The sequence below is a fragment of the Corvus hawaiiensis genome, chromosome 19 (assembly GCF_020740725.1).
Source record: "Corvus hawaiiensis isolate bCorHaw1 chromosome 19, bCorHaw1.pri.cur, whole genome shotgun sequence".
Taxonomy (NCBI): domain Eukaryota; kingdom Metazoa; phylum Chordata; class Aves; order Passeriformes; family Corvidae; genus Corvus; species Corvus hawaiiensis.
In genome coordinates, this window is record NC_063231.1 from 7,383,642 (window position 1) to 7,516,909 (window position 133,268).

The 133,268-nt window shown below is 50.9% G+C and overlaps 3 protein-coding genes across 14 annotated transcripts; 2 read left to right on the forward strand and 1 right to left on the reverse strand.

Annotated features, from left to right (window-relative positions):
• Positions 1-2,812: 2,812 nt before the first annotated feature.
• On the forward strand, positions 2,813-53,357 carry TMEM94 (transmembrane protein 94). Of its 5 annotated transcripts, XM_048324056.1 has the most exons (32): positions 2,813-2,896; positions 10,745-10,871; positions 22,315-22,434; positions 23,120-23,247; positions 23,828-23,964; positions 24,605-24,801; positions 25,413-25,564; positions 25,853-25,955; positions 26,257-26,343; positions 26,872-26,988; positions 30,710-30,766; positions 32,601-32,705; positions 33,318-33,482; positions 33,719-33,928; positions 34,096-34,411; positions 35,136-35,309; positions 38,545-38,647; positions 39,842-40,059; positions 41,259-41,440; positions 41,641-41,779; positions 42,404-42,519; positions 43,367-43,466; positions 44,877-44,985; positions 45,530-45,719; positions 46,247-46,324; positions 46,711-46,796; positions 47,252-47,333; positions 47,628-47,782; positions 48,053-48,147; positions 49,266-49,359; positions 49,601-49,771; positions 50,617-53,357. In XM_048324056.1, the coding sequence occupies exons 2-32, from the start codon at positions 10,848-10,850 to the stop codon at positions 50,687-50,689; spliced, it is 4,083 nt and encodes a 1,360-aa protein (XP_048180013.1). In that variant the 5' UTR covers positions 2,813-2,896; positions 10,745-10,847; the 3' UTR covers positions 50,690-53,357. The 5 variants fall into 5 exon arrangements, with proteins under 5 accessions (XP_048180013.1, XP_048180012.1, XP_048180015.1 ...); XM_048324055.1 differs by lacking the exons at positions 2,813-2,896; positions 10,745-10,871 and adding an exon at positions 15,336-15,538; XM_048324057.1 differs by lacking the exons at positions 2,813-2,896; positions 10,745-10,871 and adding an exon at positions 20,989-21,141.
• Positions 53,358-54,057: 700 nt separating this feature from the next.
• On the reverse strand, positions 54,058-92,240 carry CASKIN2 (CASK interacting protein 2). 7 transcript variants are annotated; one of them, XM_048324052.1, is made up of 21 exons: positions 87,813-88,020; positions 84,975-85,678; positions 66,885-66,936; positions 64,827-64,924; positions 64,581-64,726; positions 64,358-64,453; positions 63,359-63,489; positions 63,056-63,164; positions 62,809-62,917; positions 62,454-62,539; positions 62,256-62,373; positions 61,851-62,033; positions 61,312-61,433; positions 60,804-60,879; positions 60,597-60,691; positions 60,262-60,372; positions 60,058-60,159; positions 59,673-59,811; positions 57,209-59,338; positions 56,773-57,091; positions 54,058-56,540 (listed from the first exon to the last, which is right to left on the reverse strand). In XM_048324052.1, exons 2-21 carry the CDS (start codon positions 85,066-85,068, stop codon positions 56,444-56,446), a joined length of 4,413 nt encoding a protein of 1,470 aa, XP_048180009.1. In that variant the 5' UTR covers positions 85,069-85,678; positions 87,813-88,020; the 3' UTR covers positions 54,058-56,443. The 7 variants fall into 7 exon arrangements, with proteins under 7 accessions (XP_048180009.1, XP_048180007.1, XP_048180005.1 ...); XM_048324050.1 differs by having other exon boundaries at positions 62,454-62,548; positions 87,813-88,019; XM_048324048.1 differs by lacking the exon at positions 87,813-88,020 and adding an exon at positions 92,160-92,240 and having other exon boundaries at positions 56,773-59,338; positions 62,454-62,548.
• Positions 92,241-100,987: 8,747 nt separating this feature from the next.
• Positions 100,988-107,614, forward strand: LOC125336060 (melanin-concentrating hormone receptor 1-like). 2 transcript variants are annotated; one of them, XM_048324167.1, is made up of 2 exons: positions 100,988-101,283; positions 104,528-107,614. In XM_048324167.1, exons 1-2 carry the CDS (start codon positions 101,226-101,228, stop codon positions 105,574-105,576), a joined length of 1,107 nt encoding a protein of 368 aa, XP_048180124.1. In that variant the 5' UTR covers positions 100,988-101,225; the 3' UTR covers positions 105,577-107,614. The 2 variants fall into 2 exon arrangements, with proteins under 2 accessions (XP_048180124.1, XP_048180125.1); XM_048324168.1 differs by having other exon boundaries at positions 104,531-107,614.
• The last annotated feature ends 25,654 nt before the right edge of the window (positions 107,615-133,268 follow it).

The window sequence follows — 133,268 nt, forward strand, 5'->3', positions numbered from 1 at the left end:
TCAGGCAGCTTTTGTATCAATCTTCCCCTTTCAATTCCTTTTTCCATTACACACATTATAAATATAGTCATTTCTTAGCATCTGTCATGAAATATGCAAAGGGGTGGGGGAATCAGACAAACAGCAACTGCCTGTTCTAAACAATACAAAATTTTCTCACTGATTTAGTTATATTTAAATTATTTTGCACTACTGTTCAGAAACTCTACTTGTCAAATACTGATTAAAATGCAACTTCAACACTTTGTCAGAGAGCTTAACTAAAAAAAAAAAAGTCAAAGAAAGGTTTGGGGTTTTTTTGCATACAATACCTGCTTTAAAGTGGTCCTACTGAAATTCTCATGTCTGCTCTACCCGCAGCAGCCACCCTGGTGAGGACCGACTGAAAGGCACATGCAGGGAGGTCAAATAGTTCCCGTGGATCTGCCGGGCTCCACAAGCTGTTCCAGGCGGAAGCTCACGGCAAACTGAGCCCTGACTCTGCCCATATGTTGTGGCCCCAGGAGGAGCCAGCAGATCCCTGCGCTGAGACATGGAGAGCATGAAATGAAGCTTTTTCAGACTACCCACATGGGTTTGCATTGTTTCATTTCTGTAAGCTCACTTTCCAAAATGATACAGGAGGCCTTTACACAATTCCAAGAAATACAAGGATGTGGAGAAAAAAGGCACTCAAGGAATAGTTTTGATAGCTATTTAGAAGCAAGTATGGGAAGTGATCTTAATTTGCAGGCAAAATTGACTGATTTGTGGTTTTTTCCATACCAAAATATTACATTACTACAAACACCCAGAGCTAACATTAGCTAGCTTTACCATTCACTGACAATTCTGTAATATTAAAAAATAGAGAGGATGATGATTTGAGCACTGTCCTGTGGAACAGGTCTTTACAGCAAAGTTCTCCGGTCCAAAAATCACACCAGTTTAGTGCCTCTTGAGTGCTTCACAGCATTTTCCTCAAGTTTCCCTTTGTCATCCACTCCTAAAATACATGGGAAAAGTGCTCTTGGATACCTGTCCTGTTTCTGAATCTGTAGAAACACTGGCCAATTCAAGAGTGTTTCTGCTCCTCCAACCACCCCTGTAACAATGCATTTTGATGTTTCTCATTTATTCTCAACACTCTGCAAGCACGAGGTCCCTGAGGTGAGCAGTTAGATCAGGTTTACCAAGGAGGAAATAAAGGCACCAACAGGTTAAAGTTCCAGCCTGCCTCCCCTGTAAGTGCACATTTCACTGACAGAAATTCTATACACAGTATACTTGTGAGTGAAAACAGGGTTTTTTAGGGGCTTGTTTAAGATCCACAGGGAATTCATGTCAGAGGCAAAATAACCCAGAATCTAGACCTCTGTTCAAGACGTATCTTTACTCTGACCTTTTATTTAAAACCTTCAACTAATTAAGTAGATTTTATTAGGGTGGAACAGTCTAAAGAGGAACTAATGAGATGCCTGTGCAGCACTAAGCACAACTCATGATTTTGTGTTACTGCAATTGAAGTAGGACATTTATCTCCTTTTCCTTCCTTGTACTGTCTCTAAATTACACCATCAATTCCCCAGAGCTGCCGTTTTGTTTCCTTCTAAGTCACCAAAACCACTTTCAGCATCAGGTGTTGTGGGGGTTTTTGTTATCTGATTCTGAGTGACAAGCTCAGGAAATCCAGGAATTTGGTGGCCTTGATTATCCTCATTAAAATTGTATTTAAAAGAGCTGAAATCACACCTGTAGAATCCTGCACTGTGTGTATCCAGACACTGTCAAAGTAAACTGTCTCAAAGGAGTATGGAGAGCACTCCTAAAATGTTACATTCTTATCTGCATCTGCAGGGAAAACAATGCAGAGCTGAAGCTCTTTGTACAAAATTGCAAACAACTGCACCAGGCTTTGGTATTTGTAGTTTAGCAAGCTAGTCAACATGAGTTTTGTAACAAAATACCGCACGTGGGAACTGCCACATCACAACTCGGGATAACCCAAGCTCTGCAATAAATTACAGGAATAGGAAAGGAATTAAAATTGACGGACACACATCTTTTCAATTTATCCAGTCCACTACGAATGCAGAAGTCAACCCCCAAATGTCTGCAGGCAAAGGACAGCAGTGGGGCATCTGTGTCACACCTTTAACTTCCTTTCCAGATTCGGCAGAGGCTTAGATTTCACGTTAAGATTACCGGCTGGGTAGGTTTGTGTGATCGTCCCTGCCACGGTTTCCTGTGCACCTGGCACCCTGCGTGACTTCAACTCATGGCTCCCTAGACTGCCAGTCTGCTGGTTCTCTACGGAAAAGTGGCTTTTCAGAAGCAGATCTGCAGGTGTCACCCTCCTCTTGCAGGTGTCACCCTCCTCCTGCAGCAGCACAGCCCCGGGAAAGGGACTCCCCTAAGGTCTCCCTCATCCCCCTCCCTGGGGCACCCACCACGGCGTGCCATTGACGAGGGCACGGAGCCTCGGGCCACGGACCGCCTTCGGGCTCCCTCCATGCCCTCCTCCGTTCCCTTCACCCCAGAGTCACTTCACTGCCCCTCACCACCGTCCCCACGACGTCCCTCCAGCAGCCTTAGGGCAACCCTTGCCCGGGGTCTCCGCTCCGTCCGCCGCCCCTCAGCGCCGCCGCCCTTTCCCCTCCGCCTCCCCTCACGGCTCGCCCCGACCTGCCGCCAGGGCGGGCGCCCGGCTTCGCGCGCCACCGCGGCCCAGCCAATCAGCGCGCGGCGTGCGGGCGGCCGCGCGGGCTCGCACCAACCAGACAGCGGCTTCTTGCGGCGGCCCCGAAGCGCCCCCGCGGGCCCCCGGCGCCGGGGCGTCCCGCCTGCCAGTGACCGTGATGGCGGCCACGGCGGCGCGGCGGGCGAGCGGCCCCGCCGGCAGCTCCCGGCGCGGCGGGTGAGTACGGGCCGGGCGGCGGGGCAGGGCCGGGCTGTGGCCCGCCGGGGAGCGCGGCCGGGGGCCCCCACCTCGGCTGAGGAGGCCCGAGGCAGAGCCCGCGGCGGTCCCGCAGCCCCGCGGCCCCGCTGCTCGCAGTTCGCCGGAGCGTTAGCCAGCGGCTTAGGAGGGAGAGGAAATTAGAAAAGGACACACAAAAGGCGGTCCAAACACGTGTTGGCGGCTCAGCGCACTGGCGGGGCTTCTCCCACAGCTGCGGGACCGGCTCCGGCTCGCGGCGCCACGGAGCATCCCCCGGGGCACCGGGCTCGGAGCCAGGCCAGGGGGTGCCCATCAGCCGAGGGTGCGCTTCGGGTAGCCGCAGTGTCATACTCCGCGTAAAGGTTTAGTGTCTGGTCCCACATTCTGGCCTTTAGGAGTTTTTCCAGACCCTTTCCAGCCGGTTCTTTCATATCGCTTCGCTCCTGTGCCTACGTCATCGCAGTGTTCTGATCAGCAGAAGTTCATGGCACACTTCGTTTTGCCCCAGACGTCCACCTGTTCTACTTTCAAAAGCTGTGATCCATGCAGTTCCTTCTGTTTGTCCGTTTGGGAGCTTTCCCCTATCAGGGTAACACAGGCCGTTATTGATAAGGAAAAGCCTAAGAAATCCCTTTAAAAAATCCCATTACATAAAGCACAAGAAGTTTGTCTTAGATGATACTATCTATCCAGAAGATAGGAAGAGAAAACCCATAGACAGGAGTGGAGAGTGTTTTAGTTACACATTTAACACTCACTGAGTTTTCATAGGAACTCTTGTGCCTCGGAAGAATTTCCTTAAGTTAGCCTTACCAGTCTTAGAAGTTACTAAGGTAGTAGCAGAGAGCATAAGCACCCATCCATCTTCCTGAGGCAGCTGCCAAGTCGTAGATATGTTCATGTTTTCTCAGAAAAGGAACCTACTAAGGCCTGCTTCTCTAAAATCCTATAATTTCCCCCAGCAATTGTAGAATAAACTTCCTAGCTGAACAGACAGCTCACACACAATGGGACACAATGGAATAGTAGTACACGAGCTCCATGAAACACTTGAGGTTACTTAGAAATGCAGGTTTCTATATAAACAGTTACTTAACAGCTGCTGTACTGCATTAATCTACAGGGCTTGCTCAGATATAGTAAAATTTAAATACCCTAGCAAGCAAACTAAATTTATTTCCCAAGAAGCCTGCCTAATATAGGCATACATAGAACTAGCTACATCATGCTGGTTTTATGCAAGATATGTTTTGTTCTTTTGAGAAGTGGTTTATATTTCCTATCTTTTACTCAAGCTTATTGAAAAAAATTTACATAATATTCTTTTTAACCATGACCTTTTAAACAAACACCTTGCCAACATTTTTTATGTCATGAGAGGATTAAGATATTAGTGCTTCTAGCCTTGGTCACCAAACAAATTATTATTGGTGCCACAGGTGGAAGCAAGAAAACAAGCCTTTGTCCTCTAATCTTCACATTACAGCTCTGTTTACAGCTTGATCTGTCAGAGCCCTACCCAAATTAGGTGCTGGAAGCCACTGCAAGTACTCAAGAGACCAACCTACTCCAGGCAGAGATACAACCCTGAGAAGGTGTGGGTTGGGAGGGTTTTTGTCCCCCTGTGGCTGGCTGGGACTGGCCAGGAGCAGGGCCAGGGGCCATGGGGGGTTGGCCAAAAGACAAATCCTTTGGTTGAGTTGGCCAAAGAGAGTGACCTGCCTGGGCTTGGGCAGCATTGTCCTGCACTTGGACCTGTGGGAGCAGGGTTTGCATTGGGTTGGTTGGGTTCACATCTGTGATAATGTATGGGACTGTTTGAACACTAAATAGGGCAGTTTGGATCTCTGGAATACTCTTGAGTGAAGACTGGGGGAAAGTTCTTCAGGAGCTGCAGAGAGCTCTGGTTTCCTTTCTACTTTCGTAGTAGAGTGAGGCAGCTCACTGCCCTATTTCTAGGCATGGCTCATCCTACACATGTTCATCATAAAACTTTCATGGGGCTTGTGAGAATAGCAAAATACACAATCTGTGAGCTGCTCAGTGCCTTTTCTAGGTAAGGGCTGTGCTGTGCTTGGAGTGGGTGTTTGAGCTTGGTCTGAATGGCCTTCAGCTGCTGAGTCTGCTCTGGGGAACTCCCAGAGAACACCTTCCCATTGGCACAATGTTTATCAAATATCTCTAAATGGCAAACACTGGTGTAGGAATGCTTTTTTACCTAGATTTACTATAAACTATGAATACAACACCTTTATTTATAATCTAGATTTAAGAGGAAAAGCTGCGCTTTTGTCTCTGAGTCAGTGTATATCAGCAAACATTATTTGTTAAAAGGTTCTATAATTACAGTGCAAGCTTTTTAAATTTTATTTTGGGCCATTGTCTTTCTGTGGTTTTCTAACATTTCAGGATTACTTCTTTTTAGATGGAGGTAGTTATACAATCCTGGTTACCATAATAACTAATATCATTATGATGAATGGCAGCTGTCACTTTTGCAGTGAATTCTTCCATAGATTTGCTGTAAAAATTTCTATTCAAGGCATCATGCCACAACAACGTCTCATCTCTCTGCAGAAGGTGGAAGGGCCCTTCCACCTTTCAGAATTGTGCCTTTTGTTGCATATTTCACTTTGATCCGGACTCTGTACATGCTGTGTCTTTCTGTGGCGGGCAGTACCTGAAGCAGAAAAAATAAAGCAATCCTTTAATTCCCAAACACTCTTTTTTCTTTTTAACCAAGTAAAGAAAAATGAACACAGCAAATACTTTTCAGATTTACAATACCTTAATTTGAGACAGTATCAGCCCCTGTGGAAACAATAAGGTAGACTAAACTAGCTTTATAATTCTTTTGATCATATTTCTTCTGATAATTGCTTCTCAGCTCACCAGAATGAAATGAAAACAAAAATAAAAGTGTTCTTTCACTTGTGGAACATCTTGTTTTATCAATCTTATCTTGTAAGTAAACCAAAGGTCTGACTCTTAAAAGTGTGCCAAAGCCATTCCCTACTCCCCTTCTCCCTCTTTGTTGCTCAGGTTTCGTTTTGAGCAATGTCTCTCTTTTGTAACAGTCCAATGTGCAAGTCCTGAATGTGCTGAAGAAAGAAGGAAAGAGTCAGATATTTTTTATTAGAAAACTCTCTGCAAGTAAGGTTTAAACAAAAAGTAGTTTCACCTCCAAGAGACACTTGTCAGTTGAAGACAAACTCTTAAGTTTTCATTTCAAGTTTAATCCTGTTTGTGATTCAGTGTAGATAGACCTCTCTCTGATTCCTGTCATTTAGGAAGGGAAGCAGAGCCTGTGTGAAATCAGCTCCTGATTCTTCACAGCCAGGCTCAAATGAGATATTTGACTGCTACTGAGTTGATAATACTTAGCACATATACAGCAGTATTTCAGAGGATCTCACTTTACAGATACTAATAAATTTACTTCACAGTCTCCCTCTGAAGCAGATACACATATTCCTATCTACAATCTGGGGTTATTGAGGCAGAGAATGTTTAGCTGGCCCAAATTCTGACAAGTCTTTTTCACAGACAGACAGTGAAGCCAAGAAGCGTGGCTGCCAGCTCCCTTGCTGTAATTATTCCGTGCTCTCGGTGGGTCTCAAAGCAATTGACAGTATCACTTGATGCACCTTTGGAAGGCCATGTATCAGCAAATGTTGCAAATTATCAGGCAGACATCAGCTCCTCATGAGTAGGAAGACCGTATGGTTCTGCTGATATCAAAACAATCAGCTCAAATCGAAGCCATTTTCTCCAAGGCAGCTGCTTTTTTTGGTTATTATCTGTTCCCCCGTGTTTCTATTCTTGGTGACAGATCAGGCTTCTGTTCTTGAGGAATTCACTTTTGGCAGCGAGAAATGTTCATGCTCCCCATCATTTTTCATAGAGTAATCTGTGTTGGGAATTTTCAGTAAATAACATGAAAGCATCAGTGATTGAACACTTTAGGGAAAATAGTATCATTAGGTTGATTTATTTTTCTCCCTAAAGACAGCAGCTTCTGAAACGTACTTTTCTTGCCAACTGTCTGTAGGTTCTATAATTACCTGATCTTTCTGTTTGCTAGTTGTTTTATAAATTCAGTAAGTAATATATCATGCTGTATAGTTTTTTATTAAAATTCAACTCTGCTATCTCACACTGATGGTTAAGTGATTTGAAATCCTTGGATTTCAAAAGAAAATCTGAGCCATGGTATTTTTTACCTATTTAAATACACTGGCTGCATAACACATTGCTATTCAAGAGATGATCTGGTAAAGAAAAGGGTGAAAGGACCCTTGCAAAGTTCTGCTGTCCAGAGGGATGTTTCAAATACTTGTTGATACTCAGATCAAGCTACAAGACTTGCTCTTTGCTCAGGGCATATCCAAACAGAAACAAGTTGCAGGGGGAGATATGGATGTATTTTTCAATTTGAAAAGGATATCAGTCACACATGGCAACCCAGGCACCAAACTCACTCAGTTGTATAAAATAGAGATATTCTAAAGTGGATTGCAGACCTCTCCCCCTAGCTGTGGGATAACCATTGGCTGTTTTTGGCATACAGGACTTCCAGACAGTTGGCTTGCTGTTAGTGTTGGATTATTTGGTGAACCCTATCCTGGGTTTCACTCTTACCCAACGATTTGGAAATATTTCTCAGGCTGAATGCAACATGATGACACTTGAACACCACATCCAGCCATTCCCAAGTTTCACAAACTGCTCTAGGCTTGAAAATGCTGAGGAGAATGGAGTGTAGGAAAGTGGAAGGGGTAAACTGGCTGCACTGGGAGCACGTGGTGTCTGATTAGTGCAGCCACAGCTTCAAGCATCTCTGATAGTCTGTGGCTGAATATTTAACACCCTCCAACATGTCCCAGCAAAGCAGCCCCACTTCATTTCTGTCCTGCAGAGTGTAACATGTCGACGTGACTAATTGCCTGGGCAGACAGAAGAGAGATAAGAACAGGGAGGGCAGAAGGAAGCAGATATTCCAGTGTGGAATAGCAGTGCACAAAACTAGGGTGAGTCCAGAGTGTGGAGAGTCCCTGCAGCAGGGTAGGGATGATCAGAGACGTGTCTGGAGGTGGAAATTGCAGGAGTCCCTGAAACAGAGGAATCTGGGAGGGGAGCACACAAGGACAGTGCAGGGTCAGGAGCGAGTGGATGCACAGCTCTGCAGATCTACAGGCTGCCTCCAGAATTTATTAAATTGCTGCAGCCTCAGTGTGTGGAGCTGTTTCCTGAGTGTTTTCAAGATCTCTATAATGCATGTGAGGTGTTTAGTTGGAATGACAAAATTCTTGCAGTTTTGTTTTGAGAAATTCTGCATTTAAAAGAAAGCATGCAAATCACATCTTCTATGGCTCCAGTGCCAGTCCAAGTGCAGAAATTGAGGGAAGTTGGTTCATCATCCTAGCCTGTCTTTGCTATTGGTTTCAGTTAACCCAAAACTAAGATATCCCAACCTATCTGGGACTAGCTGTGTTTGGAATTTTTGGTTCTAAATGACAATCCTTTTTTAAACGTTGGAAAATTAAATGTTCTCCTTGTTCTGTGTGTCTGGATTGGCACAGGGAAGACTTGCCTTCTTGCTTTCTGTGTGTGAAATGTCTACAATCTACCGTTGCTGATACCTTAAATTTGGGATGTGAGAAAAACTAAACTGCTTCTGGGTTGGTCAGTGTGTTCAAATTTTGGAGAAGCCCTGAACATGTATGATGATGAAGCAGTGCTTTGTGCACCACGGATTATTTTCACAAGCTCATTATATTGTCCATTATAACAGCTTCTGAATTTCTCTAAACAGGGAATATTCACTCTTTCCAAACAATCCTTTATATTTTTAACACCCTTGGCGTGTTTCCTGCTTCCTAGCACTGAAGGACTCCAGGGTGTGTTCCTAAGCATGCAGATGATGTGCTGTGAACTTTAAGGAATGGCGTGTTTTGCATTCGGGATCACATTTCAGTTTGCTGCCAGAACCAGAATGTCACTGAGGGCAGTGCAGAAATCCTGCCGCCTGCCCAGCTCATCCCCCTGCCCTCCAGCCAGAGCCACCCACTCCTGCTGGATGCTTTTGAAATCCAGAACCAGAGAGAAATTCAGGCTCTTAGTTTTGTTTGAACAAGTGAGAGCATGGTGCATAAGTCTTTCAGTAGATCAACTAACAAATCTTCTCTCGGAGGGGACTAAAAAGAAAAATCATGGATTTATCTTAGTCCTTTTATTGTTAGTGACCATTTTCTCCTTAAAATCATCTTGTCTTGCCTTCCCTTATACTGAAGTCGTTCTCAAAGGCAAGATACTAAGGCTCTAAACTGCTGTGTGCAAACACACAAAAGTACTTTTTCCTCCTTCCCACTCCCAGCCCTTTGCTGGGAGCTCTTTGTCAGCTTCACTCCAGTAACTTTGTCTGATCTTCTCTTTGCAGTTGCTAATTGGCCTGGCAGGGATATGAAGTGACTGAAAATAACTTTATTCCCTCGTTGTGTGCACATTGAAAGGGTCACAGAACAGAAAAATAGGGCAGAGTCCAGACTGGTGGCTCATGCCAACCAGCCCGGCAGCCAAAAAATGGCACTTGCAGGTGCTGGTTGTGGTTCTGCAGGCAGGTCTTTGATAACCATCACTCTGAATATTGAATGCCTGCTGCTTCCCCCCCCCAGAATGCAGGTGCAGGATTGCCTGCAGGAGAGGAAATACTGAAATCTAACTCTGCAGAGTGGGACAGAGTGGCTTTCTGAGTAAGCTTTGGATGCCTTTTGTTTTCCTTGTGCAGCATTGTCAGAGCAGTGCTGTAGGTGACTGCCACAAGGACGGGCTCTCCACAATCCTTCTTTGAAGAAGGCACTGTTGTATAAACCAGGGTAGTAAATCCCAGCTGACAAAGGCCAGTCTCTTTGTATCTATGAGATGTGTGGGTGGTTTGGGTTGATTTGCATATCTAGCTGCTTCCTTGTTTATTTGGATTTAGGAGAAGGATATGTCCAAGCCCTGAGCTTCTGTGTGATATTAAAAGATAGAACCAAGAATTACTAACCAACAGAAAGAGTTTCCCAAGACAATCATAGCATAATCTTACAGGATCATGTTGTGTTTATATGTGAGAGAGTCCTCTGGAGCAATGTACACAGATCCTTTGTTTTAATCAGAAAAGACATTTTATGAAAGGAGAACAAATTTGTGCCATGGGAGGTAGAGGAGGGTTAGCTAGAAGAAGGATGTGAATTCCAGAGCTGCGCACTACCTCAATTCTGTTAGAGTCCCAGTTTTGCTAAAAAGAGAAAAGGCCTAGATCTGAGGTCATCTGGAATTGTTTTTAGGACTTCCGGCCTACTTACTGGTTATCAGATCCATGCTCAGCCCAGCACCTTGTCTAAGGTTGGATGTGATGTTCAGCAAATGGAAGAATCACTGCTGGCTCCATTAGAGAATAGCTGGACAAAGCTTCTGATAGATAAGATTAACAAGACAAATAGCAGTGGGTGACAGCTTGCTCCAACACCTGGTGGAATCCAGGCTTTATCAGCCTGTTTTTGGAGGCTTGCCCAAAAGCCTGTCAGGACTATGATATACTCTTACTCTGCACTGCAGGGAACTTAATTCATCTATGGATGCCAGATTTTGGGGAGAGTTAAGCTGGCTTAACTTCCGAGTTACAGGGTGGGTTGACGTACTATTTAGGAGGACTTTCATCTCTCTAGTTCTCCTTCTTTTAAATACCAATTCTGTAATTTGAATTTTGTGAATTTCATCACTTTCTTTATCCTAAAGGAAGTGATGTGGGAGACTTGACTGCTTCCCTTTCTGTTTCTACAGATGGTGATGTGGTAAATGTAGCCAAGCTCTTCTCTACCTAGGAGACATTCTCCCCTGAGGAGCAGTCCCCTTTTGCTGGACATGCTTACAGAACTGCACAGCCATGGACCTCAAGGAGAAGTGTCAGGTAGGTTGGCTGATAACAGTCACACCCAACTTAAGTGTTGAGTCCTTTTAAATGTCTTTATTATTTTGGGTCAAGATTCACCAGGTGGCATTATGATGTAGTGGTATAATCCATGGTTAGTATAGAAGTTGAGAGTTCTGTCACCTTCACATCCCTGTATCAGCCAGGAAATCGTTTGCAGGCTGGGACTGAGGCAGCCATGGTGGAACAGCACAGGTGGGGTGTCCAGTGTCACATCTGCTGTGTCTCTCAAGCTCTAAGCTGGGGCTCCATTCCCATGGACACTCAACTCTGCTTTACTTGAGAGGCTGAATTCACTGGGAAGATTTTTTAAATAAATCATCTGAGTCCAGTTTTGCTGGTGGTAACTTGGGGTCTCAGCCAGCTCTGGTGAGAGAGCACTCTTGGCTTTTCCGTCTGGTGTCCCTTTCCCCACCACACTGTGAGCTTTCCTCTGTTGGCTGTCTCTGTTTTCTCCATGCATCCCTTCCTTGCTGTTTTGTTTGCAGCAGTGAGAAGTGGTTTTGTTCATTAGCGCAAAGTACCTGTTAGGGACTCACCTAGACTCAGATCAGCTCTAAAAGATACTACAGCAGTGTAAGTGACTTTTAAAGGTCAGTTTTTCACATCAGCTGTGCCACTTGCTTACTTAACTGCTTCTTTGCTGGGTTTCTGCTCTGAGCTGTGCTAGGCCAGGAAAGCCTGGGCTCACTCCTGCCCGAACCTCTTGGTGCTGGAGTGCTCAGAGGACATGTTTGACCTATGTTACTTTATATCAAACTGCTTTATTACCATGGAGTTAACATTCCGATGAGGACAATTATCTGCTTATTCTCTTGTTAATGACATCATGGGCTAATCTGGTATTGATCATTTTAAGAGATGATGCACTTACCACTCTGTGCAGGGGTGTGTTCTGTGTAGGATCTGAGAGCACCACAGAGAGCAGGGCATAGTGGGGGCACTTTCACTGTAGGTCACTATCTTTGGTTCATCTTTCTCATATGACATTCTCCACTGTACAAAGCAGGAAGATCATATCAAATTGCTGGACAGGCAGCAGCATGGATGCTATTGTAATAGACCTTTAAAAGGCCTATTAGGAAAGTGTCCTGACAAGGAGGTTACAGGGGGAGTCATGGTGTTCTCAAGCCCTAACCTCCTCTCCTGACTTCCTGAAATTTTTTCTCCTTCCTTTCTGAATGGGAGTTAAAAATGAAGGCAAGAGATCACCACAATCTTTTCAATAGGAATTAAAAAAAATCATAGGTACATAGAGCTGCATTTTGTAACTAATTTTGATTGGATTCTGAGGAAAGACAATGATTTTATTCCTGTTAGCAACCCCATGGCAGGGGACTTGAAACTAGAGGATCTTTAAGGTGCCTTCCAATCAAAACCATTCTGTAATTATTGTTTGGTGCTAAGGGGTTTGCTCCTTTTTGGTTTTTTAAAATACTGTAGATCCTTGTTTCACCCCCTTTAAGGTGGAATCCATCTTCCTAAAGTGAAGAACTTGGACTCATATACACTGATAAAGGAACAAATTAACCTGCTTTGTAACCTCAGCAGTAAATTCAATGTGCTAGGTTTATTTTAAAACGCTAAAAATAAAATGAACCCACGTGAAAACATCAGTCCCAAATCTGGTTGAAAGCAATCTCTTCAATATACATGTGTGATGGAGAGTTAGCACTCCTGGAGCAGGAGACGTGCTTAGAGCACTGCTGCAGCACAGACATCTGTCACTCAGATGAGAGACTTGTCCTCTGGCTCCAGTTGGCTAATAAGTTCCCTTGTCAGGAATGGCTGAGGATCAGAGTTTGTCAGGTGTAATGCAGGCTGCCTTCCAGTTTTTGCCAGAAACCAGACAGCACAGAGAAAGGCAGAGAGTATTTTAGGACCAGAGCCAAAACCTTCTTAAATTAAATGTGCTGATATCTTGTTCTTTCTCCTCTTCCTCTGACTTTTTAATTTTCTATGTATTTCTGAAGTGAATTTAATCCTTGTGACAGGTACCAGAATCTCTGCTCCAAGACCACTGAGCCCATACTGAGAGAGCAGCACTGATTGCCCCAGGACAGTGGGAGGTTCCTGAGTTTGCGTTGCGTTAGACGTAGGCTGGATTTGCAGCCACACAACTAATAAAAATTATTGACATCATCCATTGCTCAGTTACCCATAACAACTGAGCTGTATTGTCCCAGTGTAATTGCTGCAGCCTGGATACAGCACCGTGCCTCCTGGCCAGAGCCTGGAAACGTATTCAGGGAGCCTGTGCTGTGCTCCACATTGCTGCAGCTCCAGCACTGTTGGTCCTTGTTCCAGGTTGCCTAACAAGAGCTACAGTCCTACCTTTGGACTGAAAAGTAGCCCAAGTCCTTTGCCACTTCTCATCCTGCCAGTGACTGTGTCTCTGTTTTTATTCCCTGCTGTTCTCTAAAAGCTCAGCTCTTCTTCCAAGGGCCTTTTCAAAGACCGATCCTTTTTCCACAGGCGTCTCTCATCTGTGCTGCAGATTTTGTATAGGTCAGTCCCTGCCTTTGTACTCAGCCTTTTATTTCAACTCCCAGTTTTATCTTCAGATCCCAAGTTTTTGTCTTCTGCTCTTTCATTCTATTATTTAATGCACAAATGCATTTCCAGATGCAATTTCTGATACCAGTTGATATCAGAAGGAAGCTACATAGTACAAGTTACTGCCCTACACAACACTTTAGAGCAAGGTTTCTCAGCAGTGGGGTAAACAAGAAGAAGCAATTTGATCCAATTCCATTTGTGTCCATGACCAAAGCTGGAGGTTTTGAGGTTGGGACCTCTAGCTGCATGAAGCACAAGGATTGTTCCTGGGATTGCACAAGCAAGTTGTTTTATTCACTTTCATTCGAGTCTCCAAAAGGTACAAAGCCATGGGAAACAAATCAGCAAGCACTGTGATAAAGAAGGGGTCTTACAAGTATGTTGTGTGAAGGTTTATCCACTCTCACCCCATCTTGTTGTTGATCTTTTCTTTTTTCTCTCCTTTTTTCTTTGTGTTGAAAGGAGCAGGTGAGTAGTTCCTTAGCAAGCAGGAAGGAAAATTGTGCCATTAGGACATTTTCTTGTTTTCTGCAGTTTAAAATTGTTGTCTAGGAAACAAAATGCCCTGCAGAAGGATAAAGGATGTTTTGCCTCTCTCTCTTTTCTGCTTTCTCCCGAAGTTACATGAAATAAATACAAAGTGTCTGCTTCCCTTCGCTTTGGCTCTAAGAGCTTTGTGAGATTACACATCCATGTGTAACTCAGTGCCAACACACAGGTGATAACCAGACCCTGTGTTGGGTTTGTTGTGAATATTGAGGCCACTTAATCTCTGCCCTTCAGGCTTAAAACAGAGAATATGGGCTGTGTCTATTGAGGCATTTGAACCTCAGGAAAAGAAAGGAAGTGAAGAGCTTGTCCAGGCAGGTTTGGTGAGTCCTGACACCTGTACATGGTCTTCAGAGCTGCAAAATATGCTGAGACTGGAAGCCTTTGCAGTGCCTGTCCTGTTTGGTACCAGCTAGCTATAATCCTTGGCAAGCTATTGAGGTGGTGCTTGGCTGGGCCAGTTCTTTACCCCTTTCTGTGTGGAATGAAAGCAGTTATTCTAGTGATTGCTCTGCAGAACTAGGAAGCCCCAGACAGAATTAGGACGGCACTGAAGCAGGAGCTATGTAAAAACTCACATAACAATGAGAAGGAAACATTCCTGTAAAAGATGAGAATGAGAGAGAAGGCTCATTCCTTCTTCACCTTTTTATCCCCTTGTTGTTGTTCTACCCAGCCCTTCCCTATCTACACTACTCCTTTGCCATGCCCAGGTAAATGTGGAGCCCCAGGCATGGTTATGGTGAGTTTATGTGCACCTTTTAGTTCAGATTGTGTGGTTCAGGATGAATATGGGCTGCGGAGAGGGGCTTTTGCTGCATTCTTTGTCAACAGGAGAAAAGGGAGGGAACACTTCAGATGGGACCTGTAACCATCTCGACTTGTTTAAATAGCAAATACTTCTATTTTTGATTGAGCTTGAATCCAAAGCTGCGGAGTCATCTGTGGGGCAGTTAGTATTCCAGGGTCTCTTGGTTTCAATTTAGTCATTTTCCATGCCTATTCAGGTGTTCTTTCCCCTGTACTGTATTTTATAGCACTTTGTCCTACCTAATTTGCCATCTGCTTTTGCACAGACCCCTGTCTGTCAGCATCATTCCTTCCTGTGCATGCATATGCAGCTCTGCAGGCAGGGAGCCCAGGGATCCTCACTGTGTCGGCTCCATCTGATGAATGAACCATTCTCACAGACATCTGGTGCTATCCTGGGCAAACTTTCTTCTCTCTCTGCTTTTTTCTCCCCCTCTTTCCATCCCTCATCCTCCCTCATCCCCCACCCCTATCCGCCGCCTCCTTGCTGGATCTGCAGCGTGACTGGAAACAGGCTGAATTAATCAGCAGACTGGTGCTTCACTCTGCTGCTTCTGTCTCATTCTCTGCGGCGCTGGGCTCTGCACAGTCTTGCTCTCCCTCTTTGCTCTCTCATTTTTGGAGAGCAGCAGCAGTGCAAGTTGCTGGGGAAGTGGTGCAGGAATTTAGCCCAGATGCTCTTCAAACAGGCTGATCTCTGGATCCCCCACCAAGGCAAATGTCGCAAAGTAAGTTCCTCTCCCTTAACATTTAATTTCAAAATGGCTTTCCCTGTCTCCCTCCCCAGCCTTCATCCTGCCTGATGTGATGGGGCATGAAGAGCTTTGAGGTTTTGGGGAAGGAGGTTATGACAGGACATGAAACAGGGAATGATGATTTTAGCTAGGGAATAGCTTCTTGTTGGCAGTGACGGGGAAAAGAAACTGTTTTAAACAAACTGCAGTTTTAACCCCAGGACCAACAGGAAGATCCACACGGGAATTTAGGTTCTGACTCCTGCTTTGCTGCCCCTCTGCCTCACAGCTTAAATTTGTCGGTTGCTTCTATAGGCTTTGATCTGTAACTGTTGAACCTCCTTATCCCTGTGGGATCCATCCAGCAGTGCAACTGCCAGGCTGGATCATCATTTTAGTCCCCAAAGTCTTCAGCTGAAGAAGTGGGGATGGGAAGGAAGCTCTCAAGGGGATGAAAGATGTGCTGAAGTTCTGTGGATTTCTGAGCATTGCTGGCCTCTGGGAGGGGATTAGCATTCCCTGGAGGGATCTCTGCACTGGCATAAAGCACTGCTGCATGTTGAAGCCAGGATAAATACAGACCCCTAACTGCTCTCTGAACTTGGAGGAGTAATGCAACTGGCTAAATTACAGTGATTAAAGCTTAATAATTGTGTAGTGCTTCAAAGTGCTGCATAGACCCTGCCTGATCCTGCAGCCTGGTGGGACAGGTAACTATGGTTGGGGATTTGCTGCTGCAAACAGGACTGAAGGGACGGACTGAGGAACGTACAATTCCAAACTGGGCTGTTTCCTGGGGAGCAGCTGCCTCTTTCTTTGCTGCTGGGCTGCTACTGGGGAGAAGTAAAGTGCTGGGCTTTGCATTACCTCTGTAGAAAGGTTGATTGTGCCTGTTGGCATCTTACTCCATGCTTTATGGAGAGCATAAAATGTGGATGTTGTTGAGTGGATTAAAATGGACCCTGTGCACAGAAAAGTGCAGCAGTGATTCAGGCTGGCGAGCGCTGCTTTGGCCACATCTCAGAGCTCAGTGCTCCTGCAGCTCTGTCTCTTTGCAGGGGGAATCTGCAGGCCCTGTTAGTCACAAGCTGTGGGGAGCCTCAGAGCATCCACACTGGAGCCCCTGCAGGCACCCAGTTACCCAACTGGGGGGCTCTTTTGTCTGGGGGCAGCGGGAGGTCTGGGCTGCCTTTCATCCTGGGCTGCACAGGGAGGGGGAAGGAGATAGTTGCTGCCTATTGCTCTGTCCATTAACTTGGGCACTGCTGTGCTGAAGACTTGGCTTGTTTCACCTGATTTGAGACCACCAACAGCTAAGCTGTGGCTGCCAAGCTCATGTCAGGTGCATTCAAACCAAGTTCAATAGCTGTGTTCCTTGTGCCTTCTGGTGCTTTTCCCAGCATGTCCAGGTTTAAAGGCAGTGGTCCCCACAGAGCTGCTTGGTGAAGCTGCCTGATTTGTGCAGATATCAACATACATTTATTTTTCCTGAGCTTTCCAGTAGTGTTCAGGTGGGCTGGTGAATGTTATAACCTTCACAATTACAACAGTTGGTGGGGAGTTGGTAGCCCCATCACAGAATGAGAAACTAAGGCACAGAGGAGTATCTGATTTTCCCACTGTCATGCAGAAACCAGTGACAGAATGAATTAGAGAATCCAGCTGTCCTGACAGTCCAGAATCTTAATCAAAAGTTCATCCCATGGAGTAGGAATGTGCCAGGGGGGATGATTGATGTAGCCTGGGTCACTAGAGAAGCATTCTTGCTTGGACTCAGGGATCTGATCTCTTAGGAAAAGTAGCCAAGAGAGCACCAAGAAAGACAGAAAGCAAGATTGGGACCAAGGATGGGGTAATAAAGGGAAATTTGTGCCCAGAGGGACTGATGCATTGGCTCTGCTGGTTCCATCTGTGTCACTCTGAAGCAGGGATGAGCCATTTCAGGCAGTCCAAGCACTAAATCAGCAGCTGCAGGTGTACAGGAGCTGTAGCATCCTGATGTGTGATTTGCTGTAGAACAAGAATAAATCCCTCTCTAGCACTAGGCTGCTGTATGAAATGCTACCCCAAGAAATTGTGTGCTGTCATGTATTTGATGTCTGTCATCCTCTCTGATCAGACCCAAAAACCCGACTTTGTGTCATATTGTGACTTATCCTAAATAAGAATTGGACTTACAGTAATAAATGCAAATGTATTTGGTGGAGTTACTCCTTATTGTGTGTTTTTGAACCTGTGAATAATGCTTACATTTCAGGAGGTGTAATCCCTGTAGTAGATTATTCGCCTGCAAAGTGTCATTGTTAAATTAAAAACTGCCTTCTTTTTCTGCTAAGGAATGCAAAATAGCTCTCAGAAAAAGGAAGAACATTCTGCTGCCCAGTTTCCCACCTCCAACTGTTCAGATCTGAAAAGCAATTGAGTAGAGGTGTTATAAAAGGAACCTAGTGAGTGCAGCCTGGAAAGAGGGAAACAGTCTGACAACTGCCTTGCAGGGGTTTTCCACCACTCTCAATCAGAGGGGTGGATCTGCAATCTATGAGAATTGAAACTTGTAGCAAATATTTTGCATTCTGTTCACTTACTTGTTTAAACAGTCTTTGTAAAGGCAGTTACATTCAAGTATACAGCAATCTTGGTGAGAAGCCCTTATTCTGCAAGAGACTGAATCCACAGAGGATGGAGGATGATTCAACCCACTTTGCTCTGGAAAGCAAGGAACATATTTGTGTTCCAGTATTATTAAAAAAAATATTTGGCACATATTATATCAACATTTACTGGTACAACAAATAAATATGCTACTATGGATGTGTAATGGCTGTGGGAAAATATAAGAGGACTTAAATATACTAGTATTTTGTGTCCATTTCTCTGTACACATTCTGGGCTCTACTTCTTTGTTCCTCTGGAAGGAAGCTGCAAGACCTCTGTCTTTCATCAGATAGCAGAGAATGTGAGATAGCTGATAAACTTTTAAGGTAATCTTAAGCAGTTCTATGTGTAAAAGAACAAGATGGGAATTTTAGGAAGAGAGCTCAGTGGTGAATTTGTGTGAGGATGAAGGTGGGCTGCAGGAAGCAGACATGGGGGGGTGGTGTTGCTCGGGAACAACTTCACATTGTGGGAGGAAAAATCAGAAAATATCCACACTTTTCCTACCTATCAGCCTGAAAATGCTCCTGCAACCCCTGAGGAAGGCAAAGAGAACCTATTTGCCATGAGCCAGACAAGGCTATGGATTTAAACAAACTCCTCGGTATTTGACAACTGATTTACCCCTGTCAGACTATGGAGGCTGAGCTGAAAGGACAAGGCAAAGAAAAGCCTACAGATTCTGTGATTCCTCATCTCCTGCCTCTGAGCTGCTTCTTGTTTCCTTCCTGAAGAGCCAAACCAGCTCCTAAACCTGGGCATTTGCAAGATCTCTGTCAGGTTCCCTTTCCCTAATGTTTTCAGGCAAGCTAAGCAGTAATTTAACATGTAGAATATTTACTACGAGTGGAGAAATTCACACATCTTTTCATGTTTCCATCCAGTCCACACCTCAGCACATTCATTGCCTCTAGAAAATAAAATCACACTCTCAAAGGAAATGTCCTGCACTGTTTTTTCTTTAACAGCCATCCCACAGATCACAACTCCTGAGAGCCCTGGTATCATCCCAAAGCAGAAGGATGCAATCATCCCATTTTTACCTGGCTCCAGCCTCTCTCATCACACTGAGGCTGGGATGGCCAGGGCAGGGGTCAGCTCCAGAGGAGCCCTAAGTGCACTTAGAGGTTCCTGTGCTCTCCGGGGCAAAGGAGGAAGCAACTGCTCATTTTCTCCTTAGGACTTTTTGCCTTTAGGCCCAGGCAAAAGGAAAGTACAGCCTTTTAAAATGCCTCCTGATACCCATCAGGGGTTTGTTTTCACTGTAACCTGGAATTTACTGTCTGCTCTTTCTTTGTTGTTCTTTACAGGAAACGCTATGCTAAGGCAGCTGGGTGGGAAGGTATCTTGCTGTTTCTGTTTGGACCGGAAAATTTGCAGATTTCTCTTTGAATGTAACTTTCCAAAGCAAAGATGTGAATGTTGAGGTTTTTTTATTAATGAACTGACACCTCCTGTGAATGGCTTCTTCACCCTGGGGTGCTCACTTCCTGGTTTGTGGCAGGAAGAGCACTTGCAGCTGATGAAAGGCTGGAAAGATCCCTCTGGGACAGTTTCAGAGCGCCTGGGTTTGCCATATACAAAGGTTTACTTCAGGGCATTTGAAAAATGCCTCATTAGCAGTTGATGACTTAGCAGGGCAGCTCTTGTTGTGAAAACCTGGAGCTGCCCCTTGCCGGGAGCTCAGGGTGGCTCTTCTTGCCTGTCCCTTTCACTTGGGTCCCAGGCTCTTGCCCTTGATGCTCACCCACAGCAAGTTACCCGAGTGCCCCCAGCAGTCCTCACTCACAGTATTAGAGTGTTTGTTTTCCAGACTGGCTCTGCCTCCTTTGCCAAATACTCCATGTTCTGAGTGTCAGGATGGGTGTTTAACAATTCCTGCCCTTCCTGCCCTTCCTCTTCCCCAGCCCTGCCACACTGCACTTATCCTTTGTCACTTGCTACAGCCACATTCTTTGTGGCTGCCCTTATCTTGACTGACACTGTGCCAAACCAGTAACTCCTGTGTAAAGTCTGGAGCAGGTGTGCAGGTGTTTCAGGAACCTTTTTTGATTACCTCTGGATTTGCTGCCTTTTTGTGCTTGCTGCCTGCTGTGCTGTGGCAGTTTCTCTTTCCAGGCACTGTATGGCTGTAGTAGAGGTTGGCATTAAGTGCAGCTTTCCTCTCATTTCTTCTGTAGCTTCTGATGTGGCCATTGGAACCAGCTCAGTGGCTAAGCAGACTTTGCTTTTCAGTTCAAATCCCTCTTATTTTTTCTGCCTTCTGTGTTTTATTTATCTGTCTGCTTTCCCCATGTTGGAGAGGATTTATATTTCTGTGGGTGCCTTGCTCTGCCCCAAACAGGCAGCAGCCAGACAAGAGAGAGAAGCCTGATTGTTCCTTGCTTGGTGTTGTTCTCAGACACTGTGTTTTCCAGCACTCCATGGTGCAGCAGAATGGCTGGTGCCAGCTCCACTGCCATCTTCTCCTCTGGGAGTCTTTGAGAGACTCCTACGTTTAGTCCTGTGCTGATGTTACCTGGGCTGCTTCCAAGAACAACACAGAACTGCTTCCTCTATTCCTAAAACTGACACAGAGAATGAGAACTGCAGCAGGATTATTTTTAGTTCTGTAAAAGTGCAGCTAAAGCTGCATTGCTGGACTCTGCCTGGACAGAATTTGCTGTTTCAGGTTGTCCCTGATAGGCGGGGAGAGTGTGTGTGTGTGGTAGATGGTATTTTAAAGAGAATTTTTGTGCTATTCCTCAACACTGCTTTACCGTTTTGGATTGGACCATCAGTGCAAATGAGTCTGAAGTCCAAGATTAGTTTCCAGTAAATGTTCATCATGAAACCATGCAGTTAAGGAACAGGAAGAAAAGATCAGAGCCAAGCTGCACTTGCAGAGCTGGGTGTGTGCAAGCAGCTCCTGAGGAGCAGAACTGCTGCGGTTTGAGAGCATGGTGGGTTTGGCAGGGCTGGGAAGAGCTACAAGAGCAGGAAGAGCTGCAGCTCCTGCCTGAGCTCTGGGCTGTATCACACTGGTGGGGACAGGAGGGACAAACTTCCTGCTGGTTTGCATTCAGTAGTTCTGTATTCTGTGCACAGTATGACACACCTGAACATTTCCAACATGCAGGATACACTATGTGCTGTACATGCTCAGTGTGTTTGTATTGAAACATGAAATGCCCATGAGAACTTTTATTTACCAGTTCCCTGCTGCAGCCCTCTCATGGACACCAACGTGCTGTTCCCTGTTGATTTGCTGTCAGTGATATGGTGCCCACAGTACCTCACTGCAATCTGTGATTTGAAAGAAAGGAAAGTGCTCATGCTCCTGACCCAGAAAGGCGAGTGTTTACCCCACTTTGTTGTTATCAGCATCTTATGGTGGTGTTTTCCATATGACACACTCCTGGGATGTGTCCTTTGGGACTGCTGCCTCTTTACTGAGTGCTGAGGGAGAGGTGCTGTGAACTCTGTGCTTCCTGCAAGTCCAGATATCTCTCTTGCAGCTCAGCACTTAAAACTCCGGTGTTTGCTCTTGTAAAAGGAGGAGTTGATGGCGGGGTCATGTCTGGTCCTGAACTGACCCACAGCCTAGCACTTAAATCTGGGAGCTTCTGCATCAAAGTAGCCAAAGAGGCCTGGCTCACAAATAAAAATCTGTAGTGAGCAGCTGTGGAAATTGGACCACTCTTGTTTTGAATTGCTGATATTCTACTACTTAGTTGTTAGTATTGTTAACAAATTCATCCTGTATCATTAAAATTCTACCATAACTGTGTTCTGTTCTCTCTACAAGCTGACACCAGTTCAAGCCTGCATAACCTCTGTTTGTATTGTCCTCAGCCTCTACCGATTAGATCTTGTTTCACAGAAATTACTTAGTATTGTTCTTTGATAAAGTATTTATCAGCACAGTCAGGACTGGTTTGTTTACCTGATACTGTCTAAGTGCTCTAATTCCAGCCAGCAGTCTAAAGTTCACAGGAGGGAAGATGATTTCAGGAAAACGGAGAATCAGGCTGCTGCTGCTGAGTACAGGGCATTCACCGTCAGCTGCTCTGTCAGCCACCAGGAGAAAGCCTAAATAGGGAAGCACTAACCAGTTTATTTTTCTGGCACCTCAGGATGAGATGACCTCAAGTTTGGGCCTTACCACAAAGAAAGCCCTCACGATCCTGAGAGACCAATTGTCAGCACTGCTGGAGGGGCATCAGAAGGAACGGAAAAAAGGGACTTCGTGGAAGGTGAGGCACCAAACAGCACAAGTTGGGCACTCGGTCTCCCCTTCTCAAAGTAAAGATGAGGGTTAAACAGAAGTTGGCTGCGTTCCCCTCCAGAGTGCAGCTGCAGAGTGTCCAGGTGTAGAACTGCTAAAGTCCTTGGGAACAAAGCAAGGAATCTGTCTAAGGGTGTGCTTCTGTCAGCACTTCTCTCCTGGATGCCAGAGTTTTGGGAAGATGCCTCTTGCCATGTGAAGGATCTAAGGACTTCAAGAGCCACCAAGGGCAGTGAGCTTAGAGGGTCCATCACAGGTGGAGATAAAGAGCTGTGAAGCTTAACAGTCTCCCCTTGTCCACCGTGTTTGCCTGGCGTGTGTGTTGACTACAAAGTGCCAGTGTTTATGCACAGTGCTTAAAAGTGTTCCTTGGTTGGTCAGTGACAATGGGACAGCCTGGCACAGAAGCCTTTTCAATCTTCCAATCAAGAGAAAAGCAGAGTGTTCACTCAGACTCACCAGCTGAGCATCCACTGGTGCTGTAGGATTCACACAATGGATCTGGGATGCTCTGTGTCATTGTTCAGGGGTTTGGCAAAGTTCTGTTCTCCCTGGAGCACCAGCTGCTGCCTTCACCCTTTCTCACTCTGCTTTTCCAAACGTCTGGCTCTGTGTTCCATGAGTGCTGACTGTCTGCTGCTCTCCCTTTGCAGGAGGTGTGGAGGAGCAGTTTTCTGTACCATGGTAACCGCTGCTCCTGTTTCCACTGGCCTGGTGCGTCTCTGATGCTGCTGGCAGTGCTGTTGCTGCTGTGCTGCTATGGGAGCCAGCCACAGGGGAGGTGAGCAAAGCTTCCTGTGCTGCTTAACTGAAGCAAGCTGCTAGTTTTATATCATCTTAGTACTGTATATGGTTGACGTAAGTGTTGTCCCTCATTCTGTCTGGATGTCTTGATATCAGCATACTCACACTGGTAATTCCCTATCAATCCCTTCCACAGAACTTCAGCCAGCTTAATTTTACTTCTAATAGACCCAGGGAGTGTCCTATGGAGAGACTGAGGGGTTTTTTTTCTACAGCATTCCTAGATCTTTAAAACTCCTAGGGCATTATAATAGTTAGGAAGTATTTTGAAACCAGAGAATTTAGTGGCTGATGAGAGAAGTTACTGTGCCATACATGCCTTGACCATATTTGTAAAGTATTTCTTAATTGAGATGGGTCCTTTCAGACCTCTCTGGTGTCATTATCCTAAAGAAGAAGTGTGATCATGCATTTCTTTTTGAGCCATAAATCTGTGAGATGTGGGAATAAACAACCAGGCAGTTGTGTGTTTATCTCTGTGGGTGTCTGGCAGTGTATTCTGCTCGTGTACTCAAACCTCATCTGCTTTCTGCTTCCTCCTGTTTTGCTGTGTGAAGTCAAGGTGCTGAGATAGTCAGTGCACTGGCACTCTTCCTCCTGCTCCTCTTGGATCTCCTCATGATCGGGCGTCAAGAGAGGCTGAAGTGCAGAGAGGTGGAGAGGAGGCTTCAAACCATCGTTGATAAGATAAACGGTGAGGTCGCCTTCATCTGTCCCGTTTGCACTTTGTTTTCCTCCCATTGAATCTTTCCCCAAACCTGATCACATGCATTCCTAATTAAGCTTGCTAACCTTCCCCTGTGTTGCACGGAAACAGGCTGTGGGAAGTGTGTTCTCCTCATGCCTGTCCTGTAAAATAATTATTTTGAGCTGTCATGTGGCCATGTGCTTCCAAGCTGTGTGCTACCAGGTGGGCGTCTGTTATGGCTGTGCTTTGGAGTAATTCGAATCCTAACATCCTTATAAAAATATCTGCCTTGAGCAGATGATGGGGGGAGAACACATGGGGTTGTACCACAACACAGAGCAGAAGGAAATAAATTGCTGTGCATGAGCATCGTCTCAACGGGCGCTTTGGGACCTGAGGGGGCAGTCATTCCAGTGGGGCAGTTTCAAGGACAGCCTTTAGCTTTTCTGTTGCACAGGGTTTTAATTGACTGTTTAGTTGCCCATACTGGGTGGAGAAAGAAGGGAAAAGCCATCACAGAGGAAGAGAGAGATGATAAAAGATCATGGGAATGGGCTGAGCTTAGCACTGGGGGACCTATAGCCCACTGCAGGATGTAAAATCCAGAATTGCTGCCACTTCATTCTTTCACACTTTGTGCTTTCAGATACACTTGGCAAAGAGGTGAAATGGTCAGATTCCATGTACCCTGACCTTCACATGCCTTATGCCCCATCCTGGTCCCTTCACTGGGCCTACAGGGATGGGCATCTTGTCAACCTGCCCGTGAGCCTCTTGGTAGAAGGAGATGTTGTTGCTTTGAGGCCAGGCCAGGAGTCATTTGCTTCTCTGAGAGGGATTAAGGTAACTTGCTTGTCTAATTTCCCTGGCCTGTAACAATATATTTCCCAGGTTTTTCTTGCTAATACTCTTAATTCCCAGAGTACAGGTTATGGGAGTATTTGGTTTCTTCTGACCTTGAAAATAGCTTGAAATTCCAGTTCAGTCAAGGATGGCTCATAGTTAGCCAGGCTGCATCTTCTCCATGAACTCCCAAACCCACTGGACAGGAGACACTAATGTTATACAAAAGCACTGTGTTTCCTCCTCTCCCAGGTCAAGGGGAAAATGTAATGTGCTGCTAAATATAAGTGGAGTGAATCTATCCAGTAGGATAATATGACATACAAACCCCATCCGTTATCCTGCTTTTTATGTGCAGAAATAAAGTTTGTCTGCTTTGACCTTCTCCTTACTACTGATTTATTATAAAAGAAGGTAATATAAAATACCTGGGGTAGAAGTAAATTAACTAATCACTTACAAGATCTATACAAAGATTTTACTGTTTGAAGAAGGTTGGAAAAAGTTTAAAGCTTGAAATGTACCTTTGGTGGGTTTGATTTCACTCCAAATGCCAATCCTCATGAAATAACCGGATGTGCTTGAACACAAGCCTCTGACCTTTTCTCTAGGATGATGAGCACATAGTTCTGGAGCCTGGAGATCTATTTCCACCCTTCTCACCCCCGCCCTCCCCAAGGGGAGAAGTGAAGAAGGGACCTCAGAACCCTCAGCTCTATCGTCTCTTCCGTGTGTTGAAGACCCCAATAATTGATAATGTCAGGTGGGTTAAATGCAGGGCACAGTGCCTGCCCAGCTGTCTATGTCCTTGTTGGTGCCTTCCTGTTAAGCAGGTGAGGGGTCCTGAGGAGTTTGCTTGACAACACTGAAAATGTACCATGGCAAGTGCCACACTCTTATTGTGGATGTTGGCTTCTCTTTTGACAGCCATCCCTCATAGCATAGGCTGAGCACAGTGTTCTAATCAGGTCTGCTAGGAGATTTATATCCAAGGAAAGTGAAGGGTTAGGGTCTTAGTTGCTGAAATTTCAAGCTGTTTTCTGTTTTTTAGGTGGTGCCTGGAAATGGCTCTGTCACGGCCTGTGACAGCCCTGGATAATGAGAGGTTCACTGTACAGTCAGTGATGCTGAAATATGCCGTCCCTATCGTGCTGGTGGGTCTCATTCCAAGCCTTTGTCCTTGAGAATAGCCATGTGTTGTCAATAAAGGTGAAGAATTTGCTGCCATCAACAGGAAGTTGTGGCCAGGCTCACTCATGCAGCTGACTCTCTGTGTACCTTGGGCAGTTCAGAGATGCTGAGCCACGTAGCCGTGAGAGTGGAGGGAGGAACTGCAGCAGCAGATCATAAATACATTTTTCATACTTTCCCAGGCCTGAGAATGTTACAAGGCACTGAAAACCCCTTCCATGCAAGTTTAGGTAGTCAGGTGACAGTGTCATCTCTGAATTGCAGGCTGGATTCCTGATAACCAACGCCGTGCGCTTCATTTTCCAAGCTCCTGGAATTGCTTCCTGGCAGTACACTCTTCTTCAGCTGCAGGTAAAGGAGAGCTCTGAGCTTCACTACACCTCCTCCCCAGAGCACCACCAAGATGGATTCCCTCCCTCAGTGACCTAATTCATCCTGTGACAGCATCCTATGGCAGCATCCTGGATCTGGAAGCATGCTGGGTCCAGGAGCATTCAGTGGAGGAGGACAACAGAACTTCCCTGGCCATTCCTTATAGACTTCCCTTTAAGTGTTTTGCTCTCTCATTTGCCATGTATGTGATTATCTGTATCTATTTATCTATATCTACATATATGATATCCTTTGCCTTTAAACTCATTAGAGTTTTACACCAAATTCAGCAGGAAAAACAGCTGCAAGTTGGTGTGATTGATTCCTGGCCTCCTTCAGTAAACCCCCCTAAGGTGTGCACTGTTTGGTACTGCTTCCAGTCCCTTTCCTTCCTGCCCTGGCCTTTTATCCTTATCCTTTCACTGTAGTGGAAAAGATGTCACGTGGGAGAGTCTGCTTCTTGTTGTCTCTCTGTGCTTGTTGGTGATCACAGATTGTTTTTTTCAGGTGAATGGTGTCTTACCCATCCTTCCATTGCTCTTTCCTGTCTTGTGGATTCTTGCTACAGCCTTTGGAGAAGCCAGAGTCTTGGCCCAGATGAGCAAGGCCTCATCCACCTCACTGGTAGGTTTCTCCCACATTGCAGAGACAAGGGCAGGAGATGAAAAGGCTCTGTGAAGTGACCACACTGAATTTAGCAGATGTGTCTTCATAATTATAAAACCTTGTTATATCTTTGTCCCAGCTGTTCCCTCTCCCTGGAGTACAACATTACTTCTTGAACAGATGCTTTAATTTTTTCAACCTCTCTACGGATATCCCAAGGTGATAGGAAGCTCTTGTGATTCCATAAAACTCTTCAAGACATGTGCTTTCTGTCAGATAAATATCATTTGTCACAGGGGTCAACAGGGAGATAAATGCCCTGTGGTGGCTATATCTGGGCAACGCGTAGCCACTGAGAAGGAATGTGATACATCATATCCTCTGCAGTGTTCTGTGGGCTGAACAGTCCTTTCCTGAGACTCTGGGGCTTTGTTTGCAGGCATGGCCTTTGAGTAGGTCAGGGAGTAAGAGCAGTTTCTGGTGGTTGTGCTGGTTTGGGGAGTGGAGTTTGGTGGTCTGATAGGGTGTGATCCTGAGTTGGATGCACTGTGAGGTGTCCCTTCTTCTGTCCTGGTGGCAGTGCTGATGAGATGCACTGAGCTATGTTTGTCTTCTGTGCTGATTTCTGTTACTTGGACAGAGTTTCTCCCTCCTCCTTGTCCTTCCTTGGCCTCTGTGGCCCTGGATCTGTGTTTTCTATTTTCCCTCTAGTTGTACATGACTAAGCTGCCTGTGTCCTGGGAGGAAGGACACGTTACATCCCATAGTAGCATTTGCACCTTTAGAATCTCTTCTCAGTGTTTTCTCCACTTTGCCTTTCCTACCCATTCTCAGCATCACTTGGTTTGTACTTTTGAAGCCTCCCTCTTTCCCTTCACAATTTGCTATTCAGCTGGGAAAAGCCAGAGCTCCTTGGCCTCCTTGCTTCATCATTCTCAACATTCCCATTTGCCCTGTCACTCATACTTGCACCTTCCTTTTGTTCTTTCCTCTCTTCTCATTTTTCTTGTCCAGGCAACCCTGTCTCTCCAGCCAGCTCTTTCTGTGGCATCTCAGACATGATCCTCCATCCTTGCTGCTGCAGAACAGCTGTTGTGATGTGCCTTGGTCACTCACCCCCTGACCAGGGCAGTCACTTGGCCTCTCTATTTCCCTCCTTCCTTCTCTCTTCTCTGTTCAAAATGTAGCAGGTACGACCCTTTTCCTCTCCGATCACTTGGCCTACTTGGTGGCGACTTGGCCACTTCTCCACCTTCTTCCCCTTCCTATCATGTTCAAGCTGATGGATTCCCAATTTTTCAAGGCTGGAGGTAACCTTTGTGCCTGGTTGAAAGGACACAAACCAGTGCCCCCCTAAACAAGCCCCTGCCTCAAGCTGCATTACTACAGTTGGACTGCAGCAACATTCCTTTTAGAAAGGAATTTGCTGTCGGTTTGAAAACATGTACTGCCTTTCATAGGTTGTCTCAGTAACTATTTACCTTCACTGTTAAAAATGGGTATTCTGCATTAGTGGGAATTTTTGCAGTATCTGATTTCCAGCCTTTGGAACATTTACATCTTTTGTCTCCTAGATTTAAGAGCAAAGAGCACGTCAATCAAAATTCTGGTCTGTTGTGACTACTCACATTCCCTTTTACCATCTCTGGTTAACATTTTAAGCACCTTGAGGCACTATAAACATATTTTCCAAACCTCTAATCTTTCTCTTGGTGTTCCTCTTAGCTTTCTCCACTGTTTCAGGATCGCTGTAGGGTTATGAATCTCAAAACCCACAAAATATTCCAGTAATAGCTGTGCTTTTGATAAATTTCAGGATAATTTGGACTTTCTGCTCTGTGTTCCCTTGTTTGTGCAACAAAGGATCCCATTAGATCTTTTAGCCACTGCTTTAAAAGGCCAGGCTTTATTCAGCTGATAGTCTGCAGTTACTGCTTTCTGAGAGTCCTCGTCCTGTAACTCCAGCCTTCATTTTTGCACCTAAATACACAGCCTTAGATTTGTGCCTGTTCAGATACATGTTTTTGCATATTGCCCAAGCAATCCATATTGTTCTGTGACAGTGGTCTTTTCTCTTTACATTGCACTCTGCCCCAAACTTTGTGTCGTTTACAGTCTCTATCAGTAATGTGTTGTTTTTAGTTGCTATTAACAAAATACCCAGATTTGTCCCTGCTTGAGCTAGTATCACATTATTGCAAATAATTTCTGTTTCTGTTCAATTTAGAGATAGTCTATTTCTAATATATCTACTATGGGCCCGATTTCTTTGGTATTTTTGTTAGAAAACCACTCAAACATTTAGAATCAAGTCAAATTACCAAATGGTCTATGTCAAAAGCAGTACTTTTATCAGTCAAATCTGTAATTTTGTCAAAAAAGATATCACAATAATTTGAGGAGATTTGCTGCTCATATAGTTGTGGTGTTTGGCACTGGTTGTATTATTCCACTTCTTTTCTTTTAATTGAGTCTCATATTAGCCACTCTGTTATTCTGTCTGAAATCAAAGTCTGTCTGGGGTCCTGTGGTAATTTGGATGGTTCTCCTTCCCTTTTTGGGCATTGGCACCACTTCCATTTGAACTGGGACTTAATCCATAGTTCAAGCCTTGTGCAAAATCAGCAGTAACAGTCATTGTCCAGACCTGCTAATTTAAACATATTTACTTTCAGTAGCTGGTGTTGGAATGGAAAATATTTCATAGTTATCATATGGTATGATTTTATCACTGAATAAGGAATAGCAATATTTATTTAACATGTCTGCCTTGCCTACAATGTCATTTGTAATTTCACCGTCTTTAACAAGCAGTGGTCTGGTTTTAATTACCTACTGGTATACTTTTCGTTATTTTTTATGTTAATTTTTACTTCTGTTTTCACTTTCACTCAAAACTGGTCTCTTACTTTTACTATGGGATTGTTGCTTTTTAAAATTGTAACAAAATATTCTTAACCAGTTCCTAATCATCCTTTGTAGTTCTCAGTTTAAATGATTTCTGACAGATTTCTCTTGCCTTTTTTTGGCTTCGTTAAACTGATCCTTTTTGAAGTGCCAGATATATGCATTATTATTTGGGCTATAGTTTTATTTACATATAAATGTAATTGCCATGTTCACTTATGGTTATGAATAGACTTAAATTTAAACTTTTTCAGAATTACACCTAGTGTGGAATGCCTTTGTGCTGGATGCAAAACTTATGAGTTAGTGAATTTCTCAGTGTAATTCCACAAGCACCGTTGTAGTGCCCTGCTGTAATTTCTTTTCATTTGCTATCCACATCCCATTTGTATCACCTCATTCCTCTGTGTCCATTGTGTTCCAGGCACCTGCTTTTCCAACCCCTCTTCCAGCTCCCTTTCTGTAACTGACCCATATAAGTTAAAATCAGATCACTCAATCCTGGCTCTTTCTGACTAAAAATAGCCACACAGAAAGAGCCTCCTCTGGGTCTAATTGCTATTATTTTCTCTGTAGACATTTAGGTAATGACTGTGTGTTCCTCTGTGATGTACAGCACCAAGCACTTTGCCTGTGCTTCACAAGTAGATAAAGACAGAGTCCATTAAAGGCTTAATTGCTTTGTTGAGTTATCGGTCTGCCTTGGTACAGTGATTGCCACAGAGCAGGACTCCTGCTTTCTCCTCCCTGAAGGCACATCCTGAGGGAAGGATGTTCCTCCTGGCACATTTCTGAGCACAATTATAGTAACTGGTCTCTTCTCTTGCTGCAGCTTGCTAAGTTTTCAGAGGACACTCTCAGCAGCTACACAGAGATGGTATCTTCTCAGGTACTATTATTATGAATTGTTTTCCTCCATCTTCACTGCAGAACTTCATGATATCCTTTCCCTTCCTCTCTGATCTCCTGCTTGTTGCTAGACCCTTTTTACTTGTGTCAATTGTCCGTTGTCACTCATTTGTTGCTTTAATTTGCTGTGCATGCAGGTTGCATGTCTTTCCCCTCCACCTCCCCATGTAAATACTGCTCTGCTGACCAGAGATTGAGGTGACCTCGATACCGAGTCCAGTTGTGTTTTTATGAATATTGCAAATGGTTTGAAATCAATGTTTTCTGTCCTGAACACAGTACCTCTTTCAAGGCCTGTTCCAGAAGTAAAATAAACTTTTTGTGATGTGTGTCTGAAAGAAGGGAAGTATTTTGCTTGCAGCAGAAAAACCTTGTTCAAGCCAAAACTAAAACCCAGAGGGAATGGTGGTCAGCACCGAGACCAAACTGCAGAGGGGACCATGGAATGTTCAGGCTTTTTAAAAAGTCTGATCCTGTTCCATGGGCTCCTTATCAGGCTTAAGCACATTACTGGTGCTTCCAAAGCTGGGGCAATTAAACATTCAGGAGCCCTTTTTCTGGGGAAGGAACTGCTCCGGCCACTCTATAAATTGCATCATCCAGATTAAACAGGTGGGTAGAGGAAAGATACTTCTCTGTCTAATCTGGCATCAAGATTCCCCTTTCCATAAGGAGGCAGATGCACTCCAGGAGTGATTAAAAATCCCTAGATTTTATAAGAGTCAGTTCCTGTTTCCTTGCTCCCAGTCGCTCAGAGGAATGCACATGGGTGCACACACACCTGTTTCCTTTGCTGAATGTTTTGTTGCCTTTCTTTGCCAGTTCATCGTTTAGCTGAGATGTTTTTCAAGTACTAAATAGGAGTGATTTCAGCTGACCTACCCTGTTGAGAAGATCTGTTTCTTTTCTTTTGTAACATTTTTGCTTAGGAGAACCTGGTTTAAATAAGAGCTTTTTTTTCTTGGTGATAGCTCCGGATTGTTTTGCATTTGAGCTTACTGCTGTACTAATCATTAGGATCCAGAGAACATGATTTGAGGAGCTTTGGGGGAAGTGCTCTGCAGTGACAGTATTCCAGAATAACAGCTAAAAAGTGGTAAAATAACACAGTAATTCAATCCTGGTTTTGCTGGCTTTAGGATTGCACAGAGGAAAACACGCAGCTCTGGTGCTTGGATTGATTGCTGCCATCCAGACTCCCTCTGAAAAGTGTTTGTGTGGAAAATGAAGGGTGCCAACTGGATATTTTAATTTTGCAAAATATCCCCTTCTTTCTGTTTCATTACAATATCTTTGTAATGATGGAGTAGTCAGGGCACCTTGGCTTTATTTCCAACATTGTCACTGCCTCAGTAACTAAGCTTGGGCAAGTCACCTCACCACAGGGACCCCATCCTTTACTTGATTTGCAACGTGGTGGTGGGAAACCAAAGGCCTCAAACTCCATAATCTGAGGGGTTGAATTACTTCAGGAAAAAAACACTAAGAGGTGACAACTGATTCACTCAAAATGAGCTCACTTCAGAATTTCTTTCTCTGTTTTTGGATAGACAGAGCTAGTTTCAGTGAATTCTCAGTTCAACAATCAGACTGACTGTTAGCAATCAGTGGAAAGGGGAAGAAATGCTTTTCCCTTGAGAACGCCAGCACTGTATCAGGTAACAGGTTCCCACAGAGGCTGATGTCTATCTTACAGTGTATCCCTGTGTTGAAAGTGGAAGCAGGTAATGTCATACTCCCTTTTTTCCTTCTCTCCCTTCATCTTCCAATGAATGGGTATCTAATTGGCTGATGTCCTCTGCTTCCCTCGTCAGGAAATGATACGCTGTATCTGGAGCCACTTCCTCTGTGTTCTAAAAGGCAAATCCCCAACTCTGAGCTTCACTTCCAGCTTGCTCCACAGTCTGGGATCTGTCACTGTGAGTATTGCTGGGTTGTCAGAAAGAGGAGCCCTGTGAGGATGCTTCATTTCCATCGTTCATGTCGTCCTTCCCTGAGCACAGACTGTTTGCAGTCAGTTCACTGTGTTGGAATTAGAAACCCTTCAGGCACCTGTCTTTGTAGAAGACTTTATAACTGTCCAGTCATGTCCAAGCACATTTACAGGCTAAAACAATGGTATGAGATACTCTGTGACATCTGACAGGATGTCTGTATTTTCCAGCTCTGGTTCTGGTCAAATTGCCCTCTTGATTCCTGTGCAAGAATCAGCTGGTTTGGGTCCTGGTACGGTAGTAGCTGGTGAAATAGGTTGAGTAGTTGCTTCCTTCCCTTGGTCTTCATGCCTAGTTTGTAATATGCTGAAGTAAAATTGGTGTTAAACAACCCATCAATCTTGTTAGAGCAAGGAATTCTTGGATTTCTTGGAGTGTTATTAGGTGCAGTTTTTTAAGAGAGAAAGTTGATGAAGGAGAGACTTGTCTATCCTCCCATGTGTTTAATGAAGTAATGATATTTACAACTAAGCATGAACATTGAGACATGTCTTCACTAAGATTTTGCTTTCTTGGGGGTGTTGTGGGATGTTCTAGGTGCTCTGCTGTGTAGACAAGCAGGGGATTCTTTCCTGGCCAAACCCCAGCCCAGAGACTGTTCTGTTCTTCAGTGGGAAGGTGGAACCACCTCATGACAGCCACGAAGATCTGACTGATGAGCTCTCCACACGGTCCTTCTGCCATCCTGAGATGGAAGATGAGGTGAGTGATCCATAATCCATAATGTAGTGTGTTGGCTGCAATCATAGTTTGACTGACACACAATGTGATATTATAGAGGGGCCTTGTAGAGAAGTCCTGTGCCATAATTCTTTGCTTAAAAGATGAGGAAGCAGGAAGGATCCTTTTCTACAGGAGTCCTAAAGCAGCGGGTGAATCAGCAGTGCCTTGTGTTCAACCACTGAATCACCACCCTTCGCTCTGTTGGTCTCCCACAGCCCCATGAAAGAGATGCTTTGCTCTCTGGCCCCTTGGCAGACACAGTGCACATGGCCAATGAACAAGAGAGGAACAACTGGTCTGGTGATGCTCCAAAGGCTCCTGAAGCCTCTGCCCACCGAAAGCCAAACAGCAGAAGCAAACATCCCTCTGGATCCAACGTGAGCTTTAGCAAGGACACGGAGGGTGGAGAGGAGGAACATACTCAGGTAAGACATACTGGAGGGGCACACAAGTAGGCTTTTGTGAAGCTGTAACACCGACTCAAACACACAGAGTACCCCCTTTTGGGCAATTTAGCTGGGATCCCTGCAGGATTCTAGGCTCAAGCTGTATTCATTGTAACCAATTAGAATTTCTCTGCCTGTTGGACCAGGTTGTTGGGGACAGCGAGGTGTTGGCTTGTGAGGCTGAAGACTTTGTGTGTGACTACCACCTGGAGATGCTCAGCCTGTCCCAAGACCAGCAGAACCCCTCCTGCATCCAGTTTGATGACTCCAACTGGCACATGCACCTGAATTCCCTCAAGCCTCTGGGCCTGAACGTGCTGCTCAACCTGTGCAACGCCGGCGTGACCGAGCGGCTGTGCCGCTTCTCCGACCACCTCTGCAACATCGCCCTGCAGGAGACTCACAATGCTGTGCTGCCTGTCCACGTGCCCTGGGGCCTCTGTGAGCTTGCCAGGCTGATAGGTGAGGAGGAACTGGATGAGCAGACACAGAGAAATCAGAGCTGTCAATAGACACTTAATCCTTAGAGAGCACAAGAATATTTCCCCAGTCCTGTTTGCTGAGGAGGTGGAAATTCAGAGCTGACTCTGTTGTTGTTTGGTTGCCAAAAGAGTTTATTAAAGAGATGGCTTTTGGCAAGTTCTGACGTTGTCAGCGCTATCCAAGGAGCAAATGTCATCAAGGACAGTGCCAGCCAGCCCTGGCTCGGCTTCCTATTCTTCTGGTGTGAGTCTGCCAGTCTCATCAGGAGACAAAAATACCTGCTAATGAACCGATACCTGTCCTGTCTTTACAGTAGGGCTTTACAAGGAGTTTGGGGATAAATGGTGTACCTCAGCTATAGATGGGAAAATGGAGTCATAGGGGATGTAAGAGGTTAGAGGTAACACTAGGATTAAAACCTGGAAACTTGAACTCATTTCTGTGCCTGTCCTGCAATGTCACAGTTACTCTCTTCAGTGAACAAGAGCATGGACACTGTAATTACTAATCTAGTCCTTTTGAGTGTTTTTCATCCTAGATCTTGAGCCATATTTACGTGATGCACAATGAGCACAGCTCACCTGCCAGTTGCTGGGGAGGTGTCAGAATGAGCACAAAGTGGGTGGCACAGAAGCAGGAGAAGGGACTTTTCTTTTGCATTGATTAGAGCCTAATTTTCCTCCTTCTTGTGTTCATGTTTCAGGTTTCACACCAGGTGCTAAAGATCTTTTCAAGCAGGAGAACTATTTGGCTTTGTACCGCTTGCCAAGTGATGAGATGGTTAAGGAAACCATCCTGGGGAAGCTTTCATCCATCACCAAGAGGAGACCACCCCTGAGCCACATGATTAACCTGTTTGTGAAGGACACCACTACCAGTAAGGCTGCCTCTTTCTTTGGGTATCCACTTGGCACAGGGGAAGCTTTTCCTTAGATAGCCCAGAAAATGTCATGCTGGAAGAGCCTGGAGTCCCTGTGGGTGATGGCCCTGCTCTGCCCATGGCCAGTGCAGATATGATTAGCAAACCTCAGTGAATCATCTGTGGTATACTGAGAGGGAGAATTCTTCCCAGCCTTGACTCACTCCAGAAACATAAATAATTAAAAAAATTATCTTAGATAGCACATAGTAGACCTGTTTTCTGGGACCAAATGGCAGTGCAGAGCATGGTATGGGTTTATTGAGCTTTTAATAGACTTTATGATGGTAGTGCAACTAATACTGCACAGGGTTGAATATCACTCTGGGTTTTAGTTAATAATGCTCATGGTTCTGATAAATCATAAACTATTATCTTTGTGAGTTGTCTGCACATTACATTGCACACTCCTATATTGCATAATAATAAGAAATCACAAAACTCCCATGCAAACTCACAGTCACCATAAATACAACACCTGAAGCCATGCAGACTTCTCCACTCTTTCTACTCCTTCCTACTCCCGTAGGAATGGGCTAGGATGGAAACGATGTACAGCTGGTTGAGGTCTTAAAGCACCTCAGAAAGGTTTAACAGCTTGCTTGTCAGAGCTCTTAGTCTCTTTGTAATTCCTTAAATTGTCTGAACTTGGCTCTCTGGAGTTGACATATGTTCAATATTGAATCTGAAATAGATCATTGTGCTGGCCAGAGTTTTACCAGGTTAACTGTCTTCTCTCACCCACTTCTTAAATTTTTATGTTTCTCTGGGAAGGAGCTTTTTCATTTGTTCTGATTGCTGCTATTTTGCCTTCATAAGCAGGAATTATTTTGATGCTGAGATTTTTAGTGTAGAGGAAAAACCTTTAATGTTGCCTCATTTCAACTCCTTATCCTCACTTTTAAACAGTTTAGGTTAGAGCCTGGAGCTCAGACGGATATGTGTGACCTGGATTATGCTGTCTAGAGTAAATTCTAAGAGGAGTTTTGCCAGTTGGGTTTAGTTAACTGTTGCAACACCTCTCACAAGGGGTCTTATCCCTTGAAACTTCCTAAAATGTTGCCATTTTAGAATCAGAAATACTGGATTGTGCAGGTAACATTGGGTGAAGTCAAATGGCTCTGTTTATGCAGAAGTCAGACCAGATGAACATAACTTACCTCTCTCCACACATTATTTGTGACTAAATCTTTGAATCCTCCCACTCCCATGACACGCTGCAGTCAAAGGGAGATACGTAATAAATTCTACAGCTGTAGCAGAAATAGGAGGCAGCTTATCTGTATGTTCCCTTACTATTCCATTGAAATATGTGTCCCACCATCTGGCAGTGTTCATCCCAGATCCATAGTAACCACATGGAAATGAGGGGCTCACCGGCATCTTCCACGAATTAGAACGGCTCGATACCATCTCTGTCTTCCTTTGCTGGAGCTGCACTGCTCCCTTCCTTTTGCTCTGTCTCACTGGCACAGCTGGAGCAGTTTGGTTCTTCCCAACGAGTCCCAGCAGCCATCAATGCCTGGTCATACTCCCTGCCCTGTTGATTATTTTTTTCCCCTTTTGCCAGAGAAATTCTGGCCTGAGAGTTCATGATTTGGGAAGGGAAAGGGCTGAGCTCATTTTACTGGCAAAGACAGCTCAGTGAACTCCTTGCAGTTTGTAATGTCTGCAGCCACTGCCACTTTCCCCTTAGCAGGGCTGTGGTGTGAGATTCTGGTGGGAATGAATGGGAAATGGGTTGCAGTTGCTGTCAGGCACGAATGTCAGTGCATGTGGTCATTGCAAGCTCTTGCTCTGTGTCCAGGACATAGGTTTTACATGGATAAACATCCCTTGTTCCTTCTTTCCTAGCAAGGACTATCTGACCTTAGGAGCAAGGTGGGAAGGATTAGGTGTTTATACAATAAAATTAACCAGAGCTCTGCACAATTGCTCCTTTGTGTCCCTGAGACAGGCTCCTTCTTTCACACACAGCTCTTATTCCTCTTGGAGGTTTGTTATGCTGATAAACTTGGCTTGTGATGACTATTTATAGCAAAAGCAGAGAGCTGCTATGTTTTGGAAAATCCTCCAGTGTTCCTGAAGGTCCCTGCCTGGTTTGTGTTGAGGGGATATTCTTGGCTCTGGATCTCACCAGCCAGTGTGAGCATTAGCAGTCAGCAACAATGCCTGCAAAGAAGCCTTTGGGCTCATTTTTCTTGGCAGTAGTTTTTTTTTTTGGGTTTTTTTTTCATTAGCTCAGCTTTGAAGCTGTTGGGGGCAAAGTCACAGAGCAGCTGGATGAGGGAAGGGAGACTCTACGTGCAGGAAATGTTAATGGGTCAATACAAATGAGAAGGAGCAGGAGGTGTGGAGGGGAGGCAGCCCCACATCCCTGAACTTGTGTCCTGTGCCTGGGACCTGCATCAGTGATGTCACACGCCTCTGAGACAAACCTTTTAACACCTCTGTCTACAAGAGGGAATAAGAGATTTTGAGTCTGTATTAAAAACTGAAAGAGGGGGAGAAAGAAAAACAGGACGAGCTGTGGTGTCCATTGATTTTCAGTTCTTCCCTAAAGACAACATGAGTTACTTTTGTAGAGTCTGTTATGTTGAACTTTTGACCCATCCTGATTTAACACATTTTCAGGGTGAAAATGTGAAACAGGCTGTTATGTGGCAGGTCACACTGTCAAATTATCTTCTGCTACTTGAATGAAAAGTATTCAAGAATAGCTCTTACCCTTCGGTTCCACGTCTGGCCTAAAACTGAATGTACTTTGCAGCGTAGGCAGACTTTGATCCCCGGCTCATCACTGGTATTTGTACTTTCATGACAAGAGGCACAAAGGAATTTCTCTTCTTCTGCTCTGTGGGATGCAGGAGCAAGATATTATCCCACCTTTATAGGAGCAGGATTGATACACAGGGTAAGGGGAGAATAGGAAGGGACTACATGGCTCGCATTTTATCACAGCCTTGTTTGAATCCACAGTTAGACAATGGGCAGCTGCAGGTGCATCATCAATCCTGAATACTTTCTTGGTGGAGACTGAAGACTTTCAGCAGAGGAAAAGGGGATATCTGGAATGCATCAAAGCATTTTGTGGGAACACTCATGTTTTAACAAATAAGGGAGCAGTTGGTGTGATATCCCCTTCCTGGGAGCTGTATGTGTGATGCTGACTCATTGTTCTCCTACACTTCAGGCACTGAGCAGATGTTTTCTCATGGGACAGCTGACATCATCCTTGAGGCCTGCACTGACTTTTGGGATGGTACCGATATCTACCCCCTCTCTGGCTCTGACAGGTGGGCAGCTTTCTCATTTGGGGCATTCAGGAGCTGCAGATGAAATGCAGAGGGAACCTGGTCACTCTGTTAAAATTCTTTTTGTGATGCTTGTTAAGCTTTTTAAGAGCTTCAAGTAGGTTATGAACAGGAGCCATCTCTGCTTGTAATTAATTGTTATCATAGCAATGTAAGAGATTAGACAGCAACAAGCACTCAGTTGGACTGTAAGAGCAAGCCACTTCATACTGTATCTGTTGGGATATTGTTCTCTTGTAAGTGGATTCTGACTGTACTGTGTAGTAGGACTGAATTATAATCAGGTCATGCTGGTGGCAGAGAATTTTTGTTGTTTTTCAAGAAAAATGTGTTGTCTTACATGAAATGGAAAATGATCAATTGTGCCTGAACCAGTCCACACACTGCATCACACCCTTGGAGTCCTGCTTCAATATCTGACAGTGTGTGCTGTCAGTGTATTTTCATCTACAGGCTGAATTGCTGTTCCTGTTGGCACAGCAGACCAGTAATGTTTGGTTTCACTGACTTTTCACATTGTTCTTCTAAATCTGCTTATCCTCAGGTGTGAAAAAACTCCCACTGATCTTTTTTAGAATACTGATCATGTTACAAGCAAATGAAACATCTGATATAAAGTCTAATTTGTTACCTTTGTGAATTCAACTGAGAGAAGGAACCTTACCTTATTTCAGTGACTCAGTATTGACTAAATACAGCTCCTGGGACCCAGAGTCAGAAGGGGGATAGGAGAAAAATCTGCTACTGCAGCTATCTCTGCCATAGATCCTGTTGTCAGAGTTGTCAGTTCCCTCCTTGGTGTTTATCTCCTTACATATACATTATGTCTGATGAATTAAGCTGCTTCTGTCATGCAGTGAACTTCCTTGGAGTCATCTGGCAGCCATATAGAGCATATTATATTAATAAGTGTATTCAAAGAGCTCCATGTTCATACCCATCAATCTGATGAGCAAACAGAAATATTCACCACTGCCCCTGTTGGAATATGTGTTCTTGTTGCCCTGCAGTGCCTGCAGCTTGGAGAATGCAGAAACAGTAGGGAAAGGCTTCTTCAGACTTCCTATCCACTCTTTGAGGAAGACATTTTTCCAGATACATGGAACTACAGCATACATTGTCAGAAACATGGCACATTTTTGCTAACTTTGCCTGTTTTTTCTCTCTTCCACATAGGAAGAAGGTGCTGGATTTCTACCAGCGAGCCTGTCTGTCGGGATACTGCTCTGCCTTTGCATACAAGCCAATGCACTGTGCCTTGTCCTCCCAGCTCAATGGCAAGTGCATAGAGCTGGTGCAGGTGCCGGGGCAGAGCGCGATCTTCACGTGCTGCGACCTCCCCGGGACCACTCCCATCAAACAGAGCAGCCGGAGGAACAGCTGGAGCTCGGATGGTATGTGTGTCTTCAGTCCTGGCTGTAACCAGATCTGCTGCTGGCCCAGGGGCTGGATCAGATCAGTCTAGAGCTGTAAGAACGTTGTTATTCAGAGTAGCAGATGGAAATTTGGAAGGAAGGGTTTCTGAAGTAGATGCGTTTTCAGAGGAAATAATGGTGTGGCAGCTGGTAGGGGTATTTCTAGTTAAGTTATTGAAGCTTGCAGAGAAATTCTCCTTGTGGGAAGTCTGTTTCTAAAGTGGGCTACTGAGAGTCAAGACTTCTGGGTGTTTCAGTACTTGATTTACTATTTGTCTGATTTTATGGAAATCACATGGCTTTTCAAAGGAATGAAATTTGTGGTGCTATGCCACTATTATCCCTTGGTGGATTTTATTGCTGTAGTGAAGGAACTGTTTCCACTAGTGTGCTGTACATGTCCTTCAGAACAGCAGTGGAAACTGAGAAAGAAGCACGTACCATTACATAAATCCAGGAGGCTCTTTGGAAAACCAGTCTTAATCTCTTTCTGCCTTGGTCTCCCATCCTGTAAAATGTGACTAGCGGGGTTTCCAGCAGCTGGGGACAGTTGTGACTGTTTTCAGAACACTTTTGAGTCCCACCTGTGGCAAGCCTTGCAACTGTGTGAAGTGTTTTATTTTTTTGTCCTTCATGCTGCATCCAGCCCCCATTCACCACAGGCTGATGTGGTGATGGTGAAGGAACCCTGTGAAAGAGCCTTTGGAGGCTCTTTGGAAGTGTCTGCAGGGAACATGATTCAATTCCTTTGCATCAGCCCCTCGTGCTCTGATGCCACTGTGCCTCAGCTAGATTCACCATGTTGTTTAGGCACAGTAGGATGTGTTTAAAATGCACATGTGAACATTATGCAGCACACATCCTTGACCTTTCTACCCAAATTCCTTGTGACTGATCCCTGCCTTTTATCTTTTTCCTTTCCACGCTTGCTGTTTCCCACTTGTGTTCTTGGTCTTGTGTGTGGGGATGTTCTGAAACCGCTGCTGTGACTGGGTATGCTGGGACAAATGGATGTCTCTTCATCTTTCCTCCTGTGTTTGTGTTCCTGCATGTTTCTGTGTGTGGATACCATGTCCTTGGGTGTCACCTTGGTGGCCTCCCTACCTCGTGTCCTTTGTCTGGTGCACACGTGGCCCCTCTTGTGTCAATGTGATTGCGTGTTGTTTGCATGCCTGAAGAAGGGATTGGGGAAGTGATGGAGAAGGAAGACTGTATCCAGGCTCTGAGTGGACAGATCTTCATGGGAATGGTCTCATCTCAGTATCAGGCCCGCCTTGACATTGTCCGCCTCATTGATGGATTGGTCAATGCCTGCATTCGTTTTGTCTACTTCTCCCTGGAAGATGAGCTCAAAAGCAAGGTAAGCTGTCTTTGCTGAACCCCCTGACCTTGCGTGGCCCCTCGTTGTCTGACTGGAGAGTTTAGCTCCAGAGCAATCTAAGGTTAATCTGATTCAGCCCACTAATGAGTCCAGAAGGTACCTGTGCTCCAGTATGGCATCAGTCTGCAGTGCTCTGGCCTGGGCAGCCACCCTAAAACACTTTGTCTGCTCACCCACAGGTGTTTGCTGAGAAAATGGGTCTGGAGACTGGCTGGAATTGCCACATATCCTTAACACCCAATGGTGATGTGCCTGGCTCAGAGATCCCCCCCTCCAGCCCCAGCCATGCTGGCTCTCTGCACGATGACCTCCACCAGGGTGAGAACTGTGCCTTGGCCACTCTGAATGCCATGTGTTTCCTGGGTGGTTCTTTTAAACCCATTCATAGGTTGCCGCGTCCACACCTGACACCTGATCCATCAGAGCTTTGAGCACAAAACTGGATGGGCCTCAGGTGCATGTGTGTGTAAGCGACAGCACTTTACATTTATAGCCTTTTCAGCCAGCCAGTACCAAGTTTTTGGAAACAGACATCCTTCTGTGCACCAGCTGCCATGAATTTAGGTCCTCAAGAGTGCTTCTGGTTCTTGCTGGGACCCTGGTCAATCCAGTGAAGGTCCCTTGCCTGTGCATTACTCTTTTTTTTCTTACTTCAGCTGGGATTTCTTTATTCTCTTCCCCTAGAAGGACAGCAGAACAGATAAAGTATCATGTCTCAAAAGAGCAGAGACTAGGCTCCCATATCTACCTCTGAACAGATTAGTCATCTAAAAATACTGCATTTTAGATGACTGAGTGGGAGATCTGAGTGTTGCTAACCCAGAAAATCAGGCCTCACGTTTCCTGGCTTCTGCAGCGCCACGTGCATGTCCCACGTGGGTGGCACAGGGGTGGCAGAGGCAGGTTTGTGATTATTGTTTATGCTGCTTCTCTCTGCTCCAGTTTCTCGAGATGATGTGGAGGGGCTTCTTCTGATGGAAGAGGAAGGGCACTCGGATCTCATCAGCTTTCAGCCAACAGACAGTGATATCCCCAGCTTCCTGGAGGACTGCAACAGGGTGAGGGCCCCTTTCCTTGTACACCTTGTACTGTTGTCATGGTCAGGAGTGTCACCTCATTAATCCCAGAGGGAATTCCTCTTCGAAGCAGATTCACTGGTTTGTGTTGGGTCTCCTGATTTCCCTCACTCTCTTCCAGCTTGGTTATTTAGAGCCTGGGAAATCTGGGGTTCTCTTAGTTAGTTTCTTTTGCTGAACAGCTCTTTGCTTTGGAGAGCTGGAGGCTACTACACATGGGGTAACCTTGAGAGCTGCATCTCAGTTCCTCTGGGTCCCATGGGCTGGGCAGGGTGTGGGAACATCCCCACTTTCCATGCAGACAGAAGAAGCACTGTCCTCCAGCTGTGACCCACAGACTGGTGCTTCCCAGTGGTGAGAGTGTGAGACCTGTGTTCCTGCTTTATAAAGACCTCACACATGCTCAGCAGAGATTACAGGAATATCAGAGATACAGATTAAAAAAAAATCTATTAGGCCTGGTTTTAGAAGGCAAGAACCCTTCTTGCATTGCTGCAGGTTGATGTGGCTGCAATTGAAATAGATCCAGTTGCTGGGAGACAGCAGATGTGTCTGACTAGACTCTCCACACAGGCAAGAAGTCCTTAGAAATCCTTGAGCACAGGTTTGTCTCACTGACCTTACAAACCCTGAGGGCAAGCACAGGCAGCTTGGCAGGTCAATGTAGAACTTCATCAGAAAACTTTTGACAATGGCTCAGGAAAGCCAGTTCTGTCTGCAGGAACATGTATTTGCATAATTCTAGGAATCATCATTCTCATTTCAGCAGTTCCCTCTGAAATGCCTCTCCCTCATACTCCCTGCCTTATCTGTCCTTTCTCTTTTTCAGGCCAAACTTCCCCGGGGAATCCACCAGGTGAGACCTCACCTGCAGAACATTGACAACGTGCCTTTGCTGGTGCCCCTGTTCACAGACTGCACCCCGGAGAGTAAGTGGCCTTTCCTGCTCCTGTCCATTAATTCCTTCCCCAGCTTCTTGGTCTGGCTCATCCAAGAGTAGACATGGGTGAAGGGAAGGGGATACATTCCAGAAATCTAGGTCATATTGATATTAATTACCCTCTGTTGCTACCTGTGGGGAACCAGGTGTTAACTTAATTTTAGTGCAGCTGTTGCCCAGCTACTGAATTGGGCTGAGAACCACTCCTTTCAATTTGCATTCGTAAGAGACACAAAAGTAAACATCCAAAATGCTACTGCCCTTCATTAAATAAGTGTTATCAGTGTACCAAGAGACTTTGATCTCTGCTCACAGCTGTTATATAACTCAGAAATCACTTCCCAGAAGAATTTTCCCTTGGCAGTTGCTGTTAACACCTTCTGCTGCTTTGCAGGTTTTGATTGCAAAAAACAGAAAGGACAAAATTTCTCCCTCTCTCTCTCTCTCTCTCTCTGAGGTATTATTTTATCTAAGAAAGGGGCTGAGTGCTCAGCAGGCTAATACCTGCCAAGTCTCCAGTAAAAGTGTGAAGCATCATTATGATTTGGCATTTTAGTACCTCTGGTCACAGTTTGCAGCATCTCAATCACGGTCCAGTCTGCCTTCACACTTAGTGCCCAAATTTCCTCGCTCTCTCTTTGACAGAAGTGGCAGCTCCCCACCTGACCCAACCCATCACTGTGCTGCAGGTCTGTGCACCAGGCATTTAGTGAAAGTGTTAACAAGGGAGTCTGCAGAGGGGAGGCTTGGGGATTTTTGTCTGGAGCATTCTAGAAAATCCATGTACACACAGAGAGAGCACTGTGCATAGAGCTACAGAACTAAAATCAGATCAAACACCAGCTTTGACTTAGAGGCCCCAGGGATGTTGATAAACATATTGATAAAGGGTAGAGGTGGTGGTGGGTGGGAGAGCAGGAACAGTGGCTGAGTGTGGCACTGCTTTTGGAGTGGTTTGTTACTCTACTCCTTTACACTTGCAGCAACACTAGTGATGTGCTGCTGAGCAGAGTTTGAAACACTATTTATTTTCAGTTTGAATGCTTCAGGTTTATTTCATTTCTGCTGTTTTCTAACAAGACCCTTTGATGCTGAAGCTGTTTCATGCACCCAGGTTATACCTACAGCTCTGGTCTGAAAAATGCAAATCTCTGGGTCACAGTTCTCTGAACCACAGCTCAGTTCCTGCAGTGGCAGGTATACAGAGCACCTGGCCTGCAGTTCATTAACTGTCTAATTGTATGCTTTTGCTGTGGATCTCCCTGTACATGACTGGCAAGTATCAGTTGGGGCAGTTTTAAAAGATCTGTTAGTTATCCAGATTGGAAAGGGTGTGGAACACTGCATTTTTGGGTGCATAATGACATAACACACTATTGCTCCTTCTGTCCCTCTGCAGCCATGTGTGAGATGATCAAGATCATGCAGGAGTACGGGGAGGTGACCTGCTGCCTGGGAAGCTCTGCCAACCTTCGGAACAGTTGCCTCTTCCTGCAAAGTGATATCAGGTGGGGCAGGGTCTATTCATCCTCCAACTGCCTTTGCCTTGATCTTAGCAAGTACCCAGCCATGGGTCACACCACATCTGTGCATTGTGCAGGGAGATGCTCACAATTGCTCTGCCCATTTTTAGCTGCTTTTGTCTTCATAATGGAGATTTGGGGGTATTGGATGGGATGACTGCTTAGGGCCCTTGACACACAGAGGTATTTCCATGTCTGAAAGGAAGGTAACTCTCTTGCATGCTGGACTGTTGTGCCCCAAGTGGATTACAGATGCTTCCCATTGGGTGAAAGAGTGGAAACACCCCTCTCAATCAGCCAGTATGTTGACCTTGTGCCACAAACCCAAATATGTTCGTTATTTCTCTGTGGATAACTGAAAGTCTAGGGAGATTGATCCTAAATTCATGTCATAGCTCAGGCTTCTCTGCCTGAGCAAGGTGTACAGAGCATGGCACAGCACAGTGTGACCTTCCAAGCTGGACTGCAGTGAGACAGTTTCTCCTCTGGGATGAGGCCTTTCACCAACACCCCTGTGTTGTCCTTGCAGCATAGCCCTGGACCCTCTCTACCCATCCCGCTGCTCCTGGGAGACCTTTGGCTATGCCACCAGCACCACCCTGACCAATGGCTCAGAGGAGCTCACCCCGCTGCAGCTCTCAGGGCAGCTCAACAGCCTGCCCTGCTCCATGTCCTTCCGCCAGGAGGAGAGCACCAGCATCATCAGGCTCATAGAGCAGGTGAGCCAAGCAAGCCCTTCTCCCCTCTGCAAGGAGCACAGCCAGGAGCTCCCGCAAGCATTCTGCTTGAGGTGCCCACAGTGCTGCTAGCAGGAGCTTTGCTTGTGTCTCCTGGCCTTTGTTCAGGAAGAACAACAGGGAAAGTCTTCCTGCCTGACCCTCCTAGTCCAAGGTGTAGTGGATGGTTTGGGAATAGCGCCTTGTGGCAACAGAACATGAATATTGTTCATCTGGATGAAGTATAATTTTGCAGAGATCCCTAGCCAGACAACAATGCAGTGTTAGGGAGAAGTGTAACCCCAGAAAAGCCAAGAGTTTAAACAAACTTACCCCTTGGCTAAATTCTACCTTTCCTTCAGAACCTCTCCATGTAGGCAAGAGACCTTCCCTTTTTGCTTTCATTGGGTCCAGATCTTCTCCCCTCCCACTTCCCCTGCAGGCCACATGTTCTGCCCCTGCCTGCCAATAACTGCTCTTGGCTGGCAGCTGCTCCCAGCAGGGCTCTGAGGGCTTGTGCTTCCTTCCAGGCCAGGCATGCAACGTATGGGATCCGCAAGTGTTTCCTCTTCCTGCTGCAGTGCCAGCTGACCTTGGTTGTCATTCAGGTGAGTCCTGGCCTGGCTGGGGACAGTGTTTAACTCAGAGCACAGGAGGGCTCACGTGGATTTGGTTGGCTGCAGTGGGGCAGCCTCGAGAGAGGAACGTGGCCTTCAGTCAGGTTTACACAGCGCATTTGGGGAAGTTACAGATGGATGTGATCTCAGCCTGCACTGCCTCTGCTCCCTGACCCTCCTACATTTGCTTTCAAACACTTTTTCCCTGGAGACAAGCATCCCCTGCAGCTCCTACCATGGGAACATATGGAGGGGCTGTGCAGTGGCAGTCCAGTTACCAGCTCATCCCAGTGTTTTGGGGGAAGACAGCAGCATTTTGGGTAACAAGTGTGTCCTAGCACTGCTCATGCTCTTCACTCTGGGTTGTTTCTGTCCAGTTCCTCTCCTGCCTGGTGCAGCTGCCACCCATCCTCAGTACCACAGACATCGTGTGGCTCTCCTGTTTCTGCTACCCACTGCTCAGGTGAGTCTGTCAGGGTGGAATCTCCTCCCACCCTGCACAGGATGCACAGACCGGTCTCTCAGCCTCACTGTGTCCATGCTAAAAGAAAGCTGACCACCCACAGCATGCTAAGAAGGCTGCAAGGATTATTCCAAGCACCTGCTTTGACAAGGTGCTTGGAAACAGTGACAGGAGCTGCTGTGTTAACCCTTGCCTTGTGTTATGGAGAGTCTGGGGTGTCAGGTGGAGGTCAGGGTAGCACAGGTGGTTTTGTCTCTCTCATATATTTGGAGGTCACTTCTCTCTCTGTCTGCACCTGCCATGAATAGCACTTTTTACAACATATGTAAAGATAAGTGCCAATGCTTCAAGCAGTCGGAGTAGGTTATTTGGGTTCAAATGTTAGACACAGATAAAAGCACAATATCTCTGGTGCCTGAACACGTTACTGAGACACTTAACTTGCCTTTCTCCAGTATCTCGCTCCTGGGCAAGCCTCCCCACAGCTCCATCATGACCATGGCAACAGGAAAAAACTTGACTTCCATCCCCAAGAAGGTAGGTGGCCCCTCAGATTTAAATTGTCCACTCATTTTTCTCTTCTGCTTTGTCCCAGTGTCTATGCATAGCTGAGGCCCTGTGCCTTCCTGGCTCTCTCAGTAAATTGATCCATGGCATGAGCCAGGAAGGGAATTCCCTGTTCCAGCATGCCCAGAGGGCAGATCCTCAGTGCAGCATCTCATCTGTACTACAGCTTGTCTTTTGCAGCCACTGATTCTCTGATGGTTCACGGGGAGGAGGTTGTACCAGTGACATGCCTATGTCATCCTCCTTCCTTTCCCTTATTCACAGACTCAGCACTACTTCCTGCTCTGCTTCCTGCTGAAATTCAGCCTGACCATCTGCTCCTGCCTCATCTGCTTCGGGTTCACCCTGCATGAGTCCTGCAAAGGGGTGAACACCACCAGCCTCAACCTCACAGCCTGCTCCTCCATCATGCTGCACAGGTGAGGAACTGGGCCTGGCACACACATCCTACTGCTCTTGCCCTTTCCAAGGAGAACTGATTCCAGTCCTCTAACAAGCTTCAGCCTCTTCCATGACCCCCCAGGGCTAAGTGCTCTCCCTGTAGCCCTGACAGCTACATCAGTGCCTGCTGATGATGTCCTGTACCAGGACAGCCTGAGCTCACACAGATTCCTCAGCTGTTGGTAGAAACAGGTCAGACAGTTAAGTGCCCTCTGCTGACTTCTTTCCTGTGTCCTCTCATTCACTAGCAATGCTGATGGTGCTCCTGACTGGTTTGGGACATTTTCCAATGCTCTCCTGGTAGCCCAGAAGCTCACAGCTGGCCTGATTGTTTTACACACAGGTAAGTCCCTGTTCCCAGAACCCCATTCCCTGCTCTGGGGAAAAACTTGCATCCTCTGTCTCTTTCTGTGCCCCCTATGCCAGAGCACAAACTCCCTGATAGAAGCTGACACTGCAGTGGCCTCACAGCACAGGCACAAATTCCCCTGTCTCACTAAACATTGCCCTGGCAGATTAAAGACAACGTTCTCAGAACTGATTCTGCTTCCTACCAGCTTGGTGAAGTGCTGGTTCTGTCCAGTCTCACCAGGAGAGCCAAATCCCTTTTGCCTTCTTGAAAGTTAGTAGCAGCACCTGTAGCTCTCCAAAAATGTTCCCTGCCTCAAAAGTGTTTATATCCCTGCTGCTATTTTGTGAAGTACCCCATTGCCTTCCTCCAAAGGGCACTGGTGCAGCTGTGACTGTTTGAGACCTGGAAGCCTTTTTAAACCCTCTGGAGGGGTGTGCAGCCAGCTCCTGGCTGACCTTCATCACCTGCACCCATTGCCTGGCAGAGTAGGTCCAGTTGCTCCCTGGGAACCCTAAAGGGTCTCTGCTCCCTGTCCCTCATGTCCGTGGTGCTGGGCAGAGCATTGTGTGTTGAGATGTGCAGGTGTCCAGTCCAATGGAAGTGCTTCCTGATTTGATCTCCAGCTTTGGAGGGGGGGGGGGTTGCAGTACTTTTGTGTCCCTCAGACCACTAAGGCAAGGCAGGGGTGCTTTGCCTGGCAGCTGTTTGGAGGAGCCCAAGTGAAAGCTGAGCAAATGCAGACAGCTCTGGGTCTCTGGCTAAATCTCCCTCTGGGCTGGAGCTTTCCTTTGGTGCAGCCCTGGAACAAGAGCACACCCACCCTTGTCCCACTCCCCAGACCTGGGCCTTTCCCTGCTCTATTTTAGCTTCTCAGGCTGTGAACCGACCTCCCAACAGTGAATAACTGTGTGCAGTACAACCCCTGCCCTTCCCCCACCTGCATTCCAGGGACTTGGCATTGCTGTGAGGAGCCTGGTCTGAAAGAGCCTTGAATGGAAGGTTGCTTCCAGGGACGTGAACCTCATATCCCTTAGGAGTAACAGGTGTTGATGTACCTTGTAAAGTGCTGTATCTGTGTGTGATGCTAAATAATCCCCTTTTCCCTGCAGTGTTCATATCCATCACCCACGTCCATCGCACCAAGCCCCTGTGGAAGAAGAGCCCCCTCTCCAACCGGTGGTGGACGCTCACTGTGGCTGTTGTGTAAGTACCCCCGGGCCCTGGAGAGGTGTTCCAGGGTGCTGGAGCAAGGAGGTCTCCAGGCCCACTCCAGCACCACTTTGCTGGTGCTGAGGAGAATAAAGTACATGGCGATTGATCTCCACTGCTGAACTGGTGAAGGGTCTCTGTTGTGAGCATTTCATCTGGGCCTGAACTCTGATCTGCAGATCCTGGGAAGCTTGTCAGGTCTGCTGAGATTTGCTCTGTCTGTTTTTAATCTTAGATTGCTGGGGCAAGTGGCACAGACTGTGCTGGACCTGAAACTCTGGGAAAACCTCAATTCTTCTTTGACATTTAACCACGTCTCCATCTCTCCGGTCTCATGGCTCCTGGGTTTTCTTTCCTTGGTCCTTGTGGTTATTATCAATGAGATAGTCAAGCTGCATGAAATCAGGTATGGGGGTTGAAGGGAGGACGGGGAGAAAGGGCTGGAGCCTCCTTCCAGCCTGGCCTTGAGCTGCAAAAAATAATGATGCCCAGGGAACAGGGTGGGGAACAAAAAGGAAGAGCTGATTGCATTGTGTAAATCACCTGGCTATTGTGTGCAGGCCCATGTTCCACCTCCCAGGGAGGAAGCGCAGGGGAGGAAGGAGGGTCAGAGAAGGGCAGTGGCAGTGATTGGGAGCAGGAAGGGAGAACAAAATTTCCTTATCTCAAACCAAAGGGAGGGAGGCAGCCAAGGTCTGTGCAACACAAGTATGGAATTGGGGAGGGCTGTTCTCTCCATCTTGTCCCATGAGGACAGAGAGGCATTGAATCACAGCAGAGGAAATGTGCCTTCACACAGAGCCTGGACTGTGAGACTCGTTTTCACGGGAAGTGGCTGAAGCCAAGAATGAGTAGCAGGCAGAGTGACTGGCTGTTCTTCCCTGCACGGGGAGCAGCCGGAGCTGGGAGTCATTAGCCGGAGCTAATGAACATTGATTCAGGAAATGGGCTGGGGAGGAAAAGCAGCAGGGATTACAGGGAACCCTGATGGGGATAGAGACACCATCTCAGTTCCCGGGAAGGGTTTCTGGACCTTTCTATGCTGTGTCTGGTGTCCCTGGAGATGGGATTTAGCTGGATGGGGTAGGACTGAGACCATGGGTTGCTCTCTGGATTTGATTCCCCTCCCAGGCTACCATAGGGACCAGGCCAGGGGCTTCCCTGCTTCTTGGGACTGGCAGCTCAGGAGTGGCAGTGGGGCAGTTTTGCCTTTCACCCCTCCACATACTGACTCTCTTCTTTCTTCTCCAGGGTCCGTGTCCGTTACCAAAAGAGGCAGAAGTTGCAGTTTGAAACCAAGTTGGGGATGAATTCGCCATTTTAAAAGCACCCAGCTCAAGTTCCCTGGAGCCAGGGCCAAACAGCCACCAGGAGAGTGGCTGCACCAAAGGCTCAGGGAGTTTTCCCTCACACATGCAAACCTGACAGCCTCCTGGCAAAACTACATCTGCACCTTCCCAGGCCCCAGGCAGGGATCCCCCCACAGGTATGCAGCCCCTCCCCAGCCTGCCAGGTACCCTCACGGGAGCCTGCAAGCTCTGGTGCCTGTTCTGGCTGCTCCTCCTTTATTTATTTATTGCTAGAGGTATTTGTTAGTATCATGGTGATGCTAAAACGAAGCGACTCCTTTCCTCTTTGTGAGCAGATGGGTTTCCTGGGCCTGTCAGGAGAATCTGGAACCAGTAGGGCTGCTGAAGCAGGAGATCTCTATTGAAACCCGTTTTGTTTTCCATCTCTGCCTGCCCTCCGTGTGTGCGTGCCTGTGCATGCCCTCCCCGCCTCCCTGCCCTGTGTCCCGGGGCAAAGGAGCCATCCCTCTTGCAGTCCCAGGAGTGCTGGGAGCTCACATTCCCTACGGGACAGTGGAGAGGGTCTCTGGACAGCCGGGCTGAGCCAGCCCTGCCCTCTAGTGTCGTTGTCACAGCTTTGTGCTGGCTGTGTCGGAAGAGGGATGAGACAGGGCTTTGGGAAAAGCTGCCTGTGATCCTCTGGTCTGGTGCAGAGGGAGGGCAGCTCTGCCTGCCTGCAGGGAGCCAGCATGGCTCAACTTCCTGTAGCCCTGTTGAACCAGCTTTTATCTTCTTTAACAACCCCCAGAGAGGTTTTATAGCTGTTCTCCTGCTTGTGATCCGAATTGCTGTTCTGCTTCAGTAATGTGCCTGCTTGAGAGAGCCACAGCTCCAGATAAAGCCTGAGCCCTGCCTATCCCACCCTAGATAGAGGGGATGTCTTTCCAGGCAGGATATCTGCAACTTGCAGTTGTGACTAATACAGAGCTGGTGAATGGCTCCTTTCCCAATCCCAGGATTGTGCTGCATCCAGTACTTGCTCTCCAAGGCACAGGGAACCCCCCCAATCATATCTGTCTGTGATAGTGCTGGGAAGTCTCTCCCCTCTGTGCTAATGCCTTCACACAGAACCACAGAATGGTTTGGGTTGGAAGGGGCCTTAAAGCTTATCTCATTCCACCCCCTGCCATGGGCAGGGACACCTTCCTCTATCCCAGGTTGCTCCAAGCCCTGTCCAACCTGACCTTTAACAATTCCAGGGATTGCCACAGCCTCCATGGGCAACATCTGCTCAATGTTTTTCTGGAGGTCTCTTCCTTTGCCTGGAGAGACCCTCCCCTGAGGGCTGCAGCCAGCTATCATCTGCCCCAGTGCAGCACACAAGCTCCTGAGCTCTGACCAGACCCTGTCTGTACTGGGAGCACTGGTGCCCTTGTGGGCTGACAGCCAAGGGCCACGCAGGAGCGAGCACACAGGCTTGGCTGCCAGAATATTTGCAGCTCATGGAGATGTTGACTCTAGTTCTAAACACTGACTGGTAAATCCTAGCCCTGTTTTTGGTCCCAACATTAACACTACAATATTTGGCTGTTACTTCCCCTTTGGTAGCTGAGATTAACAATTGGCAGCTAGTCCCTCCTGGGCAGGCAGGGAGCTGGCTGGAACCCCCAAGCTCTGCTCTGCTGCTCCACCTCGTCTTCCTCACTTTTCAGCATAACCAGAGAGCACGGACACGTCTGAGTGTCTCTAAGCAATACTCTCACCCTGCTGTGGGGCTGGTAGAGGAGCAGAGCTGGGTACAGCCAACCCCTGAACTCTGGGGACACACTGAGGATGCTGGAGGGGGGCAGCTGGGGGTGTTCCAAGCCCTGAACCCAGTTCCTGCAGCTGGGGAGATCCCGTGCTGGCAGGATTGCATGGGATAGGGAGCCAGCAGCTCCCTGGGGAAGCACAGGGCTGCTCCCCTGCACCACAGCAGCGTCTGCCCAGCTTTGCCAGCCAGGCTGGACTGTGCCCTCACTCCCCTGGCACCTGCAGGGCTCAGGGAGAACAGGCTGCCGCCTTTCACTGGCACTAAATGCCAGCTCCAGATCTGTGACACCTGGCCCCTGAGAAATCAGCTTTCCTTCCTGATGCCAGGGTTGGATCACAAGTGGGATATGATCTCCTCTGTGACAGAGCTGAGCTGCAGTCAGAGGCAGCACAGGGCTGCTCACTGCTGTCCCAACTTTCTCCCCACCCAGACCTCAGCTCTTGCCCTGTGCCATGAACTGTTGTAGGTGATAAAAGGCAGCAGATTCCAGGGCTTCCTGCTGGCCACACCTTCTGCTGGAGGAGGCACCTTCAAGGTTTCCTCCTCTGGGTGATCACAAATGTTTATTTTCCTGCATCCTCCTTCCCCTGCTAGACTTGGAGGGAGCTAAAGTGTATGAATGGAACCTTTTGGATGGTCTTGCCAGTGCCACCCTTCCCTCAGCCATTGAAGTGTCCAAGGGTCAGGGTGTACGGCTTCAGAAGGAAATTTCCTACATCAAAATGTTTTTAAATGCTGTATATTTTATATTAAATTTTTGGGATGTATGTAAAAATATTTCATTTGTATTAAAACTTGTAAATTGTATAAAAAAGAAAAAAAAGAAACAAACCCAGACCCACAAGCATCCAGTATATGAATGGCAATAAATGATTGTCTTGGATAACACACCCAAGAGTGGGAACAAGTTTGCACCCAACAAAGCAAGGAGGTAAAAATGTCTGTGGCTGCTGGGGTCACAGGGTGTGATTTTTCTATTGTAGGGACACAGCCTGAGAGCTTGATGCTCCTGGGATCCAGTTCTGGCCTTTTTCCCAGTTTCTGTTCAGCTTTGGGCAAATCTGTCCATCTCTGAAGGCCTCTTCCTACAGAATAAGTTTGCTTACGTGGTGGTTTCCTGGATTCCAGGCACTGCTTCAGTTGAGACTGGTGGCACAGTTTGAATCCCTCAGGATGGATGAAAGGTCAGGGTGAGCTGAAGAGGCACTGGGAGCACTGGAGACAAGCAGTGGTGGGATAAGGAGGCCTGGGCTGCTTGTCCTGACCAAAGCAGGCCCTGGGGTGACAGTGGCCGCACTCTGAGCAGGCAGGAGGAGGGGGGAATGCTCTGCCTGGCACAGGGGGATAGTGGAGGTGTCACATGGGCAGAGCTGGGCACTGCGACACCAGTGCTGTCACCACGTTACTGCCGTGGTGGCGAGACTCACACTGAACATTAACCTCACTGGAGGTGACTGGGACTCACCAGGGGAGATGATCTGAGGAACCCTGGAGCACTCAAGGGACAGGATAAAGCTGATCCTTGATGGGCTTCAAGCAGTAGGAAACAAGCTTGTGCCATTTGACACAAAGGACACAACTAGGCAAAACTATCAAAAGGGTAAAATATGCCCCACTGTTTAATAGAATTTAGTCTTAATGGATGTTAGTGGAAAACAAAACACATGATTAACACAAACAGAGCAGATGGTTTAAAATCTGTTGTCAGTCTGGTGATTACATGGGCTATTTTTTCCCCTCACTGTCTCGCTGCACGGAGCAGGTGCAGCTGGGGTCAGTAAGTCCCAGTTGCAGTGTACATAACTTACACACCATACAGTAGCTTCAAAATAGAGATCTAGAGCTCAAAAAATAGGCATTCTTCTGCAAAATCAAATGTTTAATTCCCTTATTGACAATGAGAGCAGCGTTGTGCTGCCCTCAGGTGGCTCAGACAGCGGCAGCTCCACCCCAGTGTCCTATTATCCCTGACCCAAGACTTGCAGTTCTGGTTAGTAAATATATATAATAAATCACATTTAAAATATATACATTGGCCTTTAAAAAAAAAACATTTACAGTTTATCAACATTGGAAAAAAAAACCAACCTGGGTTTGTCCCAGGTTGACTCATGAGAGTAAAAATCAGTTTTAAAAGGTTTCTGTGAACCTCTTGATAAAGTGCCACTGGTTGTAGCTGTTTGAAAACATCATGTTCATGACGTGGCACTCAGACACGGACAGTGGATACACTCAGTGTGGAACAGAAATCAGAGCCAGGGAAGAAGTGTCTTACCCGCCTCACACTGACCTCAAGTCCTGGCCAACGATAGGATTTTAGGTTTTTTCAGGGCTTTCTGTCTTTGCTTTTTAGCCCAGAAGCTGGGCTGGCACCTCTTGCCTGCAGCTCAGCTGCCCTCGGGCGCAGAGACCCTCAGGAATGTTCAGGTGGGCTTTGCTCTCCTTCCCATGCAACAGCACAAGGGGCTGCAAACACTCCAGTCCAGCCACAAACTCCCAACAGGATTGGGAAGCAACTGCCTTCTCAGCCACCTTCTCCCTCTCCAGTTTGGTTTTGCACTGGTGATTTTTTTTTTTTTTTTTTAAAGGAAAAGATGTGGATTTTTCTTTCCCTTTGTTTGGAATTCTTGTAGCAAATGGCACTTCAGCACAATCTTCGGTTCCCTTCTGGTGCTCCGATGCTTTCATTTGCTTGGCATGCCGAGCGCGAGCCAAGTTCGGGGCTCTTGGACATATTTAGCCATGCACTACTGAGCAGCCCCTGCGAGAGAAATGTGTCTCGGAGCGATGCAGCCGCTCCTCCCGCCTGGATGCAGGCAGCTCTCGCTGCCGTTCCCCCGCTGCAGCCACGGGCTGCGGCCGCATCCAGCGCGCGGGAGCTGCTCCCGAGCCGAATTCCCCCGGTGCATCCGGGGTCAGCTCCCCCGCTGGGCTGCACAGCCGCGGGGAAGGATCACGTCCCAAACGCTGCTACTGTTGAACAATGCTCACGGCGGGGTTTGTGCCAGCAGCTCCTCACAGGAGGGGCACTGGGAAAAGAGACTGTTTTCTCCCAAAAAAAAAGGGATAAGGGAGGGGAGAAAAAAATTTTGAAAGCATTAATCATGCTGCTGCTTCACTCTGGAAGGACCAGGGTGGGAGTTTGCGTAGGCACAGTGCTGGCAGGGGGCAAACTCCATTGAGCAGCACGATCCAGACAGACTGGCCCAAATTCCCAGGTTTTTGGCATTGCCATCACCATCCTCATCACTCTGGGAAGGGGCAGGAAGGCTCCCATGTCCGGCAGGGCTGTGGCGGAGCATCCGCTGCTCCGCGGGCTGTGCCAGCCCCATCTCGAGGGGTCTGTGGGTCCCACTGGAGGGATTTCGATCCACTTGGATTTCACGCTGGCTGACGCTGACGCGTTTGGAAAAGCGGCAAATAAAGCAGAAAGGTTCCTCCTCGCTCCGCAAGCTGCCAAATTGCGACAAGCCCTGTCTTCTTTTAGCTGCTGTCAGGCCTGGCCAGGGCTGGGGCTGCTCAGTGAATCGCCAGCTCGGTGGCGGCTGCCCAGGGAGGTCTCTCCTGTGACACATTGTTGGCAGGGGATAAATAATAACAGGCAGGACTGAACAATGCAGCAGGGAAAGAGAAAGGTCCCTTGTGGAGGCTCCTCAGCTCTGTGCAAGGGAACGAGGGCTTCTCCGTGGCCTCCAGGACTGCATGTGCAGCCCCTCTGGGCTCTCCTCCTGCTGCCAGTCTGGTGGGAAATGCCTGACCCCCTCAGAAACCAGCCCAAGGCCACGCTGGCACGTGTGACACAAGAGCCAGGGGTGGGCAAGGAGGGCAGCTGTGTTCCCAGCCGCAGTGCAAAGTGCGGGGAGGGAGGTGGCTGGAGAGACCTGCAGGCACCACTTGGTGCCAGATTCTCTCTTCCCCATCGCGAGGGGCACTGGTGGAGCAGCCAGAGGCAGGGAGGGGAAGGAGGGAGCAAGCCTCAGTCCAGCATTGCATCCAGCTGGTCGGCCAGGTCGTCGAACATGTTGCTGATGTCTTCCAAGATGTTCTTGGCTGAGTGCGCAGTCCCAGGGTGGCTGGGGAGGAAAGGGAGAGAGTCAAAGCACTGCCCAAAGGCTGCAGGTGGTGATGGGGAAGGTTTGGCGAGGCTGGATCCAACCCAGCAGCAAGAACTCAACAGAGAGCTGGGCTTGAGCACATGTGACCTGTGTGGTGCAGGCATGACGTGCCCATGCACAGCCCTTCGCCTGCCCACCCTGGGACCTTCCCAACCCCCCTCAAGGGGCCCAGCTCCAGCACTTCCCTCACCTTTCTGCCTCCTCCACTGTGATCTTCTTCTCTGCTGCCTGCAGTGTGGCAGCCAGGCTGGAGTTGGTCTGCTCCAGCCGCTGCTGGGCCAGGGTGGCCCCTGGGGCAGCTGCCAAAGGCTTTGCTGACACCTTGCTGCCCGTTTCCAGCGTCAGTGAGCCGGGAGTGGGCAGGGACCCAATCACATCTGGCACCGCCTCGGTGGCCGCCCAGGGAGCAACAGTGTGGCGGGAGGGCTGCAGGACCTGCTGGTAGATGGTCTTGGGTCCAGAGAAGACGAGCTTAGTGGATGCCACGGAGGTGTGCTTGGCAGGGACATCTGCAAAGGAAGGGGACTCATGGTAGGTGGTGACACAGGTCCTCCTCACCACCCATGCCGACATGGGAGGGAGCCCTACCATCACCACCTTGGAGACAGCTCCACAAACCCCCATACCTGGAGTGGGTGTCCTCACCACGGCCGTGCCGACCAGCTCTGTGGGGCTGGGGGTTTTGGTGGGGCTCGGGGCCTTCTTCATCCCTTTCTCCAGCGACAAGATGCTTTTCTCTATCTCAGCAATCCTGAACTCCACACTATCATCATCAAAGGCATCCCCAGCTGGCGCGGGCCGTGCTGCCGGTGCTGGGGGGCCCGCTATGCTCACAGCTTGGGCCTGGGCATACTGGGGTGTGGGGGTGCCCCCCGCCTCCGCCTGCCCTGCCATGCTGAACGCCTTCAGCACCGCCTGCAGCGGCTCCCGCTCCCTGAAGCGCGGCCGGCGCTTCACCGTGTCCGACTCAGTGAGGTTGAACTCCAGCACGGGTGGCTCCTTGGTCACAGCGGGGGCTGCTGGCTCCTTCCCCTGGGGCTCTGCTGGCTGGGAACCAGGCTCTGTGTCCAGCACGGCCGTGTCGGCCTTGGGATGCCCACTGGGCTTTGGCCGCTGTTTGATGGTTAAATTGCCTTCTTCTGCAAAGGGGATGCACTCACTGGAGCTGTTCTGGGACGATGAAGAGGACACCCCCGGCTTGGCCTCCTCCTCTGTGTCCGAGCAGGCATCCTCCCGCTCACCCTGCACAGCCACCTCTGTCATAGGAGCGCTGGGCTCGCTCACTGTCCGTCTCCGTGGCTTGCCGCTCTCAAAGGGGTCCCTGCTGCCATCGGGAAGCGTGGCACTGCTGGTGTCACCGCCATTGTGGGACTCCTCACCCACATCTGCCCGGGGGAGACAGTCCTGAGTCAGGTGCAGCGGTTTTGGGGCTAGGAGGGGCTTGGATGGACTTGCATCTGGTGTTCCCTCCAGCGCAGCTGCCAGGCTCTTCACTGTCCTGCCACGGCCGGCATCACTGGGGGTGTTACCTGTGTCAACTGTATCCTGGGGGGCTGCGGGCTGCCGCTCGGGGTTGGGGGGCTGCTCACCATCTGCCTCGGCAGCGAGGGCACTGGACACGGAGCTGAGGCGCTTGGGAGGCGGCGGCGGAGGGCCCTTGCGCTTGGCCCGGATAGCGAAGGACTGGCTGCGGGTCACCTTGGCATCCGCCTGCAGACAGGCCCGCGGCATCTGGCTGCGGCCCGGCCGCCGCGTCAGCGTGGCGTAGGAGCCCAGCGTGCTGCTGGGGGCCCCCTCCTCCTCCTCGTGCTCCCCGTCCGACAGCGCGTAGCGGTTCAGGCTGTGCGAGCGCTTCTTGTGCTTCAAGCCTTCGCCCCCGTTGTGCTGGTCCCCGGCCACGGGGGCTGTGGTGGGCGGCTCCGTGGGGCCGCACTGGCTGTGCAGGTAAGAGAAGCCTTTTTGGGCTGACGTCTGCAGGCTGCTCTTCTGTCCAGGGGAGACGGAGGGGTATGGGTGTGCCAGGGCCTTGGGCTGCTCTGCTCCCAGGACGGACGGGACTGTTGGGGATTTCAGGGAGACATGCGGGTACATGAAGACGTAGGGGGCTGTTCCCTTGCTGGGAGTCTGGGGAGGAGTACAGGGAGTGACTGCTGGAGTCCCGGCTCCTTTCTGAGCCACAGGCCGGGAGTACTGATCCGTGCCTTCAGGTAGGTTCCTCTCCTTGAGAGGGCTGCCCCCGCCGCCATTGGCAAAGCCATTCAGCCCCTCAGGGGACAGGAGCTTCCCGTAGGGCTCAGGGCTGGGCCGGCCCTGCAGGCTGACCGGGCTCTCCTTGCTGCGGGGGGGTGCACAGGACTGCCCACTGCTGCTGCTGCTCTCGCCGCTGCCCAGGCTCTCCTGTGAGGGGCTGGAGAGGCGCCGGGACAGCACATTGTCCTGCGAGTGCCCCGAGCCCCGCGACCGCACCCCGATGCTCTCCTGGCTCCGTGACATTCCCTGGCTGCTCTTGATGCCGAGTGTCTCGTGGCAGCTGTTGGACATGGCCGTCTGGAGCTCGTAGCTGAGCTCGCTGTCCTGGAAGGTTGTCATTTTGGGTGTGTGTGGGGACTGGCACTCCCCATTCTCCAGCGACTCGATGGTGACAATGTCCAGGGAACCGGGGACTTTGCGTCTTGCCAGAGTTGCTTCTGCTTGGTTGAGGCTTTTGCGGAGGTCTCTGAGCTTCTTGACAGCCAACATGATCTTCTTCTGGTGGCCTGCACGAAGGAAAGGGACATCAGGTCAGCTCCAGCCCCCAAGGCCTTTGTTTCCTGGCAAAAAGAGTAGTAGTTATGTCACACACCGGGGCAAAGGCCTCGGGGTTATCCAAACTCTGCCTATGGGAGGAGACAAACTACTGCTGGCATCTACCTGGCTGGGCCCAGCTCCAGCTGGCCAAGGAGAGTTCTTAGGGACAGCTAGGAACTGCCCTTTCCGGGCGCTCAGGACATGCCTGCACCTCCCAGCCTGAGGGAGAACGGGGCGTGGGGACAGACCTGGGTGGGAAACTTGGCTGCCCTGGGCCACCCCAGCATGGCAGGAGGGACTCACCCAGCTTGTTGATGCCAATCTCTTGCAGATCCTCCCACGTCAGGTCCGTCACGATGGTGATGGAGTCATAGCCGTTGTTCACCAGCTTTTTGTGGTACTGAGGCAACCCAATGGCACTGAGCCAGTCCATCAGGTCAGCCTGGAAAGAGCATGGAGCCATTGCTGTGAGCATCAAGGAATGGGCAGCACCTTCAGCATCCCCTCCCTGCCCTGCCCTGCCCAGGAGACTGTGTTTTTAGGGTGCCTCTGACTGCTTTAATGCAATCAAAGCCATTGCAGTGTGTATTTACTTACAGACCCCATCCTGTCCTATCCTGGGGTCAGAGAGCTCTGAGAAAAGACTTGGAAAAAGGGGGTGACCAAAGCCTCATTGCCAGGGACTCACCGGGATGTAGTTGGGCAGCCACTCAGCGATGCTAAGCTGCCCAATTTCCGTGGAGATCTTCTTCCTGTGGCCTGGTTTGGTCACGCCAATGGCTGTCAGATCCTAATGGGAGCAGAGTGGGGCCGTGGTCAGCAGTGGCTCAGGAAGCTCAGAGCAGTGGGTACCCACTGCAGGCAGCTCGGGGTGGGAAAGGAGCTGCCTCACCTCCGGGGTCATGCGGCTGATGGTGGGGACGTCGTAGCCGGCATTGAGGAAGTTGACAGTGTACGACTCCAGCTGGAACTCACGCAGCCAGTTGTAAATGGCTTCTGCATCCTGGGGAGAGGATGGGACACAGAACAGCCCATGATGGTGGCTGCAAGGGCTGGAAGAACCTGGCTGCTCCAGGCACAATGACAGTATCTCCCTGGGCAAGACCCACTTGTCCCCAGTGTCCTCAAGACCCAGTTCTCTGTGTCCCCGCTGCAGTGAGAGCTGAGCTGAGTGCCCCAAACATGGCCCTCTCACCCAGCACACCACTCCCCAGTTGTCCCAGTTACCTTCCCCTCGAGGAGCTGCTCAGGACGCAAGAACTGGTGGGAGAAGAGCCTGTCTCCAGGGGGGCAGCTGCCTGGGGTCTGGAGGCCCTGTGGCCCTGGCAGAAAGGAGAGGGGAGAACTGTCATAGGGGCACTTAAACAGCGAACAGCCCCTAGGGCTGGGAGGACAGCTGTCCCCAAGGCCCCATGGAGTAGGGACAGCTCTCACCTGCCGGGGAGGTCCCATTGTGTGGCTCTGATCCCAAAAGGTGTTGCTGAAGGTCATCACCAGTGGAGGGCAGAGGCTGAGGGAGAGGAGGAGTGAGTGGAGGAAGGATCCCGCTCTGGAGTCCAGCTTTGTCACACCCCCAGGAGCAGAGTGGGGGTCCCCATGCTGGGCTGCTGGCCACAGCTTCACCCAACAACAGGCTGGTCCCCAGCGAGAGATATGGGCAGGATTTGGCCCAGGGTCTTTTATTATCCTCTCAGGTGACACAGCACATGGTGGAAATGCTGTGTGATGCCAACCACAGCCTCCAGCTCCACTCAGAAAGGCCAGCTGTGCTTTGGGAGACAACTGCGGTCCCCCCAGGAGCATTTCCCTGCTGAATCCTGGCACCAAGTAGGTGTTTGGTGTAGGATACTCAACTCCAGCAGCAGGGAAGCGGATAGGGCTCCATCTCCAGCCTGAGCCAGCACAGGGAAGCAGCACAGGAGGAGGAGGGGCTGGTACCTACCCTGGCATTCTCAATGAGGATGCTGGTGCTCTGCCCATTGGTGCCCTCGGTGCTCTGGCCGCTGCCAGCGCTGCGGATGCTGCCAATGCTGCCCTCGCTGCCCACGCTGTTCCTGTCTCCTGCTGCTCGGGGCAAGCAGGGAGCCCGTCAGCAGCACCCCGGGATTGGGGGTAACACAGGGCACAGAGGTCCCCAGCAAGGACCCGTGTGCCAACACAGTGATCCCAGTAAAAAAAGAGTCTCCCACAAGATCCCTCCAGCCACAGACAATGCATCAGTTCCCTCCCACCTCCCAGCATGCACAACACAGACAGGGTGACCTGGGCTGGCAAGGGACACACAGAGGGCTGAGACACAGGGAGAGAAGGGGCTGCTCTAAGGGCTCCCCAAAACTCCCTTTTCCTGCATCTGCTTCCTCTCATCTGGCTGCTTCCCCATGGAGAGGTGGGGGGAGAGTCTCCCCCTGTGCCCCTGCCCAGGTAGGGCTGGGAACAGGGGAAGGTCCCCAGCCCCTCTCCCTCCCCAGGTGCTCCCCTGACCTGAGCTGTCAGGGCCTGGGGCCGTCCGGGTTAGGGTGAGGTGGCCAAAGGCCGCTGGACCGCTCGGGGCCGCTGGGTGCGGACACTCGTCGGGGAGGTGCTGCAGCCCCCCAGGGGGGGCCAGGAGGGCCCCGGGGGGACCCTGGCGCTGCTGCACGGGTGCCACGCGGGGGACAACCATGCCTGCATTCAAAGACAAAACACGCGTGGTCAGAGCTCATGCAGGAGGCAGGGAGGGGGCAGAGCTGAGCCACAACCCCCAGATTAGTACCCCACCCATGGCACACCCCCCGAGTCCTTCCATTCCCCCCTAGCTAGCCAGGGCTGCAGGGCCTGTCCGACAGGAGGTGCTGGGAAGGCTGGGAAGGTTTCACACAGGGGACTGTCCCCAGGATGGCCACTGACCTGTCCGCTTGCTGATGACTTCAGCAATGGAGGGGGGGAAGTACCCGACCCGATCGGTGCCTTTCTGAGCGTCGTGGATGTGCCCCTTCCATCGGCCATCTGGATGCTGTTCCAGGACCTGCCATGGGACAAGAGGGATGGGGCTGGTACCTGGAGCCATGGTGGGGCAGGGGGATGGGGAGCAGACAGCAGCCTCACCGTGATGATGTCTCCTGCTCGGACATTGAGAGCAGTCGGGTCATGGAGGTTCCAAAAATCCTTCAAAGCTCGGACCTTCAGGATTCCTGATGCCTCTGAAGGCAAGGGACAGAGGAAGAAAGAAGGTGCCAGAGCATAGAGAGGAAGGACAGGAGGCCAGGGAGAGCAGAAGGAGAAAGCGAGAGCAAGGAGACGAGAGAAGAAAACATTAATAATGCAGGAAGGACTCGATCCCCAGACACTGCTCCACGATGCGGGCACATGTGAGAGGGGACTGGGATGTTGGCACTGGTTTAGGCTGTTCAGGAGCACTGGGAACCCAGGCAGATCCCTCTCAGTGCCGTCCCAACCTCACCTCTCAGCAGCTGTTTGATGTCCTTGCTGGCGTGTGAGGTGGTAAACTGGTTGACGATGTCCAGCGCTGTCTGATTGTAGGTGTTCCTGATGTTCACATCGACACCGCCCTGCCCGGGAGGAGTCATGGTCAAGGCCAGATCCCTCCCTGCCACCACACCCAAGGGAGGCAAGGGACCAAGGGGAAGGGGTGCTGGGTGACCTCCAGGGGCTGTCCCCCCACGCAGCTCCGTCCCCACCACGCTCACCTCCAGCAGGAGCCGCACCACCTCTGTTTTGCCATAGAGCGCAGCCTCGTGCAGGGCTGTACCTGTCTTTGTCTGCTTGTTGATCTCAATCCCAGCCTTCAGCAGCTGCCTGGTAGGAAAGAGGGAGAGGTATGAACAGCAGGACATGGACATCAGGCATTTGGCTGCTTTGCGGTGGGAAGGGGACAAGACCTTGCATTTGCTTTGGGGATGAGGGGTTGAAGCCTGCAGGAGGAAGATGTGTTTGGGAGGAAGCAGGACTGAAGCCCTGATGGGTTTTTCCAGCATAGGGCAGGGAGTTACCTGATGATCTCCTTGTGCCCGTTCTTGGCTGCCAGGTGAAGTGGAGTGGTGTAGTTGGGGTCAGTGGCATCCTTGGATTGTCCCTCCAGCAGGGCGACACACAGATGGCTGTTCAGCAGCAGCTGGGCCACCTGCATGAGACACTGGTGAGCAACAGGGTGCACGTACCCCCACCCGCACCCTCCCAGTGAAGGGCTCATCCTTGGGGCCAGCCCACCACTCCCCATCCTGCCACTCCCTTCCATCCACAGCCCCAGGCTTGGCTGGAGCTGGACAGTGCTTGGCATGGCCACACTATCGTGAGGGGCTATAAAAGGTCACAACAGCCAGAAATAGTCTTCCCATAATCAGGCTTTTCAGACCAAGCCCTAAAAACCTCCAGTCTCTCCAGCCCAGAGCAACTCTCAGCATCTCAGGTCAACCCAGAGGCACAGAGGAGTTATTTTTACTGCCCTGTTTATAGCTGCAGACATTATAGATACTCCAAAAATGGAAATATCCCCCTGGTCCCCTCCCAGAGGGGTACAGAACAGTCTGGCTGGCCATGCTCCAGCCCAACCCGGTGGTGCTGGCTGGGCCAGGGTCTCCCAGAGCATGAGGTGGCCCTGTCCCCACAAACTGTGCTGGGGACCTGGAGTAGGGCTGGATGCTCAGAGCTTGCTGGGATTAGCCAGCTCAGCCTATCTGTGCTTAACTGTGAGCAAAGCTGGGGTGGGTGGGGGGAGGCTGTGGAGAACCGGGAGCAACAATTCCTGGCTTCTCTCCCAGCCTGACGCTGCCCTGCTGCAAGGTCAGGGGCAAAACCCACGGCTCCCAGGTTCAGGATCCAGCCGTGTCTGGCCATAGGAGGAGGCAGGTGCTGCCTGCCAGACTCTGAGTCTTGTGGTGGAGGGAGAACAGTCGTAACCAGAACCAGCACTTTGCTCCTGGAGGAGCCAGTGGGTTCCAGAGCAGCCCCCAGAGAAGCCCCTGGCACAGGGCAGAGCCCACAGCACCCACCTTCAGCCGCCCAAACTCGCAGGCCAAGTCCAGTGGTGTTTTCTTTGCCTTGTTGATGAGGCAGGGGTTGGACTGGTGCTGGAGCAACATCTCCGACTGCGGGGGAGCAACGTGGTGCAGGGGCTCAGCATCACCCCGCAGCGGCACGGCGGGGTTTGCCCCCACCCATATACCCCAGAGAGCCCCGGGGAGGGCATGTGGGTGGCTCTGGGCTCTCACTTACCACCTCGTAGTGGCCATACTGCGCCGAGAGGTGCAGCGGGATCTGCCCGTCCAGCGAGGCCATGTTGACGGAGGCGGCGGCACGCAGCAGCACCCGCACGGGCTCCACACGGCCCTGCCACGCTGCGTAGTGCAGGGGCCGCATCCCTGTGGGCAGCGGGGCTCAGCAGGGCTGGACACGGCCCCTGGCCTGGCGCAGGGGGCTGCGCTGGCGGCCGGAGGGGCCGTGCCCAGGGTCACCCCTTACCGTTGCTGTCCTTGATGTCGACGGTGGCCTGTGCCTCCAGCAGCAGCAAGATGAGGTCCAGGCTGCCGCCCAGGGCTGCGTGGTGCAGCGCTGAGAACCTGTGGCACAAGGCAGGGCTCAGCCTGGCCCCCAGCCCCACAGTGCTGTCCCCACAGCCACCCCCTGCATGGCGACATGGGCTGAGGGCTGGGATTGTCACTGGCTGTTCATGGCTACGTCCTCCCCGATTCCACACTCCCACAGTGCCTCAGATTCCCCACAGCAATACACTGATAAATCCCTCCAAGCTGTCCATGCCCCAGGGCCCAGTAAGGGATGTAGGCACACTGTGTGTGCCTTGGGAAACCCCAAGTACTTGTGTACTTGGGAGTCACTCACCCCGTGCCCTGTGTTGGGGGAAACAGACAGGATGGAGGGAGATGCATCTCTCCTCTCCATGGAGCAGCCAGGCAGCCCCAGCGCTGCTCACAGCATCCAGCAAACATATCAGCCCCGTGGCCACTCCTGCCCCCTCTGCCAGCTGCCCCCTCCCCATGCCAGCAGGGCTGCCAGGAGCCCACGGCAGAGCGTGGGAGGCCCCTGGTAATGAAAGAGCCCAGTGTGTTGGGGCTGTGAAAGGGGCCTGTCTGCCTGGCACTCCCCCCAAGCCATCACGTGAAGGGCCAAGGCCAAGAGAGGGGTCCCTGTGCCACCGGGGATTAGCCTGTGTGCTGCTCCAAGGGACATGGGGGCTCCTGACAGCACCAGCGTGGGGCTCTGATGGGCTCTGCAGTGTCCAAACCCAATGCTGGGGATGCAGCCCCTCCAGTACGGCTCTCCTCATAATCTGCAGTCCCAGAGCATCCCCAAATCCCTGCGCAAGTTAGTGTTGAGACTGTGCAAGTGTCAACACTAACCCCAGCAGAGAGGGCTGCTCCCTCCTCCAGTACACCCACCATATCTCTGAGCCACAGCAAAACCTCTGCCTCAAAGTGTGAAGTTGGGGGGTACAAAATCCCTGTGGGGTCCCACTCTGCCCTGAGGTGGCTGCACAAACCCACACTTGCCCACTCCATCCTCTCCAAGCCCTGAGCAAGGTGATGCCGAGGACACACCAGCACCATGGCTCTCCCAGGACACACACTGCCATCCCCATGCTCGTGTCTCATCTCCCCATCATCCCCCTCCTGTGCCCCAGCAAAACCCAATGCCCTGCCCGTGTCCCTCAGGCAGGGAACAGACCCTTTACCCCAGTTCCCACCATCAGCCCTCCTGGAGCTGCCTGAGCACAAACCCTGTGTCTTATCAGAATCAGATCATAGCTTCTATTATTAAATTCTTTTTCTATTAAGCTCCATCTGCACAGTATTATTTTAAGACTGAGCCATCCTGCAGGTTCCCAATCCCCCGCTGGCCTGTTAGGACTCATCATGGACACCTCTTCCTACAGAGTCCTCCAAAAGAAAACATGCAGAAATTAGGTACAACAACAGCACATAAAAACAATGCTAATGACTGACAGGTCAGAGTTAATTCAATAAGAATAATGCGCTTATTTATTTTATGGGCCTTTGTGGTTTCTTTAACTCTCAGTACCCAGCTTATTAAGTACTTGGATTTTGAAAGTGATGAGCCACACAAATATGCTGTGGTCACTTGGCAACCTCATCTTTTCTTTCTCTAACTCCCCCCAAAACAATGGGATTTTGCCTTTGGGATATTAAACAGAGGCACGTGCAGGCACTGAGGCCGGCCGGGTGCTCCTCTGGTCTTCAACCAGGGGAAAACAGGGCACTGGCTGGACATGCTGCCATCCCTATTCACCCCCATCCCTACAGAAGGGGACACAGAAGGGATTTATGAAGGATTTTCAGGATGGATTGAGCGCAGCCCTCAGCTTAGATCCAGGCAGGCATTGGCTCTGCCTGTGCAGGGCTTGCCCTGGCTCTGGGATGTTGTGTTCTCCAGCTCCCCTGAAAAGCTGTATGATACCCTGAGCTGCAGGACTGACTGGATACTGGGGAGAGGAGCCCACCTGGGCTGGCAGCAGCACCCAGCACTCTCCAGGGGAGCACTCACCCGTCCGCATCCTGGTAGTTCACGTTCAGGCGCTTGGCAGATCCCAGGAGCTCTGCAGAGACAAGAGGTGAAGGTGAGGGCAGGCGGCAGAGCCTGCAGGCCCCCACAGGAACCCCATCCCACAGCCACACTGACCTCCCAGCGCACAGAACAGCGCCTGGCCCATCCCAGTGGTCTCTCCTCTGCTCTCCTCTGCCTCCACATTCACCTCCACGAACCCTCAATGGGCTGACCCAGCTCGAGCTCAGCACTTTCCTCCCTCCATCTCTCCTGCCTGATTCCTGTGTGCCCCTGGGATGGGTCGGACCCCGCAGCTCCTGCCAGCCTGGCTCAGAGGAACAGCGCTTCCCTCCCCTTTATAGGCACTGACACCCCAAAACTGCTGAGTGGGGCCATTCTGCCCCCCACTCGCTCCCTGTGCCCGCCACTGCCACTGAGCCCTGGCCCACAGACCACATGGTTGGCATTTTTATGGCCAGGGCAGAGGCTGAAGCTTCCAGCTGTGAATGCAAGGATTGTGCTACCTCAGATATCCCCATCCCCCTTGCCCAGCCCTCCCTCCCCTTTGGGGACCCAAAGATTGTGCCACCTCAGATATCCCTATGCCTCTGCCCATCCCTCCCTCCCCTTTGGGGACCACTGGGCAGCAGAGGATGCTCAGCCCACCCTCAGCACAGCCTCACACCCAGTGCACCCCCAACTCCCTGCTCCTTCCCGCAATTAATTTGAATGGATTCCTTCCTCCCACACAGAGAGGACATTTTATTCTTCACCGACGGGTTGAGAGCGGATTAACATCTCTGGAATTCATCCGCCAAGTCAAAAGGGAAAGAAAGGGGAAGGTATGTGGGGGGCCAAGAAATACTGCCGCTCCTCCTCTGCCCTTCCAGGCAGCCCCATCACCGAGCCAGGGAGGATTAAATGCTTTGAATGGTTTCTGTGCTTTCTCCTACAGAAAATCAAAGTCTGAGTGCCAGGCTCCGAGCCTGGGGTGAAACAGCTGCTCAAACCCCACTCTAAATGTGGTTGGTCTTGAGGAAGGAGCCCCTTCCTCACAGCCAAGGAGATCTCCAGGGCTGAAGATCCCTGCTTTTCCTTCCTCTCCTCCTCCTCAATTCTCTTCTCCCTCTCTCCCGAGGTCTCTGCCCACCTTGCATGGCAGATCCCATACAAAGCCATACTGGGCTGTGTGACCCCTCTGCTGGAAAAGAAGGGCTGAACACTGGCTGGCTCATTCATCATGCAAATGGTTAATTAAAGGAAACCAAGGAGTGGGGTGTTCATTACGGCAATTTACAGTGTTTTGTAAATAGCCTAATTAACACAAAATGGGCCTGGAGTGGCTGCTGGTGAAGGGCTCGTGACTCCTCACCAGTCACTCGCCACAGCTGAGGGGATCGGGACAGGATCACCCTAATTACCTCTTCCAGGGACTGTCTTTGAGCCTCAGTCACCAATCTGACAGCCCTTCCCAAAGGAACTGGCTCCCAAAGCACTCAGCAGAGCTCCCACTTTTCCCTCCCAGCCCCAAGAGCCCAGGATCGGGGGCCTTCATCAAGGACAAGTTGCTTCCCTTGATCTCAGCAGCCCGGAAAAAAATAACATTTCACTTGTAAATTGGCTACTTCTGATCCGAGTTCTGGAGCAACCGTAACCACTGGGATTGCTCCCACCATCTGCAAAACTGCCACCAGAAAAGGGCAGGATGGGGAGGAGGAAGAAGAGGAGGAAGAGGGGTCCTTACCCAGGGCAGGAGGGGCAGACCCTGAATGATGACCACTGGGAGTGCAGTGCTGGGAAGAAGAGAAGGGCTGGATGGAGATGCCCAATGAACACCAGCACCTCCAGAAGAGGCAGAAGCATTCCACAGCCCCTGGGGGCTGCTCCTGGAGTTGAGCAATGCCCCACTATTTAAAGAGGGAGAGCTCACCCCAAAATTCCATCTCTAACCCCACCTTCAAGGGGACTGAGCTGGCTAGTGGGGTCCAGTAAGCAAGGCTGGGATGTCCCAGGACATGGTGGGTGTCCCTGCCTGCTCCCAGGCACCTGTCAGCATCCATATCTCCCTGAGCAACATTCCTCAAATTTGCTCCCTGCTGCAGCAGCCCAGCCAGGTCAGGACACAGGGCAGGACCACACAGGCATGGTGTGGCTGGCTGAGAAAGCAGCAGGTTACAAATAGGAGAGCCAGGAGCAGTGTTCCATTTGGAGGTCTTCCTAAATGCTTGGATCCACCTTGGGCAGGAAGGGAAAGAGTTCATCCCTGGTTTGCAGCTGGGTAGATCACTGCTTGGAGAGCTGGAGGGTTTGCAGCAAGGCTGGAAGGTGAAATGTGGGTGGGAAAGCATCTGGGTACCCCAGCATAAAGGCATGGGAAAGGAGAGGAATGGAGGAATGGAGGGGAAGCAGAGCACAGCCAGGCAGCTGGGACCCCTGCACCAGTGCTGTCCTACTGCACAGTCTCAAACTCCAGGGACCCGGTGACCAGGAAAGCAGCTGATGGGACATTTCCCTGCATGCCCCTTCCTCATTTCATCCATGTGCTCCTTTTGACCAATTTCCCAGGTTTTCCCCACATTTCTTCAGCCCCTTCTCTCCCCGCTGGTGCCCAGGGCACCCATCCTTTTCCATACAGATGTTTTGGAGATCAGCAGAGGTTGGGCCAAGCTGTTCCCAATCCCACAGCCCTCTCAGACTCCCCTGTTCAAAGGTGCAGGGGACTGCAGAGCTGGGCTGGGAAAGGGCTGCAGGGTTAATCCAGCTACAGCACTGGGATGGTGTGGCCAGACCCTTCGCAGCCACATCATCACCCCCGCTGGGTTTGCCCTGGGGCAGGGGCGCTCTCAGGACTGATCCGCAACCCCCACTCCCCACCAGGAGCACACTCATACCCCGGGAAGAACACGGACACGGCGCTGAAATACGACACACCCTGAAGGGGTTATTTCCAGGGAAAACCCAGCTTGGTGCACCCCAAGGGTTAACTCCAGCCCTGGGTTCCCCCTGCCCGGCCCTGCTCCCCAGCACGACCCCCGCGAGGGGTCCCGCCAGGCTCCCAGCCCGCTCTGCCCCGGCCCCGCCGCGTTCCTCGGCGCCGGCCCGGGCAGGACGAGGCTCCGCAGCGCAGGGCCGGGCCTGAGCGAGGCCTCGAGGGAGCCGGCGAGCTTCTGTGCGGCGTCTGGCTGCCAAGCGGCAGCGGGAAGCACCTCCGGAACGCTCCGGCAAATTGCTTACAAATGTCGGGCCGGCCGCCGGCCGTGGCGAAGGCAGAGCGGCCGCCCAGCCCCACACGGGGCCGGGACCCTCATGCCTGGCACGGCCCGGCTCCGGCCCTCGGCCTTTGGGTCCGCACCGTGGCACAGCCCCGCACGGCGCATTCCCAAGCAGCCGCCTTTGCCTGTGCCTCGGTTTCCCCAAGGGCTGCACTGCCGTGGCGGGGGATGCCAGGCTGGGCTGGGCTCCTCGTGGGATGCAGGGGGCACCCGGGGAGCGGCCGGCCGGGGCGGGCACCTCACCCGCCGCGCTGGCAGCCGGCCCGGCACAAACCCGTATTTACCCCCCCGAGGCACTCGCCTGGCGCCGGCTGTGCCGGCTGCGTGGAGCCGGGCGTGCCCTCGCCCGGCCCAGCACCCCTGTGCCGGCACACCGGGCACCCTGAGTCACCCCCCGCCCGCCAGCGGAGAGCCCGTTCCTGCGGGGACAGCCGTGAGCTTCACCCCGAGATCTCGGAGACGGACACAATCCTTCCGAAGCGCTCCCCGGGATGCAGTGACACGTGCTTGCCTGGGTTTGGCTGCGGAAGGAAATGCCCAAACATCCCGTGGAGTCCTGCCCTTTGGAGACTCCTGCCCTGGCTCTCACACGGGAGTCAGGCTCCAGAAGGCAGTTCTTTTGCTGTGACCCCCCCACCGGTTTTGTCCACCCGGGGCAGCCACAGCAGAGCTCCACCACTGCAAGGCTTTGTTGCTGTGCAGGACACACAGATCCGTAACTGGAGATCAAACACCCCTTTCTGCCAGTCCTGTGTCACAGACTCTCATCCCATCCCCTCGTCCTGGGAAATCACATCCCCACACTGCTGGCTGCACCCCTGTGCCATGAGCCTCCCTGTGCTGCAGGTCTGAGCATCCCAGTATCATGAGCATCCACCCCGAGGATCCCTGTACCATGAGCGTCCCTGAACATCCAGTCCTGGCCACCCCTACACTGCCTGCTACGAGTACCCTGCATGCAGGAAAGCCCTGCAAGGGCACTGCAGGAACACCATCCTGCTTCCCTGGGCAGTGGGAGAGGCACTGTGTGCATTGGACACACCACATACCTGCACATACCCTCTTGGGAAAAGGAAATCCACCTGGGGATTGTCACCACTAAGTCAATAAACCAGCTGGAGGGGCTAATCAGCTGCTATCCCACAGAGCACCAGCCGTCTCCAATGGTGGTGGCAGCCTCTGGAGCTGGAGGCGGAGGTGGCAGGAGGTGGCAGCTTCACCCAACCTGCCCTGTGATGGCCTGGGGTGGCCCTGCCTTGGCATATGGTGGGTTCGTGCTGGGGCTCAGGACAGACTCACTGTCTTGGCCAAAATCAAGACCCAAAGAGGTGATGTCCATCCCTCTTCTGCAGGAATCACCCTTCCCTGTTGCCTCTCCATCCACAGGCACGTCCGCTGTGGCCACCCACACCCGGCTCCTCCCAGTGCAGCCTCCTGGCAGACTGGCTGCTTCAGGAGCAGTTTCCCAATAGGTTCAGAAGAGATTCACCCACCTCGATAGGGAAGGAATTCAGCCACAGAGATGTTAAGAAACTCAACCAAAGCTGCCCAGCCAGCTCGGAACAGAGGCTGGGTGAGAGCCAAGGGCTCCTGACCCTGGCTCTCTACTGCAGCCACCAGCTGCAACACAAACAACGAGCCCAGTGCTGTGCCTGGCTCCCCAGACAGGGGCTCCCCTAATTCCCCCATGGTGATGGTGGGTGAATTTGGCTGCCAAGGTGCTGCTGCCTGGGATACCTTGCTGAGCACCCATTCCTGTGCCCAAATGCCATGACTGTCCAAACACCACGGGTGTCCAAATGCCACTGGTGCCTTCCTGCCCACAAATAGCCCGTGCCGGGTCTGAGGCTCCGCAGCATCACTGAAGATGGGCTCCCCACCAACGCTGACAAACAGGTCCCTTGCCAAGCCAGGCACTATGGGGTTGGTGCGACTGGTGCAAAGCCACTGGGCTAACTGGCAGGGATGGGGAGGCTGCAATCAAGGGGGCAGATTCCCATCAACAGAGGGGAAATGGCAATGACATGAGAGCAGCTGGGAGGCCCTTAGTGTCCCTACACCAACACCTGGCAACTCCTCAAGAGTAATTGGCATTTTCATCCCTTGAGAAACCGACCAAACCCTGGACCAGACCAGGGCCCTGCCTGCTCTGACACTGCACAGGCTGCAGGGTGGCCCTCACACCAAGTCCTGCTCCTGGTTTCAGCAGCCTGGAATAACCCCAGCAGGTGCAATAACCTTCCAGGAGCTGAGCTCCAAGTGGCTCCTCACAGCATCCTGAGGCTGGACACAGCACCCCTGTGCTGTGAGTATCCCTGCACCTAATGCTCGTTTCTAACCTCAATACAAGTCACCATTTACCCCTGGCTGGAGCCCCAAATCTTAGGGCTTACAGCCACGCAGAGCCCAAGCTGTTCCTGTCACCAGCTTGTCTCTGCTGATGGCATGTTGAGTCTCCTCTGGCAGCTTGGCCTCCTTCCTCATCTCCTTTAAGCAATCCTGTCCTGCAACATGTTTGGATATGATGGTGGATGATGATGAAGGCAGGTGATGGCAAAGGCAGAGGAGTTTGAAAGGTCCAAGGATCTGCCTTCCACCCTGGGCTGGCCTGGAGGCCCACCACTGGCAAACAGGGATAGGGCAACAGGACCATGGAGTCAACTGGGAGCCTTTTACCTTCTTTGGAAAAGGCTGGGAGTCATTTTTCCAGGGGAAATCAAACATTTAAGGTTTTTTAAGAGGCTGGCAGCAGATGAGACATCAGGCAGCATCCCCACAGCACATTGATCACTCACCCCCAGCCCAGCCACTCCAGGACCCCCATCCAAACCCCCAATTCCCCCCTGCTGCTTCCCCTCACAAGCAAATCAGGAAAAAACAGGCAGTTTGTTCAAAGGGAAGGCTCCCAGAACAATGAAAGGAAAAGCAGAATCGGAAACCCTGTCTCCATCCACACAGCTGGGAAGAAGGTGCAGCTCTCAGCTCTCGACCCCAAGGTTTGAGTGGCTGGAGGGGACAAATGCCAAGAGGGGAAAGGAGCATCACAGGAGTTCTTCGGGGCTGGATTCACCCCTTGCAAAAGCCAAACACGTGCTCCTGCTCTGAGTTTCAGGTCCCCAGAAGGATTTCAGCTGGGGTGGGATGAATGGTGCTTGCTCCCCTTCTCCACAATAATTTGTGGGTTTGTAGTGGCTGCCTACCCCAAAATGATGCAGCCCAGCCCAGCTCCCCTGGCCGGGAGGAGTGGTAACACCCCTTCCCCACAGAGCAGAAATTGCATCCCCCAGCCCCATCCAGGATGGAAACAGCTGGGAAAGGCTTCAGGTGGGGGAAGCCAGCCGGCTCCTTCGGAGATACAAGGGCTCCTTTCCCAGCTGGCCGGGGAAACGCGTTACCGGGAGGTGAAGTCACCATCCCTGCTGGGACCTGGCTATTCCGCTCTCCAGGATATGAACTCAGAGGAGCTGTATTTGCCCAGGGAAGAGGTGGAGCCTTTTCCATTTCCCCCATCCTTCCGAAAGGACAGGACGCCTCCCGAGCGGGAAGAGATGGGCCGATAGCAGTGGGGGCCAGCAGCCAAGTGCGAGCACTGCCTGAACCTGCACTGGGCACTCCGTGGGGCCAAGGGCCATCCCTGGGCTGCGGGACACGGGGAGCAGCAGAGCATGGGCTCCAGCATTAACAATGCACCTTAGCTCAAGTCCAACTGGTTCCCTGGAAGGCAAGGAAGGACTATCCCAGATACCCCGGCAAAGGGGCTGCACCTACGGACACTCTCAGTGTTGTCATTAATGCCATACCCAGCAAATGATGCATTAAAATAATCTGTGGTGGATGTGCTACACATTGACAAGGCCAGAAATAACACAAAAAGGACTTAGAGAGATTAGGAGAACAAACCCAGGCAGATTCAACCTGGGAAAAATGCAGATTGCAGCATCTGGGGAGAAATAATCCAACCGGCAGCAGGTCAATGGGAGGAAGAAAGAGGGGAAGCAGGATGTGGGGGGACGGTGAGAGGAGCAGTGTGAGCGTGGGCATGGAAGGAGCTGCTGGTCAGGAAAACAACCTCAGCAGCCCTGCATGGGGGGATGCTGCTTCCCAGGGTGCCAGCTCCCACCATGTATTCTGTTGTTTCCTGGGGTACCATCTTCCATCACATACCCAGGGCTGTGAACATGAGAAAGGCTCACAGGGGACGTGAGAGGTGAGCGACAGGAGTCAGCAGCGAAGGGCTGGCCTCGAATAGGAAGATTAGGGTAGGTCAGTAAGTCTGGATTAGCTGAGCAACAGTTAATTAGGGAGGGCGGACAGGGACGCAGCAACCCAGCAACCCACCTACACCTGGAGGAGTTTGACGCTCCAGAGCAGCACGTACCTATTTATTTTATGGTTCTAACAATGAGCCCCAGATGAAAATTAGAGCAGCCAACAGTGGCCAGCAAAACCCTGTGGGCTCAAGGGAGATAAACAAGGATCCAGCTCCTACATTGTAGCTTGGACATTGCAGCAACCATGCAGCCTCCAGAGGAAGCAGGGCAAGGCTGAGGCCGGAGGACTGGGTTGCCACAGCACTGTGTCCCCATCAGTGCCAGCCCTGCGCCTGCACACGGCAGCTTGGCACCCAGGAGCTGCTCCAGCCGGTGGAGCCAGTACTCAAAGCACACAGCGATGCAGAGGCTGGAAATCCTGTCACATCCTCCTCCTTTGGCCCCAGGGAAGCTGCCGCGCACCTGGAGCAGGCGCTGCCAGGGCGAACGGAGTGGCTGTCCCCACCCTGGCTGCACTAATCTGGGCAAGGCACACACAGGATGGGAGGGGAGGCAGCGGGAGGTGAAGCTGTTCGCTCGAGGTCACCCAGAAGGTCGATGGTTCAAGTGCCGCCACTCCTTCCGAGGCCGCGACACAGCTGGGAATTGAATTTTACTCAGAACTCCCCCCTCTTGCCAGCAGCCTGTGGGCAATCAGCTGTCGGCAGCCCGGGACTAACCTCAGATGGCTGCTGGCGGCCAGAGTTCGGAGTCCCACGGTTAAAAATACCTTGCGGATGCCTTTCCTCAACTCTGACCCCGCGAGCCGGTGCTGCCGCCAGCCCCACTTGGGGACGTGCCGGTGGGGTCCCCCGGGACAGTCACAGCCTGTGCTGTGCAGGGAAGTGGCAGCTGCTGCCTGGGGACTGGGTTTTCTTCTCTAAGAACCAAGGATTTCCACTTCTGGGGGGCTGCTGACTATATTCTCCATTGCTGAACTGAAACAAGAGGCTGAGCTTCCTACAGCTACCTTCCAGCAAGTGATGCCTGGGCTGTCCAGCTCCCTCTGAACTGCAGCCTGGATCTCAGCACCTTCAGCAAAACATCTCCTTCCCTCCAGGACAGAGCCAAAATGTGGCCTCTGGTTCCTGCCAGTCTCAAGGGATGCTGGATGGGTGACTGCTCCTGCAGATTCTGTGGTGCTGCAGCCATTTCTGGCATCTGCACTGGGAAAGAAAGTAAGGATCTCACCCAGCAGTGGCTGCTCAGCTCCCAAGCCATGATGGACGGGAGGGATCCCTCTCCAAATCCCTTCTCCAGTGATGGTGAGGGTGCAGAGGGCACCTTGTTGTTCCCATTCCCTGTGCAAAGGTCACCTACCAAAATACATGGGAACCGACTGGCTGTTCCACGCTGTTGCAAGTGGGAATGGGAGAGGAATGGGTCCATCCCCAGCAGGCACGGGCCAAGCTCTCTCCAGCCTGGGACAAGCAGCCTGAGAGAGATGGTCCTGCTGCCACTCTCTCCTTTCCCTCCCAAGGCAGAGAAGGCAGCATGGTGTTATCCATGCCCAGAGTGAGCATTTTTTCCCAGGTGGATCAGACCCTCCAACTGCCCATCTGGGTTTCTGGCTGGCTGGACAATGCCAAAGTGGGAGAAGCCATTGCCAAAATCTTGCCGAGCACCTGCCCCGTACCTTAGCTGGATCGGGCTATTTTCATGCAGCTGTGGCAGTGAAGGATTTGCCTGGGGTCTACAATAGGATTCCATATGCAGTGGACAGGAGAGGGACACGACAGCTACATGACCAGGATGTCCTGCACCACCCTGCATGTTCCCACATGGAAGCAGCAAACATTTAGCAGCTGGTGACAGTCTGTGTCCTGGGAGAGGCATCACCCCTTCCCTATGCTGGAAGCAGGAACCCACCCCAGGATCCCACACCCACCTTGCCATCCCTTCAGGGCCCTTGGTGACTGCTGAGTTATTCTGGGCACTGCGTTCCTGACCCCCTCCCCTTGTCCCAGCTGCTCTGGGGCTGGCAGGGAGGGCAGCGGGTTCCTCCCATTGCCCAGCCCGGACGCCAGAGTCAGGCAGCAGCTGCTTGGGGACCAGCTGGGGACAAAGGCGACACGGAGCAGTCCCATCCCCCCACGTACCTTGGAAGGGACAAGGGCTGATTTACAGCAAGGTCAAAGGCATCACAATACAACTCCAATAGAAAAGCAGGAGCTGGATCTGAGGACCCCCAGTTCATGGGCTGAGCTCTGGTCAGGAGCTCCCCACAAAGGGATCAGGAAGGGGTTTGGGGGCAGCACATCAACACCTCCCACCCCCCAAAGAACAGGCCCACCTCAGCACCAGAAGTAAACAGAGGCAGAGGCAACATCCTTGGCTCCTTGTCAAGCCAAGGTCGTGCCCAGCTTCCCGCAGGGATGCCGCTGCCTGCGGGGACCCCTCTGCCAGGTCAGCCCCCTCCATCCCAGCCCTGCCTGGGAGCTCCCCACACCCCGTCCTGACGGAGCAGTGGTGGGACACAAGCCAAGGCCTGCCCACTCCCTGGACCCCTGCCGGGAACCCGATCTGTTTACGCCTTCCCAGCACGGCGGGTGCGTGTCGGGAACGGCCCCGGCAAGCCCGACTTGGCTGCGCAGGCAGAACGTGGGAGCGAGCCCTGAAACCCCCACCTGCTGCCCCGCAGCATCCTGAGGGGGGTGTGGGGAGAAAGTGGGGGGAGCACAGGGGAAAATGGGACCCTCCTGCCTCCATCAGCTCCTTTTTGTAGGAAAAGGCACCACTTCTTGCTCTGTGCCAGCCCTCCTGCGGCATCCCATGCCCCCCACCCTGGCCACGAGATCATGGCAGGTTGCTCCATCCCCAGGCCTGGCAGGGAACGGCTTTCTGAGCTGTGGCAATCCTTCTGGGAAAGCACCTGGAGAGCCAACCAGCCCTGGAAGGTGCATGTCCCCCCCTGGAAAATGAGGTACCATTTTTGCAAGCACATGGCCACCAGCAACACATGCAGGTGCAGGGGGCTGGTGGCCACATGCTGGTCTCTGTTCCAGGGTCTGGGTTGTCCCCCACTGAGGCTGAGAAGAGGCACCCACCTGCACTGCTCCTGGGAGGAGAGTGTTCGTCCAGGACCACTCACCTGGTGTGAATTCAGTCCCGCAGAGCCACAGGCATTAGGAGCAGGCTGCAGTGGGACAGAGTAGAGCCGTGACTTTGGGGACTCGGAGCTGGACACCTGCACATCCACACCAGGTTTGGGGTGGAAGGAACAGAGAAGCAGCTCCAGGATATCCATGTGCTGCTAAATATAACCAGTGGGACAGATGCTCCAAGACAGTTTCCTGCACCTCAACACTGTTGAGGAGGAAACTGAGGGCTCTTCCAATGCTTAAGTAGCTCCTGAGGTTTGGAAACACAGAGCAGGCTCAGAGGCAGCACCTCAGTCTGCAGGAGCCTCCTTCCCTCTAAGGAGGAGCGTCTCCCTTCTTTTTAAGCCAGCAGGATTAGCAGGTACTGGTTCAGGGAAGCCAAGAGGGCTCATGAAGCCCTTCCCATCTGTGTCAGCCCCACAAAACCAAACCAGAGCTGTTTCAGATCGACCAGAGCAGCCTGGCCTGTAGCCCAAAGCAATCCCTGGGCCATGGCCATGCTGAACCCCACGCTGCTGGCCAGACTCACTGTGTCCCTGTGTCCCCCCTGCAGGCAATGATTAGCCACCAGGGAGGACTCTGGCCGCTTTTGGAGGCCACTGAGGCAAGTGGTTCTCACGTGGCCTTGCCATGGTGGGGACACATCCTGGGTTCCTGAGGGGCTGCACAGGCTGCAAGTTGGGTGTCCTGCCCAGGGAGACAGGACACCCATGGAAGGGGAAGATCCATGGGGCTCCCAATCCCCAGTCTCCATATTGCTGTTTGCAGCCAGTTCACCTCCAGCTGAAAACCCCCCTTCAGGCTTATCCACACCTGTCGTGGCAAAGAAACAAGCAGTGCTCGAGGGGGAGAGCGAGGCAGGCAGCCCCTGGGATCGAATCTCCACAGGGGCAAGAGGCACCAGCAGAGTGGGTGGCAGAGCCTGAGCGACCCTCGCTGCTGGGGACACCTCGGTGACAGGCACCTGACGCCCTTGCCGTGCTCACCAATTCCCTTCCAAGCAGACAGGGCCTTACACAACCAGCCGTGCCCAGCATTACGAAGTCGCAGGCGTTTTACCGCTCCTGGCACAGCTGCCCACCTCGGGTGGCTGAGCCAGACCCAGCTCCCGGGATGGCACAGGGGGAGGCCGAGGCAGGGGTCTGGGCACGGCAGCAGCGCCGGGGGCCACGTGCTCCCTGCGCAGCCTTGGCTGGGGCCCGCGGGGAGCGGCGCTGGCAGGGCTTGGCGGAAGCGCAGCCGGACGTGTTGCACCAGGCCTGGGATGCTGCGGGAGCCGCATACCTGCCTCGCGCAGGTTCTCCCTGCTCCCTTATCTCGCCATCGCAGCCCTGCTCGCTTGCAGCTCCGGCCTTTCTCCCTGGGGCTGCAAACGGCTCGGGATGGCTGCGCACCTACCCCGGGCAGCACCCCGCAGGAGCGAGGGATGGGCCAGAGTATCCAGCCCTTCCCTGGGAGGGGAGAGATCATCCCGACAGAGCCATTTCCAGGCAGTTTGGGCATCTCCAGACAGGTCTGTGACTCACCAGGACACCTCGGCAAGGCTTGGGTGATATTACAGCCCCAAGGTTCAAACAGATCTCTCCCTCTCCATCCCAGGCGTGATTTTTTAGGGAAGCCAGGATAGGATTTCGGGGGAGCCAGAATGCTCGCAGCTCCTCCCCACCCTCTCGCTTGCTAGAGCAACCAGGAAAAAAAAAAAGGTGGTTTATTGTTATTTAGTTTCTTGCCCCTTTCATACTCCTTTGCCGGAGTTTTTTGCCAGCGGCGGGCCCCGGGTCTGGCAGGGATCCAGGACAGCCAAGGCGCTTTTAAAAACAAAGCAGGGCGCGTGCATGCACACACACACGCACGGCATCCAACCCCACTTTTAACTCTTGCCGGAGTGATGCTGGTGGAATCATCCATTTCCAGCAGGAAACCATCTTACACGCAAGTCCATTGCCACTTGGATCCAACAATTCACCTCCCACCTTCCCCGAAAAACCTTCTGGCAGCACTGGGATCCTGACAGAGAGGTGGCAGAAGTGATGCTGGTTGTTGTCATGGTCCACCAGCTCCCTCCTGGAACCAGCCGAGCCAGAGGATGGAATGCCTGTGCTGGCAGTGTCCTTGCCACGTCCCCTTCTCTCCAGCCCTGGGGAGCATCGTCCTGGTTATGCCGCCCATGTGCTGCTGGCAGCCAGGCACACGGTGTCCCAGTGCTCGGGGCTGCCCTCCCTGTCTGTCCTTAAGCTGTCGTCATCTGAATTGTCCCGTGTTTCTGGGTCAGACAGCCAAAATGGCCTCTGCAGCCCTTGGGAAGGGGCAGCTGAGGCCCCTGGTCTGGGCTGAGTCACCAGGAAATGCCCAAGGGATGGAAATTCCCCTCCTGTCCCAAACCTCAGCCTCCTGCCTGTGACATTGGGGATGGCTGCCAGTGTAGCTCCATCCATGGCCCTGAGGGACCTCCACAATTCCAGGAGATCCCAGATTCCCTGGAATAGCCAGACAGCGCTGGGGTATCTCCAAAGGATGGCAACATGGCCTGGAGCAGGCTCAAAAGTTCCCACATTCATCCTCTTCCCCAGAATTAGCCTGGTTTTCCCCCCAGTCTTTTACAGAGATAAGAAAAGTCAGCTACAATGGCCCAGGCTGACAGCAGGGACCACAGGCTGCCCTGCCAACGGGTGTCCAAAGGCTGAGGACAGAAATACAGACCTGGAACAGGGGGAGATGTGGAGCTGTGAACACAGGGGAAGGGGGTGCAGAGGGGCAGGGGCTGGGCTTGCTGAGCCAGCACAGGCTCCTCCACCTCCCCGTGTGATGTTGCTTGCTCGTGCCTTATCTCCTGCACTCGGCACAGCGACGCTTTCCCTGGCTCCGGGCACTCCGGTGGCAGCCGGGCCCCTTTCCAAACACAACACCCGTTGGAGCCCAGCTTGGAAAACCAACTGTCCCTTCACTCCTTCCGCTGCCCGTGCGGGCCTTTTCCTTCCCAGCGACAGAGGTGGAAATTCCAGGATGTGGATGGGAAAACCCACCCAGCAAACACCAGGCTACCAGAGGAGACCCCCTTCCACGGAGGTCGGGAGCCACAGAAGGAGGAAGAAAGGATGGACCCCTCCTTGCCACGGAGCTGCAGCCCCACCACCATCCAGCCCCGTGGCTGCCGCACTCTCCGGAGCCTTTGAAGCCTCTTTTCTCCCGCTCCCACCACCCACCCACCGCAGGCTGGTTCAGGAGCAGGTCTGGGCACGCTGTGGGGTGCTGGGGTCCCCGGCATGGGGCCGCCGCCAGCCCGGCTCCCCGGGCACGGCGCCTCGCCCCGCTGCTGGCTCAGTCCCAGAGGAAGAGGGAGTTTTGCCCGTTTCGGCAGAGTTTCTCGGCGTCTCTCCGCAGGCGTGCCCACAGCCTTTCCAAGCCGGAGCGTGGCTGCGGAGCCGGTCCAGCCCGTCAGACCTACAGCGTGCGAGGAGAGGAGAGGAGAGGAGAGGAGAGGAGAGGAGAGGAGAGGAGAGGAGAGGAGAGGAGAGGAGAGGAGAGGAGAGGAGAGGAGAGGAGAGGACAGGAGAGGAGAGGAGAGGACAGGAGAGGAGAGGACAGGACAGGACAGGACAGGACAGGACAGGACAGGACAGGACAGGAGAGGACAGGAGAGGACAGGAGAGGACAGGAGGACACCACCAAGGACGCTTTGGGAACTCATCCTCAAAACTTGGGCTTCATGTGACAGGGCCAGGTCCAGGCTCCTGCACTGCCTGGGGCAGGACTGGAGCGGGAAAGGTGCCCAGGCACCCCTGCACCACTGCCAGCAGGGAAAGCCATCGTGTGTAACAGAGCCTGACACGATAAGGATCCTGCCCAAGGCCAGTCTTGGCTCTGCCCTGCAGCCAGACCAAGGAGTACCCAAGGGTTTGGGACAAGCCTCCCTCAGTAGCAGCAGCGAAGAGGAGGATGGTCCTCCTCAGTAAGGGGGGTGACACACTGGGCTTGCTGTGTGGCACAAAGGCACATCCAACATCATTACAAAATAATCCCCAGACTGCAAAAAGGAGCAAATTCTCCCCCAAACAACTACAGACCTGCTGCTGCTAGGAGAAGCAGAAATCCCAGCAGAACATGAAAGGAGGACGGGTGTTTCTTCAGAGGACAGGGACACAGAGTGTCAGTGGCAAAGGTTAACAAATCACGGGAGAGATATTAAACCTCATACTTTGAGGCTTAAGCTGATACAGCTACTAGGGATTAGGAGGAAATTCAAGGGGGAGGGAAGGAGTGAATTATCCCACACCTGCCTGCTACAGTCTCACGGCACACGGAGAAGCATCGTCCCTCTCCTGCCAAACTGGACGGTGGCAGCAGCATCCGAGGGCTGGCACAGCTCCTGGGAAAACCTTAACGTGCTTTGTGCTGCCAGGACGCAGCAGTGAGAGGCTCCAACACAGGCATGGAGATAAAGCCAAGACCCCTCTGCAAGCTTTGCTAGCATTTAACAGCTTGCTAGGTCATGGCCCAGACACAGCCACATCCCAGGAGCCCACCCCAGTCCTTAATATATCTAAGGTCTGGAAAGCAGCAACATAGCTGGTGAAATGGGGCAAGTGACTGACCAAACCTCCTCAAGGCAGCAGCTGAACCCCAGCAGGGCTTCACTCCCCGTCCTTGAGAGTTTCACACCAGTTTGCTCAGCTGCTGCCCTTTCTTTGCACTTCGCACACGTTTAAATAAAAACCTTCACCACTCCCTCGAGGAAGGTAAACAGTGAGTCCAGCTCCCATCACCTTCCACGGCTCCTCCAGTCCCTAGCTATCACAGGGGCACCCCCTCTCTCAGCATCACCCTGGCATCCCCCCATCCCTGCCCCTTGATCCTGCATCCAGGCATGGGGACACCCAAAGTTTGCCGAGCACTGTTCAGCTCCAGAAGCTGCTGCCCCTTCGCAGGATGAGATCCCCTGGCCAGAGGGGCTCTGCCTCTCGCCTCCCCCGGGAGCCCCAGCCCCTCAGTGCTGGCCCTGGCCGGGCCAACTGATGCATTGTTGGCGAGGGCAGCAGCCCAGGGACGTGATTGATCGCGGGGGAGAGAGGCCAAAGCCGTGACGGGTCGTTTAACAATTTCAATTAAACTCTGCAGCGCTCCCGACGCAGAGGGGAGGGGAGAGGGAGAAGGAAAATAAAAAGCGGGATGTTTCCATTGCCAGGGAACCGCAGTAAAGCACGGCTGGCCCGGCAGGAGCAGCCTGGCTCTCCCAGACCAGAACCCCTTCCCTGGCTGCAGGAGTGACCGGGGCGTCGTGCCGACGTCCCCTTCCCGCAGGCAGGACAACTGCCCTCACCCACCCTTTCCCTCCTGCCCCCAAAAATCTTGTCCCTGCCCACCCCACCTTGGAATGAGAGGTGCTGTGACCCATTTGTGCGGCGGCGCTTGCGCAGGGAGGAGGCTGCGCACGGAGAATATTAAACAACGTGTCCCTGAAGTTCCCGCTGCCGGGACTGGCGCTTGGATTTTGCTTACGTGCGGTGACTTTTTTAGGCACAGGAAGCCCCAGAGGGCTGATCACAGTGATCGAGCTCCCAATCCACTGAGACAGCAGAAGGACTCTTAGAGGGATTTAAAAAAAATACAGAATAAAAAATAAAAATAAATAAAAATCAGCATCTCAGCCTGTCATATGGAAAAGGCGCTTTAATAAGCAGCAAAGGCAGCAAATGCTTGGCTCGCATGGCATCGGTGAGAGGAGGGAGAGGGAACCATAAGGGATGGGGAGCAGTGGTGCCCTCCATGCCAGGGATGAGCTTCCAGGACTAGGCAAGCTCCCACAGCAGGTCAAGCACAGGAGCTCCCCTGAGGGCTTGCAGCAGTGGCCTTGGAGGAGTCAGGTTTTTCTGCCCCCTCCTTTTACAGGAATAAAATGAAAATAAGCCGAGGGAGCTGCTGATGCCGCTGCAGCGGGGGAGTTAAACACACATGTTCACGTGGGTGCCCCATGGCTGCAGGGTGGGGAAGACTCCAGAGAGAAAACAGACGGGATTGAACTGGGAGAGAGTTACTGGAGGGTACAGGAGAAAACAAGTGTGACTTCACCCCTCTGGGTGTGCAGGAGGAGGAGAGCCATGGGCACCCCAGCCTGCACACACTGCCCGGCCATGGGACACCAGCTCGGGAGACAGGGCTGCGTCAGCCAGCAGGACACTCACGTCCTGACGTTATTCATTGCCTTGGGGGTGTCCTTCAACCCACCCACACAGGCAGACTGCTCCTGTTCAGCTCAGGGACCCTGTACAGGCACAGTCCCTGAGCAACAGAGGCAATGGCACCCAGTACCTTCATCCAGGGAAGGGGCACCAGATGCCCCCAGTCTGGGGAAGGAGGTGCCTCCCAGCCCTTCTGAAAGCCCAGCAGTTGAGATTTGCAAAGTTCTGGCCCCAGTCAAAGCTTTCCAGTAGATGACCCAGGGGAGCTGATCCCCTCCTCACGTTTATATTCCTCAGCCTAACTCAGGTTTCTCCATGCCAACCTCTCTCCTCTGAGCTGCTCCTAAGAAGCCTTAAAGCTTCTCCCGCCTGAGTTTCCCCTTTCCCTCCTCCGGACAGCTTATTCCCCTTCAGCTTTCCCACACACACCCACGAGACCCCCCACAATGAGCAGCCCTGGCAGGGGGATCCACACTGCCACAGCCCGGGCAGCCAGGGTGCACCTTCCCCCAGCCAGACACGGCACCAAGAGCCCTTTTATTTACTTTTCCCAGTTTCCTTCTCTTGGTCCGTCAGGAGAAATGACCAGGAGCTCAGCTCTATACAAGGGCTTCGTGGCACTGGCCACGATCTCCTCCACCTTTCCACCCTCCCCATCTCCTCCAGATGCCGTGCAGCATCTGCAGTGCCCTTGGGGACCCCCCCGAGCCCTCTGTTCACTCCAAGTTGTGCTTGCTGCTGACCTTTCTGAGAGCACATGCAAGAAAACAGCCCTGCTGAAGGGTTAAACATTACCAGACTGAAATTCAAGGCTTGACGATTGGTTCCAGTCGACTGGCTGGGATGATAATTTTTCACAAGATAAATACAGCCAGGAGTGAGCAGCAACCGCTAAAGACCCTTTGTAGCAGCGTCCCCCCCAAAGGCGTTCACTTCCCCCACCATGGCTGCTTCCCTTCACCCATCCCTGCTCAGTGGCCCACACTCCAGGGCCCCTGGCCCCGAGCCCAAGGGGAACCCCAGCTCAGCTGTAGGATTGCTTACAGCCCAGTCATTCATCCGCACAGGCTGTGCTTGCACTCCCGCCTCTGGCCACGGCACAACTCATGTGCTGGGGGTCAGAGCCAGCACTTGCACCCCAGCTTGGCCAGCACTGAGACTCACACCCCAGGACTGGCAGGAGTGTCCAGCCAGGGGGAGGGAGCCCACGGTTCTGTGCCCAGGTACTCACTGCTCTTGGACGCCTTGATCTTGGCCACCAGTTTCTGCACGCCGGGTACGTCCCCGTTCTTCACGGCCTGGATCAGCTCCTGCTCGCGCCCCATCGCACGCAGGTGGGAGCAGTGGCAACGTAGAAACCCTCCGATCCCAGAGGTTTATAAAGCCATGGGAATAAGCCCTAATTCCTCAAAAAACTTTGATGAGAGATGAAATCCAGCAAGAAAGATGCTTTACAATCCCACAGGGCATAAAAGCCAGAAGGAAGAAGTCTTTCTGTTAAGAGCAGAAGTCCCTTTCTGCGTTGGGAGGAGCAGGACCCAGATGGGGTTTGGTTGGAGAACATGCAATCAGTTGAAACAAAAATTACTTCAGTGCTCGGGGACAGGCTCCCGGCAGCACCAGGGCTCTGTGAGACAAAGCCAGGCAGCTCGGGGCAGGGTGTCCGGCGCTGGCAGCATTGGGATGCCCTCAGCCTCTCACAGCACTCCTGGAGCCAGAGGTGTCGTGCTTTGCTCCCCTCAGCAGGCTCTGCTGCGTTGACGAGTCCCTAATTCTTCTCAAAGGGATTATGGGCTCGTTGCCATCTGGAAGTTATAGATCCTCCCTCTCTGGTGCTCATTAGCCCCTTCGTTTCGGCATTCCTCTCGGTGACAGCACTGCAGGCACGCTGGGGAGCCCCGTGCCTGGCTGAGCCCCGGCGCGGCAGCCCGGGACCTGCAGAGGGAAGAGCAGAGTCAGCCCCCAAAGGCCATTTACCTCCCGGTTCCGTCGCGACAGCTTTTGTATCCGTGCCGAAGAACAAATACTTTGACTATATTTAGTCCTGGAGGAACTTGGCTCATCCTTATGTTAAACGGAGAAGGAAGAACCTGTGGAGGAAACCTCCCGAGGGTGCTGCTCCCGGAGTGGGACAGGGGCACAGCTCCTTCCCTGTCCCACCCCCCGGGGCCACACACACCATGTCCTCCCTAAAGGCAGCACACAGGGCCTGGGACACACAACGCCTCCCCCTCTCCTTTCCCGGTGGCAGCACACAAGGGATGGAGCTGGGAAGGTTTAGCCAAAGGCCTCTGCAGCCCCCGGGAGCAGATCAGCCTGCCTTGCACTCTTCTCCTGTGCAAGGATAAACCCTCACGCTCCAAACCTCCCGTGAAGCTCAATGCCCTGGGACCCAAGACACTCCTTCACCAGTTGAGGAGCTCTCTCTGGCCCCAGTGAGGAGCTGGGTGTAATTCAGCAGGACGACCATGCTCAGAACAAGATCAATGCCATATCCTGGCCAGCCAGGGTACCCTGGAGAGGGCATGGGGTCCTGCAGGAGCAGTTCACATGTCCCAGCCTGTGCTCCCACACTGTGCCCGGGCTGCCCAAACTGTGTGGCAAGAAAATCCCTTCTGGTTCAGGGCCATGCATCTGGGCAGGCTGCTCCGACGCCGGGGAGGAGTGTGCGTGCAGGAGAGCAGGGAGCACACACCGTGCCAGCTGCAAGGCCATCGCCAGATCACCCCTCCACTTCCCCTGTGCCCATCCAGGATAGATCAGAACCAGCTCTGGTTCCCCCAGCCATGGCTCAGTGGAGTCTGGAGCGCTCACCCTCCAGAGTTTATATAACAGCAAGTGTCGCTTCCTCCGAGCAATCGAGGTCACTGTTTGGAGGATGGAAATCACAGGGGAGAGAAGGCAACAGCGACAGGTCCTGCTGGGGTGGGGGCAAAACCAGAAGGAGAATCCCATGGCACAGCATGGCTCAGCTGGGAGCTGCAGCTGCCCGTAAACAGGGACCCCTCATGGGTTCCCCATGTTCCAGCACTCCCCAGGGTGCAGCAGTACAGGGCAGACGAAAAAATGATCCTCAGGTACTGGCTCAGCTTCTGGGACAAGGGGTGTGTGATTCCCACACCAGGCTGGGGGGTTCTCCCTCCACCCACAGCTCATTCAGCTGATGAACCCCCTCGGCACTGAAGCTGGTGCCTGTCGGGGTCAGCTCTCACCTCCCCTCGTCCTGGGGCACCTGCACAAGCTTATCTACCTTACAACAAAGTTTCAGCCACTTGACTCAGACTAACCTCTTGCTGCAAACAAATCCCCTCCCAAAACCTCCTGAGTTGCACCGTCTTCAGAACTATTTCGTTTAACCCTCTGCACTGCATCCGACTCTGCGCTGCTCCTCAAGACCGCTCACAAGAAGCAAACGCGAGGCGGTGAGGCAACTTTATGTTTGAAAAGTCTGCCCGGCCTCACTTGGAAAACGGCCCCGGTGCTGCTGCCTCGGCTCCCGAAACACGCGGGGCTCAGCGGGCAACTCGGAGGGATCGAGAGCTCCGAATGCCGACCTGCACCTCCTCAGCCTTTCCAAAGAGAAGCAGCGAAGGTAAAATTCGAGAAACGCACAAAGCTGGAAAACCAACAGCAAAACATCCCTCCCACACGAGCAGAGCTGAGCCTCCAGCCCAGGAATCCACCTGGAGAAACAAAGTATCCCAAACATTCCTGCAGCCAACGGCAGCGCCGGGAAAAAACAGGCGGGAGGGGAGGGGGAAAAACCCCCGAACAAACCCAAACCAGTTACGTAAGTGGCGGAGGAAAGATGCGAACGAGCTGAAGGCACCCAGCCGGGTCCCGAGAGGCGGCGGGGGCAGCTCGATGCCCCCGGGAGGCTCCAGCCCCGCTGCGGGCGCGGCCGGGCGGGCAGCGAGGGGGGCCCCGGCCGCGCCTCCGCCTCCCCCCGCCCCGAGACCCCCGGGCGGGGCGGCTCCTTCCTCCGGGCGGGCTCGGGGGCATTTCTGCTCCCATCGAGGAGAGTCACTCCGCGGCTCCTGGGGCGAGTTGCTCCGCCGGCCCTACTCACCTGGCGGCGCTCTCAGCCCGCCGCACCGGGGCGAACCGAACCGCGCCGGGGCGAACCGACGGCACCGGACCGGACCCGGCCGCGCCGTGCGGAGCCGCTCCGGACCGCAGCGCACCGAGCAGTGCCGAGCCCGGCCCGGCCGCAACTTCCCGAGCCGCGCGGGGCGGGAGCGGGGCCGGTACCGGAGCGGAGCCGCGGGTCCCGGCTCGCAGGCGGCGCGGCGCTCAGCAAAGTCCCGCTCGGGCCGGCCCCGTCCCGGCAGGAAATCCCTCCCCGGCCCGGCCTGATTGGAAAAGCCCGGCGGGTTGTGCGGCGGGGCCGGGCCGGGGCGGCTGTCACTCACCGTGATGCGGCGTCGAGCGGGGCAGGGGCCGGGCCACCCATCCCGCCGCACCGGCACCGCTCCGCCCCCGGCCGGGCTGCCCCGGGCTCCCGGGCATCGGCTCGCTTTGAACGGGGTCCGGCTGGACGCACAGCGCGGCCCGGGACCGGCGCCGGCGGGCGGGACCGGCGGGGTCCGGGACCGAGCTGGTGGGAGGTTCCCCATTCTCGATCCAGGACCGAGCCAGTGCTTCGGGACCGGCTCCGTTGGGAATCCTTCATCCTCCTCAATCCAGCGCCGAGCCGGTGGTCTGGGACTGGCACGGTAAGGGACCGACCTCGTGCTTGATCCGGGATCGGTCCGGTGCTACGAGACCGGCCCCGGACGGAGATCCCCCATCATCGATTTAGGAGCAACACGGTGGTCTGGGAACCAGCCCTCCCCCACCTTCAGCCCCAGCCCTCCCCCGTCAGCCCTTTGCCCCCTCCACCCCCAGCCCCCTTGGCAGAGGGGCTGCATAAAGCCGCCGGTGGCACCCATGGGACTAAAATCCACCGATCCCCAGCTGTCCAAGACCCAAATTAATCCTGCTCTCACAAAGCACTAAAACCACCAAAAATCACCCATTTCTGCCAATCTTCAGCAGAAACAGCAGAGGCAAGTGTTCCCTCGAGCACAGTTCTTTTAAAACAAGAGATTGCCTAATAAAGCTGGACAGTTTTTGTTGCATGATACCACTGGATTATCATCAACTAATCAGATTAAAAACACACGGAAGCTTTGGTTTTATTCACTAAATGGCCAGCCTGCAGCTCCCTGGGGGAGTTGCAAAGATCCCACACCTCTTCAAACCAGGCCCCGAGACATTTCACCAAATGATGGTTTCATGAGCAATCCCAAGGAGGGGGATCCTTGGCAAGGAGGAGGGACTGACGTTTCCAGACACACCCTGTCTTTTCAGTTTGGGAATAAAGAGATTATTATGCACATCTAATTATAAATGTCAACATTTTACGGCTGCTATGCTGAAGCACGAAGCTCTAAGTAGCCCTGCTAGAAAGGGCTGTGAAGTGAAAGGTCTTGTTATTCCTCCTCTGAGTTTTTCCAGAGCTGGTAAAGCTCAGTGACATTTATAATAATCCCTGAATTTATGTAGCACCTTTTGTCCTTTTAAGGATCTTAATTAAGCTTTGCAGCTCCCTGAGCACAGACTAAACCCACTTTGCAAAAGAGGAGCCCAGGTCCTGCTTTGTACAAAATGTGTGCCCCATTTCAGGCAGGAGAAGGACTTTTTCACCCCAGCGACCTCCAGCACATGCTGTTACATCACAGTCAGGGCACAGCACCCTGACATCCCCAGCCAAAGGTTGTGCTGCTGTAGCCACACTTGTGTGGTTAAAGCTGGATAATTCAAACTTTAATCTCTGGTGTCACACAAGCCTTGTGAATGGAGGGTGCCACTGGAGGGATTTACTAGAAATTTCTGGTGCAGTCTTCAAACATTTGACTACCTATTGGCAGGCCTGACACTGCCCCGAAGCCCAGCGCCTTCCCCCTATGGCCCTGCCTGCAGGGAGTGAAGCTGGAAGGAGCAGGCCCCCATTTCCCACCATGAATCCCAGTTTTCCATCCACTCCTGAAGGTTGAACAGCTGGTTGGTGACACCAGCCCAAAGAGCTGCCAATGGCTTCAACCGTGCCCACCTTGCAGAATTGGCAGACCCCCCGTGACATTTATTCCCCCGTGCCTGCAGAGCAGGTGCTGAGAGCATCACTGAGTTTTCACTGCAGAGATAGCCCTTTAACAATTCGCCCCCTTCTATGCACCAGGACGAGAGCTTTTAGAGTTTAGGGGGTTTCAAGGTGCAGGCACAGTTGCGTGGCCAGCTCTGCCCTGAGCCCCTGCAGAAAGGTGCCCAAGGCAGCACTGACTTGTGTTTCCCACTTCGGGTGAGGGGCCTGGGGGCTCCAGCCGGGTCAGGCTGCTCCGTTCTGCGGGGCCCCGGCTCCTGCTTGCAGCTCCTCAGGTCGATGTTGCCATCTAGAGGTGCCTGCTACAGCGATCGTCTCCTTGTAAAGTATTGGGGAGGAGGTTTGTTTTTGTTTTTTTGTTTTTGTTTTTGTTTTCAATTCAATGCAACAATTCAAAGCGGTTTTTTTAGGTTAGCCCATCTCTTGGGTGGCTGCAGCTCATCCTGGCTTGTCTCACAGTCCCTGCAGCTGTGCAAAGCTCTCCTCTCTACTCTGACATTATTTTGAGATGGAGTAAAACTCAAAGTGATGCATTCCCCGGCAGGGAAGCAGCCACACTGGCAGAAGCAATACACACAGTGACATCCACAGCAGCTCCATGGCCAGTGCTAGCTCCAGGTGGGGCTGTGACAGACACGGCTCCAAATCTTGGAGTGCAAGACTCCCACTCCCAAATCTCACCCATGAAAACCAAACTTGGAAATTCATGGCTGTTTAATCCCCACTGAGTGGGTAGGAGGTCTGCAAAGGCCCATACCAGACATCCAAAACATTTTAAGTATGTTATGAACCAGATGGGTGGAAATACACATCCCCCCTTTCAGCTGTGGCTCGGGCTTCTCCTTTCACTGCTGGTTTTTTAAAGCATGCCCAGCTCGACCCAAAGACTTGCTGCAACCCCAGGGCTGCATCTCACACCTGGGCAGGAGGAGGCTCAGGCAAACATGGGAGCAATGGCAGCTTGATGCCCATGGCAGACAGGGTCGATTCCCTGGATGGGTGTGCAGACTCCACTGCCCAGACACTCCCAGTTCAGGGTCAGGACAGGGCTGATGTCTGGCACCTGCACAAGGGCAGCACCACCATGGCAGAGGCTGTGTTGGACCATGGGATCTGTCCTGCAGGGAGGAGGGTGCAGGCTGAGGATGAAGCAGGGCGAGGAAGAGCCTCTCCTGCACTGAATCAGGTCAGAAAGCAGGTTATTGCCCAGATTTAAAGCCACCCACAGGAGCTCTTCCTGCAGCTCCTGACACTGATTCACACATCACCTGGCTCCCTGAGCACTGAGGGGTGATGGGTGCCCCACTGCTGGGTTTTGCTCGTGTCCTTAAGCAGCCCAGCAAGTCTCAGTCTCATTCCTGATCCTCAGAAGTCACATCCTGTCCCCATGGAGCCTTTCCTGTACAGGCATCCATCTCCTCCCACATTACATCCAGGCCAGGCATTTCCCACCCTGCTCAGCGCTCCACCTCGTTGGCACCAGTGTCAAGGGCAAAGCGAGAGCAGGATGGAGGATCTGGACGCAAAGGTGCTTACATAGGCATTTACTCCATTGCCTCTCACACACCCTCCTGGCAATAGGTGCTGCTGGAAGCAGTCCAAGGAGATGAATTAGGGGTCTTGATCAAGAGAGAGATGCACTGCCCACGAGGAGGAGGAGGATCACAGCTCCCAGAGACCAGGCTCTGGCAGAGAAGGGTTTGGGCTGGTTTGGCCCCAGACATCTCCTGTCACGCCAGAGCACAGCTGTGCAGCCTGCAGCTGGCCACTGCCACCAGGAGGGCTTCAATGCCAGGATACATCCCAGACCCAAGCCAGAACCCGGACACAGCTCCATGAACTCATGCCCTGTGAAGCTGAACATCAGCCTTAGTATGAAATGCAGCAGTGACTGCCCTTAGCAGACCTGGTGGGACTTGCTGGTGGCAAAGAGCTACAGAAATCCACCCAGAGTCAGCTCTCAGACAGGTAGCAGGGCTTGGTGATCTAGGAAGCTCTGCTCAGGTAGTATCTTTTCCAACAAATAGTTTCCTCCCCAAAAGTAATCAGGTAACCAACCCTTCGCTACATCATTCCGCAGCAGTCCAGCTCCGAGCTCCCTTGAAAAGCAGCTCCACAGGCCTGGCTCGAACACGTGCAAGCCAGGAGCTGCGGCCTGCACCAGCCCCTGCCCTGGCACAGCAAACCCAAATGCTGAATCCCTGTGGGAACTTGGGCAGGTGCTGGCATGGGGCTCCTTCCCACGTGCCAGTTCCTGGCTCCCGCCGGACTCACCTCTCCAGGCACACGTGAGCTGCTGCTTGCACTGTCCTCCTTGTCCTGCCTTCCTCCTCTTCCTCCTCCTCGAGCCTCCCTGTGCTGACAGTCACTTCTTTCTGGTCTTGTGCCTTTCTTTGCTCTCCGTCTCCCTTGCTTAGTCCCTCACTCAGGAAATTAAAGATAATCCTCCCCTTTTTTGCAGCCGGATTCCCTGTTTAACATTCGCTGCGTGTGCTTGCACTGATTCAAAACGGGATTAGACTTTCTGTTGCTTTGATGTCAGTTGGGCTTTGCACTTAAGGCAGAGGGAGGAAAGAAAATGTCTGTTAACAAACCTCTTGGATTCCACCCATCCACTTGCATCCATCCTGGAAATGAACGTCAGGCACATTTACCTGCAGAAACTGAGCCCCCTTCCAGGACTGACGTGGGGGGAATAACCCAACGCGCAACTGCAGCACTGCACTCCCTGCGCTGGGCCTTATTCTCTGGAAACACCCAAATTTCGCCCTGGCTCCGTTATCATCCAGCTGCGTGGAGGCTGAATGGCCCCCATGAGGAAGGAGGGGTCATTAATCATCAGAAAACCACAACTCGTTGGCTGTCAGTGGATATTGCAACCTCCAGCTGCCGTGCAGCAGGGAGCGCGTGGGCCACCGGCATCGCTCCAACGGATCGGGGCTCGGGGCTGCCTGCCGGGAATACCCCGAGCTGCTCATTTCTGAGGGGGAAGCAGGTGCTGCAGGGTGGCTGTGCTGGAAATCCATATCCTGCTCCCTGCGGTGTGACATTTGTGCAATGGCATAGTCCATAACTTTCCAGGGCATTGCCCTCTGCTTCCTTGGGCCTGAACTTCTCCCCCTTTGGAAGATGAGGATTTGGGGTTGTTCTCACTGCTGGTCCTTCCAACACCAGTCTGAAGCAGATGAAGAACGTTTTTCTCATGTTGCCTGAAAACATCGTGCTTTGCTTCCAAGACACCACTCCTCGAATCCGTGATGTCCAAAGTGATGTCCAAAGCAGCACAGGTCAGAGCTGGAACAGGATCTCGCACCAGAAGAGAGCCTTTCACAAGGGATTCTGCAGAGCCATGGCCAGGGCTGGGATGTGACAGTGGGTCCTATTCCTGCTTATCCAGGACAGCCCTTTCCCACAGTTTCCTGAGCCTCACAGGTGGTTTCTGCTGCCTGATGCTCCTTCTCCATTCCCACCAGAGCTTCCCTTCACAGGCAGCTGGATCTCCTCTGGCTAACAGGCAGATCTGGGGGCTGCATAACTGGAGATGTTTGGATGTCCCTGAAACCATCCCAGGACCTTCTGCAGGTTGTTCAGAAGAGCAGCTCCATGGATGAGCACAATCCACCTGTGACCAGAACCCTCCTCACAGCCCTGAGCCCCTGGAGAGGCACAGCCAGTGCCTGTGGAGCAGAACTGGGGACACACCTAGGCACTCCTGGGGCTCTGGCAGCTGTAATCTCTGTCACCCGCACCTCACTGCTGTGCTGCAGCCCCGACTGGCACTGCCACCACATCGGGCTTCCTCCAGGATTGCCCAGGGACTCGGGACGTGCCTCTGCCAACAGCACAGTGTCTAATCCATTTTGCCTGGTGCACACTCACAGACTTGATTAATGTCTGCAATGAGCTCCATCCATCATCGGGGAGTAAAGGAGATTAACTCTGCAGCATGCCTGCCTCGCGTTGATCCCATTCTCCAGGCCTCCTGATTAATGGCGAGGCCGCCTTATCTGCCAGGCCAGGAAACACGAATATCCGGGTTGCCTGGGGATAGGGGAAGCTCTGGGAGCTTGGGAGCAGACGGGGCAGTGCCGGCACAGCCACAGCACGCTCTGCCATCGGGGCCATGCTGCTGCACCTCTGCTCCCCACGCTGCCAGCTCTGCTCTCCATTCCTATTGATCCCTTCATTCCCATTGTTCCCTCTCTCCCTTCCTCCTGGCCCTTCCCAGCCATGCTAACAGGGATGATTGGAAGGAGAGCAGCAATTGGAGTGCTGATGCATCCGTGCAGGAATGCAATACTGAAAACCAGAGTCTGGGGCTCCATTTTCCCTCGATGGGTCAGCAGGGAAGATGTCATTCCCTATCCATAGAGGGAATTCGGATGAGCTGATTTGGAGGCCTGGCATAACCCAGGCAAATCCCCCCCTGGGGCTGGGGGCGAGGCTGCAGCTGACCAGCGCTGCGCAGAGCGGCCGCTCGGCCGAGCTCTTCCCGGGAGGACACGCGTGTAAAGTGGATGCAGGGAATTAGTGGTGCCATCTGGATGGGCTCCAGCTCCTGCCCCTGGCTCGCTGCTGATGCTTCATTAACAGCTCCCTCCTTTCAGCTCCGTCTCCTTGGCTTCTGCTGTGATCAGCTGGGCTGGAGTTTTGTTGTCTTGGGTTTTTTCCAAGTGGAAATTATTTCTCATTTCTTTTAACAATCAGGACACAGAGAAAGAGACAGGAGAGGAAGGAATTTCTAGGAGGTGAAAGGGCAGGATTAAGGACACGGCTTTCACTTTGTTATCCCTCTAGTGCGGCTAAGAAATTCCTTTCAGAAGAAGGCTTTAATTAACTATGTTTTTCTGATGGGAATAAATCCTGGACCTAGAGATAGGTCTGGCTGCTTGGGTCTGCTGACAACCCCAGCTGCAACCTCAGCAGCCCAGATTCGTACACACACACACGGTCTTATACAAAACTCAGCACATTTAAAATGGCTTTACAAAGGCACTGACTGTCACCCGAGTCTGGAAAATAAGGAACAGAGGAAAAAACCCCAGGCATCAGAAGGCCACTGTGCACAGTGCCGGTGGAAAGACGATCTGAATGCGCTGAACCACGGGGCTGTGGTGGCTCAAGATGTGGGAAGGGGCCTTTTGCACAGAGGAATAACCCAGAGCAGGAGGCAGTAGAAATACCTCTGTTGCCTTCTAGACCCACAACCCTTCTCACACAGCAGGAAAAATCAGGGGGGGAGAGGAGAGAAAGACGCCCAGTGGCAAACTGGGACATTTAGAAAGCGTCGCAGTGATGTATCCGCATCCTCCACTGCCGCAAAACCCTCCAGGAACTGAGTCAATCAAAAATAACATTTGGGGCTGATTTTTATCCAGATGAACTCCCTCCAAATATTTTAAGGCAACCAGCAAAATGGACAGCTTCTGCTTGGTTAACCCTTCTCCTGGAACCTGCACTGTTTCTGAAAGAAAGCACCATTGGAGAAAACATTTTTTCTGTGAGCTTGACCTGCAAAACTGAACGTGGTACCAGGTCTGTTCATCCCCAGCATCACCCTGGTCACCTCCCTGTGCCCTAACTCTATCCTGACTCACTCGGTGTTTCTGCAGATCAACTTTCTATGTAGATCTGGACATGAAAGATGAAGAACCCACACAGGTTTCCAGAGGAAGCCTCGCCCCCGGTTTACACAACAACAGTAACTCCTGCCAGGGAAACATCACAGCAGGTCCCTCTGAGAATTGCATTTACCTTTTTCTGAGCCACGTTAAACAGGGAGCTCACACTGAACCCACATCTTGCTCCTCTCCCATCTTTCCAACTAATGAACTCCCAGCTGATAACAAATGCTGGCTGCTGTTGCTGGAGCATCCACCTCTGCTCTCAGTGTTCAACAGCCCAAGAGGCAAAGCGCTTTACCAATTATTGTTTTCATAAATGTGCATCATTTTACTTTTTCATTATCATTTTAAAAGGTTCCCACCTCTTCCACTGCCCTGAGCCACTGCCTCCAAGCCCAGCAGATGCCTCCGAGCCCAGCAGTGGCAAAGGGAACATGTGGTTGGTTTTCCTGGGGGGAAGCAGAGAGGAAAGGAACATCTGGCTGCTCCAGCGACCCAGTTGCTGAGGTGAGCAGAGCTTTTCCTGGCGCCTGCAGGTCCATGTCGGGAGGGTTTCCCATCCCATGCTACCACTGCTAACAGCCCCCTCAACACAAGGCTTCGGTCTCACTGGGGATTTTATTCCCTATTCATTTTACAGGTTTTGTGCTTGTCCACATCTTCTGCAAACTAAAAATTTCCTGTAACATGATGCATCAAATGTTTTACTGGACTTCACGTAGATTCAATGCACCACAGCTCAAAAATCAACTATTACTGCTTTCTTCCCACCCCTGCTCCTTCTCAGAACCAGGCAGCAGGATTGCAGTCTCTGGTTATAAAACACCACTTTTTTATTAGCTGTCATAAATCCTTACACTTGGATTTGCAATTTCATGTGACAGCTCTTTCCAGACACTGAATGGAGTTTATCTCGTTTCCCTGACTTGAACCTCTCAGGATTTTCCCTTTTGCTTCATCTTGGATCTGTAATTTCCATTTCCAAGCTTAACAACCTGCTAATTCTCATTGAAAAGAAGGATGGCATAGCACTCATTTTGGGTTGGGCAGACACCTACTCTTGGTCATCAACCCCCCACATCAATCCTCCTGCTCTGCCTCCTCTTGAGCTCCATGAACAGTTATCCACAAGCCACACATCCGAGCCAAAACTTTTTCCCCCCCAGTTCAGACTCACGAGGAATTCAGGTTATGGCTGCCTCCTCCTTGTGCTAATGCCTGTTCTTGTAAAAGGGAATCAGTGACTAACAACAAATACTAACCCTGAGGCAGGATTTGTCTCCCTGAGGGCTCCTGGCTGTTCCTGTCCAACGTCAAGATGTGCTGGCAGCTTGTTATCCCCGACAAGGGGATGTCCCCGTTGTACCAAGCACACATCCACATCCCTGACCTCAGCACATCGGCTGACCTGGCCCTGGAGCCCGCCAGCCCCTCACAGGGCAAATCCTGCTTAGCCCCTTGTTATTTTTGGCTGTGCCTTTGTCTCTGGGATCCTCTAACCTTTAGCAATGAAAACGAAACCACAGAAGGTGCTGCCCTGGCCTTTGGCTCACTGAGAGCAGTGGGATGGGCAGAGGCTGAGGGCTAAAACCTCAAATTAGCAGCGTGAGACTGGAATGAGCCAGGCAGCTTGGACCTGTCATTTCAAGGGCAGGAACCTGTGGGGAGAGAGGAGGTCATCATCTGGTTTCAGATAAATGCCCACTTCATGCTAATTAATTAGAAACCCAGCACAGATAACAGGAGAGCTTAGATGACCATTTAGCTGAAGCATTCCTGTAAAGCCACATGTGGCTATGGAGCAGCTGAGAAAGGGAATTCACCTGCTGCTTTCATTAGAGATGCTCATGTCTAAGAGAAAGCAGAGCCTGGGAGTTGGGAAATCAGGAGTTTGCTCATGGCTCAGGCTCCTTGCTCATTAATACCAGCTCAGGGCAGAACTGGATCACACAGTAGCACTGACCTAAATCACGTCAGGCACCAACACAACATCAGCTTCTTTCCAACCAACTAGACCATACATACAGCTGTGCACACCTGGATCAATGACAGCAGCACCTGAGTCACCACCAAACCTCCTCCTCCAGCCATTTTGAGTTTTCTGTGTTAAGGTTTTTCTTTCAATCAGATCATCACATTCAGTACACATCCCTCTGTGAAGATACAAAAGTTGTGCTGAGATAGACATTGCAGGAAGATGGATAAGGTGCTGCCTAAGCCAGGGCTGTTGTAGAGAGAATTGCTGTCAATTTCTGACCTCAAGCTCAGCATGTGGCTTTAGGGAAATTATTTAAGTTTGCTATCACTTCTCATCTACTGGGAAGGAAAACGTAATGTGGCAAAGACCTGCTTTCCAGAATTAAGGGAGGTAAAATGGGACAGCAGTTGGAAGCTACTTTACCACTCTTGCTGTAAAGAAGGGAGACTGACATGCAGCTGTCAAAGACAGCACTCAGCCAGTATGGGGGGTTGATGCACCATGTCTAACACATCCTGAGTGAGATCATCCCTATCCCTAAAGCCACTTCAAGGACAAAACTTCACCCATTAGGCTCCTTGATCAATATAATCACAGACAAAGAGCTAAGCAATAAAAATGCAGAGGCCCATTCTGTATGTCTGGAGTTGAGAGCAAGGAGAGCAGTGAGGTCGCGGGGAGGATTTGCAACTTGGCTCTTAGCGAAGGCCCTTCTCTCCAGAGTGCGAATCAGAGCAGCAGCCAGGTGCTAAATAAATATTTAGCAAATGAGAAAGTCTCCATTTAATGAGAAATTATTTGGTGAAACCAGTTGGGGAAATGGTTTCAGTAGCACGGTAACAGAAGCTGGCGCTGCTCTCTGCCCCACGGGATGCTGTGGTTCCACTTGTGTTGTGTAAGTCAGGATCTCCAGCTGGGACAGGCACAGGAAATATAACTCATTACTGAAATGCAAGAGCCTTTCAGGGTTAAACCACTTTTAGACCAGCCAGATTCATTCCCTGGTTGCAGAATTTGCCTAGCAGCAGCTTTGGATGATTACTATCTTTCTTCATAAGAGCGACGCTGCAGACAGGATGGTCTAAGTGTAGTGGCGATGCCAAGTTTGTAGGAAGAAGAAATTTTTCTTTCTTTTATGTTCAAGGGCTGAGCTTCATTTCCTCACTTTTATCTACATCATTAGGCTGTCGAGATGGCAGTTCCCTGCCTAAACGTTAATTACTATATCTCTCTTTTAAGGGGTGTTTTCAAGGGGTTAGTGCCTCCATCTTCCTTGTAATTACATGCAGTGGGTTAGTACAACTCATTGGCTATATCCCACGGTCCCTTGAGAGCTCATCCCCGCTGCAGTTTCCAGCAGATGAACACTCACAGAACCAGTCCTTCAGAGAGCTGCTGTCTTCAAGCGTTCAGCCAGATAATGAGCCGATTACTGTGCCTGCTCCCGCTGCCGACGGCGAGCTCTGTGCACAGACAGGCTGCGCATCACCAGTTGCTGCAGTTAATATTCCTCCCTTCTCTCTATCCCTTCGACTTGGCAAAACTCTGTACAACCAGTCCCTCCCCAGGGCAAGAACTTCCACAGATTATTGACAGAGCAAAAAAAGGGAAAACCAAATCTTGTCAAAGCCTGAGTATAAAAGCCCAGTAATGAAACAGTGACACAGCTGTGGTGGTGAGGGAAATCTCAGATGCTGAGCATGGCTTTGTCATGTCGGCTGTGACACGTGTGCATCAGGGGCAGAGCTGCTGTGGGGTTTTATGCCTCTACAGCTGAGAAGAAGGAATTACAGCTTCCTCATGTGAGACGTTTCTAAGTGAACAGCAATGGTTGAGATCGAAAATTAAAAATAAAGTTGTGCTTTGGAACAACTGCTACATTTAAATGTCAGATTCTTTCCTTGAAAGCTATAAGATAGCTCGTTCCTCTCCAGGGAAAGTGAGTAGGAGCTTGCTATGCAGGGAAAATGTTTGGAATAGCATCTGCCTACCAGTTTCCCATGCAAACACTCCTAATCCATACTTCAAGCCTGGATAAAGCTAAATTACCTGAAGGCAGTCTCTGCAGAGGACAGCACCCTGTACACAACACTCCATCACCCGCACGCAAACCACTGCTTGCTTTGCAGCAGAAACCCCAGACAGACGAACACTAACTTTCACCCAAGATGTAAAGGAAAGAGTTTTTAAAGAAAATATTAGCTGGGAAACACCACTTTTTCACAGGCTGTACATGTTCAAAACTTAGATACCGCAGATACCTGCCACGGAAAAAAACTCCTGGGCAAATCACTGACTGAGGCAACTCCAGAGACTCAGCAAAAACCTTACAGCAGAGCAGACAGATTGGCCTCAGCCTGTGTCTGGTTTCTAAGAGCTGTGATGCCAGGGCAAAATGTGCTCCAGGTTTCTGTCTGCTGCTGGTCCACTAGAGGACAACCTAATAATGATGAACTCCTTTGGGTTACACAAAAATGGCCCATACTGAAAATGCTGCTGCCAAATCTGGCTGACAGCCCATGCTGGGATCGCTGCTCTGTGTGTGCTGGGCCTCCTTTTTACTGGTACAGATTGATTCCTACAGACTTATGAAGCTCCAAAAAATGCCTCCTGCAGTTGATGCCAGCCTTTGCAACTACAGAGAGAAAGAGACAGAAGCAAGGGAGATTTCCAGACAGACATATGCAGTTTTTATAAAGCAAATCAAGTCCCCTACACTGTGCTCTGCCACAGAGAAAACCCTGCCTGTTGCTGCCAGATTTCTCACAGTCTTCTGACATGATATCATGTCTTTTCAGTGCAGGAAGTGCTCTGAGGTACAGAATGATCTGTTTGCCTTGGTAACATGTGATTTATCAAATCATAATGGAGGAACCTATCTCAGGTATAAACAGTGGCCAAGACCACAACAAAATCAGCACATCAGCTCAAAGCCACAGAAAAGAACAGGCTACTGCTCTGGCAAGGCAAAGAAAAAGAGTAAAACAGCTTCTCAAAACCCGAGGGAGTCCTTGCTTAATATTTTTAAGGCAAATAGAAGATGAATAAAATCTGAGCTAGCAGTAGAGCTAATTTCTGGAGCTAGGAAGCAAATGAGCTGTGGCAAGAAGCAGAACAGCAGAAAACAGCAGAGAATTAATTGCAAGTGAAGTGTCTCAGGTTAGAATTGAAGTTAGAGGGGTCAGAGTGTCAAAGCAACAGTTTCCAGTGGGTAATTTGCTTCCTCTACATTCCTCAGCCCCACCGGGGCTGTGCCTGTGACTCGGGGATGAAAAGTGCATGTGTCTGTAAAGAGAGAAAAATACACACCGAAGGCAGATCAGAGCTACCTAAAAGGCAAAAATCTGACACTCCTCCCGACGCCGGCGAGCGCAGGCTGGCTGTGACCGGGAGGGCGCAGATCCAGCCATCCCCTCGGACTGCGATGTGAAGGGGCACTGCCCAGCCCCCCGTCGGCCCCGCTCCATCCCCTCCCACCGGCGGCGGCGAGGGATGCTCGCCCCCGGCGTGTCTGCCCGAGTCAGCTGCTCTTGATGTCAGAACTTGCTCCGGGCTCGGCGGGGCGGCAGCGGAACCGAGCGCAGCCGGGGCTCAGCCGCTGCTCGCCGGCTGCGGGAGCGCTCCTTCCTCCCGCATCCCGCCGGGAAAGCGCGGGGGCCCAGCCCATCCCATCCCACCGCGGAGCCGCCGAGGCAACTTGCCCAACTTTTTCCGTCCCTGCTGCCGGCACTCGCTGCCATGGCCCCCGGCAACTCTTCCCGCAACTTCTCGGCGCCGGAGGCTCGGAACGGCTCAGGTGAGCGGGGCTGCGGGGGCCGGGCGCTCAGCGGGGCTGGGGGCGATGGAGGAGGGGGATGATGGGGGGCTGAGGCGGGGACCCCCCGCACCCCACCCTGGCCGTGCCGCCTTCAGCACCCGCGGCCGGACAGCGCCGGGCGGGACGGGCTGAGGCCCCCGGGGTGCGGGACCCTCTCGGGCACCGCACAGCGCTCGGACAGAGCCCGGCCCCGCCGCTGGCCACGGCGGCTCGGAGCCAGCCGCTACCTGTTGGCTGCCAGGCAGCAGAACTCCAGCAGCCCGCAGGTCCTGGCTGCTGGGAAGGGAGGAACCAGCCCGGCTAGACAGGGAGGGAAGCGAAGAGAAGATGAGATAGGGCTGGAGAGGGGTGCAGAGATCCTCGCCAGTCTCCCGTTTTCTCCACGCTGCCCTGCTTTCAAATCGATAGTTTAGGGTCAGGCAGGCCAGTTGTCAGTGGTGAAAGTTAGTGAAACTCTTCAGCAGAGGGTGGTTTATACGTGGTCTTTGACTCTGCACCAGCAGAGTCCTTTAGAAACCAAAAATGTGCCTTAGGTACTTCCTTCTGAAATGCAGTGAAGATGAAGTCTCTTACGTATCAGGGCATGGCTTAGAACTACAACCACCTTAGAGAAAAAAAAAATTAGCCCAGCCCTCATTCAGTTCACATCGTGCAGCCACTTTGGGACTTTAAGAAAAGCTGTCAGGGCAGCCACAGCAAGGACAAATCAATGCCTGAAGTATCTGCTTCAATACAAAATATATTCACTTGGATATGCACAAAAGCAGCACTGAAAATTCAGATTCAATGATGTCTCAAGATGAAAGAGACTTTAGAACAGAGAGAACTTTTGAGCATTTGATAGTTGAGCTCTTCTGACACCAGCCTATAAAACACACATGAACTACAGCTTCAAATTAGCGCAGCTGATAATTCTTGAAAGCCCTGCTTGTACAGACACCATCAGCAGGACAGATGCCACAGCACTGCACAGGCCACCTCTCACACAAAGCCTCTGGCCATGCACACATCCTGCTTTGAGGCCAGCCAAGCTCATCCCAAATGTTACGGAGTCACCATGAGCACTGTATCGATTATACGGCAGGAAAAAGACATTTTGTCCCAATTTCCAGCTAACCATGTGCCATTTGTGTTTCACTCAAACAGTCCTTTCCCACCACACTCATAAAGTTTGTGGTTAAAAGAAAGGAGATCAGAACTCATACAGCTACATGCAGAACAGCAGGACCAGAGTCATCACCTTCAGCATTGAGGAGGTGTGAGATCTGTTTGGATGCTCAAGGGATGCACAGGTTGGATGCTCGAGAGTGTCAGGTTTCAACAGGGTGCTGATGGCCGTAGGTTTTCTACTAAAAATCATAACAGGGGACATTTCCTTGAATTAATGAGTCACCAGGAGGAACAGGAACCACTTAAACCCCCACACATGGTCTGGACAAGGCTATGTCATCAGCTAAGCCTGACTTCCACCTTCAGACCCCGGCCAGTTCTCCTGTGCCTCACTGGCTGCTTTCTGACACCTGCAGAGAGGCTTCCCAATAAAATGGTGCAGCAACTGCTTTACTGTGTTCTGTCATTGGCCTTGGACTTGTTCACGCCTAAGCTGGCTGCTTCCTAATGCCAGAAGGACTGAGCCAGTGGCAGCTCATCATGGCCCACTTTTAAGAGCACTGAAATACAGCACACACATTTCCAGCCACAGGCCAGCAGAGTAGCCCCAGCTATCTTGCCAACTCCATCAAACTTCTCTGTCACACCGAAGTAAATGTGGAGAAGTTTGTACTCAAGAATTTGAGAGGTCGAAGTCAGCAAGTACCACTTCAGCACACAGACACCGCTTTGGCAAAGACCACACCTGTAAGTATCTGTTATTTCACTTAATCTCATTTTCAAGATTTCCCTAGGTTCTGTTGGAGGAGGCTTCCCCTCTTCTGCTGCTAAGGGGATCCAATTGCTCAGCGACTGAAAGCATTTCCAATTAACAGCACATTGAATCATCTGCAATTCAGTGAAAGGCAGCCTAGGCTGCAGGGCTGTCACACACAGTCCTTGTAACAGCCACATAAATAACTCACACAAAACCTTTTCCTAGAAAAAACCCTGCCAGGTCCCATAGGAGAGGAGTAATGAGATGAAATGAGATTTGCCTCAGCTAAGAAGGGCTATTTTAGACTCCAGCACATGGGAACCCTGCAGAACAGAGAGCACCACCATCACTTCGACACCACCTCCCATGCCCAAGAGCTTGTGGCTTCAAAATGTGATTTTACACCCAGGTGAGGGACAAGGCCAATGTGAATTTGGTTATGTTTGGGCCTCTCACCCCAAAGAGGGACAGTCAAGCATTGGCATGGATAAGCTAAGTGTTATCAGGCAAGAATTTTGCCTTGGAAATCCACCCACATCCAGAACTCAAAGAGAGCAGCTTTAAGCTATTTTTCTCCTAGGACAATCCCTGTTGAAGGGCCACTCTGAAACACACTCCCAATCCCTGTCTGGCCACACACTTGGATTTCTTTGTAGGAAAGAAACTAGAGAAAGGGAGAGAGGCAGGGAAGGAAGACGGAAAGGAGAACGTTCTCTGGCCTGACCTTGACAAGAGAACGGGGGACAGCCAGGGCACAGTCCTAGATCTCATGATACAGATGAGCATGAGCTGTCTGCCTGCATGGTCAATGAACTCTGTGTCTCATACCATACAACAGATAAACTACCCAACAGATGAACTGAAGCTTTCTGACAGCAGCTTGAGCATTGACTTTATCCAGATTTTGGCACCCACAGAAAGGTTTTACTTCTCCACTGTGTGAAGCACCAGCTGCCTCACCCACTCCCCTCAAAAACAGCTAAAAACACTTCACTCCATGGAATAAAAGTTACTCTCAACTCTGTCAGGTGCTGGTGAATACAGAGACATGCCAGCCAGAGGTTAGTCCTTCAAAAAAGGGCTGGGGAGTTGCAGAGCAGGACAGAAGCACATCAGGAGAGCTGAGGAAAGATGCCTACACATGGCTAGGTTTGGGTGGCGTACTGCATATACTGAGGCAGAGAAGGAAGTGCCAAATCCCCAGTGCAGCCTCTCCAAGTGCTACAAAGGGTATTAAAAATCATCCCAAGCTATGTCTTTCATGGGGATGGGTCCATCTGCAGGACAGGACAAGCACACAGAGTTGTAAAGAGGTTATCTCTGGGTTGCACTCACTGCCTTGCTTTGTTTTGGCAGTAGCAGAGAAGCCAGCACCACACACCAACGTGATCATGCCCAGTCTCTTCAGCATCATCTGCTTCCTGGGCATCGTGGGGAACCTCATTGTGATCTACACTATCGTCAAGAAGAAGAAGCTGAGATGCAAACAGACCGTGCCTGATATTTTCATCTTCAACCTCTCCATCGTGGACCTCCTCTTCCTCTTGGGCATGCCCTTTCTCATCCACCAGCTCTTAGGCAACGGCTCGTGGTACTTTGGAGCTCCCCTGTGCACCATCATCACCGCCCTGGACACAAACAGCCAGATCACCAGCACCAACATCCTCACAGTGATGACACTGGACCGTTACCTGGCCACCGTCCACCCCCTCAAATCCACCTACGTTCGGACGCCGTGTGTTGCGGCTCTCGTCATCTGCCTGGTGTGGCTCCTGTCCTTCCTGACCATCATTCCCGTGTGGATGTACGCAGGCCTCATGCCCCTGGAGGACGGGACTGTGCGCTGTGCTCTCCTGCTGCCCAACCCAGAGACCGACATCTACTGGTTCACCCTCTACCAGTTCATGCTGGCCTTTGCTGTGCCCTTGGTCATCATCTGCGTGGTCTATTTTAAGATCCTCCAGCACATGGCCACCACGGTGGTGCCGCTGCCCCAGAGGAGTCTCCGGGTGCGTACAAAGAAGGTCACCCGCATGGCAGTCGCCATCTGTTCTGCCTTCTTTATTTGTTGGGCTCCCTTCTACATCCTCCAGCTGGTTCACCTGGGCATCGACACCCCATCCATGGCCTTCTTTTACGCCTACAACTTTGCCATTAGCTTGGGCTACGCCAACAGCTGCCTCAACCCCTTCCTCTACATTGCCCTCAGTGAGACCTTCAAGCGCCAGTTCCTGGTGGCCATTCGCCCTGCCAAAGAGCCCTGTCGCAACAGCAGCTCTGCCAACAACAACAGCATGACAGAGGCCAGTGTGTGCCTGAAGCTGGCGCCAGAATCCACCCAGCAGACTCAGTTTCTGGAGGACTTCTCCCCACGCTCGCTGCCAGTGACTGTAGCTGTTCACTAGGGCACTCTGAAGGGAGGGCAGCAGAAAGCCTTTGGATCTGTGAGTTGATGGAGGAGCAGCAGCTGCAGGCAGGTCTTAGAGAAGCCTGTGGACTACAAACTTCCAGCTCCAAAAGTCCAGGTGCCTCTCTTCCACTGCTCTGCTCCTGCTCTGCTCCCAGCCTATGAGATGTTCTGTGCTGCTGCTTTTCATCCTGGACAGGAGGACTCTGCCACCACTGGGCCCCCAGAGAGGATGAATGGAAAAGAGAGTAAGGACAACAAGTGGATTTCCAGGGGGAATATTCACCCTGGAAGAGTAAAACCTCTATCAACATTGCCCAACAATTCCTCACCTCTTGGCCCGACCAGGGTTCCTAAGCAGCTTGTCAACATAGAGCTTCTTCATTCAAAACTTGAACCTTTGAACCACAATACCATATTTATTTTTTTTATAAGTAGTCTGCAGACTTTGCTGGCTGTGCTGATGTCCTAGAAGCACACAGCAGAGAGATCCTGGGGACAGAAGTCTCACCCAGCCCTGTTGCTTGGCCTTTCAGTCTGGCCCCGTCTGCCTCCAATGCACTGTATTGTTTGGCAACCAAAACATTTCAAGAACTGGCTCATTTTGATGCTAATCCTAAATATTTCAAGCAAAATCAGACACATAATAATCACACTGCTTCAAGGGACTGCAAAGAATTCTCAAAACTACTGCTGCTGACACCAGCGTTGTGGCTTTTCATGCCAATGAGCAGATTTTCACAGTGCTAGTTCTTCATGTTGCTCTTGTGCCTCACAGTCTGCATGGCCATTGGGGAACCCCCGGCAGAGGGTTTTAAACAGGACTAAAAATCACAATGTGCAGAGATCTGTGGAGCAAGAAGCTGTGGAAAAGCAGCTCAGGGGAAGCAGAGTTGCTTATGCAGCTTCCTCAAAAATAACAAATGCTTTACACAAAGTTAAAAGAGGGAAAATTAAATGTCTGCGTGTTGTATATGCGGCTTTAACAGTTGGAGGTTAGGAAATAACTCTGCTCATTATAAAGTAGAGAAAAGACAGCAGAGATCAGCTCAAAGCGGGGATTACACCGACAGCCTGTGCCAGGCTCCACAGGGACCACGCAGGCATTGTTCAACACTTTGTCAGACATGGAGGGACTGGTTACTGTCGATGGATTTAATTTAAAGAACTAAAAACATCAAACAATCCAAAGGAATTTGTTATACCACGCTTACGGTTTCACGCCACCAGCCACCCACGATATGCCCAGAACAGAATTTCACCCTTACTCAGCTCCAAAGCAAAATCGTGTCACCTGCACAGGATGTCCTAAGCCACACACACTTACAGGCGCACCTAATGCACCCACACCACACTTGTCAGCGTATTTAAGTACAGCCAGTACTTCAACCTACACCCTGTAGAGAGCACACAGCCATTCGCTCACCTCTGGCGATCAAAGCAGTCAGGTGTGCAGCACCTTTGACACCATCAGATGCAGCACGTTGCTTTCTGAGTCATTGAACAAACCTCAGGACAGGGTCTCTGTATTTTCTTCCAGGCTCTGTCAAAACCAGCCCATCCACACCGTGACTGAGGGTATCTCATGGATTTTCCGCCTGCGTTTCCCTGACCAACAAAGCCAGACACCTGTGGAGCTTTCAAGCTTTATGGCTCGAAAATCTTTGCCCCGTTTTAACTGCCAGGAATTTTCACCTGCTGTTTTTCATGGAGCTGCTTTGCTCTTTGGCCAGTACTCTCCCTGAAGGGCTCGGATGGAGCGAAGGTCGAGGAGGATATGTGCTGTGCCAGCCAGACTTGCCCTCGGGACAAGGAAAGCTATTGTGCTACCTTTCTCCCATGAGGCAGAGAAGGAAAGAACTGGCACACTTTTCTGGGAAAGGAGGTGGTAATGACTGGGTAGGTGTTTCTTCCTCTAGTGCCAGCCATAAGGAAAGTATGAGAAGTGAAAACAGACTGAGCTATCGGGGCTCTCTTGGAGAGCAGTGTATTGAAGATATTATCTTGCTTACACAGTAAAGCTGTTTATGGTTGAATGAGTCTGTTCTCATCTGAAGTGAGTCAATCTGGCCCAGTGTGGCCAAGCCATGTGCTAAAAACCACAGGGGCAAGTGGGCCAACCAAGAAGGGAGGCCACCCCAGCACCAGCTGGTGCAGCACTCCAAAGGGGTTTTGTGGGGCAGACCTTTCCCAGATCTCATCACACTGAAGTCAACACACCAGTCCAACACCAACCACAACATGGGCACCTTCCCAGCTTGAAGCCCTGTAGATCTCATCTGTGTGAGGTGGAAAGCCATACTGGAGAGACTGGTCCCAACACCAGGGACAGGGTTTCCCATATAGCCAGTGTCCCAGCAGAAGCATGTGCCCCTTCCCACCACCCTGTAAAAGCTCATGGTTTCCATTCCCTCATGTTCCTCCTGCCTGTCCTGAAGGGGCTTCCTTGTCCAAATATTTAAACACTGACTGTGGGGTCCTTCCCTTTCCATGTACATCCATAAAAGCGTGACAAATACTCCTTGGGAAGACAAGGATGAGGATGCCTGTGTGTGTATGGAGAGGCTGGGAAGGGAGGCACAGACAGGAAGCAAAGTAGCAAAGAACACAGCCAACATAAAACTTTTGTCAGCTTCCCAAAATCACCCCAAAGCACAGGGCAAGACGAACAAAAGCCTCTTCTTAGAAGCAAACCTATTGATCAAATGCCTTCAGAGGTGTCACCCTACCTAGAGGATAAGGCAAGGCCTTTCAGGAGCTAAACAGTGTCTGTGCACCTTGGTGTGACCTACTCCAAACATCCTATACCTTTTCCAACTTTTTCAGAGCTGGCTTTGTTCAGTCAGCGAGTCCATCGACATTCTGGTTTGTGTTCAGCTTTACCTCTTTGTCTCTCCGCTCTTTGTATTTATTATGGGATCTCCTGTCTCAGTGCCTTGGTTACCAACGGCAGAGCCTGAATAAAGGGAATTGCAAAGTAGGGAAGGGCACAGCTACTCATGCAGGAATAGGGAGCCTGGAGAGCTGTGAGGGCTGCCCGAGAGGTGACGTGAGAAGGGCACAGAGATAAGGCAGCTCATTTCCCGGCAGTCCTGCTTGCCGTACACAGCCCACTTTCTATCTTGTCTGAGAGAAATCAAAGGGAAATCCAGCTGAAAAACCAGGGGAAAAACACTCCCAGAACCAAAGGGTGATAGAAAAACTATTCAATCTGTTCTTTCAGATCAACAGCCTACTACGCTCGAGGAGACAAATTTCCTCTGCTCATTTTGCCAGCACTTATCCCATGTGTTTGTGAGCTGCCTTGTCAGACAGCAGGGTGACAGATGGGTTCACTCTCCAGCCCCTCCTCTTCCCCTCATTGTCCTCAGAGGTGCGAGTGAAGCCACATGTCACAGCTCTGCTCTTGATGAACTCCCACAAAAGGGCAGATGGTCCAGTTACTTTTACTCCTACTTTCCCTGCTAGTGACAAAGCCATCCTTGGCTGGTCATGGCAGGATTCAGTCCCTGGCTCACCTTTCTCAGTTACCTCTATTCCACTCTCCACCTCCCTGCGTCCCCACAGGCAGCAAAATAAACTCCTGCCTTCTCCCAGTCACAGCTCTGCCGAGCCACCCCTGGAGCTGAGGTCCCTGGAGCCCAGCTGGTGACACCCTTCCCTGGACACCCTTCTCCACCTGAAGTCTCTGCACAGCTAAACCTGCCCAGGAGAAAACTTCAGCCGTGATGGAGCACACAGACAGAGGCTGCAGGGTGGGGAGAAGGGAAAGGTGGGGTGACTCACTGGCCCCTGGGACACAGCCAGAACCTGACTAATCCTGTTTCCTCAATCCCCCATGGCTGCTAATTGAACACATTTCATTCAGCAGACTCACCGGTGGGAGAGGAGCCACGTGGCAGGTACGGATACGTTCCCAGCCCATTCGCTTCTCCTAAATCCTCCTGCCAGATGCAGGGACCACACAGCAATGCCCTTCTCTGCTCACCTCCCGTTAGCAAAGCAGCGCAGCCAAACCCCCACAGCAGCCTTTCCACTGGCTCCATCCCTGCTGGGGGGGCTGGGGAGGGGCAGCAAAAACGAAACACACCCACAGAAGAGAAGGGGGAAGGATGTCTTATCTATAGCCCCCATCTCCCAGTGAAAGGCTCCTCCTGCACACGGGAGCCCTCCAGTCTCCAGAATCTTTACAGGGCAGCATTAGAACAGGGAACTCGCTGCACCACTGGGGGGAAAAACCTTGCTAAGAGATGTAGACCACAATTGCAGAAGGGTATGGGAGAGGATATCAGCTCTGGGATCCTTTGCCCCTATCCACATCCCCTTTGGGAAACAGCTCCTATGATCATATAAGACACAATAATCATTCCTCTCACATCTTTCTACCAGTAGGGCTGCCCTGGCCATGGAAAGCACCACTCCTGATGTCCCAGTCTGGCTCAGGGAGAGCAGCAGCACTGGTTTCTCCTGAAGGGTAGAGCTGGGCTTCAACCACTGCAAAGCTACCCTTGAGAAGTGGCTTCAGCGTGAGACGTGGCAGTGCACAGAGTGGTGCTTCCAGAGGCACCTCTGGATGTGCTGAGGACAAGCATATCAGAAAAGCCATCAGGGTGTCACCTCGGTACTTTTCACCATCTCTAAACACTTCTGGAGTCAGGTCCACACTCCCTGGGGTCCAGCCTTTGCAGGAAGCCCTCCCTCCTCTGCTCCTCCAAAGCCAAGTCACTGCATCAGCCTTGCCCTCCCCACACACAGCAGCTGAACAGCACAAGCACCACCGAAGGCTCAAGGCCATGTGCACACAGGGTCAGTCGTTTGGAAAGGAGAGCCAGGTTCTGCCCATCCTGCAGATGCACACAGGGTTAGACCTTTGGAAATGAGAGCCAGGTTCTGCCCATCACACCAGGGTGAGCTGACACCACAGCAGTGAGGGGGTTTTTAGCACCCCAGGGAGTGGACCCCACCCCAGGTACCAACTGCATCATCATCCAGCACTGGATGGCAATAGGATCTGCAGGGTCTGGATCCACAGAAATGCATTTGGGGCAATGATTTTTCCAAGCTTCAGTTAAACCAAAACCTGTGTCACTGTTTAAGCTTTAAATCTTATTTCGTCCACTTAAAACTGAGTTAACAGATGAGTCAGCCCTACCCTCCAACCTGTGCTCCTGTGTCCCCTGCAGGTTTCCACTTGCAGAGTAGGCAGAGCCAGTGACTTCATTTTAATTATTCTGGTGTTTAGCTACTATTCAGTTGCCTTTGCTAATTCTGGAGGAGCTCTTACAATTATCTTCCTACACATGCTGCTGTAAGCACATGCTTGGAAACACCAGGCTGCCATTCCCTGCTCCTCCAGACACTTCAGGGGAGAGAGCAGAGCTCTCCTTCAGCAGCCACAGCAAGGAAGACTCCTGCCTCATCCAGGAGCAGGACTTCTCACACCCACATCCCCCTCCGGGCTCCAATCCTCTACCCCTTCTCCCATGGGGCTTGAACACAGAAAGCCAAATTCTAACATTTTCACGCACATTTTGGCACAGAGGACTCAATAGGGACAAGCAGAGGGATGGAAACAGGGGGTGAAGTTATCACTGATGAGAGTTTCTAAAAGTTCTGATTGACTTACTCCCTTAGGAACTTTGCTCCTGGAAGTGCACCTTCTCCAGCAGCCAGGTCCCTCCCACCATGAAATCAAAACAGATTGTGAAAGGACTGTTCACATCAGGGCTCCCTGCCCTCCATCCTGTCTGCTCATGAATTAAGACTTCAGATTTCAACTTGCACAAAACATTTTTGGGAACTTAACTCCCTCCCACTTTTGTTTTTTCTTAAAGGTCAACTCATTACAACCACCTAGATTCCAACTAGGATTTCAGTTGAGACCTTCAAGTGCTCTGGACTTGTACATTTGTCATGTTATCAACACAGAAACTATTTGAGAAGAAAAAGGAAAGAGTAAAACGTCACCTCTCAGAGTGAGAACAAGTCCTTTGCTTTCATTCAGATCCAGATACTTTTCCTCAGCCAACTGCTGCCACTGAAGAAAGCACATGAACGTTTGCTCCCAGGCTGTGCCAGCCACAGCCCCCAGTCACTACTGGGGGGCTCAGGTCTAAGAACAAACACTGGCAGCTCAATGAGAAGGGGCTCATTTGCTGTAATTAATATTCAGCCTTTCTGCAGCATGGGAAACATCGATTGTTCCGTGAGAAATAAATCATGTGTCTTTCTCCAGAGGACTTTAATGAAACCTCCCCCCTCTTTTCCTGACAGTCTCAGGCTCAGGGTAAAAGGAAAAAAAGAACAACAACATTCCAGCATCTCCCCATCAACCCTGAATCATGTAGTGGCCCAATCAGGCTAATTAAGATGTCTCCTGTGTGCTGAGGGAGGCTTTACCCAGCAAATCCAGCCCCACTGTTCATTATATTGCCACAGCACAGCTAATTACTCCTGGCTTTGGTGGGAAGAGGGCAGACCAGCTTTGTGTGCAATTGGGAAAAGGGCTGTGCTGAGTACAGTCAGGTTCTGCCTTTCCCTTTGGTCCTACCAGGCTTCCTGGCGCCCTGAAGGCTACAGGATGGAAGAAGAGGCTGAGCTGGGTAGTTATTTCTCAGAAGAACATCATAAAGACCTAAACACGCTGGAGACCCCTTTACTTTATCTTCAAACTCACCCTCTCACCTACAACAACAGCTAACCAGGAAACCTGCCCTGAACATGCTCTGGGACCAAACCACCCCTCCCAAGGGGTATGGGCAGCTGTTCCAAAATGGGATGGCACCCTGCACATGTGCATCCAGGAGGCAATGGCAGCACTGCCCAGTCCACGATGGCACAAGGAAAAGGGCCAGGGGCACGGGCAGCCTCAGACCCCTTTGACCCCTCGGCTACAGGAGGAAACCCAGAGCCTCCTCTCACTCACCACCGCTTCCTCTGCTATTAATGACATGGGATTAGAGAAAAGCCAAGCAAAACAAGGTCTGAGTCATGCCAAAAGCTTCTTCTGGCTGCCTAAGAGTGGAGTTTGACATCCTAGGGCTCCGATTTCACCACCAAAATGAGCTGCTAAGGAGGAAAGCTGACATGTTGCTGTCCTCTAGCTCCTGAGTCTAAAAATTTCAGATATTTTACAAGTATTTGTGACCCAAGCCTCAGATGAAGGCTGGAGACAGGAGAATAATGAGGATCATTTTATCCTTGGAAAGTGTAGGCTGTTGTCTCAGATAAAATCTACAGTACTGCTGAGAAAAGCAACTGCTTATCTTGACTGTCCTTTAGAAGAGGAAAGGAAACCAGGAGAGAGAGCAGTGGGTGGCTCAAGAAAAGACAAAGCCACCAGTGACAGACCAAAGCTGCTGAGGAGCTGCAGCACCAGGGACCAGGCAGAGCGGCTGAGCCCTGATGTGTTACAGACAGCACATAACCTCCATTTCTCTAATCTCATGGTCCTAATCACCTCATGGTCCTAATTCTTTAAAATATGCTTATTTGAAAAGCTGCAAACATCTCAGATACCTCCCATGGGCTGGGGGAGTTGGCCCAGCAGTGAATGTTGCTTCAGATGAGAACAAGACAGGGTGACACACCTCTGATGTACAGAACTGCTCACAGAAAACAGATCCCAGCAGCCAGTGAGGAGGAGCCAGCCTATTCTGGTATACCTAGAGCTGCCGGCTGTGGTTCCCAGGAGTGTTTAATCCCTTCTTTAAAGAGGAATGGGATAACTTCTGAGGATATCAAGTTTTAAGCAAATTCCACGGTTCCTTTAGTTTGCTCCTTCCTCACCTTGATGATGAGCTAGAAAAGGGCAGTGTTACCCAAACTGGGTTTGACTTGTAAACCCTGCACAGGAGGAATATGGGACAGCACTGACAGTGGGGAGAGGACAAGAGCTGGGACCTGGCTATGTCAGCTGGAAAAAGTTGGACAGTTTTCATCGAATAACTGGGAGTGAGACATCTTTAAACAAGATCCATGACCAAGGGTGATGATACAGGCAGTGGGAAGGAAAACAGAAGTAGGCAAGACCTAAGGACTTGGCAAAGAGACCAGTCAGCACTGTTAGTGCCACGTGGGGAGGGGGAATAGTCAAGAGAAGTGAGCAGCACCCCTGGGAGGACTGTTTTAAGCTCCAGAAGGAGCAGTGGGCACTGGACACTCAAAGAGCAAGACAATTTCAGCACTGAGGGAAGAGTAGCCAAAAGGAAACAATCTTCTTGTTCTTTATAAAAGAAAGAATTTGTTGGGTTTTTTCTTCTCTAAATATACCACCTCCAGAAGTTAGCTCCTGCTACTTTCTCTTAGGGAAGAAAATAAAAAAACCCTCAAAGTCAATTCCAAGTCTTTCAAGCACACTCTGAGAATAGAATTATTGAGCTATTTAAAACCAGAGGCAAGTTTTACCAAAATCTATTTCACTCTTATTTGCCTTGTTAGTGGCTCTGTTAGGACAGTTGATTTTGGCTATTTATAATTCTTCAGTTCAACTGGAACAGGGGTTTCAGCACCAGGCTCCTCTCCCTGGGCATTCCCTGGCCATGCTGCTGCCCAAACACCCCATACAGCAAATTAAACCCAACAAAGCACAAAGTGTCAGCAAGGGGACGCTGGCCATGACCATCTAGCACAGGAATGGAACATCCTTCCCGAGCCTGTAAGCATTTCTGGTCTGCACATTTGCATTTCCTCCCTGACAGACAAAAAGACTTTAACTGGTCAGACTGCAGCTGGTGCTTAGAGCATCTCTGCTGAGATACTGCAGAAGTTGGTTGCTTGAACTGAATGAAAACTTCATTCTCTGTCCTGGACTTAGGAAAGGTCCCTGCCCTCATACACATCTACCTAAAGCAGTTGCCAGGCTTTTTTGGGCTGAACCTGAGGAAGGGACAGCTGCATCCCCCCTGAGCATCCACTGAGGGCTGGCACACACCTGGCTGTGCCTCCAGCTTCCCACGGGTTTGTTTCCATAACCATCCTTCAGGGTCAAGCAGAGACGTTATTTCAGCAAAGCTTCCCTTTCTTCTGGGGATTTATTAGTGATGTTTCTATGGTTCCCATCTTCATCTCAGGCCTCAAAAGTAAGCAACACTGCAGCGTGCAAATTGAGGGAATTTTCCAATTACAAACCCATAGCACAAAGGGACTCTGGCTCTATATACAAAAACATTTCTTGTTTTTATTTATTACATGTGTACGGAGGGACAAGTTCTCATTGTGCTACACAGTCCTCAAATCACCAGCACTTAAAACACACCAGTCAATAAACCTTTCTTAATTTAAAAGCTGAATGAATTTCCGCTGAACAGATGACTTGTACAGCTTTTTGCCCCTATTGCAACATTAGTTTTAAAAAATCAACTCCCACGTTTGATTTTCTGTGAAGATAGAAACAGATTTTAGCCTATTTTGGTGTACAGTAACAGATCCAGGACGGAGCAAATCGATACTTTTTGAATGGATTTGCCTGCAGCTGTGCTCACACCTTTATTTACTTCCTCCAAAATTCTGGGTTTATTTATTTTGCTTGGATAAGCTGAAGCCTGGGCTTATTCTTCTGGGTGTGTACGTAAGAACTGTCCCTGCTGTTCATGCATGGTTGGGTCAACATAAGAGAAGGATTAAACATTATGTTTTATTATAAGCACAACTGTGCACACACAGGCCCATCACACGCTGGCACGGAGTATTTAACAAACCTGAAATCCATGTGAAACTGCTCTAAATGCAGTGATTATTCAGATAGTCACAGAGAGGGCATCCACACAGGGGAGGCAGATCTGAATAGCTACAGCACAATTATAACCCTTCCATTACTCAGGATAATTTCCTAGCAGACACGCCAGATTCCCCCAGCACACAACACAGCCTTAGAGCCAGAGATCCATAAGCTAATTTACATGGAAAATTAGGAGGTGTCAGAAGAGGCAGAACTAGACAGGTCTCAAGGATATTAATTCCTTCTGCCTTAGCCTTGAGCTTTCAACATACCATTAATTTGAGATTGTTGATGTTGCACTGTCGTCGATGCTGTGAGAAGAGGGAATACTTCACACACACTGTGCTTGTGCTGGGTGAAGATAAACCAGCTCCAGAACCAGCCTGCATGAGCAGCTCAAAGCACTTCCAGCCCAGGCACAGCAAGACCCTCGCTCCCACAGGGAATAAGGATCACTCCCAGATTCACCCTGACCCACGACACCTCAGCACCACAGACCCCAGTGCAGTAGAAGGAGATGACAAACGACACTAAGATACTTCCACAAAGAGCTGTTCACTTCAAAGCTTAGCCAGCACCATCCTTTTCCTATTTTTACCTCCTCTCAGGCTCCCTGAGCAAGGCTGTAGGCACCCAGGGCTGAAATAACTTTGCTCTGGAGCACACCTCCCTGCCTCCCTCCCAGCACTGTCAATCAGTTTGATGCAGAGTGGTGTAGAGCACACCCAGCACCACCCCAGTCTAGTTCACTGTCTTCGAATTTATGATACATCTGCAAGCAATTTTCTCTGGGACAATGAAGTCCCAATTAATTTGCAGCTGGGTGCAGTTACATCAATAACAAAGTGGGTAAGGGATGCAAACTAGTAGTGCCTGCACAGAGCATATTAACCATCCTTTTAGGCAGAGCAGCACGCAGCACCCAGCCCATGGCTGCTCCAGTGAGTCATTACAGGAGAGAATAGAGCCCCCTTTGGATGCTGTTACCCATTTTTAGCTCTTCCCAGAAGCTGGGGCTTCACACAAAGCCAGGGCAGCAAAGGGCCATTTCTGTTGGATTTAACAAACACAGCTGTGAGGTGCTGGGGTTTGGTCACGCTGCTTCCCACACACCTCCAGCCCACAGCTGAAGTGTTCCCCAGCCTGGCTGTGGATCCCCCGGCTCTGGATCCCCCTCTGTGCAACCACACAGCAAGCCAGGGCTCTTTTTCCCCAACTGAGAGGCAGCTCAGCTCCTCAAGAAGGGCTGTGCAAGCTCACCTCAGTGCCAAGTGCCCCCATCCTGCCCAAGACAGCAGCCTCTGTACATTTGCTGGTTTTAATACAGATGCCTGGGGTTTGTTTTTTCCCTCCTCTCCTTTCCCAAAGTAGCAAAGGCTGGGAGCCCAGAGGATCAGTGTGTTTTATTGGTGTGTCAGACACATAGTTCCCATCCTGGATCCCCCTCTTCTGGCATTTTGGGCATGATTGCAGTATCAATACATGACTTGTTCCAGTTAATGCCTGCAGTGCTGCAGACCCCAAGCATCCAGGAACATCAGCCTTGACACCAGCTATAACCCAATAACACAGGCAGCATCCCTCCTCCTCCACAGCTCTCCCCCACAGTGCAAGACATCAGCCTTTCAGGGGCTACAAGGATAGATGTCAGCAGGGTCCCAGCTCTCCAAATCCCTGGAGGGTGCCTGTGGGGTCCCTCCCACCCACTCACCACCCTATAACCACCGATCATTTTGGGCTCGTTTCCTTGACTCTTGGTGCTTGGTGTGATGGGATTTTAACCCTCTGGCAATTCGACTCTGCCATAACAGGTTCAGCCTTGGTGGGGTATGTGCTGGGCATGACAAATCTCTCCCCAGGATCTCATATAATTCCTCCACCTCGAGAGGGAAGCTGCCTCTGAAGAACAAGGCAGCAGCAGCTAAAAATCAAACCAGACAGCCAGACCAGGACTAGGACCACATGGCCACACACGCTGCTGCTGGAAGCAGTGCTGCCCGAGTGCCTTCACACTGAATTCACACCCACCTTGTTAATAAGACTTTTTGAGACAGGCCATGAAATTGCATTAAATTAAATACCAAGACAGACTACCACAGCAGAGGCTCTTCCTCCCAGGAGCCTGAATGCATTTTAACTCAAAATTAAGAGGACAGGTGAGGGGAAATGTTGTATTTTCCCATTAGCATTTCTCCACTTCTCAGAAGAAACAGCAAGCAACAGCTCCAGAAATTAATTTCTGTTGTTAGTTAGAGTGGGGGAGGAGAAGCAGCCTAGCAATGCTGCTGCAGACCAGTGGAAGAGGGAGATGGCCCCAGCAGCTATTTCAGCCTTCCAGCTGAAGTAAAGACCCTGCCCAGCTGTAGCTCCTCATCCAATTTTAACCTTGCAAGAAGGCAACAAGCTCTGATCTCTCTGTAGACACCCCAAGCCCCAGCCTGCTAAACCAGCTGTCCCTGCAGCAAGGCACTTCATCCTCCCAAATCTCTATTTCAACCTGCAGCTTTTTCAAGAGACTTAAATTCACTTAAAGGCACAATTAAAGCTCAACCTTTCATGTTCTTTATCCTTAAAGAGCTGCAAAACTGGAAAGTCCTTCACAGCTGAGCAGGACCAGGTCATCCTGCATTAAAGATTGGGCAACAGAGCTGCATTTGTGTAGTGGTTAAAGCTAAATACTAATTAGCAGATGCTGAGCCCAACCCAGGCCAGTCCCTATTTTGCTGAGCAGCCACACAAGGAGGATGTTGGACATCTTTCAGCAGCACCTGCTGATAACTCTCTGGAAGGACACCCAAATGATTTAAAATTTAAAGTTCAATTCAGTCCTCTCCCCATGCTCCACATGGGGGGAAACACTTCCCTGCAGCCAGAAGCCTCATGACTCAGGTGTGAGTCACCAGCCATCCACCGCACCAAGCTTTGCACATGAACCATTATTGATGCACTCCGGCAGCCTGCTGGGCCCCCAGCTCCTCCACTCACCGTCTGGGTGCAGGGACAGAGGTATTTTTAGTGCAGCCAGTGTTTTCTAAACAAGAAATGGCACTTTCCTCCTGATTTACTGGCTGTGCCTTAAGCAGAGGTGAGGAGCAGGAGCAAGACGCAGAGTCCAAAGGGACGAAGCAGGCAGAGCAGCGAGGCTTGGAGGAGCTTTAGCCTCCAGCTGGCAGAGCAATGCACAACCTCAGGGATGCCTTTTGCTGCTGAGGTCAGCCCTCCAGAAGGGACCCTGCTCTGGGTGCTCACAACAGCTCACTTTACCCATTCAGATCAAGCTGGAGATTGTCACTCCTTCCTACAGAGAACTCAAGAGGCAAAAGGCAAACCCAAGAAGTTTTGGATAAGGAAAAAGCCAGCAGTGCTCTTCCCAGCAGGTGTGCAGGCCACTGCTCATGATGCCTTTGGGGATCACAGTGGCTCTGTCACCTCAGAGTGGTTACTCTCCAGCACATCATCGACAGCAACGTGGGACAGGGTTCTGGAGGGTCTTCCCTCTCTGGCACTGTGGTAGACAAACTGTTCCCAGTTTTGCAGGCAAAATTATCCAGTTTTCCAAATACACTGGAGGATGAAGGCAGCCAGAGAGGCAGTGAGGGACTGCCAGCACTGGGTAACAGGATCCCTTATCCTATTAGGCAAGCTACATCCTAGGGAAGTAACAGCACTATTTCACTTGGACAGAATGAGGTAAAAAGGGCTCATCCAAAGCAAAGACTCTTGAGCTCACTTTGCAAGATTTAATTCACTATATTGCCCTCCAGAAACTGATACTAACTAAACCCTGTCAGTCACACAGTAAACAATTCCAGCTTTGTGGGTCAATCAAGAGCAGTTTTGTGAGCAGATGACATGTGAGATGGAGTGGTTTAGTTCTTTTTGCTAAGTGCAAGATATCATTTGGCTTCCAGGCCAAAAGCATTTTTATTTCAAAAGGCAGATAAGCAGTTTCCAGAGTTCATTACTCTCACAAGCTTTTCTTACAGGAAGCATAGCTGGTGACTATTCAAGATAGAAAAGAAATTCCTTGTATGAGATGGGGAGAAGCCATTCAAGGATCTGCTCAGCTTTAAACTGAGGCACTTCAGAAGGCAGCAACCACTTCCAGAGCACCTCAACATCTCCATGAATTGGGAAACTTACATTTTAAGGGTCACTTAATGATCTGCAGGAGCTAAATAGCTTGTTCACATCCAACCTGGGAGGACTTATTCCATTCCACTTCTGCAACAGAATCATTCCAGTTTCTGTGAGGAAAAAAGATCAGCCTCCACTCACACACAGGCAACAAAGCAAGTTCCCCAAACCTTGTCCCACCAGCCACACCAGGAGCCTGACTCAGAGTCCCTTGCCCCCAGGGAGCCATGTCCCCACCACAGAGCAGGAGCTTTGGGCTCACAGTCACCCTTGCATGGGTCACAGCAGCTCACCTGGCTCAGGAAAACCCTGTTTAGCCATGGACACACACTGGGACCCAGCCCAGCTGTGGTGGGAAGCTGGGCAGGCTGAGCTCCAGTGTCTCTTCTGTTTGGAATTAAATCTGCTCTTCCAGCAAAGTTACAGGCAAAGCTTATGTTTTCCATAAGGACAAGCCTAAGAGAAGGGATGAGATGGGATGAGGCAGCAGACTGAGAGATGCCACTGCCATCTTCTTCTCCCAGGAATCCAAGAAGCCTCTCCCATGCCTCTAGGAGGGGAGCAGGTTCTTGGGTTTGGATCCTGGCCCCTCCTGAGCTGCCAGGGCTCCCACACAGTCAGGAAAAGGGTCATTGTCCTATCAGGCAAATTTTTAATCACATGGACCCGCAGCCCAGCACCTCCCCTGAGCACAGGCTGGAACAAACATCACGGCAGGAGCCACACAATACCTTCACAGCCTTCAGAAAAACCCAAACTAATCAGCAAATCTCTTTGCTTTAATCATGTGCACTGGAGGCCAGGGCAGCACAGAGGCATCTCATTAAAACTGACCTATCTGCCCTGGAAAATACATCTCATCCCCTTCAGCGCGGGAGGCACAGGGAGGGACTGATACAAAAGGAAGAGAGATGGGTTCCCTGCTTTGTCCCTGCTTGGCACCGAGGCTTCGACTCCATTACAGGAGACCTCAGCCTCATCTGCACACAGGCAAACCTCAAAGAGAACAAAGTATTTAAATGGACCAGCTTTTATTTCCAAAGAGAAGATGAATTCCCATTTGTTTTCAGGATTGCAATTTTCTCCCCACGCTGCAGAGGATGCGAACAAACGAGCAGGGAATGAAAGGGATTAATGAATGAATGGGTGGGAGCTGGGCTCCCAGCTGCAGGGAGAAGGAGGGGACACCAACCACAGTGGGACTTGCCAGGGGGAGAGAACCAGTACAACCAGTGTTCAGCACCACAGACACTCCTGGGAGCCCCTGCTCAAATGTGGATGGATTAACACTCATCTCTGAAAGGATTCACTTAAGGGAAAATCAAGCAAAAGGAAAGGTAGGAAGGGTTTAAAGTTCAGATCAACCACAGATGGCACAGGAAGGGCTGTTTTTACAGAAACACTGAACCTCCAGCTGCTGACAGCACTCAGTTCCCAGCAGCTTTTGTCCTCTTTGAGTGATGGACCCACCCACGTGACAGTAGTTTCCTCCCCATGTCTTGAAAGATGCAGAAAACCAAAAAGGCATTTGGTATTTACTGAGGAATTTATACCAAGCACTGCTCATTTGAGACCTATTGACTCTCCCAGCTGGATCAGGAAGATGCAGCCCTGTGGAAGCTGCAAAACAAGCAAAAATGAAATCTTCTTTTTCCTTTATTCTCAAGATATTTTAAGTCAAGTCCAACATCAGGGGATTAGAGGCAAAGTTTGGGATTAGGATTAGTTTTCAGCCTGGTGAGTGGGCTGCTCTGCTTCACATGCAAGTTGGTTTCTGGTGCTGATGGCTCCCAATAAATTGAATCAACTCAACCTTTGCTCTCAGTGCTCCAAGATCAATCCTTGCTTTGGGTTCCCAATGCTTGGGGATGATGTGACACATGAAAGCCACCATGGTTTGTTTTGGTGGGAGAAGTGACACTGCCTTCTAAATCCAAAGAGCTGGCATTTACCCAATCGTGCTACTATGATGTATGGCTTAATTTAAAGGCACACTCAATTTGCAGATTAATTATTATAGCCTGTGACTGGTTGAGCTTGTAATAAATCACCTGGGCAAGAAATTGCACAGCAATTAACTGATTGTACATTGAGCATGCAAATGTTAGTAAAGAGGTGTCACCTAATGGAGACTGATGTCAGGGAACTGCAGGCTGCAACCAGCAGAAGAAAGTCACAGTGAAAAGCAGCTGAGGGGAGTGGGTGGCAAACAAAACCAGAGGCCAAAATGCTTAAAAACATTCAAATCAACCTTCAGGAACTACATGCAAAACTGATGCAGGATTTTCAGGGACCGGCAAATTATGGTGGAAGCTGCCAGAATTTCTTGCAGGTAGTGCTGGGACAGCAGATCTGGGAGATGAGCCACTGGCCAGCACAGCCCCAGTGGCACTAGTGAGAATCAGCATGGACAGATCTCAGGGTGATTGACCCTCAAACCTCAGAGAGGCTGCAGCAGATGGTGCTCTCTGGCTGCCACAAGCCTGGATTTCAGAGGAATCACTTCTCACCCAGTCCTGCCAAGCTATTCCCTCATGACAGCTCTTTCCCTGCAGCATCCTTTGGATGCAGCAGATCTCATTGACCTGCTGAACCTTGGGGCACACAAGGAAGAGATTCCCCAGCTGAGTCCCACCCCTGGCCAGGGAACAGCTGGGTTCTCTCATGAGCACTGACACACTGTGCCCCTCTCACCCTCACCAGGGAAGTTCTGAACCAGCCTCTTTCCACCACAGTGGCTGCCCCAGGTGGCTCCTTTCTGGAAGAGGCAGAGCAGTAACAGACAACTTTGTGTCCTCAGAGTAATTCTCACAAACCTGTGGAGAAACTCCCCTTTGCTTTTGACTGGCTGCAGCTTCCCTGCCCAGGAGTGCCAGGCTTTGGTTCTGTTTGGGAACCTCCCTTCAGAGGAACCAGATTTTCAGCTTCATTGTTAAAGTCCAAAGCTGTGGGGCACCCAAGGCTAGAAATGGCTCTAGAATAGCAAGCCCAAGTGTGTTATCTTTCCTAAGACAGGACAAACGGGGAACAAGGCAAGTTTAGAAGTTATTTTCTCACTGTAGAAGGGCTCATGCCTTGGAGAGCAGTTTGTCACCCTCAGGACCCACCTGTGGGATGTCCAGGTGACCTCTCCCCCTCCACAGCACCAGCACTCCCACCCCAGGACACTCTTGGCAGCCCAAGGACTCCCTGTCAGCACAGCACCAGCACTGCTGGGACAGGCAATCCAAGGGGCAGAGGGAGGGAAAACATCTCACCTCCTTGGACATGATCCCAAAATGGGCTGAGGAAAGGTGTCACCATCCTGCAGAGTGGAAGGAAGCTGGGAGATAGCAGAGCAACCCATCAGTGTTAACAGCTCTCACAGACTCCCAGGTGAGATTCCATTTGCCGGAGGATCTGGGATTTATTACCATGATCAAAGCATTAGGAACAAATGCAAACTCTGATGGATGGAATCTGTGAACACTGCAGCACTATGAACACTCATCCAGGGCTCGAGTTCAGACAAGTAGCCAAACCAGGCTGCAGTCTGCAATCAGGGCCAGGACCTTGAGTAGAGCCAGCAGATGTGGATCCTTCCCTAATTCACAGCCCCCTCCTTCCCTGCCAGCTGCCCACAGAGTTGCTCAGCAACACAAGGGCTGGTACTGGCAATTTATCCAGAGTGAGCCTTTGGGCTCCCAGGAGGAGATGCTCTTACCTGACACTGTGTTCCCTGTGCATGGAGAGCTGCCAGGGAAAACCAGGAGCTCCCAACACCCCGAGGTAAGGAAGGGATCCCTCACAGGGCTATAACCCTGCCTGCAGGGGATGCACCAAGAAAAAGCAGCACATTTGCCTGGCACAGGTGCCTGCAGCCCCCATTTACATATCCCATCCCAGCAAACAGGACCCTGGCAGTGAGCCTCAGCTGCCCAAAGTTGCAGTAGGGTTAGATCCATCACTCTCCACTGTTTCCTAGGAAATTCTTGTCCTGAGACAGACCTTGCAGGCAAGCAGAGGAAGCACAGAGCTGCAGCTGCCTTTGACAACATATTCAGAGGCACACCAGGATTATCAGGATTCTTCTCCAGGATGAAAACAGGCCAGCATTAAAGTCCTGCTGCCACTGCAGCCCACAACCGCAGGATATCCATCACACCCTTTCCCTTTAACTCCCAAATGCAGTTTTTGGCAGCAGCAGGCCCCTGATGCACTGGACACTCCTGCAAGAGGGTTTACTGTGTATATGGTCTCTCCACCAGAGAATCAGGATACACCAGAGCATCAGGATTTGTCCAGAACCCTACAGCAGGCCCCAACAGCATCCAGTGGTCTCAATTTCTCCTTAACCCAAAGGGCCCTATCCCAGCAAACCAGCAAGAACCCCAACTGCAGCCCTGCCTACTTCCCAACACTGAAAACCCAAAAAGGAAATACGGGAAGCTCAAATTCATATTTATGATTCTTGATTATCTGCATTACTAGGAATTTAACAATGCAGTCAGGGGAGCAGAGATAAACAACTCCTCCAGCCCCAGAAAGCCCCAAAGCCACACCTGGAAGGACTGAAGGCAGAATGAAAAAAGTTCATTCTTCATCAAGAAAGAAAAGTTTCCTGAGGAACAAAAAGATGACAAAATCTGCTTTGCTGTGGCAGAGCTTCCAGGGCAACGGGGCCAATTACAAAACCTGCTTGGGATTTAGCAGGCAGCTGCTGGGAAACGTGTTGGTTTGTATGGAGAAAGAGGAATTAGGTTGGAGAATTATTAGTGATAAAAGAGAGGAGCTTTCCATGCTGCACACCCGAAGCCAATGTGAGTGTCTGTAGCACTTAATCCTTATCAACATCAGGTTGCACAGCTGGATCTACAGGCCCATCACCCTGGCGGGCACAGAGACTGCCCAGTGTTCCAGCCTTGCTCTCCATCCTGGCTGGGGGGAGTTTCAGCCTCACCTTGCAACACTGGAGCCTTTGGCTCTTCCCCCTGTGACTCTGTGTGAGGTTTCTTGCTCTTTAACACCACCTGCCATGGGTGGGAATGCTCTGATTTTCAGTTTTACACAAGTTTTCACAAGTGGGATCAAGACAGTCACACACCCTGTGCAAAGGAGCAGCTCAGCAGCACCAGGACCCAGCAACACTCAAAGCTGAACATGTGGTGAGGTCCCAGCCCTGTAATCCTGCTCCTGGGCCTCCAACACCTCTTGGAGACACCTCCCTTCTCCCTTAGGAATTATTTACCCTCTGGGCTGACACATCCAGTTTATTTACCTGCTTGCCTGGGAGCTGGTTACTTTGCTGCTAGATGGTTTGTTCCCCACAAAAACCAATTGCATCTTTGGTGTCCCTAAGCAGCAATGGCACCTCTGGAAGGGTCTGGGCCTTCATTAGTCTCCAGAGAGTTTTCCATGCATGGCAGAAGGGAGAGGTTTCATTAATTGCAAGGCAAGCCATTCCCCAAGCAAGGCAGCAACTAACAAAGGAAATTACTCACCTCCCAACACTTAGAACTTAATTAAACAAGGATCCTCCCTCAAAGGCACCATCAGATTTCTAGAGCCTTGCCAGAGCTGAAAGAGGAACCAAGCAGCCTTCAGCCCCAGGACTGCACTTGCAGGTGGAATTTCCAGTGCCAGAGAAAGGCACTCCATTTTCTTGCAGATGGATCTCATCAAGAGCAATGCTCCCCCGGAGGGTTTCCATCCCAGAGTGGTGCCACACCGCAGTGCTGCACCATCCCATTTCATCCCTGCACACAGGGTTCAGATCTGATGTCTCTCCAGCATCAGGGCAAGCACAGGGGGAACAGCATTTTAGATGGACTTTTCCATGCTCCTGCATCCTCCTTGGAATACCTGTTACCTCCTTGCAGCAGGAGAGCTGCTTGGCCCACACACCTTTCATCTCCAGTCCATAAAGAGAAGACAAAAACTTATTTTACCAGGTGTTCTAAGCCTGGTGCTCCATTTCTCTCTACACCACCAGACAGACCCACCAGCAGCTTTTCCATCTGCAGATATATCATTTAAATGGAATTATGCCAGCAGCAGGGATCACACTGTTCCTGTTCTATAGCCATGCTTCGGAAACGGATCCAGATTTATTTAATATCAAATTCTGACTTTTCTCAGATCTGTCAGCACAGCTCCCTTGGCTTCAGCATAGCTGAAGTGCTGGGTGCAACTGAAAGCAAGATGCAGCACACAGCACTCCAGAGTTATTAGCAGTGCATGAATAATGTGGATACAATGCCCTTCTAATGCCAACAGCAGCATTAAAAGTGCAAAAACAGAGCCAGCAGAAGCAATTTCTCTGCTCACATATGAGCACAGGCTGCTTTCCACCTGCTGCCTCCAGCGGGCTCAGCATCAGGGAACGCCAGGTCTGCCTCTGGCTCACTGAACACACTGTGGACACCAGTTCGTGGATGCTGAGACCAAGGCAGGACCATCATCCCACTTACCTGCACAGCTGCTTTGTCACAGCCAGTACAAAGATGTTGGCCGCATGTCCAAAACCCCAGAACTTGGACCCTGCAGCCTCACAGTGCTGAAAACGGAGCCCATTGCCCACATTCCCGGGTGGGAGACGCCTCTTCCCACCTGACCACTCCAGTGACTGTCTTTTTCAGCCAAATGAGGGGCTTGGTTTAGTCAATATGCAAGACAATTCTGGCCAATTCAGGCCATCCCACCAGGAGACAGAATTTCCCCCTTTGGGGTGGAAGTCATTAGCAGATTGCACAGTATTTCTAGCTGCAATTGGTCTGATTTTATCCTTTAGACAAACTCTCATTGTGTGGGTTTTTTTTCAAGATTAAAGTGCTCTTTGTTATCTGGAAAAGTACTTAAGTGTAATTAAGTCACCCAGTCCTTCATTTGATAAAAACTAAGCAGATTGAGTTCTTGCATTCCTTCCCTCCAAGGCATTTCCCTCCGCATGCCTTCCAAGCTTTCCGTATCCCTTTAAAAACCCCTGATACCAAAGCTGTAGGAGTCACTTCAGCATTTCTGGCCCAAAGGGGGGTGCAGATCACCTCCCTGCCCTTGCCTCCTGCCCTGAAATCAATCCTCCTTCCCACCCAGCAGCAAAAGGTAGGGAGACAACCTTTCCCATCCTTCACCCCCTTGGAAGTTCCTGCATTTCACCCACTCAATAGCAGTGCTGCACACTGGCACTATCAGCCAGGGCAGGCATCCTGTTACAGCGTTGCACACTGATAACAGAAGGGTTTCTGTATCCAGGGTTACCTCGGGATGCATAGGTGTAGCCAAAGGGCTTAACCTTGCCCGTTCCCACCCCAGACCCTGCTGGGATCATTGCTCACACACACCACAGATCAATTCCAACTAAACTCTGTCCTCATGGTGTCCCCTGCATGAAGGGCAGCTTGCTGCCAGGTATTTCAGCATAAATTCCATCTCCTTTCAGGAGTGCACCAAGGAAAAATAAAAAAAGTCTCTCCAGATGCATTAGGATAAAGTTATACCTGGCTCGAGTTGACACTGTGCAGCCATTTCTGCTGGAACAGCTTCTTGATTAAATCTACCCATCCCTACAGCTACTGACAGCTCCCAGCAGTGTCTGAAAAAAGGAAAATGAGGCTTTCAGGAGAAAGGAGCATGGCTGTTCACTTCAGTGGCATCACCCTCACTTTCCCAAGTTGTTGTTCAGAACACTACATACAAAGATTGCATCCCAGCCTGTCCCCCAAGTTCAGCCTGAGCACACCTTTTAAAGCCTCATAGATGGACCTTGAGCAATTCCTGACTTCAGTTCTCAGTGCTCCAAACTTAAATAAATTAAATAAAAACATTAATTTAGCCGCACACCAATGTGAGCTGCTCTGGAGCCACCTCGGGGTGTTGGGAGCTCTGAGTGTGCAGAGGTTTGCAGTGAGAGGCACAGCCCTTGCACCCAACTGCACTTGTGAAGCTCAGTGCCCCCAGGAAGACCAACAGCAGCAGCTGTCAGGACATAAACTACTCCCCAAAGCAGCCAGGAGCTCTGCCAACTTCTCTGAGGCAAGCACAGGCAGTAGGGCCCAGCATGGATGCTGGTTTTCAAATTAGTTCAATTTTTAGCAACAAATTTATGGGAGAAGAGGGGAAAAGTAGCTTGGTTATTGGGAAAGATTTATGGGACAGTCCCTGCATGTGTGGCAGGGGCTGCCACATGCAGTATTCATCCAAATGTCCCAGGGCTGCTGCACACACAGACTGGACTCCACACCTCCCCCAAGTGCTCCATTTACCACATCTGCTGCCAATGTGGTTTTAGGGGACTTAAAAAAAAAATACCTTTGCTGTGTCAGGTGAAAATTACTCTATCCTTCAGCATAAAGCCTTGTTGAAGAGCAAAAAGCAGACAACTGCCTTTACAATCTGTACCCAGACCTATACGTGACTGGCAAAAAGATAACAGCCCTCAGGCACTGAGTGGTTTTCAATTCACACAGTTCTCTCAGTGCAGAAATGTACCACTCCTACAAACCTGCCTTTTTACTCCAGATGGAATCCAATCACACAAAATACCATGTACACATTGGAGAGAAAATTCTCAGGTTATAAGTTTAAAACAAAAGGGAGTTACAGCCACAAAAGAGCCTTGATGTAGGCTCTGAAAGTTGTGTGAAAATTGCTTCAAATGCAAGAACCAGCACTTGGCTGGGAAGTGTCAAGTCAAGGCCAGCCCTGTGCAGGGGTCAGAGTCTTGAACATCTATTTAATGGCTCCAAAGACAGGGCTCACTCTGCAGGACCCCACAGATAGTGGGACATTTGGGATCAAAGACCTTCTGGGCATCATATCAACCCCACAGGCTCCCAGCTTGGCTCCTGAAGCCACACACCCAGGAGGGAGGGAGACCAAAGAGGATATCAAGGGGGTTGTAAGTGTCTTATAGTGGCAAACCTTCACCCTGCACTGAAGACAGGCTGTGGAGTGGGAGATGGGCACCCAGCAGTGGAGAAAGAGCAGAAGCATCAGACAAAGGAGTCAACAGTGATCACATGAAGCCTCTTCCCACCTTTCTCCTCAGAGCAGGGCATGCCAGCCCCTCCAGCCCACCCCACAAATGTTGCCATGGGCCAGCTTTCAAGCAGCAGCCCAGTTTTCAAACAGCACAAAGCATCATCACAACCAGCCTTACTTCCCACCCCTCAGTGCCTGCTTCACACCAGCTGCCAGCTGGAGACTCATCCCTTTCCACTCCACCAAACAACTCTGCTGGCAGTTTGCTCCCACAAGAAAAGGAAGCGAGCAACATCCTCTTTAGCTTTGTGTACCAGGAACAAATCAACCTGCTGTAGTGCTGTAACTGAAGCTGTCTCAACCTGTAACAGTGCTGCAGATGGCACTCGGTGTTCACAGGGCTGATTTGTTTGTTGGAGCTGTTAAAACAACATCATTATTCAAAACTCTTGCTGTAGCACTTGAATTAAACTCAAGAGCTCAGAGAGGCACACACCAGCATTCCAAATAAACTAAGCAGAGACCTTTGAAATGCAGACATAGAAGAGAGTTCAGTGGTCTTGGGACTGCTGGTGCAGACACTGAACAGCTCTTCACCTTCACTCTTCACACGATCACCTGCTGCTCCACATCTCATCCTGCTTATGGACTCGGCCACACAAGCAGCACAGCATGAATTGTTCATTCCATTTCCTTTAAAGCCTGGGGTTCACAGAACAGGTAGGAAATAGCCTGAAGCTTCACAAGCTAATGAGACATTGCAAAGCAAATCCTTATGTCCCAATTCCTTGCCTTAAACAATATTTCCTCCCTCTCAGTTTCCAGCACAAGCCAAAGGCACCCTGGGTGTCCTGACTCAGTTGCTTCTCTGTGGTCTGAAGGCATTTCCCTGCCAGGCATCTCCTTTCATGGAATACCCAGCAAAAAGCAGCAGGGTTTTGAGTGCTTCTCCATACCAAAGCCAGGGAAGACATTTCCAACTACCTGGTGAGCACAAACACATTGCAGAAGTTATGAAACTCGAGCAAGGAGCATAATGTGTAGCCTCAAACTCTGCACAATTGAGGCTCCTTCACCCCAGGCAGGCATCCCAGTGTCAATCTCTCCAGCTGAACCATGAGCAGGATACCAAGGCAAATTGGGGAAATGAGGAAAGCTTCAGCCATTTTCTCCAGACAGAAATAACTCAGCATTTCTCCCAACCCAGCCCAGCCCATCACTGAGGTAAGAAAGGCTCCTGACTATTTCGACCTATCTCACTGGACTTGGTCTGTGGTTCCTTGGTTTTCACGTGTAATTAACAACATGCAGCTTCCAGTAAGTGACTGCAAACAAATCCTTAGGTGCCTAACAGACAGCAGCTCCAGAAAGTCACACAGTGGCATTTGAAAGCCCAGATTTAAATCAGTACTGGAGTTTCCTGTAGCTCATTGTGTACCCCAGCCCTGCATAACAACACTAACTCTGTTTTCCTGCCACTGAGCAGAGCCCCAAGAATTGTCCTGCAGTATGGAAAGTAACACAAAGGCAATTTCTACCACAAATTTAGAAGAGAGAGTGAAATCTAAGCTCTTTCCATTTCTCAGCCATCAGGAGGCAGTGGTAGATGTCAGCACACCAGAGCACATAGGGGTTATGGAGAGGTATTAACTGCTTAATCCCCGAAGTCCTGCTCTCAAAGACATGTTTGTTTTCTTAAAAACCTTCTTCTATCTTTCAAGCCCAGCCCTGATGAGTGACAACAGAGGTTTAGCCCAGAAACCCTCCTCAGTAGCCTCCTGTTTGAACAAAAGTCTCTTTCCATTGCCCTGCCCAAACTCCCAGCTGTAACACTGCTGTGGGAATGATCACAGGCATCCTAAAGCAATAAGGAATTTGCCAAAATACTCCCAGGTGAGGCTAGAAAACAGACAGATCCCACACCTCCCAGACAAGCTGTAACACCTGGCACCATTATCTGCTTTGCATCCAAACCCAAATACTTCAGTGTATGTTCAAGGTCTGCCAAATCCTTGGAACAGACTGCCAAACCACCCCTACTCATGGTCTACTGTAAGAAGTTTAAGTTGTCTAAATGATGCTCTGAAAGCTTAGAACTGAGAGGTTTCCACTAGAATATAATTAAGTATAATAAAAGCCAGACAACTGATTGCTGAACTACAGCTAACCTATGATTCCAGGTTTGTTGGGCAGTGATGATGTGGGCAAGGCTCAGAGCAATTGTGATGACACCACAGGTATTGCAACACACACAAGAATTGAAGCACTTGCCAGTTTTAGGGAGTTTCACAGGATCACAAAATGGTTTGGGTTGGGAGGGACCTTAAAGCTCATCCCATTCCAAACCTCTGCCTTGAGTAGGAACACCTTCCACTAGATCAGGCTGCTCAAAGCCCCATCCAACTTGGTCTTGAACATTTGTAACATCCTTTTCTGTCCCAAATCACACAAAGCATCTACACACAAATCTCCCTGGTATCAGAACATACTCCATGGGTTGCAGTGAAGGCAAGAGGACAGGCCATTTTATCCATCTCAGACACTGTTTTCCAAGTGGTTACCATTTGTAAAGTCTGAGGCACAGCTTGTTTCTGCAGAATTACTAAAATATTTCCAAACACCCTGCCAGGAACTGCAGGAGTTGTTAACACAGGGATTAAAGCAGGTAGCTGTACCTGGCAGAGCTGCTCTGCTCCAGCACAGAGCATACAATTCCCACCTGGCTGTGCTACAGGAAACTAGAAAAACAATCCCAAGGCCAAACCATCTCCTGTTTTTTAAAAAAACACTGAGTCTTATTTACACCAAGTTCATCCAGGAGTTAACCACAAGGAACTTGTGAACACAGGGACTGCACAAACGCAACTTGAACACAACAGAAAAGGACTGGAAGGGCTCAAACCCATCCCCACACCCCACAGCTCTAACTCTGCTCCCTGCTGGAGCAGGGTTAGAAGCAGGAGGGAGAACCAGGAGCAGGCTGCCCTCTTCAGAAGAGGCAGCCAGCCCCCATTTTTCATCCTAGTGGTCCTTTTACACTTCATCAATGTTTTTCCCCAATCAGAAAAAAACAAACCACCAGGGAAAGGTGGGCAAACCCACCATGCTCACCTGCTCCAAGAGCCCACATGCACTGCTCTGGTTCATTCAGTATGGTGTCCCTCCAGTCAAATCAAGCCCTTTCTCATTTGGGATGAGGACAATGTCCCACAGGGAAGCAAGGAGCAGCTTCAGCCTCCACCATCAGCTTCCTCCACGGCTTCACCTGCCACCCATCCAGCAAGGGCTGGATCTGCTCTTCTCCCTGGTGCCACACACCTACACTCCTCCTCCCTGGCAGCCTCCAGGCTCACAGTCCCCCACCCATCACTGTTTCGGCTCCCAGGACCCCCTGAGCAGACCATTCACTCACGATGCCAGGTTTCAGCACTGCTCAGCTCAGAGACTGTTATTTTTTTTCTTTTCACAACCCTGTCCACAAAGAGAATCCAGGACAGTCAAGCTCCACTCAAAATACATTCAGGTCCCACCCTGAAGAAAGGGAAAAAGACCCCAAATTTAATGAAAGAAACACATAAAAAAAACCCCACCATGAAAACCACAGTTATAGTTTCAAAGCAGCTATACAAAAACTTTATGTTAAAAATCCTTACTCAAACCCAGAATATTTAAAGAGAAAAACCAGCCCCACCTCACCCTCCATTTCTAAGTGGAGAATAGGAAGTTCAGTCCCCAGGACCACCCACACCCAGCTGATGACACTTGGAATTAGGGCTGATAAGAGGATTCAGCTGGGGAGAACACGAGTCCCATCCCAACAAGGCTCTGCTGGTGCCTCTGAGAGGAACAGGACGTCCCCCCCACCACATGATAGCTAAAATCCCAGTATTGAAAAGAAACATGAATTGAGATTAGTCTTGACATTTCTGGGTCTTGTAATCACAGTGGGTGACAAAAGCAAATTCTAGATCAGAGCTTTTCCCTGAGCAATTTAAACACAGCTCTTTTAAGGGAAGACTGAGCTAAACAAAGGGGTGACAGCCCGAAAGTTGAAAGCCACAGGATGAGGAGTCCTGGGATTATGTGATAATCAAGCAGAATCCGAGATACAAGTATTTTTTGGAAATCAGGGTGCAAAAGTACTGCCCCTGCACAGCCTTCTGCCCCTCATCCCATCCACGGGTCCTTGTCCCCCCACATGCCATGGAGAGGCACTGCTGGCCAAAATCACTTGACCCCCTCACAAGGTGAAGGCTCAGTTCAGGAGGAGGAAATAATGAGGCAGGAAGTGCAAATTGAATCATTTCAGTGGAAAATGGAAGGGAATGGTTTTTGCATTCATCTCCCTATGTTGGCATCTTGTCAAAGGGCTTTTATTGGGAAACCACAGTTGGAACCAGGGCCTCTGGCGGGGGTAAAAGCTGTGTTTTTCCTGCTTGAGGCTCAGTGCCTCCTGTGAGATATCCCACAGCAACAGGAGACAGGATTGAGGCGAAACTTGAACTTCTGGTGCGTTTCCCCATCAGATCTGTCCATGCCTCCTGAAGCAGCCAGTCCAGCCGTGTTGGCAGAGGTGTGAGGCTGTGGTGCAGGGGGATTTTGTATTTTCCAGCCCCACTGGATTGCTCCATACTCCAGGCAGCCGATGGCACTGGCCGCTGCTGGAGCCTGAGACAGGAGAAATAGTGACACCACTGAAGGGACAATCCTCCTGCCCCAGTGGGCAGGACACAGGCACATCCAGATGCTTCTGGCTGGTTCCACACAGTTCCAACAGCCCCATGGCAGGGCACGGCCATGAAATAACTGAGCCCATCAGTGATGCTGGGGAAATGTGCTGAAGAATTTATTGAATTTATAAGATTTTAAGAATAGAT

Bases quoted from the DNA above. Each gene is read 5' to 3' on its own strand.
- TMEM94 (XM_048324055.1), top strand. From the start codon at position 15,485: ATGCTCTTCAAACAGGCTGATCTCTGGATCCCCCACCAAGGCAAATGT. The intron at 41,780-42,403 runs GTGAGAACTGTG...TCTCTGCTCCAG, and splicing joins GCACGATGACCTCCACCAGG to TTTCTCGAGATGATGTGGAG. The intron at 49,772-50,616 runs GTATGGGGGTTG...TTTCTTCTCCAG, and splicing joins GTCAAGCTGCATGAAATCAG to GGTCCGTGTCCGTTACCAAA.
- CASKIN2 (XM_048324048.1), bottom strand. From the start codon at position 85,068: ATGGGGCGCGAGCAGGAGCTGATCCAGGCCGTGAAGAACGGGGACGTA. The intron at 63,165-63,358 runs GTAACTCCCTGC...CTTTCCTACCAG, and splicing joins GGGCACAAGGAGATCATCAG to GCAGCTGCTGAAGGCTGGGA. The intron at 61,434-61,850 runs GTCAGGGGAGCA...TGCCCCGAGCAG, and splicing joins CCCAGGCCCTGACAGCTCAG to CAGGAGACAGGAACAGCGTG.
- LOC125336060 (XM_048324167.1), top strand. From the start codon at position 101,226: ATGGCCCCCGGCAACTCTTCCCGCAACTTCTCGGCGCCGGAGGCTCGG. The intron at 101,284-104,527 runs GTGAGCGGGGCT...TTGTTTTGGCAG, and splicing joins GGAGGCTCGGAACGGCTCAG to TAGCAGAGAAGCCAGCACCA.